The sequence below is a fragment of the Sander vitreus genome, chromosome 8 (genome assembly GCF_031162955.1).
Source record: "Sander vitreus isolate 19-12246 chromosome 8, sanVit1, whole genome shotgun sequence".
In the NCBI taxonomy this organism is placed as follows: domain Eukaryota; kingdom Metazoa; phylum Chordata; class Actinopteri; order Perciformes; family Percidae; genus Sander; species Sander vitreus.
Window position 1 is genome coordinate 19,562,922 of NC_135862.1, and position 142,858 is coordinate 19,705,779.

Below are 142,858 nucleotides of genomic sequence, written 5' to 3' on the forward strand. Positions count from 1 at the left end.
ATCTTTTCTGTTTTATTATGACTTAATAACTGCAGAGCCAATGTACTTCTGTGTTATAAATAAAGCAATGTCCAGAAATAAAAAGAGAGTTTTGTGTAAAACGTGATATAATAAATTATGGATATGGTTCATGATATTCATTATTTTTCTTATTGTCACACATCCCATGAAAAGTACATTTATACATTCATTTAAAAAGAGAATAGATTATTTTATAAAACTGCTGGGCACTGTAGTTTTTAGCAAATGTTTCTCAAACACAAGTAAATTGTGTATTTGTTGGGGACTAATTTCAGCGGTGGATTGATACACATTTTGTGTACTACAGCAACAAGGGTGTGTGTGTGAGTGTGTGTGTGTGTGTGTGTGTGTGTGTGTGTGTGTGTGTGTGTGTGTGTGTGAGCTTGACCTTTGTGGTAAAAAAGAAACATGTCACTTAGTGTGGTAACGGTGGTGATCTATGGCACGGAAAAATACATTATTTCAGACTTTGGATACACGGACAGATATATAGTAGAATAAAGAATATTGCCAGACTTTTGTTTTTGTAAATATTAAGTATGGTAATGGTATGTTATGAGAACTATTGTATCACAACAAAGACACAATGGGCAAAAATGTGAAAAAACGTGAACATGTCTTGACCTCTTCTGTCTGAGACATAACTATTTACCAACCGACCTATTCTTCACGTAAGCATTAAATGACTATTTTAGCAGCTCCACTGATATTTGCATACACTTGAATCTTTCAAGATTGAAATTTAGTGATCTGTAATATACAGTTATCACACTATATGTTTATGATGTTTGAACTAAATATGGTTGTCAAAAATTATCTTATATCTCATTTTTGTATGGAAAAGAAGAACTTATCCGTGTCAAACATAGCCCTTTGTTCCAGCTTCTTACATGTCAGCATTCTTGCACTTATTAAAATTTGCTTGCTTGCAAGAAGTTATTAAAGGGAAAAAAATCAATAGAGGAATGGATTAGCTAAGGCAAATATCTATTATCTCCAATGGGTAAATGGTAATCCACACATGAAAGTGTTTGCTGTCTCGCCTAATGCTGTGTGACAGCCACATAATGGAGTCCCCCTGAGCGTCATCGCCATAAACTTACAAGCCAATGTCATCTTTTGTCAGGCCCTGCTCCACTCCTGCTCTCTTTACATGGCTGAAATTTCAGTCCAGCCGGCAGGGATTTGGCAGTAAAGCTGGTATCTGCTCCTGGAACAATGCCATTTGTCTTTCTTGAGAAACACTGAAACTTGGCTGGCAACATGCCATGTCACTTCCCCTCACCAGCTAAAAATGTGCACCATATACATAGACAGACCTAGGCTTACTGTATTCTCCACACACACACACACACACACACACACACACACACACACACACACACACACATTTGGAGATACAACTTAATGAAACACATCTCATATGCCTTTGCCAGATCTGCCCTGGAAATGGAAGGGAAATACCTCTGAAATGTGTTTAATCATTGCTCTTGGAGTCTAAAGGATATACCCTTTTGATCTTGGAGTGTGTGTGTCCAGGAAAAGGGTCAATTACCCATTGAAAGTATTTATACTCATGTCAGATCATTCTTATTACAGTTCTCTAGTTGTCACGGGCTGCCAAGTCTGGGAAAAGTACAAACCAAATCAGAAAATCAGAGGTCAGCCAAGCCTTTTTCATCAGATTTGACTGAAAATACAGAGCTGATTATGACCTATTAGCATTCTTGAGCCAATTTAGCACTCTTTGACCTCAGTCCTTTTTCTGAAACTTAAAGCAGACGAAGCAGTGAGGTAGTCGAAGACAACCTTGCAATCAGTCCCACGTTTTTTGACAAAGCAATGTGGCCAGTTACTCTTGAAAATCAAACAAACAGACACACAGTATGATGACTTTGAATACCACGTTGTTTAAAGTAATAGCCTTTAAAAGTCATTCAATGTGGAAAATTTGTAGAGCGCTTGGGTTGTGGTCTTGCTGAACACATTAACTTCATCTGTCATCTCAACTTTTTTCACACTGCACATGCAATTTGTGGACTGGCTCTGCCCAGTCGGTGGCTGTCTGCAAATCAATTCCACAAATTTGCTGAGGAATTAGGCAGCAGTGATTTTTAATGGAGGCAGAATACTTTCCAGAACTCAGCGAGATTTATCACCTCACAGACACTTGATGGCTGAGGCCAAAACAATGCTCAGTGCGAAGGGGCTTTCTAACATCTCACAGACTGTAATCTCACTTGTTAATATGTTTTTATCTTTGAAGGGAAATTTGCAACGGTCCTCCAAACCATACAGCAATATAGGTTGTTTATTCCTACCCTTCTAATACGACCCACAGGAGCACTTCATAAATGAGCCCCCCTAGCGGTGGCAGGAAATACGACCCACTGGAGTGTTTTCAGTCCTTAAATCTAAACCAGAGAATGTAAAGTCGTTAATGTTGTGAAACAGTTGCAGTTTGGTTAGGTTTAGGCAAAAAAATGAATTGTTTATGTTTAGGCACCAAAACTACTAGGTTTAGAAAAGGATCGGGGTTTGGGTTAAAATCAGACTTTACTTTATATCAGGTTACGCACGTGACGCAGAATGTGACGCCGCTCCCTTTGTTTTGTTTGTTTCGTTTGATCCTCTTTTTAAAAAATGCTTTCCGTTTACTTTTATTTTCAAACGGTAGTGATGGCCAAATGAAGCTTTGTGAACCATTTTCTCTTTTTTCTGAGCCCACTAGATGGGGCTCTCTCTTCAACAAAGGGTTGAAAACACACTGAATTGCCATTCCTTCAACCTTTTTCTTTGAACAGAGAGTGCCATCTAGTGAGCTCAGAAAATAAAGACAATGGTTCACGAAGCTTCACTTTGACCATTTGACCATCACTATCAAACGGTACACAAACCACGGCCTTCTGGGTGAAAGTGTTTGTTTGATCCATCCATAGTGCAAATTTGTCCCTGTGGCCACTGTAGTATTGCAGTGAAAACAAAATGAAAAAATGATTTTCCCCATGGACCACCATTAAGGAACGTCCATAAAACTGTTGACAGGACACCTCAAACAGCAAACAAGGTAGATTATTGCTCTTTATATTATGATTTTTTTTAATCCATAGAAGGTGTATTTATAAAACCTTCCCAGAGCAGGAAATTATTGTGTGTGATGTCATCCCAATGTAAAGGCTATGGGCCGGGCGGGGTCAGCAGGGGAAACACTAATGTGCGTGTACAGTGTGCTGCACAACACGGAAGCTAGACACTTTTTTTTAAGTTATGTGCCAGTTGAGCAGTTTTCATTCAAGTGAGTGGGTGCCATCTTTGAGTCCTACAATACATCCATTGGTGCAACCCGTTCTAATATAGGAATGTGTGAATCTTACCTAGGCCTACATTATAGATTAGAAGGGATTTATCAGTGTCTTCATCAGCGGGGGAGCCACATGGAATCAATGGAGATTAAACCCAGGACTCTGACTGGAGGATCTTTGGTATGAGTCCTTTAAGAATCTGAAAAGTATTAGGCTACATGTTGCTCACATACACTTGCACAGGCTTAACATCCTCTGGGAAAGTCACCTGACATTCAGATAAAATAAGGTGTAAACGCAAAAGCTCAGATTCAATTCAATTCAATTTCAATTCAATTTTATTTATAGTATCAAATCATAACAAGAGTTATATCAAGACACTTTACAGGTAGAGTAGGTCTAGACCACACTATAATTTACAAATACCCAACAATTCCAGTAATTCCCAAATGACAGCACATCCTGTCCTAGGGAAGTTTGGCCATTGGGTGTGCTTCTTTGTCATGGCTACACAAGGATAGCTTGTTTTTTTACTGGATTTCCCGAGCAAAGCAGTTTTTCAGTTTGCTCCTTGCACCCTTGCCAAGTACTCCATCGTTGTCTACTGTGACATTGTGAAACAGCCTCCTGCAAAGACTGATTTTATGAAAACCTGTGACAAGTGGGCTTCCAACACATCTGCCATCTGATAGTTTTCCCCATGGGTGACTTTAAGTTGCAGAAAGCACATGTTTTTAACAAGGCGTTAGAAGAAAAATAACAGAAATGTTTGCCTTGAAAGGTGTGATAGGTTTTGGGATTCTAACACCTAAAATTTAGTTTATGGGTTTGCTGAGGTCATGCTGGAGAAATCTAAAAATGCATATCTGGCTATGGCTCTGTGTACTGCCAGAAGAGATGAACAGAATCAACGTTCAGACCATATTGACGGTGTCAGTGAGTAGAACAAGTATTCCCATAATTTCATTCTAATGCCTCAGCAGCTGCCCTGAGCCAAAGAGGCTGGCGTGTGAAAAGAGAAAAGGCTGGGAAAACAACAGCCCTTTGTCAGTCACAGACAGGAGCACTGCTGCCATTTGTAGCCAGTGAAGGAATATGACAGCACCAAGGTCTACAAAAATGATACAGAACATCTCCGTTCTCAGCAGATACTTTAAAATAGTTCAGTGGAGCAAAGAACTACTGTAACGTAGTGTATTGTGTATTCATCGATTAAGAATAGAACTTTCAATATATTGATAAAAGATACTGTATGTTATGTCTGTTTGTTATCCCTCATAGGGGGCCAGATGCATAAGACTCATGATTCGCGACTAAAACTCTGTGATCACGCATAGATAAAAATAGGCATAAGCATTATTTGCATCAGATTAAAAATAAAGTTCATATGCCTGGTCCTGTTTTATAAATCTCAATACTTGAGATTTATAAAAGAACCAAATAGAAGAACCAAAGTGCAACATATCCAGTCCCACAGTTAGCCCTAAATGGACATAGATACATCTACATCTGGCCCCAGGTGCATCTGACAGCTTGTCTCCATCTTGGGTGCTGCTACAAATTCCAGGTGAAGCTTACATTCAGGGGATGAGTCTAAACAAACATTCCAGGAGAATCAGCTGTAGACAAAAGAAGGGGTAAACTCCAGTCCACAGATGCTGTAAAGCAGGCCTATCATTTCCACTACAACCAGAGCTCTGTAATAAAAGTGCTTCTATCAGCCAAATTACCCATCCATGGTCTTGCACCTGATATAAATCAGATGGAAGAAAAATTCCAAATACCACTTTAATAAGCATCTTGTGTGCACAGACTCAACATTCATACAAAGATCAAACATTCTGTCACATTCTTGGGGATATAGTGTGTGTGTGCCAACACAAAATTACAACCTGGCAAAAAAAGATTCTTTTTTTTGCACCTCACTAATGTGCATTTTGCACAATACGACTTTTTGCTTTGACATGTGGGGCAAAAGCATTTAAGATGATTCTCCCAGATAGCTGTAATACCTTTTGAAGAACACCCAGAAGAGATAATTTGGATAGTTTGAAGCCTTTGTCTTGGTCTACGGGCCTATCTCCTCTCAGAGAAAAGGATCCCTTAAGCCTTATTGTATGTGTGGATTCATGCAGGGATAACAGCATGTCAGTGACAGGCCATGCAACAATAGTTGAAGATGAGAGAAGTGTAAAGGTGCGACAGAGGGCTAACAACACAAGGCTTTGCTTTGGCTATGCCATGCCTATCTAGCAGAGCATCAATACAACACTCCAATGGGCTCTCTGTGTGGCCTTGGTTTCTCCAAATGTCTTTGAAAGGGTTCTTACCTTCTTGCAGTGGCCTCATACTTGAAAATGGCCTTGAAAAGTACTTTACCACCAAAATAGATAAGATCTTTGGAAAGAAAATGTGTGTTTGCAGTTTATTTATTGCTGCCATGGAGACAAACTAGTTCAGTGAATTACTCAGTATTACTCACAAATTCAAGTTAAGCAAGGCAAACAACAGACTTTACAATATCTCTAATGAGTAGTAAAGGATTAAATTGCCACATGACATTTCAATATTTTGTATTCAGTCCTAAACCGAGCATTAAGTTTGAGCCATTTAAAACAAGCAACCTTTAAAGTTTTTTTTAGCTGTCTGTAGTGATCAGAGAGGACAAATAAATGCAAAGTAATATATCAATACTATATCACATTATAACATATTGTATACTACAATATGATAGTGACTGTTACAAAATAGTTTACATTAAATCTACAAACCAGCATGCAAGGGTTGATACTATACCAAGCATGACCGTTTAATTAGAATACATCTAATCATGTGTCTAACAAGTCTTCTGGGCCAATTAATCTGAGTCAAATAGTGTCCTTATGGCAACTGACAGACAGACAGTCTGGTCAAAGTGGCCACTGACGCTGCACTTTGTGCCAATAAATGTGTCACAAGCAGCTGGGTAGTGTAGGTTGTTGAGCTGCAGTACCATATGGAGTGCTAAAACGGAATCGAAAATCCTGCTGCCACCATGGCATGTGAAAAGCTCATGAATCTTTCTTATAGAATTCATTATGTTCCATTCAACACTGTCTGGGATGTCCATGTGCAAAATAGGAACAAAAGGCCAGGGGTAAAGGCATTAGGCTTGAATTTGAGATTGCTTTGAAAGCAAGCTGCAGCACAGAAGGTGGCTACATGGGTCATTTTAGAGTTTTCTGACATGAAAGTTGAGAATGCATGTTGGTTACTTTGGATGTTTAAAAGCAGCCACCCTTTTTGATTTCCTCCTTGCTTAAATAACACTTTCTCACAGCAGACAGATTCTGACCTCAGAAAACTTGTACACAAACACACACACACACACACACACACACACACACACACACACACACACACACACACACACACACACACACACACACACACACACACACACACACACACATGCACACCTAGCATCACGGTGCATATACAATTTACAAATTTGTATAGTCATTTTCAAATTTCACATAGAAGTAGACATACTTCTTATTTCTTACTCGTGACCACCCGTTTTGTCAGCCGAAATGACTGTTGCTAGAAGATTAGGAACAGCTGTACCCAGCTAACTAATTAGCATTAGCTCTGTGTATTGGTTATAAACATGTTCATGACTTTTTTATGTTTCTTACAATGAGAACCATGTTAAATGCCTATATGCCTAATATGAACTGGACTGCAGATGCTGTATACTATACTAAATTAAATCATGCTAAAAGAATGATGTCCCAGACAAAAAGTCAGCATTGTCACACATTATTCAGAAGATGTGGAAATGAATGATCAGCATTGTGCTTGCAGGATAGGTAGTTAGAAAAGTATAAAAGTATACATAACAAATGGACTATGATGTTTTGTCATAACCTAACCCTGTTCGGATGCTTACTAAAGAAATACATACTTAGACAAGTAACAGAGGTCAGATTTATGCTTTATTGCTTTTATTTGAAAATATTATGATTACATTTTACAATTTTACACTACAAGAGAAGAGGTTTTGAGGATGAGGACTAAGAAAGTTTGGGAAATGTTAGAGCTTTAGTGCGCAACTATTTTATATTAATGAACATCCGTTACATTCAAGCCTTTGCCAAATGAGTAAATACAAAGCTAATTAAACCTATCAGCTCCACAAAACTCGCTCTGTATTTCTCAGTATGGCTATGTTTACAAAATAGTGTAGTCCGGCAACTTTCATGCGCAGAAGCTCGAGTGGTGATAATTACCTCTTCCAAAGAGTCCATTAGGTTTTTTTAAATCCTCCATATCCTCCTTGGCTACTAGCAACTGTGTGGAGGGTGGTGCACAATCACCGAAGGCTTTTTATCATGTGGATGCAACAACAGTGTTGTTGTCATTACTTAGAATTCCTCATGGGGGAGACAGAAAATGCGCACTATAGCTTTTACTCTCTCTCTCGGGTAATGAGTTTGGCTCGAGTTAATGGACTTATCTTCCTCAAATCCTATAAAGAGCAGCACAGAGCGACTAACGTTAGCCTAAACTCTGATATGGTAACATCCAGAACCGCTCCACACATCCACAGCTCTCACACAATGAATATGTCAGTCCTAAACAGGGCTTTTTCTAACATAAATTTAACCCCACAAAATAATGTAATGAGCTATAGTTAGCCGGACATGCTAGATGCAAATAAACAAACAATATAAAGCATTCCTTACACAGCTTCATCATGTAAACACATTAAAAAAACTGCTTGATGGCAGCATTTTACAATTAAGCTGCTTCAAACACAGATATAAAAGGTGTGTACTGTACATCGGTTTCATATGGACAGTTGCTGTATGGAGCCTCTCTGTTCCTCCTACACTCAAGTTCATAAAATACATCTATTCCTCCCCTAAATACTGATCACAAAGCTCAGTATTACAGGCACTGAGTGGATGGCTAAATATCTACTTTAAAATAATATAAGTACATTTGAACAATTGGGGGCTGGAGAGCTTTGTTAGCCACTATAGAATGATGAAAGCTTCTCATTGGCTATTGTACTGTCCTATTGAAGTGGTTTTGTCTGTGTTTGAGTAGCACCACCACAAGACAGACTGGATGGAGTGCTCCTTTTGCTATGCTAATACACACACATGTACATACAAAGAGATACTCAGACATACACTGTCTGTAGCCCGGACAGGAAGACATGCTTAACACAAGATAGCACAAGACTGACTCTTAATTAAAACAGGTAGACAGAGGGGTGGAGATGTTTTGGGGGGAAATACATTGTTGGGGGTTTGAGGGCCTTTTGAAGGATGAATAGCTGGACAACAGTGGGACTTTTTGTGGGATAAATATGATCACACAATCATGCAAAGAAAGAATGATTGATACTTACAACATAAGTTATTTTCATTGAGCCCCAGTGATAGAGTGTGCAACCAAATGTTTAAATGCCTAGGAATTTCCCATTTTTCTCTTGTCCGGAGATCATATCTTCCTTTGACAGAGGAGGGCTAGTCTACATGTCTCTTGGGTACAAGAAACCAGAACCTATTATTTAGTCAAGCGCAGAGAAAAAGTGGCTTCTGAGAGCAGAGGACCTTTAGAGAAGTGATTGATGTAAGTTAACCCTGTCAAATACAGGGTTATGGATCAGTGCAAAATAGGACATGAATCACTTTCAAATGGTCTTACCTACCACTGTTAGATCAGACTTTTTCTCTCTCTCTGCTGTCTCTATGTATGTCTGGAATATAGCTTCATCAATCTACCATTTTTGGTATATGTATGCATATATTTAGCAGTAAAATTGCAGAAATTAGCTTATTTTATACTTGCTGAGGACAACAGTGCCCTCCTCATCTCATATTAAGCAAGGGAACTGTTTTGCATTTTTCTCACTGTGAATATCCTCTAAACACAAATTCCAGGAGCAAAATATATTGCATGTTGACAATAATGTCAACAACAAAACTATCCGTCTCAAATCACTGAATTTGGCAGTTGTGTTTTGTTCATTCTGTGGCTCATTCCTCATCATTTGGGGGCTCACAATACTGCTGTATGTGTCAAAGTAACATTTTCCAATCAAAGGCTTTTGTCTTCTCTTCTTTTAAACCCAATATGTAGAAAAGTATTGAAATGGTAACCCTTCTCTTGCCACAAACTGGACTTGAATATTTGAAGATGACAGAATACAGAAATATCGTTAGTATTATGTAATATATTATTTCTGTTTGCCAAAAAGTCATTCGCAGACAATGTGCAGTACGTTGTACATATGACCCCACATAAGACCCCAAACAGAACATAAGGGTCAAGGCATTATTCTATTTAGTAACATTGTCAATTAACAAATTTGACTTTTTGAGGTGACATCTATCTTTGAGGAAGAGCTCTTTGGCTGTGTGATTTTTATTTTATTTTTTTAAGTTTGATGCATCCCTTCTAGTTTGAAAAAAAAGCATGGTCCTCTGCAGCAGGAAAACAATTGTGCATGAAAAAAAAGACATAATCTATTCTGAGCTACCTTGTCAAGAATTCCTTCATGACCGCTAACGTATTTTTCATAAGCTCTGCAAACTTTTCCACTGAAAAAATACAGCACGTCGCTTCTTTTTCGCACACAGTCTGAAACTCTCAAAATGCTAAAGCCACAAGAAAGAAAATTTTTTTTTTGGGAGGATTTCTGTTGCTTGTATGGTCTATTGTCTGTGTCATCACATGACAGGGTGTGTGTGAGGAACTGGATTGTATACTGCATATACCTCACAGGCCTCTTGTTAGTACGAAATGCAAGTGAACAAAGGCGACATTCTGTTAAGAGGTTTAATGGTGATGTGAGCCACAACAGTGTGTAAAAAACTCCAGAAAGCTGATTTGATTAGAGTGTTAAGCTGTTAAAAAATAATTACACACACACACACATTTTCCAGTGTCTTGACAGCTAGTTTCACACACAAAAGACTGGCAACAACTCACAGCTAGAGCCAAATATGGCATTTGCCTCATTCATTCTAACTATGCTGACATCAGGCAACATTTTCCAGGCTGCTTAACAGCCTCAAGTTTTACAATGGGAAAGTATTTTCCGCAACAAAAACACTGCCACTGGTCATAATGTGTGCATTTCCTAAATGACTGTCAGCAGGCTTTTATGACTATGTTGCTTTGTTCACTGTGAGAACTACAACCTCTACAGTTTGTGAAACAAATGGAGTACTTCAAACTCAATAATAACTACAAAATATAAAATATCTTGCATGGAGTTGTAACAAAGATCCCTGAGCAGATTTGAAAATCCTTCAGTAAGTGTCTTCTGTTCACTAAGAGCCTTAATGTGTGATTCACGCCAGAGTCTCACATTCATGGATCAAACAATGCAAGTCCATTTTTCACCACACCACATGTGCGTATGGGCTATTGGCACATACATGCGTACCCCAGGGGTCTGACACCAACCCCCCACCCCCTTCATACCTCCTCCAGTTGGACCATGTCTGTCTCTGACAGCATACCGCCCGGCCATGTGCAGTGAATAGGTGGTCAGCTTTGGACCAAGGCTGCAGTCAGCCACACATCGCATGCAGCTGTTACAAAATGGACACTCTAGACAAGTAACACAATACCTAAATATGACCTCATTCAGTCTCAGCCAGTTAAAGTCAAAGCTGTCACGATTTTGTTCTAAAAGCGCTAGCAGCCAGGCTGACGGTACACTTTATGATGCCTATGAGGAAAAGTGCCAATGGCTTCTACCCCCAAACTACTGATAGCCCAGTTGGCAGGGGAGATAACTGTGTAATCGTGTGTGGTTTTCATGGATTTTGAAGCAGACATGGTGCATCAAAAGATGAAATTGATACTGTTCAAGGCCAACTGTTCCACTATAGGATGGATGGATGCGTGTTAGTAAGTGAGTGAGGGGTGGGAGGGAGTGGGAGATGTGTGTATGTGAGGTATACAAGGATTTGAGCTTGCCTAAACAACATTCTCCTATTGCAACAACTTTCACTGTGAAATCGTTTTTGAGAAAAGTTGAACTCTGGAAGCTAGATGGTTCTGCTCACTGCTGTTTATACAGGCGTACATCTCGGCAGGGAAAGGCTGGAGTTTGGAAAATATGAAAAACTGGAGCCAGAAGATAATACCCACCATATAATACCAGTACCTAATCATCAAATAACTTCAATCAATCAAACTTAAAAAAAAAACTCAAACATGATCATTGAATGGTGTTTTTTGCCATTATATAGAACACCATAGAGGTAGACAGCCAGTGTGTGATGCTTTGCCACCATCTACTGGTCGGCAACAAAGATACATTACAATGTTGACAGAAAACTTCACCATATTACTACATTAGTTTAGTTCCATTGAAAGTAAATGCTCCTTTGTTGAATTGTAAATGATAATAAGAAGTAAAGCTGAATGGTAAAGACATTCATTTTTAAAAGGCATTTCAACAAGAAGACTGTGATTATGCCTAAATATTTCAAATATATTTACTCAAAGATTATTAGTGTTCTTGCAAATCACTGCTATTGTCGAAGAGGGAAATTCACTATGTCTTTTTACAGAAGCCATTTTGACATGTCATAGTAAGAATTTCATTTACCTGTTTTGGGTGTCATCGTCCTGGTATTGTCCATGCTTTATCACTGCACAGTGTCAGGGCTTACTGGGACACTTGAATAAAATGAAGCTTGTTGTTATGTTATTAGTAACACCTGCGCTTTTCCTACAATCACAAGTCTGTATGTCTGCTGTGAAAAAAGGCCTATACTCCAAGGCAGTGTAAACATATAAGACAACACACCCCTACACCCCTACAGATCACATGGCTGCCATGGATACATACATATTATTTATAATGTTTTAGAAAGGTGTAGATCTCAGCTGGCTGGCTGAGGGAGGCTCACCTGCAGCCCAGCCAGCAGGTTCAGGGAGAGGCAGAGAGAGAGAGACCCACAAGCACACAGAGTGGGTTAAAGCACATAACATACACAAATACAGTGTCTTTATACAACCTTGAGGTTGTAACTTGTCCAAAGGCTCCAGTGTCTTGATCTCTTCCACCTCGTCTCAGCCAGCAAGGATGAATTCAATGGACCTGCACTTCACAGGAAGATCTGTATTGATCTGTACAGCATACACACTTTACAGTCCTCAGTATAACCTGTTATTAGGTTTAACATGTGTATCCATTTACAAAAAAAAATGTCATGTAACACTCTTCCTGTATATTATTTTATGATTTATATGCGAAAGGTTTCTGTGGACATTTCACATTGTCTTAAAGTTTGCCTCAGTCTGCTCTTATGAATCATACATAACAAAACATAACTGTCACGCTGCCACACCATATAAAGGGCAGATGATGTTGCCTGGCACTGAAAACTTTAAGAGGGATGTTGAAGAAACAGGTTGATAGTAAATAAAAAACATGGTATTTCCTAAGACAAGGTTACTGAAACAGAGGCAAAAAATGGACCCTGAAATTAAGAAAACTATGTTGAAGCAAAAAAGAATAAAACAGTGAAAGCTACAGCCTCCAACTCCCTAATCCTCCCTAACTCTAGTGAATGGCATTTTACCTTCTCAGCCTCACCTTGCTGGAACCTACCACCTGTGCATGGTAAGTATAGGGTGAGCTAAACAGAGATTAGGCATCAAAATCAAACAAAATAATTAACAAAACATTGATGTGAGATTTCTCAGTTACTGTTGACATCAGCATGTACCTATAGGCTCACATACATACAAATAAGCACACCACAATGTAATAGAATGTAATTTACATAAGTTCCAACAGTCCCCTCCATGCTAAGAAGACCTAATGATGCAAACATTTTTGCACTATCCCTGCTTGAGCAGCTGATCTTCACCAACATCCCAGGCAGGACAGAATAAAGAAAACTCACACACAGTATGTCATAATCCTATGACACAACAATAAAACAAAGAAATTAAACAAGTTTGTGCTATTTACATAACCTGATTGACAATGTGTCGGATACACTGAAACGTTGGACTAAAATTAATAATATAAACAGACACAAAAACACTGTTAATGTTGCAACCTTTTCACAATAACATAACATAACATGTTATAGATGTGTCCAACAGAGACAGGGGATGTAACATCTTGTTTGACACAATAGGGGTCACTGTTTGCTCAGTTAAACAAAATACATGTTTAATTGGGTAACTAGTTGGATACCTTTTAGAACATAATTCACCAGAAATGTCACTATAATGTAATGTGTTAAATGTTATTCAGTTAGCCTTACACGCCTGTATTAAGTGTCAGATATGGTTGTAATTTTGTTGCAGTAGTTAAATAAGAAATACTAATGTAGATATTACTGTACTCATTTTAATGTTAGATATGATATTTGCATTTAAACCTGTCAACAACTCAAGAAAACGTCTGGGATGCAGTTCAGTTAAAGTTTGAAAAACAACATTAAACTTAAGCATTTCGCAAAATGTAAGTACAAGTGTCAGTGCAAACCAGGTGAATAGTGGTTTGTGGCTACATGCTCTTTAGTGCAGGTTGCAGCTGCAGATTGCACTGGAATGTCTGTACCTCAAAGTAGACTGTGCTTCATGGTGAACATCAATCATTAGTGTCTTTTATGAGGATTCTCTGTGCAGGTTTGTGTTTTTCAGCTCAGTCATTAAAGATGTCTGGTTTACGCTCACAGTAAACAGGCCAGGGATGCTTTTTCTTAACTTGTCCATAGCCTGGAGAGTCTGGAAGGACCTCAGCGCAGCTTGGTTTCACCGGAAAACTGCTCTTTGTTGTCATGCTTCAGGACTCTTTTAAATCCTAAGATTAGATTTTAGGAACCAGGGCAGGCTTCTGGCAAGAAATCAAAGCAGTTCTTGAGAGACCAAAGTATCTGTTTTCATTTAATGTACAAAGCTATCTCTGTGCAATGAGCCCTGGAAAAGTGGCTTGTATATCAACTGTTGCCTTTTGTGGTACCTGCAGCTTTATTACTGAGTCATTTTGGTGACATGATTCCTCGACAATGGTACTTTCCACCTCTTGGTGAAGTTTTCAAAGCTTACTAGGAACTTACCTCACTCATTGATTTAACATAACAATGTGATGAGTCATCGGGCAGTTGACAGCTACAGCTGTTTCAAGAACACGAGAGTATGTGTACTTCAGTGAGAAATGGATTTAAAGATATTTGCTCTGTTTATGTGTCTCTTAAGTGGAACTGAACTCTAGAGTCATGTTGTGGAAATGCAACCTGCACCGCTAAGTGAATCCACATGGAGCCGCAGTCTGGCGAGCACAAGCACCCAGCCAGTGCTAACCTGCTGCCCCTCTTTATTAACCAATTGGTCTCTCAGTGGTGAAGAGAAACTTTGCTATGGCAATAACAAAGATATTAGGGTTTACTCACAAATGTCTATCTGTGTAATATGTCCCCCTCCGTTCAAAAATGTGTTTTTCTTATTGTCCTGTCACTTCGATGTTTGATCTTCACTGCGCAGCATGATGTACGGCACTAGAAGGCTGCTCTGTCGTGAGGGGAAAATGTCTCTATGGTTACCGTAGAGTATGCTTATGGTTTAAAACCTGTACATACAAGCAGGATTTTGCGACATCACAGTTTAAAGCCAGATGTGGTCCAATATGCAACTTACACAAGTGTGATGTGCAGACGTGAAGCCTCCAGTGAGACAGAGGGAATGGGCTTTTCAGTGAGGTGGGATACATGTTGTTTCTAGTAGTTACACTTTTGAAATAAACAGTATTTGTATATTCACACTGTTTTCTTAATGAGGGAGGATTAGATGTAATTTAGATTTTAATGACATAATCAAACTTTTTTTGTGTAAAAACTATATCAGACACAAGTTATTGTTCAAGCAGAGACTTTTATATTTCTTAAAACATTTGTTGAGGGAATCTTTAAAGTTGTTAAGACCGAGAGTCTACAGCTATGCTAGCGGTTCTTTAAGGATGTAATTGGACAAAGCGGTGATTAGAGCTAAATGCTAAACATCAGCATCCTAACATGCTGATGTTTAGCATGCCATATTCACCATCTGCTAATTAGTGCAAAACACAAAGTGCAGTTGAGGTAATGTGGTAATGTAATTGGTTTTGCAGGTAGCTGGACTTAAACAAAAGTATTGGACAAATTAAAATGTCTACCTGATGATGGCGCTGGGTGATAGGTCAGAGGATAATTGAAGTGATAACAAATTATCCTGACGGGGAACATTCATTTCTGCACCAAATTTCATGGCAGCCATCATGGCAGCCTATAGTTGTTGAGATATTTTACACAAAAAGAAAAATATCAACATCATGGTGGTGCTAGAGGAAAAGTCAAGGGATAACCAAAGTCAACTTAATTAACCGTCTGGGGACCATTAATTCACAAAATATCATGGAAATCCATCCAATATTGATATATTTCTCTTTCGACCAAAGTGGACTGACTGACAGACTGACATTGCCATCCCTAGTAGAGATACGCTGCTAGCATGGCTAAACATAAACATAAATCAACTTGTGATTCAGCTCAAAAGCATTTTTTTTATTATTACTTATTTTTAACAGCATTAGTATAGTAGCAAGTCATACAGTATAGATACGATTAGTAAGCATAGCACCAGAATCAATCATTCATTTCTTTTATACAGGCTACATAGATACTGTAGGTATATATGATTCTTAAAAACATCTTTGGATAAAGCATGGCAAACAAGCACACTGTTTTTTTATTCTGTACCAATGCCCATTCAATATTTAGCACACTGTTTACAATTCAAGTATGAATATTAAAAATACACGTCATAAGTTACAAATCTTAACGGTTATTACAAAAAGAAAAAAACAACAACAGGATTACATTTCTACAAAATGTATGGCACATAGTGCATCAAGTATTCTTAAAATTTCTGATACAGACCTCATAGAACAATTGCCCATCATAAAAATGAATGATGGCCAAAGGTTTTCTAGCTGCTCACTGATTTTATTTATCTATCTATCTTTCAGTCATTCTTTTAATCAAAAGAAGCTGCATTGTCTGTGAGAGAAAAAAAATCTGCATCTATCTTCTTACTTTGGTTAAAGCTTAACATCCAAGTACCAGCATGTTAGGTGGCCTGATACCTTTAGTAGTGGTCATGGTAAAAGTAATTTATGATGAGTTAAATACTACTCAAGGACAGATTTCCTCATGCAGCTAGATTTTCAGCTACATTAATGAGAGGACCATTACGTGCATTATAGGCAGATCCTACATCTGCCAAAGAGCCAAAAGCCAGTGTTTTCCTTCTCAAGATCAGAGGTAATTCCAGTAGTTCAAAAGCACCATTTAAAAGATCCTCATTTAAGGTTAGTGGTTACAAACTACAAATAGTAGTAGGCTAATACCTTCTTCTTCTTTTTTTAGCAAATCACACATACAATAGGACAAACACATTAGACAATGGCTTCTCTGTTGGTAGTAGTCATTGTACCTTAAAACATAGAACATATCTACAGTCATTACAGAATAAATATGGTCAAACATAAATATATTACAACACATATCTCAGTAGAGCATGGATGTTTGTGAGAGGTAGGGGTTGCAGGTACCTACAGTAGGCCCAATGGAGGGTGTGAGGTGAGACATCACACCTGATTCTGTGTCACAGTGTAACATATGAGAACTTGTCTGTGTGGCGTGATTAAAGAAAAACACTTGTAAAAATAACAGAATCTTCATGGTTTAAAAAAAAGCCACAGAAAATGTTTATACTGTACTTAAACACTAGGACATATTGAAATATTTTAGCTATTTCCTCACAGCACTAGTATTTATTCTGGCTCCATGTGACAGTCATATGTCTGTGGACTGTATTTGCATGTTAAGTAGTTTTGTGAAATACCCGACAACAGGCGACAGCAGACAGACTTTAGAAATACACAACAATGAAAACTAAAATGATCTGAAGTTGTTTTAAATCTAAAGACTCCTCATGCTTTCTTAAAGTTTGACCTCTGATATAAGGCAGGTCATATCAGTAGTTAGTTGCTAGCTTACTCTTTCTTTAAGTCTTGAGCCCCACAAGACTAGTTCGACATTTTGGGAAATACACTTTCTTGTAATATGTAGTAAGATGCAAGTAAGATGAAAAGATTGATACCACGCTTAGTAAGTGGTATTGATCTTTTAATCTACTGTAACTCTTGACAAAAAAAAGGAAATATGAGTAAATGCCAAAATGTCAACTAGTCCTTTAAACTTGTGTAAGGCCAAGATTATCTGCAGTGTAGCTCATTTAGTAGTCTCAAAAAAATACAGTATTTTTGTATTTCTTATTTTTTATATATCAGCCTATTGGCCGTCACATTGTAAAACAATAATGTAACTATTTCAATGTCTGTCTGTAGCACTTCTTTGTCACCAGAGAAGTGCAATGATTATTACATAAAGTATATTGATCTGTATACTGTCTCATTGATAGCAAGTCAATTAGATACATGGTAACTAAATTCTTACAGTGTAGCTGTAATAATAAATATCTATGTACTGTGGAAGGTCACATATAACAAGATTAGTTCCAGGTACTTCATGACGAAATTCTGGAAATACCAGACTTCACTTCATACTTTTCTACTGCTTGTGTAGTTGCTTTCCCAGTGTCTTGAAGTGTTGTATCCCTTTGCATGATGCTTAAAACAAATGCAAAACATAGTGTCATAAAAAAAGCATTTTCGGTTCCAAAGCACAGAAGTGTTTGAAAGTCCATTGCAACACTGTTGGGATGCAAATATAGCTGGGTCTTCTTTAGATTTCGCAGCCTGGATGAAGGACCTGACAGTGGCCCTGTAGTACTGCACAGTACATAGTGTTTTGTATGCCTTAGCTGCCATTTGGTAACTGGGGATGTTACTGTATGATAATTACTGTTAAATGCTTCTCCACCACACTCACAGACGACAACGGGGTCCAACAAATCACTATTATTGCATGTTCCTGGGTTACTGTCTTCAGGATATATTTAGGGGTTTGGTCTCTGCATGGCTCTCAGTGGACTTGAAGGAGTAGGCCATTGTGAGCCTGGGGAATGCACTTCCCACAGAAACCACCACAGCGGCCGTAGATTCTTGTTCCGTCCTACAGACAAAGACAAATGAGAAAGGAAAGAGTGGGTGAGGGCCAGCCTTTTACGGCGAGTATGGACTCTTTATAAATGCCAGTGGGGATTCCTCTTCAGTGAATCAGACAGAAATACAACATGGAAATTCAAATGACATTTCAGAGCAACAATCTCATTCCAATACTCCAAGACGAAGCACAATTACATCCCAGTAATATATATATATATAAAAAACATCATGCATTTCTTAAGAGCCAAATGGCATAAGTCATACAAAAGACAATTGTTTTATAAATTTACTGTTACCTCAGATCTGTGGACTTTGACGGAAACATAGTTGCCCTGTGATGTCCACTTGGTGGCCTCAGCCACTTTGAGACCAGTGCCAATCAGATTAATGCTGAACTGGCCCTGAAAACACACATCAGATTGAGTTATTTCTGAGCTGTTATTTAACCGGAAAGGTCAAGCTCATTCATTTTGCAAAAAAGATCTGATTTGGCAATAACTGTGGAAGGAGTTGCTTAAATACATATTACTATGGGATGAGCACATGAAATTGAATAATAGAGTAGTTGGAAGTTATTGCCTAGGAAAGGGCATTTTTCCAGCAGGTCCAGGGAATTCTTGCAGCAAATGTTTGGTAAAAATCTTTGACTTTCAGGCCACTAACACACATATGGCACAAAAGGACACATGAAACATTTTTATGAGGCCACAATGTACTGTTTTTCACCAACCTGTGGACACTTGGCTGCACTATAACAATCTCCCGCTGTAGCAAAGGGCACAGGTCGACCAAGAAGAGTCTGGGAAAACTGGAGGTCTGTGACTGGTAAACAGCAAAGATACAAATCTAAAGTTACAATGTGCAGAACAGCAGAAGTAAACATAGACTGAATACAGCTGCTCTAAAGTAAATAACCACACAGAGCATCAGCAACTACAGTTTATGCAATTAAATTTCATTGCAGGGTTGATGTCACTTCACGGTCACATCGGCAGATGTTTTTTTTCTTTCTAAAAGCTCTTTCCACAAACAAAAGATCTTGCAATGAGATTTGTACGGTGGTCCTGAAGTGCAAATCACAACAGCAAATAGAAAAACGGAACAGCAAATCATAAAACACAACGGCAAACAGGAAAACAAAACGGCAAATAGGAAAAAACGACAGCAAATCTGAAAACACTTCAACCAATCATAAAACACAACAGCATTAACTTCTACCGGAAAAAGTAGAGCCTATCTAGCAGAGGACGGACCCTCCTGATTGGACACACAGACTGTCTGTCTTTTAACAGACAGTCCGTCTGTTAAAAGTAGGCGCTTTTCCATGTTTTTCACCTCTCCTTCCTGTTAAAAGGGTCCGTCGTCTGCTAGATAGGCCCTACCTTTTCCGGTAGAAGTTAATGTCGTTGTGTTTTATGATTTGTTAAAGTGTTTTCATATTTGCTGTCGTGTTTTCCTATTTGCCATTTTGTTTTTTTATTTGCCGTTGTGCTTTATGATTTGGTGAAGTGTTTTCATATTTGCAGTTTTGTTTTCCTATTTGCCGTTGTGTTTTATGTAGGGCTGTCAAACGATTACATTTTCTTAATCGCGATTAATCGTTGAATTTCTATAGTTAATCGCGATTAATCACATGTTTTATCACATGATTAAAATTCTATTATTTTGCATTTCAGAACTGTTTTTAAGTACATATTAACAATGGAAAGCAATTCTTACCAGTGTATCTTGATTGTGAATCAAATGAATTCAAAGAAAATGACTTTATGAACTTGATTTTAAGATTTGTATTTGTTTATTATATATTTAATCTAGTCACACATTTGAATCTAGAGTCAATATTAGGGTTGGGTATTGTTTGGTTTGGATACCGGTGCTAAAGCGGTACTTTTAAAACAGTACCGCTGCCTTTTTAAGAAAGTAAAAAAAAAGAAGGGTACTAAACAGTTGGCGACATTAAAGAATGGCTTGTTTATTGCTAAGGCCATATCGTCAAAATGATATGTTTAATAATAATGTAATCACTATAACAATAACTTATTTCACTAGTAAATAGCTGTTGAATGACAAAAACAACCACCAGATGTGAAAAGGGCATTTAACAACAACTTTGAATGCACCACGAAGCTGTAAATTACCAGTTTCATTGAACGCATACAGACAAACTTTACACCGTTTAGCGTTAGCTATCAGCATTGTAATCGTGTTTAATCCAGCTACTAGCTAGTGGTAGGCTAACGTTAGCTGCTGTCGAGTATAGTGTTAACTAGCGTAACGTGCAGCAATGTTTCTGTTGCCTGTAATGTCTGTTTCAGAGCATCAGAGAGAAGTGCACCAGAATGAGGCACCGAACTCCGCGTTGCTATTCCTGCAGATGCAGGATGTGTTACGAGGAAGTACGGCAAAATAGTAGCCTGTTAGGCACGACGCAAAGCAGAGTGAAGTGAAAATAAATTAATAAATGGTGGCATGCGATTAATACGATAAAAAAAAATTCACGCATTATGCTCGGCTCTTAATCGCATCACGATTAACGCGTTAATGCTGACAGCCCTAGTTGAGCCCGATTTGCCATTTTGTTTTCCTATTTGCCGTTGTGTTTTATGATTTGTTGAAATGTTTTCCTATTTGCTGTTGTGCTTTTCTATTTGCTGTTGTGCTTTTCAATTTGCTGTTGTGATTTGCACTTCAGGGCCACCGTCGATTTGGGGTTTGAATGGGATTACGGAAATTAATCTGCATATCCTCTTTGAACCCTTAAGATCCACAAATGCATCTCTTTTAATGGTTTTACATAAAAAAAGTTCTGAATATCTTAAAATCCAAGAGGCTTGCTTGCTATGATGTGTAGCTATTAAATAGTGACTTCCTAACAGTTTTGTGCAAAAGAGAGCAAAGAGATAATGAGATTGATAGGAGATGTATTACCCTTGGAGCTTATGAATGCAGGTATTTTACCAATGTGAAAATGGATATATAATGAAACCGGCTATCGGAAACAGTATTTCCCCACCGTTACAGTAGATTTGTAAGGAAACATTTTGAATCAATGACTCAATCTGAACATTGTTTTCCCCAACTCTACTGTTCATTCCTATTCACCCTGCATTGTCACACATGATAACCATGACCAGTACCTTTTCCTGCCCTCATCTCACATTGCCTGTATAAAATGATGATAAAGTTCACAAGATGCTTCCCTTCATCTTGAACTCATTATCCCCCCCCTCGGCTCTCTTCAAGCCGCCTGAAAGCCAAATGAGTACCATTCAGAGGGGGTGCGGGAACATGTGCTGTCAGGACCCAGACCAGACGAAAAGATGGAAGGATGACTGTGTAGGTTTTAATCCAACTTCCCCTCAGCGCGCACACACACACACACACACACACACACACACACACACACACACACACACACACAGTGCACTAATCCACATACTTTAATCAAAGGCATACTTGGACACAACAGGGAAGGTGGAGCTGACTGTAATTTAATGAGCAGAGGAATATGGCCTGAAGATGTGTGTATTAGTGTGTCTGTGAAATGTGGGATTGCTTGCATGCTAGTATGAGTATGTCTTTGATACAGATGCAACTGAATAAATGGCTGTGTGCTTGTGTCTTCAGGTCTTCTTGTGTGTGCTCGCCAAAAGAAAAGATTTGCGAGGCAGCATCACATATTGTCTGTCTGTGCTCGAGAGCAGGCACGCATGTCTGTATGTTGCAAAGCGCATTCCTTTATTCTCGTGCTCACGTTTGTGCTGAGAGGCCCGGTTTCAAGTCCTGGCCTAGTGATGTGAACATGGCGCACTGAAAGGTCATCATTTTGACATCAGTGCAGAGAGTGTGGGGAAAGCAGCACATACTGTGTTTGGACGAGTCAGTATTAACACTATGGGTCAGAGGGTCAAAACAACACTGATGTGTGGTCTCATTACAATACACTCTAAGGCAATCACACATCAGTTACGCACTCATTATCCTCAGGGAGCTCAGGTCCAGGCGAACTTTGTGGAAGAGTGTGTATCCTGCTGCTGAGTAGTCGTTCCTGCAGTCGCAGTCCTGTCTTCGGGTGCCGTTATACGGACATTCAAAGGGGTTGAGCAACCTTTGTATTAAGGACAATGAGCATCAGGATTAATTCAAAACAAACACAGGAATCTAAACACTCCTATAAACACTATATTTTACACACATGGTGTAATATCCAGCAGAGTAATTCTGAATTACACATTACATAATCACGGAGTCACAGCTCAAGTGGCGATCAGTCATCTCTGCATTATACACACCTGTGCCCATACACCTCGGAGTAGTTGTCTGTCTGACTGCTGCGCAAGGTCACATACTCCTTGGGGAAATCAGTCTGCATCTCAGCACAGTAAATCTAAAGCCAAACACATAGAGACAAAACATGAAAGCCTGTAGGGAAGCTGCAGGTTGAGTCATGATGTGTGTCGGAGCATTACTGACAGAATATGCACACCTGTAGGATCCGGGACTTGACTTTGAGATAGTATTCCCCATCTATCTTCACACCCAGTCTCATCTGGACTTCTCGGCAGGAAGCAAACAACTGGCCTGGGAGAAGAAATATGAAGAGAGGAAGGAGAGGTTTCAGTGCAACGGCAACAGAGACCCTGACACTGATGTCTGCCACCATCTACTTGTGCAAGCCAGTCAGTAAATCTGTTGTCAACAAATGCCAGAAGGATTGCAAAAGATAAGTAATTAAACACCACTATGAGAAAGGATTGTAACCTGGCTCTCGTCTTCTTAAACAAAAGCTATTGAAAATGTCTCATTATTTGTGCCTCCTTTGTTTTCCCAGATTGTTGTAGAGCTCATATGAGGCTGATTAGCTGATTAGCATTAATACTAGTTCTAGATCTGTTGATGGCAGAACTGGCTGTCAACCGAGCATATCATTTTAATATCGGCAGTGCCTGACTTGGCAGAAGCCAAGTCGGGAATGAACAGCTCAATGCGCGATTACTGAAACATCTGAAATGTGGGGGAGTGAACCTACAAACTTTGGCCCGCTGCCGGGTTTTACAGCGTTCGCAAGTTCACAATGAAGGCTGCCTTGGCCCCAGCACACACCCCTGAGGCGTTTTGACCGACTGTCCATTTCACAATTTGTAGAAAACTGCTGACTGTCTATTTATTGTTCCACTAAGTAATCACTCCAAGAGGCTTCAAGTGGCGGTCACTGTTCTGCCTAATGTGTTAAAACAAAGCAAAAAGTTTCTGTCAATGCAATCAGACACGGTGTTGGTTGCCATATACAGCACAGTCAATTTAATTCCATCACTCTATAAATTCCTGGTTGGTAGTAAGCACTATGTGGATGATTTGGTAACATTTTTGAGTTGTGTACCTAACAGCCAAAAAGACCTCTGGTTGTTTGAAATTAAGGAAGAGAAGATAAAAGAATAAGATGAAAATGAGTTTGACTGACATTCTCTGTCTTGACATGCAGCTTGAGACTCCGGTCTTTCTGAAGGACGGCAGTGTTTGGACGGTTGGCCTTTGGAGGTCACACACTCCACTCTGCGCTCCATCACTCCTGCCCCGCAGGTCTGTGAGCACTGGTATACACAAAAAAATACACACAAAAGCATTCATTTCAACAGCTACAAAACAATAAGCAAATAAGCTGCAAATGGATCAAAATCCACAAAGGAGATTTATCATCAGAATACACAAGTCATCAAAATGTTTTGTGAAAATGGCGATTTCTCCCTGCCTAACAAGCGCTTTTTGTTTCACCTTGCTCCATGGGCCAACTTTCCAGTAGGTTGTGTGCGGGCAGTCTCTGAGGAGGCAAGGACGAGAGCCAGGAGGGTGGGGCTCAGGGCAGTGGGTGCTGACAGGGGAGGACTGGGCAGCAGCATACGGGCGCAGAGCCTGAGAGGAGGGCATCACGGAGCAGGAGACTATACGCTGCTGGTAGCCCACATTGCAGCTGGCAGAGCACTGAGCCACACACAGATACACATTGAGAGTTACTAAAGACCAGCATGAGTAAATGTTTGCACTGAGCAATAATATCAAATACCAAGGTGGATTTCTTCTTCTGAGCCTCAGTGGTACAAATGTGCTATTGAGAATCTATCATCTGACTCATTGCCCATGCTTTCTTCCCTTTATTAAGGCAAATTCTGTTAAAATATAGACCAATCCAGTGGGGTTTTAAATGCTTTCATTTCATTTTAAATGAAATACTTTTGCTGTTTTTGACTGTTGGTTGGATATTTGGATTGTTCATTAGTTGTATTTGCAACAGAACAAAGCTCAGTCTTTATTCCTACCTGTGACCATTCCCCTGTAATCCACATAAAGTGGCAGGGAGATTCTTTGCACGGCTGGTGTGATAGTGGCTGGAACGATACCTCACAGTAATCATCCTGGACGGGTGTCATCCCTGGGCCCATGCACCTCACCTTCCTGCTTCTTACACCTTCTCCACAGGTTGCATTACACTACAAGGAAAATATAACACGGGAAGAAATCAGTAAGCGTGAAAAAGAGTTCCAGCAGAGGGGGGGCAGTGTTGTACTTTCACCAACAACATAAATTACTTCTCAGACTCCTGCTTACCTCTTTAGAGCCCCTCCAAATGGACACTCCATATTATGTAAAGGTTTACACAAGCAGACAATTAAGTGTTGTGTGACAATGCCAACATTAGCTCTTAAAAAGCACAATCCCAAACATGTGTTCTAGTTGACAATGTTTCCTTAAAAGATAAAAGTTAAGATGGTTTCTCTCAGGCCCCGTATTGATTTATAGTAGCATTTAAAAGTAATGATATGAAGAAGAATCTTAAAATTAAATTATGTAAAAAGTCAGCTGTGTGTGGATTTTCAACTGTGAAATAAATGAGGCTGTAAGTTCTCAAGGCAACACAGACAGGAATCTGAACACTGCAAACATTCTGCAGCAGGAGGACACAGTGCTATGTCCCTACATGGTGCCCCTCTTTTATGACTCACTTTCGAGGACAAAGCCCGGGACATTAAGGAAAGATGAGCAAAGAAAAAACAGCTAGCGTGACAGATATTCAACAGGACAAAAGGGATGATGGCCATCGGTACTTAGAGGTTTGATATGTTTTGCTGACAGATAGTTATCACCAAAGCCCTCACGATTGATGTGAGAGCAAGGGTACCTGCGGGTTGTCCATTTAATGGTGTAGAGAGAGAGAAAGAGAGAGAGAGAGAGAGAGAGAGAGAGAGAGAGAGAGAGAGAGAGAGAGAGAGAAAGAGAGAGATCAAGATCTCAGCCAATAAAAACCTTAATGAGATGGTTAAACATCTGTTCAGGGGGGACTTGTAGATAGGAAGAGAGAGAACAAATGTGTCTGTACTCACTTCTTCCCATTCACCAGCGACCCAAGTGTAATGTGTGCATTCTGCAGTTTGGCATGGCTGGACAATGGCAGGACGCTGGTGAGCATCACATAGATCCTCTCTGACCCGTCCGCTGCCTTTTAGTCTGCAGTAAACATCTCGGTTCTGAACTCCGACTCCACAGGTGACAGAACACTAGTAAAACAGACACAGAACACATATCTGTACAGCATACTGTACGACCAAGGATGTAATGGAGAGTAATACTTATTTTCTAACCTCTCACAGAGCTGATCCTAAAGGAGCATTCCACTTATATCACACATGAAGTTCAATACTCGTCATAAGGAGTACTACTGATGATGTCATCAGGGTTATCTTGGATTAGACTTCACATTTTTCACAAAAAGTCTGTGTTACAAACTGAAGGGTGAGGTCTAAAATAAGTGGACATTTAGATAGGGGAGTCTAATGAAAGATGGGAAATGTAGAATCTTGGACTATAGACTAAAAGTCAGGATACGTCGGCCTCTGCTGCTTCGATTTGGGTCCCTCTGTATTTGGTGCAAATTTGTCCCAGTGGCTAACCATGGTACTGCAAAATAAAAAATCTCATCTACCACCAGTCTCACGGCAGTTCGTGAAATGGTCACGTTATTTAATCTATTGATTCGTGTTCACGGGGACGTTTTTGTCGTTTTATTCGTGGTGGCCAGCAAGAAAATGTAAAGTAATGTATTTCAATGGGAAGCATATTTCGTGATTACAACAGGGAGTAGTATGAAAAGCTGAAAACAATACAGGACTTTCACCCGGGATACCGGGGATCACGTCCCGCGTGTGATGTTTTGTTTCCCCGTTGTTTTCCTAATCACAACCGTCCCGTTACTGTCGCGCGTCCCCCGCGGCCGTCTCCCGGCGTGTGAGGCGTCCTTTCCCCGTTGTTTTTTTCCTAAACCCAACCTCCGCCATCCCGTTGTTGTTGTCGCGTGTCCCCCAGAGACCGCGGATCGTGTCCCGGGGTGTGACATTTGCTTTCGTCGAAAATTAATATTTTTGTGCTGGCCACCATGAAAAAAATGAGATAAACGTGTTGTTGTACACGAATCAACAGATTAAAAATAACGTGACAATTACACAAACTGCCGTGAGACCGTGTTGTTATAAAAGACATGTCTGTAAAACTGCTGAAGAAGACACCTCGATCTGCTAACAAATTCAAATATTACCTTTTCCTATTTTTATCCTATGAAGGTTCAATTATTGTTAAACTTAACCTAAAGCCTAGCAAAGCTATTTTTAGGTACACAATGTCATCTCGATGTAAAGTCTATGGCAAAAGTCTGGAGGGCTCAGGGAAAGACATGAGTCTGCATTTGCACTGGGCTATCCAATGTGGAAGCAAACCAATAGAGAAAACATGGCATATGTGCTAGGATGTGATCAACTTTTTTTGTTTGGTCTGCAGTGTCTGATCTACTGTTCTACTTAATACTGTAAATCCAAAGCCAGTTTGTCGCTTCTTTGTGAGACGTATATATGGGGTCACACAAAGGTCTATCTCAAGCATCTCTTTGATGTGCTTTGAGAAGCATACCTGCATACTGAGGAAGTACTCTGTAAGGCCTGAGCTGATCAGCCTGATTTCTCTCCAACTCTCCTACAGACCTCAAAGAACCATGCCAGGCCTCAGCGATTTCACACAGGCAGAAAAATCTGTGCATTATACAGAGAGTATCAAATTTCCCGAAAACTTCCAGATGTGTTTGTGTTGTTCGTTTATCGCTGCAATTGTGTGTTATCATTACCGAGTGTGTGGCTGAATGTGAAGGGTCAAGGACTTGAGTTTGGAAAGAGATCAAAAAGCATCACAGGAAATATGTCCTTCAAAATAAAAAAAAATATTTATTTTTAAAAGCATTAGAAATAAAACCTGCTGTTAAAAGTGATTATAGCCACTGTTAATACGGTTTTAGAGGCATTGTTTGGACATGTATACAGCGCATTTGGAATATGCGTCTCAATCGGTAGAGACAATCGTTTTTTATCGCAGGCTTATGGTCAGCTCCGTGCGTTGCTATGGTTTCTGTACACAAACCAACCAGTCAACAGTTTGCAAGGCTGGAGACCCAATAAGAAGGAGAAACACAGCTACTTTTAAACATGATCAAAGACTTGGATATCAACAGGTTTTTGGATATGCGCAAACATCGCTACGCCAACCTTTTCAAGAATCTGGTTGAAGGAATGAAAGAGGGACGCTGTGTTTGCACGATCCAACAAGTTCTGTTTTGCACGGCTACATGTAAACGGGAATATTAGTGGAATACTCACTTTCATTAAACATGTATAGTGCTTAGTCGGAAAATCATCTTTTTTGGAATTAAGGCAAAAACTGGAATATTATATGCATCTAAACATAGTCACTGAGAACTGTTGTCTTTGGAACTTCTTTCTACCAAAGAAATAGACCATATTTCAGTGGATTATCCGGTGAAACATGGAAACAACGCATTTTTATGTTTCCAAATGTATATTTCATGCCTTACAAACAAAATTCCATTCACCTCAATTGTTTTAGAGTGGATGCAGATATTTGGTTAAATAAAACCAAAACTATTTGCACAGTTGGACAGCTCTAGTCAAAAATGAGAAAACACCCCCACTCAGAGGTGACTGAGAGCTGTGGAATAACTCAAACAGTGGGTGCTGAGGTTTCAAAGTTGTCACATGCATGGATATTAAGATATAAAACATGTCTTTATGCTTTAGTTGAAGATTTCATGGTTGCTGGTGGTATGCAGAGGAAGATGATGGCTTCCAGACACCAGCGAGAGAGAGAGAGAGAGAGAGAGAGAGAGAGAGAGAGAGAGAGAGAGAGAGAGGGGAGGACACCCTCAAAGAGAGGGGAGTGGTAGGAGTCTTGTGAAAGAAGGAGGACGTGGTTCTTCATGGACCTTTTGGGATTTAACAGTTACTTGGAATGGAAAAGGGATAGGGTTGATTTTTAAACAGGAGATGGAAATATTTTTGAGAATATCTTTGAATTAAAAAAGCGTGATCAGGAAGCATTGTTTAGCCAAGGGGTGACAGAAAAGATGTGGTACAAGCATATTCACCCCACACACACACACACACACACACACACACACACACACACACACACACACACACACACACACACACACACACACACACACACCTTAAAGCAGCTGTAATCAATATAATTTGAACTTGTATGTAAAAGGGGTCAGTCATAATGATGAACCCACAAATTGTTATCACCTGGCTCTACAGAGCTTTATCATGTCTTTTTTTCCATTGTTTGGGTTTTTCAGCCTGCCAACTTTACTCTCACTTAGCAATATAAACTTAAAAGTTGATAACATGTCAATGCTGTGTTCACAGATGTTTCCCAAGCCCCCAAGTGGCCAAAACACCCCTTGATATTGCAGGTTTAAGAGGCAACCAGTGCAAGCTCTTTGTATTTATTGTGTTTTTTTAAACATACAGTATACTTGTTCTTTAGGGTAATCTGACAGAGCATGACAAAGAGCATGACAGATCATTCCTCCTTTCATTCTGCTCTACGACTTGAGATAAATTTGGTTTTCAATATTTTCTTCCAAGTGAGATCTTCGAAGTGACTTTGAGCCAAAACTGTGTTGCGGCTGCATGCATCTCCTCTTGGTAGTAGATATAGCGGCTGGGTGGTGGGCTTTGCAATGACTGTGACCTCACCACTCCTAGCGACTTCTCTATACGTGGCCTTAGCCCTGCCAGTGTCTGGTTGCACTAGTGTACAATGGTACAGAAACTTGCTGTGCTTCAGGACGTGTGTTATTCTTAACATCATGCTTTCATCTGTATGGGATGTCAAGCTGGGCTGCTCTCAGCTGCAACTCTGGATCTCCATATTTACTGTGTGTTTTGAGCAACAAACAAATTAGATTAGGTGTATAGAATGTGGTTTGAGCGTACAAGCTTTTGTGTGTGTCATGCAACATGCAATGCTCTTGAAACATGCTGGTCAGTGTGTAGTCTGACAAAAAGCTTCAAAAGAAGGACTTGCTCAACATAAAGCCGTAGATTACACTACACAACTACTTTAAAACTTTGACTATTTCAAACCTGACTGATCTTAATGTCAGGTGCACTGCATAAACTGTTTTAAAAATCCAGCCTGTGGTGTTTAGTTCACACTATGACACATTATCTTGACCAAGAATAAACTGAGTGGTTATTGGTGTGTACATGTCCTGCATCTGCAACCTCTTGGAAACCTTCTGCTGTGTTTGTGCTTGTGTCTCAGCTGCTAGTAGCAGTTACTGTTAGTATGGTCCCTGAGAGAGCCGGGGCTATTTTGTGAGCCAGAGGAGATGACGAGAAGAGCAAACATACCTCCCTCCACTTGTTGGCCTTCCAACTGGGGCATCCCCGCACCCGACAGGCCTTCTGCATCCGCGGCCGAGGCAGATGACCGCAGTGTTCCTCCTCTATTTTGGTTTGGTTCTGATAAACACAGGCTATCTCCCGCTGCTTGGTCCCCCGACCACAACTCACTGAACACTGGAGAGGGAAGGGGAGAGAGGGGGGATGGGTGGAGAATGAGAGAAAAGAAAGGCATATTAGCAAAGTCCTGTAGAAGATCATAGCTCTCAATCTCTAATGATAGTGGTCATGATCGTGGTTCAAGAAAGGTATTACATAAAATTATATATTTGCCTCCAGAGAACGTAGAAACAAGGAATCAACAGAACCATAGGTGTAAAAATTAATGTATAACAAAATGTTTCTCTCAATACATATAGACTATTTAAACCTCGACACAAGTGCACTCAGTGCACCTAACAGCTTCCTTGTTGCATTTCATGGCCAAGTGAACACACTGCAAACAAATTTAACTGAGCAACTTAAATGGATTTCACCAAAGGGTTTTGTCAAACACTCGCACACTGATGGAATGCAGCCAACTATTTAACCTGTAAACAGAGGAATTACTTTTAGAGCTGCTGTGAATAGCAGAGGCCTAGGCAAGAGGAAGAAAAGATGCAGAGCGCAAACATGGATGCATGCACACGGCGAGACAATCATCTGGTACGAATAAGGAACCCAGAAATACTTCAGGAAAGCTAGAGAGACGACACCGAAGTAAGGGAAAAAACACGATGAATAAAAACCAGACACCCTGACAGCTCTGAAAAGGCATTTGCCGGAGACTGTAGTTGAAAATATTCTAGTCTTCGGTCCCCATGAGGCCAGACAGCAATTAGGGTGCCCGCTATTTCTGCTTGACGAGTGAGCGCACCCATACAAAGCCACTCCAAAAATGGGGTGGTGGAATCGAATGCACAAGACGAGGAGAGTTGCATTTTGTCTTAGCATATTTTCCAGTCCAGATAATCAACATAATATTGCATTGTCCTCTAATTATGATCTCAGAATGTTGCATAACACCAAACACCCATTTTTTTTCTGTGTGCTCATAGTTCTGATCATACTACAGATGATAGACCATGGAAACCTAAATTTGCAAATGTCTTGAGGATTTTGTCTTTTCTTTCTCCATCTAAAAGGCCGTTTTCCCAGTTTAAAAAATCTCTACCGATCAACGTTTGGGCATCCATTTGAACCCTTCAAACAAAGCCATCTCCAGCATTTTCTTCTTAAGTGTGGTAAGGGCAGTGGTTGACAACGCACACACATGCATCATACACATTGTAATTACCGAGGCATTTTAAACACAGGGCCGGCTCAGCTGACGGAGAACATCAAAGCCAGAGGCCAGAGCTGAGTGACTAGTCCTGAGCATGGCGGATTCACATACACCGCTGCACACTCACTCAAAAATGATAACAGAACTCCCTCTACCTCAGACAAGACCAGAGACAGGCAAACATGTTAGGGGGGGGGGTGTGAGGCAGAGGGTTAGCCCCTCCTTACCGCTGTAAAAGCAAGAGGAAAAAAAAAAAAGAAAAAAAAGGGAGGAAGAAAGGAAATCGCATCCATACGGGCTGTGCTCCCCCAGCTGAACTGTCTCTGCATTTTAGCGGTGGGAGAAAAGACGCTATATGGCGATGTGCTCCTCCCTCCACCCTGCCAACCTCATCTGTCAGCCATTAGTTAATCAGGGCTGGTAACACAGAGCACAGAGAGCTGGCACAGCTCGTGGGACCAGAGGACAGCTTCACCTCTGAGAGCAATAAGAGGGCAAGGACTCAGGGACCTCTGCTTCACCGATCTACAGCTGGGCTGCTTCACTCAACAGCACCCACTCAGGTAAGACTATTCCACTTGTCACTTACTTTCAGCCGCTACAAGTGTGACAAGTTACCGTCTAGCTGCTTTATTTTCTTTGCGTAAAAAATAGTTGCGTCCGTGTTTGGTGATGTCAAATTTAAAATGAATGATTGCATGTCCTTTGAGGGTTGGTACCTGATTATATTATAAAATTATAGTATTTAGTATTTGGTGCATGTATTTTATCTGAACTATAAATGTCATATTCCATTTGCACAGGTTATGTTGGTGCTCTGGTGTTACAATAATATGTTGCTGAAGTGTGAGAGTGTTTTGAATATATGGAAAGATTTTTCAAAGAGAACTCTTTGAAAAAAACAACAACACATAGATCAATGGGTCACACGGGAAATTAAACACTCTTGCCCGCCCACGTTGTCCCAGCAATTAATTTCACATGATTAGGCAGGTTAATTCTACTATAATCCAGTGAGGATCATCTAGGCATAATATAGATTACTACAAAATGGGATGACTCAACTGCCTTTGGGAAACAAGTTTCTTCCAAGCAAAACAGAACGTCTGCAGAGAGAGAGAGACATTATTGATATTTAAAGCCATACGTAATGAACAGGCAGCTCTTAATTATTTTTTCACATTTATGGAACATAATTGAGTGCTAAACCAGACCCAGCTAATTAATGCCTTAAACCATTTAAACCACAAAACAGCCTGGGGAGTTTTAAACATAAATGTCTGATTTTCATTAAATTAACAAAAGATGTCTTACAGATAACTTCTAACAGGATAACCAGACTGATATCAGATACTTTTTTTGAGCAATAATGTCTTTGTCTAGGACTGGCAGGCGTCAACCTCAAGATGACCCCACCCACTGCTTTACTGTGAACAGGTAAGCCAATAGGACACATGGAAACTGTTAGGCAACTAAGACAAACTTGAATAGAGTTTACATTTCTGTCACTCAGCCAATATGGCTATCAAGCAGCTACAGTAATACTGTACAGTACCTCACACAGAGGAGGTAGATGCCACAAAAAAACAATCAAAACTGCTTTGTGTGTGAATATACATTTGTTTGATCACTGATCACTATGGCCTCAAGCAGTGCATTCAAACATTTACTGTAAGAGCTATAATTATGCTACAAAAGCAGAATTGAGGGTTTTGAAAACAACAGTTTATGTTGCAGCTTAGAAATCAAAAAGACCCTTAAAAACATCTGATGTGAGTTTTGCCAAATGTCAGATTTTGCCAGATCAGTGATAACGTTATCTGTATTTAACATTATTGTTTGACATACTAGTTTATTCTTACATTTAATTTTAATAATGAAACTAATTGTATTATGAAACACAATCTGCTAACAGGACTAGTTAGTAATGTACCATGAAAGTTTTGATAGAAATGATGCATTATTAAGTATAAAAGTAAAGGTTGACATTAATAAAGGCAATTTAGACCACAAATGAGTTTGTGGTTATATCTTTCCTATATTTAATGGTTCTAAGTGAGACCATATCTTAAAATGTGACAGCCAAGGTCGAATTCCAATCACATTGCAGCACGCTTGCAATGCAAGAGGATGGTAATACCAAGCATATGGTAACTGTAGTTACATGGACTCTTCAAAGGAGCTCAGTGTTGACCCAGAGCAAGAACAAACTTGCAAGTGTGAAGGGAGTGTAGAATTATACTCTGTGCTACATGTTGTCAAGGTTGATACTAAAAAGGTAACTGCTCTATATGGTCAACAATGCTCATGCAAAACTGTAATTTATCTGTAAAACAAATCATGCAATGAGCAAGTAATAACAGTTGGGAACTGAATGCTTAAGATAGTGTCATGTCTTTTGTTATAACTTAATCAGTATCATCATTTCCTCTGGTGAAATAGCTTAAACTGCAAATCAGAGAAAGAAGGAGACACGAGGGAGGAAGATCAGGGTCACAGAACATGCAGGCTGCTTCATGGTATTGTTTTGCTGGGGAGTTTCAAAGACAGAAGTCAAAACAACACATGTTGTCAACATGGGAACAGCTGGTAAGAGCGGCGTCATGGGGCAGAGGAATGTCAAGAGTCATAGATCTTTTATCCATCAGGCCAAAATAGCTATCCAGACTTGTTTGAAACCACGCACAGGAGCAGTGTGAAATCTATAAATCCAACTCACCTCACGCTAACCTTTACTAACTTTATCCATGCCCAATTTCACAACATGCTTTGAACTATAGAGACCATAAGATGTATTCAAACAAAAGTACAAGCAAATATATCCATGTGCAAAATATAGATATCTTCTGCTGGCAGGATGCAACTGATTATATGATGTGGAAATAATTTCCTGTTTCTGTCAATGCAGTTCCTGACAGCCTGTCAGCGGCAGGAGCTGCAGCGTACTAAAATAAACATATTCTGCACTCCATGTCAAAGTATGACTTTGCCATGTTTAAAAAGTTAAATGGTTGAGTAGGCATATACTGTTTCTTCAACACAGTTTCCTTTTTAAGTCAACACCACTCAGAATAGATACACCAAGAAACAATAAGTCAAAATGAAATGACAAAACAGTTGAGTTTTTCTGTCTGTCCAAACATTCCCCTTAGAGCTTTTTCCATTACTGTTATACTGAAACATCCAGCACTGCTCAATTCAGTACTCTGCTGCAGATGGGAATGAGGAATAACTATAGAAAAGATAGAAAAAAGCTAATTCTTGATGACAAAACTTGAAAAATACAGCAGACCAGCCATAAAGTAAAACAATAGTGTCCTTTGACACCGAACGTTCAAGTCAAAGTCCCTCTTCCTGCTAAATGTTACACAGCTGCTTTTGTAATCTGTCATAGCAACCAGCTTGCCACAGCTTGCATACAGCGAAGTATGAGAAAAGCTCCAGAAAGTGGACGATCCTGACCTTGTATCTACGTTTACAAGAAGAAGAAAAAAAGATATAAAGAGAGAGGAGAATAATATCGTTTTCCATGGTCTTACATGGAGGAAAATAAATACCTGGTATGCGTGTGTCTTGTTACCACAAATCCAAAAGCAGAACACTAATTACAATATTCCTTTATTATAGAGGCGACAGGGAGCACTATTGGTATTTAAGTGCAAATTGCAGTGTTTACCACCCAAACCCCTTTTTCCACTGTATTTCTTTTTGAAGCTTTGCTAATCTTGTGCCGTGACCATGGGCCTTGACATCGGACAAATGCCTCCATCAGAGGAAAAACCCACTCAAAAACATGTATCAGTGAGAAAAATGAATAAATTAAAAGTGAAAAATATTGTTGAAAATTGTTCTTGATGTACCCTGCCTGGTTGATACATTTCCAGCACAGCGACAAATGATTTTCATCTGTCTACAATGTCAAAAAATAAACATTAGGGTTTGGTTTGAGCCCCTCAGATTCAACAAGTAGGATCCTTTCGTAGACTCTCCAGTTTTTGTCAATGGTAAACACTCAAACGAGAGAAAAAGCCACAGTAGACGACAAGAGATAGAGGCATTGGTAATGCAAAATACAGGCCCTCCTTGACAGCTTTTGTCATTTTAACAAATAAAGAAGGAAAAGTAGTTGCACATTCTAACTGCTCCCATGCTGAAATGTTGCATCTCGTAAAAACGCACATAGAGCTGCAACAAAAAGGTGGTTAATCAATTAGTTGATCAAGAGAAAATGTATGAGCAACTATTTTGACAATCGATTAATTAAGTCAAATTTTCAAGCAAAAATGGCAAATATTTGATTTGGTTTCAGTTTCTCAATTGTGAGGATCTACTGCAGTACTATAGACCAAACAATTAATTGGCAGATTAATTAATAATGACAAGAATCGTTACAGCCCTAGAAATATACAGTGCGGGAATACTCAACAGTGAATGTTTGTGTCTTTTAGTAGCAAGTGGAAACAACTTTGATGAATAGTGTAACAGGTACTGACTGACATACTGGAATTTCCTCACATCTGTCGACCAGTGGCCCTGCTAACATAGAACCATTAGAAACAGACCTGACAGGTATAAGTCACATGGAAAGTACAGCACATGCAGTCAGATAGTACGAAACAAGTACAGCTAAATCTCTAGCTAAAGTATCACGCAGTGTTGTAAGTTGAAATGGACTATTAGCTCTCTGTTACTTAAAGTGGGTTTGAACACACACCAATCTATCCCTGCCTCTTCCCTAAGTGGGGAAAAAGCTCTTTGACAGAGATGTTGAGTCCCATAAACTCCATTTCACTCCATCAACTCGATAGCATCGACAGGCCCGAACAGGACCAGGCCCCAACAAGTCTGATGCGGTAGCCTCATGTGAGAAGAATATACATTTAAGTGGAATCTAAGAAGTGACTCCCAGAGGCTTAAAAGAACTTTATAATACTTGTCCGATGAGTTGAGGAAAAGCAGGCGCTCTCAACCTGTGTCAAAGTAAGGCCATGTTCCCTATCATTCGACGAGCCTTGGGTAGACCAACATAAATGCTTCCAGACTTTCACGCCCTGTCTCCTCTCATTTCATCTCACTGCATCTGCTCCCAACGCGGATCACCCACAAAATAACATCTACCCTTACTAGATTGGCTTCTCTCTTAATTTCTAAACGCCCTGCACAAACTCATTGTGGTTCCGAGTCAACTCTTATTCCTTTCCAAATTGGGCTTAGCCTCTACAGGGACAGCATTAATATGATCTTTTAACGGCTCTCTAAGCTACAAATAAATGTGTTTATGCAAATGCTAGCGAACAAAATCAATATTACAGTGGGTAATATGTTAAGCCTATCTTCAGGTTATTTGACTGCTTGACCCAAAAGAGACTTCCATTCCTAATGTGAAAGCCATGCTGTGATCCAAATATTTAGAACAGATAACATCAAACAGCATCTAGTTTTCTGTCTCCCAAGTCTTAATGGTGTGCCAAAATCTGTAGGCCATAGTGCTTGACTTTTAACCAGCGAATCATCAACTGAACTATTTTGCTTTCTCTCAAAGGCCAAATTGAAACATTATCTCCCCACTCAGATTTAGATTAAAGCCATGACAAGAACCGTGCTTGTGAGGACCATGGGGGACCTTCCAGCCACCGCTTCTATTGCTCACACTCGGCTGGCAGATGTGCAGGATCAGGAAACACAAGCCCAATGATGTCACAAACAGCCGACCCCAGGGTGACAGGTTCGGAGAGTGTTCTCGCCCACTGCCCTCAGGCCAAAGTCAAGTATGTCAATGGTGTGCATGTGGATTTCATTTGAAGCAGCCTGATTAGTTCACAGATGCTAAACTGCCATCCCCCCTCCATGGGAACCCCACTCTTGACAGGAAACGGTATGTTTTTGTTAGCAACAAACAGGCATAAATTACTAAAATGGTGCCTTGGTTGCCAATTTATCACACACAGCCTTACTGTTGCTGCCTGCACACACTGACTTCGACATTACTTTTAAGGTAATTACTATTAGTTAATGATATTTACATTTCCTGATAGTTTATGTTGAACTGTGTCTGCAATCATAAATGTGTGCAATAAATGTGATGATTGTGTTGTGTCTTTTCTTCTTTATATGACAAATATGTTTTGATGACCTGTATTTGGAAAATAAATATAGCATTTGGCAATCATTCATTCATTTTGAAGCTGTCACTGCTAGACTAGAAATGATTAAAGGTCCAGGGAGAAAAATGGAGGCAGATTATTTTGGAGAGACAAACTAAAGCAATAAATGAAATGACATTTGAAAAATAGTTTTGGACATAATTGTCCTTCTGTTATTGAATGCCAGCATAAAAGATTACTCGTTGATCAAATGTTTATCAGAAAGCAGTGCAGATTTGTGAACATTGTCAAGAGGGTAGTATACCATCATTAATAAATGATGGTATACTACATGATAATTTCTCTGCAAGCAAGTTATAGATAGTAATGGCTTGGCTAAAATGTCTTAAACATAATGGTATCTGTGGAATAATAAATGTGTTAACTACTTCCCCAAGAGGGGATTAAACAGTATACAATAATATTGAATCTTTTTCATGTGTGATATATATTTAAGAATATATTTGATATATTGAAAAAACTACCAGGATTTTTTGGTTGAGCTACTGCTACAAACTGATGTGACCGATATTGCTGTTGCAAAAAAAGTATTTTTATTTAGCACAGAAGAATACTTTGGGGATACTACCAACAGAAGAGGCCATTACATAAGGTAAGACGCACTCTGAAGCCATGAGAAATGTTGACAATGTTATGTAATACAAGAACCCCTTGACCATTTTATTACCCTCTGTCCTCTAAAAGACCATCAGCTTCTAAAGTTTTGCCATTTCACTCAGACAATGTTTAATGTTTGGTTCTATAAAATGATTAGAATGTTTAAAAAAAATGGTGTGACAGCTTCCTGTAATATATGATAGAAGGTAATTGTATAAAGGTCATTTGTTAACCAATGTTACCCTTTGATTTAAGTCTAATAATTTTTGTTGAATCACATGCTTCACTGGTGCTTTATATATAGCCATATTAAATATATGCTTCACTGCAGTTGGTTAATTAGAGGTTTCCTATAATAGAATGTACTGATATGGTCTATTATGAGTTGCATGAAGTCTATGGTAAACATTGTACTTGAATAACTACATTTTTTTAATATACTGTCAGATAATACTTCTCACACAGGTGCTTTAAAAAGCTATTTCAATGTGTTTTGAAGTTTTAAATATTGGCTTTCCATGGCTTTCTTTTGGATCTCCTCAACTAAACAACCCTTGCCAGCATGCATTAATACCAATTATTGTTGTAGCACAAGTAATACTCTGTAGGTCTCCTGCCAAATGCATTACAGAGAGCTCCATTAATGCAATGGTAAACAGATGTGCCACCCAGCACCAAAGTTTGATTTGGACTGTGTATATTTTCTCCAGGGACATTACAAAATAAAGTGTTAAAAAACATGAAAGGAAAAAGGCTGCAGTGTTTTTTAAACTACATTATGCAGAGGCCTGTATTAAATATGGATTACTGAAAAAGGCCGATAAACAGAATGAAGATAAATGAAGGTCAAATACCAAAATACCTACAAGTCAAGTCTTTTCTATGAACCCTTTATAGTACCTCAGCTTCACACTATATACTGCTGGTTGTATTGCATGTCCATGGTGTGGCACAGCATATAAGTGTCTAAAAAGTGTTAAAACTACAATATATATGATAGAATAACTACTGTGTCAACAACTGTTAAAGCAATAAACTATATTCCAAGTGTTACTATTTTGCAGTGAACTGTGTCTTATTTTGTTTTCCCATCTTGTAAGTCTGTTCCCTAGAGAGATGTCAGGAGGATTTATGTGTTCATAACCTAGCACAAATTGAGCTCTTCCGTTAGAGTAGAAATCACTACAGTTGTTAAAAGGTACAGCCCTGTATTTTGTTTTCCAGCAGAATATTGCATTGAGAAACAACACAAATTTCACAGTTATGTTTCTTTAATAATCTTTACAATGGGAAAAAGCCAATTCAACATGTTTATAATTTTGCATGTGAATGAAATAAATAGCAAAAAGAACAACAACCAACCAAAATATGCAAAATAAAGTACAGTTGTTGCGTTGAGTTCAGCAACTTTGCACCACAGGGTTAAAACTAAATGAAGGAGTGGGAGTGAAACTGCCATGGCTGAGGAGTCTTGGTTGGAGTAGAAGTCTTGGTTGAGAATGAAACACACACACACACACACACACACACACACACACACACACACACACACACACAGAGCGGGAGAAGCAAAGGAACAAAGAAGGAGACTGCACAAATCCTCGCTGAGAGGACGCCGACATAAATAAAGCGCCAACTGCAACACTTCACCTAAAATATGTGTCAAGATAATTTCATGTTGCCTTAAACAAAATATAATTCAGGGTGCTTACATGTCACATTTTAAAACTGGTCACAAATTGTTTGCAGGAGCCTGAATCTGCAAAGCTGCACAACCACTGCAAAGTGTTCAACACATACTGTGGCTCCTGCATTGAGCGAAAGCTGTAAATTTGTTGGGATACGTCATAAGTTGTCATATGGCTGTCAAACTCTAAATGACCTTAAAGTGTAACTAGATACTTGCTAGCAGTATTTCGCTGCCTAATTGCACCTGTAACCACGCCTATCAGTGATGTCATGCTGTACTGGCACACCCTGGATTGCACCTTTACATTCCTGCAGCAAGTTGAAGGGTTTAACCACTGAAGGTCAGTAAAAACAAGATTTCAGCTCGTGTTTAGTTGCTCTTTAAGGCAACTCAAAGCGATAAAAGCAGCTTCTTTTGACCATATTATTAAGATCAAATCTGCACGTCCCAACAAGCATTTATAGTTTCCACATGCTAGCCTATCCCAGTAGCATATTTTAACTACAGATTGGAAACAAAGCTGGCCTTAGAATCTGAAAATGTATGTGACGCAACACAACAGGACCAAAGCCACTCATGCAGGATTGTTACCCATAAGCATATATAGTTGCCCTTGGAATAGCATGTTGATATCACTGATCAGGTCATATTACTGCAGACACTGGCAAAAGTGGCAAGCAGGTATTCTCCTTGTATACTGTAAAAGGCCCCAACCAGTAGTGGTGCTGTTTACAATGACAAATAATTCAAGTAAAGTGTTACATCAATCTAAACTGGAACAAAACATTAAAGCTGCAACAATTAATAATCTATTGTAAACAAATAAATAAGTTTCATTTAAAAAAAGAAAATCCTTCAGAAATACAAAAACTGGCCAAAGGAATAAAGAGACACAGCAACAAATGACACAAACTTTATAAGGAGGTATCTGTGTGCTTTAGTTAGTTTTATGGACAAACGATGAAAGCTGAAAAAGAACGGTCCAATGATAACCCGAATTACTGACAGTTTTATGTTCAATAAACTGCACTGATGATGCCTACCATTAACAGAATAAATAAATTCATTCTAAGCTTGGAAATATGATAAAACTCTATCTTCCTGATACCGACAATGCACCATTATATAATGTTAAATTGAATAGCACCTTATCATAATGAATATCAATATGACCATAAATTGCATTTTAAAGTTGCCATTTTTGTTCATGTGGCTGTTTGCAGAACAACTGGATTAAACCTCAGACTCACTTCCTTTCACAGATATGGTGTTAGGATTAAATCCAAAGTGCCAACCATTTTCAACAATATGATTCATTTTGACAAACCATTGTTTTTGTGACATCTGACAAAAACAATTGAGTGTGCCCAATGGCTTGACTGTACATAAAGTAAGAACCAGGTGAAGAAAGACGTATAAATGGTAATTACAGTGTAGTTTATGCCTGTTTTCATATGTGATATAGACTACATCATATATTGTACAATATACTTTATTAAAACTTAAAATAACAATTAATATCTTAAGAATAATATCTTAAGAATAATGCTTCCCACAGTATAAGGCTTATTTTTCAATCATTCTGCATTTTAAGGCACTTACAGCACTTTTAAGTTTTGGGATATTGTTTTTAAGATGTATTTGTATCTTTTGTTTATAATTTTGTTTGCTTTTGTGACAATGTAGATGATTTAAAATAGTTTATTCTGACAGAGATGAAGCCGTTTTGCATTTCAACTTTAGTAAAAAAACACATTATCAAAAATAAAAATGAAACATGGTTTGAAAATATTTTCCTCTGTACAAACTGTATTTACTCATAGAGAGATACGAGAGGTTTGACCAAAAGCACCAGCAAAAATATTAAATAGAATATTCATTAACGAAAACCAGCTACTTGAAAAATAAAATCATACTGTACAAAGATACACATACAAAATACACCGTCAGTCATGTGTTGCTGTTCAATAAAAGGTCATAATATTAACTCTTATACACAAATATACACTTGTGTACTTCGGATACAGGGTGAAGACAGCAATAACAACAAAGAACATTTACTTCACGCCTCATATATGAAATAAATATTTTCTAGAGTTATGCTTCTACATATATGGCATTGTTGGACAACACTGTCCTGATTTTTAGGTCTTAATCTTGAGTCTTGGCTCAAAATGGGATCCATGTGTTTTTACTGAATCCCTAGGTGGAGCAGCATTGTGTTTTTGTGGGTTTTTTTCTTGATTCTAATCAGCACCATGCCACTGCAGGGCCCATCTGGGTGGGCTGGAGATGGCTAGCCAACAGTGGCACTAGATACCCAGCGCTCACTTTAGGATCTCCTACAGTTTTAGGCTAAAAACACACTCAGTACACACGTCTGAAGTCATTTTAGCACACCATGTCTACTCACAGTGACGCGCCCTCAGTGAGGAAGATAAGTGTTGGAGGAAAATGAGTAAGTACTATCGTACCGGCTTCCATGGTCGGCGGTGCCAGGTGGCAGAGCCTGGGCAGGGCTGCAGGTTGCATTGCTCCATGTCGGGCGGCTTGTCCAGGATGTCGCAGTTGTAGTCGTTTAGCCTCTGGCCGCTAGGCCTTTGACAAACCACCAGGCGAGTCCTCCTTCCTCCACCGCAGGTCTGGGTGCACTGAGGTTAGCAAACAAAAAATGATGTATTCAATTATAATTTAGTGGGAAATTTCTAAACTGTTTCAGCACTGACTTTATAACACCAGTAACCTAACTAACAGCTGTTTCAGACTGAGATTGGACAAATGCCTGGTTTTTGTATAACAAGTGATAAGAGAGAGACAGACATACAGACAGAGAAGACATAACAGACGATAGGGATAAAACAAAAAAGGTGTGTGGGAAAAAAGAAGTGGAAGAGAATGCCGTTTCAGACTCTAAGTATAACCTCACCTCTCCCCAGACACCGTAGTTCCACAGAGGACAGGGCCCAGAGTCACAGCTCTTGGACTCGGCAGGTTTTACCCTCTCATCGCAGTAGCTGTTGCTGTGTCCATCAGCATCCTGACAGACCACCACTCGCCTCTGGAAGCCTCCGGCACAGGTACTGGAACACTGCAGAGCACACAGCGTGGCAATGAGGACTACAACACATGCACACACAAAGGTGCAACAGATACTTTATGCATGAAAGGCCTAGTATGAGTAACTGAACACAATTTCTTAGTTAGATGATTGGTATAGGTGGAATGGACATATATTTTAGTTTTGCCATGTGTATATTATTTTTTCTTAGCTATGTTAAATATTCTAAACTCAACCTTCTCTTTCCCATTTTTTCTGGAGCTTTTGACTGTATCCACAGTTCTCCATGCTCAGGTTTTTGGCCAACATGGATGTGATGTCCTTAAAGTTTTCAGGAAAAGTTTTGAAAAAATCACTGATATAGGATTATGACATGATGTCACAAGTTCTATTTGCTGAAGAAGGCCACGTGATATGGTTGGAAGCTTCAGAAAGCACTAGTAGATACATTTGTGAAAACTGATCTATCATCTAACATAATATAGTGTGGTCAAGGATTTCACAGATTTCACTGAATAAAATATTGTGATTTCAGTGTTTACAAACCAGAAATATGCAGGCACACATATACAAAACACACACAAACACAATACACAACCTGTTATGCTGAATTTATCTGAATCTGGCCAAGACCAAGTCCAGCTGCACTGTTCAAAATTGTCTTCCAAAGATGGGAAACATCAGTCCATGTAGGACAATCTCAAACACTGAACAACACAGCCTTGAACAGAGCAGTAGGTATGCTCTGCATCCAATTAAAATGACACATCCCTACTGTCAATGGGAGTGAGCACATTCAATGCTCTTTATATATGAGGGAGGACAGAGTGAGCCTGAACAGCAGCACGCTTCCAGTCAAGTTCATTATGTGAGACTGAACAGTGTACTCAGATGAATGCCTCTGCTGGGGAGGACGAATTCACAAAATACAACAATGTTTGCCTCAGGGCTTTCAGAAAAACAAGATAAAACCCCACAAAACATTTTATCCTTCTAACAAACAACATTGATCAATAAAATGGAGTTTCACAGTATAATAACAAGGTATTTTGATGGAGTAACAGACATATATTAACTGAATTGTGCTTATTAGGGAAATTAAATAAAAAACGGAAACATTAGGTGCCAAATGTTGTCAATTATCATCTAGCAAAGAGCAGATTTTCTCTTTAAAACTACACACTGGGCTCTGTTTTCATGAAACTGTGAATAAGCGCAAGTGAAAGCACAAACTCAGGGCGAAAGAGCACATACCATATACTTATATGGCTACGAAGATTTAATCAACTAAAAAGGCCCTCCTACATCCTACAAGTGGTTTTGGGTGACATGAATACTAAAAAAAAGAAGCATCCATGACTTAAACTCATGCTACCTATGAATTGCTTCTAAGGTCTATTTTGCACCTCCACCGTGTAAAACCAAAAATAGCTCTTTGCTCTTGTGTTTGCGATAAGATTGAGCTGGGTACACAAGGGAATTTCAGGGCAAAATACATGGCCAAAATAGCACCATGAAAACAAAACTACACACAGGAGACACAACCCCAACTGCACCAACACATCTATTTTGGCACAAGCAGATTCCTTGCAGATCTGAAAATACCAGACACAGTTAAGTGCAAATAATGAATGAACTTCAGCTTGACAAAAAAATATTGTGCCTGCTTTTTACAACCAAGGCCAAGGACATTAAGATAATTAGGAACCTGAACTACCAAGAACCATATGAGTTTGTTCGTGGCCAATCAATTTCACCCTACATATATATATATATATACACCTATGTATATATATATAAAAAATATACAGTATATATATATATATATATACTCTGCAGTCCCTAGTATGCATTTCAATCTGTCCCTTGGTGCTGTTTGTAAAGTCCTTTACCATGTATGGCCCTCTGCCCTGGGAAAAGGAAACATCTGCTACCTCCAAGTGAATGTGTTTACAAGAATGTGTTTACAGACAGACACATACAGGCCTTCGTGACAAACTATGTATAATGTTGGCTTTACATAAAAAAAACTTATGAAAGTAAAATGTTGTGTGCCAATAAAAAATATTTATAAAGCTCCATGAGAAGGTCTTCATTGGTTTCCTGAACACGACAAGTAAATGATGCAACTTCTGACTAGAATTTCTAAAATGATTCTACCACAAGACAAAATACTTCTGCATAGCCCTATTTCCCCAGAGATCACATGCTTAACATACTGCGCCCCAGGGTCCGGTCCTCCACTGGTTGTCAGCTGAGGGCACATTCCAGCTGCTGTGCCCAGGATGGCGTCCTGGGTCCTGGGGATGTCCGTAGGGCTGATCATTGATACGCTGACGGTGGTAGATAGAAGAGCAGGGTGCAGCGGTACACTCCTGTTCTGTCGCAGGCTTCTCATCCGGGTCGCAGAAAGACTGGTCCACTGGCTGGTGGTAGTTAGAGCAGACCACCTGCCTGGTAGTTCTTCCAACGCCACAAGTTACTGAACACTGGGACAGGGAAGAGAGCACCAAGGTGTTAAAAACTGAGGTGAGGGAAGAGGACTGTCAATTTCATAAACAAACAATAATTTCAACAATCTTGGAAAATAATAATTATTTTCCTCTAATTTTGACAATTCACTTTGAGTGCTTGATATCCTTCAAAGGTAGAAGTCTTGTTTAAAGTATGGACTCAACTTTATGGTCTGCATTGCTATGAGAACTGTGTACTAAACTGATGTGATGCTACGTGATGTTACTGGATATTGCCTGCCCATGAATTGCTTCATGATGTGAAGCTCCATGAGTCTGTATCTGTGAATACAACGTGAGTAGAGATATACTAAATATGACATGATTTAATAAACTTAAGACTTTGTCCTCTGAGAAATTTAATTTGGGCTTATATCTTTAAAACAACTTCATTTCACATGAACTCTCGATTAAAAGCTCATGACAGTATCTGTAGATCCTCCCTGGCTCCTTAACTGCCAGCTAAACAATCCCACCACTGGTCTTTTAGTGACATCATCCAGCGTTTTGGCTCTTCCCATGCTGACATTCACAAGTCAATACTTAACTGTCCAAGATCATAGCCGTACCAAATGCCCATTTTGTTTCACAGTGATTTTAACATTGGGGGAAGAATAAACTGAGAAATTACTGAAAGTCTCTGAAGTGGAAAACAGCTGTACTGATTGGACACAGTGTTGGATGTTTTACTCACAGCAGACCACTCCCCGGCACGCCATTGGCCACAGGGGCTGAAGCAGGCTGAGGACTCGGGGGGCCGGGGCAGGAGGGCGCAGTTTGACTCGTCAGCGACCCCTCCCTGGGCATCTCTGCAGCTGACATAACGCGCCCGCTTCCCCTTGCCACAGGACACCGAGCACTGAAGTACATGCAGATACAAGCAGAAATAAAAAAATAAAAAAAATAATAAAAAAAATAAAATAAATAAATAAATATTTGTCTCATGTGGAATTTTTTTGGATTGTGTGTTTTTTAAAGTGATGCCATTAGCTGCATTTTACTTATCCTGACACAACATAATTAGGTAGAGTGCCACTGTTCAGACAATGCACAACACAAATGACATTTGTGTGTTATGTAAGCTGTGCCATACAATGTTTGCAAATTGGCAGCACACAATGGTAATGAGAGCATACTATATACTGTATACAATATATATCATGTATCTGTGGGTCTATAGTACCTGTAATAGACATATAATTACCTAGATATTGTATAGTATAAAATGACATTGGTAAGCTGCAATTATGTAAAATGTCAAGTTACCAAATGACCCCTTTGTTTCTTATAAAAGGATACAAAATGGGTGTAAAAACAAATTCAGCTTTTCTTTGATTCATGTTTCTTTGCAGTAAGAAGATTTTTTTTTTTTTTTCTATGATTAAATCTTTCTTTTTTGAAATTTAGAAAAAATCTTGTCAAGCACAATTTGCATTGAATTATTAAACGTGTTTCAAGGCAAATGGTCTTGATCTGACAAATAGACTTGGGTTTAGGGTTTGTTTGATGCTAGCAAGTTCCTCTAGATTATGCAATTTTTTTTGTAGAGGAGGATTTCTTGCAGCTCAGTAAGACTTACATTTCTCAGACTGATGTTTTTCTTTACCATTGCTGGTGTCCTGAAATGACTCCCTGATCAACTTTCACCTGCTTACATTATATAGCTGTACCTGCCATCTCAAGGGAAATTTAGTGTCAGTAGTAAACATTTCTGAGGGGATGAATACCTAATGCAATCAAATGGTCCCAGCTCAAACAGGCATGTTAATATCCCTCTCATATCAATGACTCTCTAAAGAGGATGGCAGTTCCGCTGCTTAGGGGGAATGTATGCGCATGTGTACGTGTGGTGTGTGTATTACAGTATGTGTTTGTGTCTGTAAGACCACACTGATGCTGGCCTCTTTGACATGTGAGCTCACACTGACTTTCAGATTGACAGACGGGGTTCAATCTTAGAAACCGTAGACTTGTGTTTAGATGAAATCTGGTTTTCATTTGTGACGAGTAACAATGCAAAGTATCAGCGAGACAGAGGGGCCTCTCAGCCCAGACAGTGGAGCCTGTGTGTGTGTCCGTATATGTGTGTGCATGTAAGTATGTGTGTGTAGATGCATCAGGGGGTAAAAGAGACAATGCCAAAGAGGATCATGGTCCTGTACAATGAAGGAATGTTGGGATATACAATAAAGTTTAATATGTCAACCTAATATTTGCAAACACACATGCAGAAGACCAATCATTACTGGAGTGTGGTTTTGGTCAATCAAACACACACAGAAACACAAACACACACACACACACACACACACACACACACACACACACACACACACACACACACACACACACACGGAAGATAAATGAAACTACAAGAATTTGTTTAAAATTCAACAAAAACCACATCACTTGTGTATATTCTTTGGACTGTATAAGGTAAACCCACAGACGGTAATATGCTCCGATGGACCCAATAAACCCAATTTGTTTCCTTACAGCAGTCCAGGAGCCATATCTCCACTGAGTCAGGAGCTGAGCGGAGTTGTCAGGACGAGGTGTGCTTTGTACTGGAGAAGCCCAGGGACACGCCGGCATCTCACAGTCCTACAAAAAACAACAACGTGCAAATACAGTAAAATTATTAATTATTGTGAGTCATACATCACTGCATTGAAACAAAAATATTTCTAAACACACTCCCTTGGATGCAAAGATCAAGGTTGAGGATGTCTCCAGCTGTAAAAAAGAAGAAAAAAAGAAAACCTTTACTTTTATTGTTTAGTTCCATTACCCAAAGCTTGTAGACCCGGCTTATACAAGGCCTGTCCATATTGTGGATTCCAACAACTGAGACAGATCTGGAGACTGAAATGTCATCAGTTCAACACTCTCTGCCCCCATCCTTGTGTCCGTCAGGGTCTAAGAGCTCTTATGTACAAACCACTCAGGTAATGTGTGCTGCAGCCTTATGGTCCATGTCCACCTTGACACTAATTTGGACTTTGGGTCAAAGCAAAGCAGAACAGGCAAACGTTTAAAGACGCTGCAGCTGTTAACCAGGTTACGACTTTCGCTTCATTAATGTTTGTAGTGAAGGTCAAATGCTTAATTTAGGAGCATCATCAAAGATAGAGCCCTCCTTACATAAAACATCAAAATAACTGAATGAATGTGGTCACTCACACACAACCTTATCCACTGGAATCAGATTCTAAGTGACCCTGTAACAAAAAAATGTGGTTTCTAAATCATGCTTGATTTTAGATCTGACTGTCAACAATACATATTGCTTTTAGAAATAAACCTGCCTCCTGCATGAACTGTCTGAGCTGAATAGGGTAGTCCTATGCTACTCTCTAACACGGGCCATAATGGTAAAATATTATTGCCCATTTTCTGAAGTGGTACGTGGTGTAACAAGTTTGAGAAACAATGCTTTAAGCCACCTAAATTGCTGAATGGTCTAGCAGTTCTTGTGCTCAATCATCCCTTAGTGATGTTTTAAGGCTCAAAACTCTCTTCAAAAATCAAGCCGGAGATTTAAAGCTGAACTAATCAACATTTTTATATCAAAATGGGACCCACTGAAATTCACTGATGTCGAATTGTTAATGTTAAGATGCCGGCCATATTATCTGCCCAGAACATTCACCAGTGTTTATGTTGCTACTGTTTTTGTTTTTACATTTCTCCTGATGCAAATTCAAAAAATGCACTCCAAAGAATGCACTACTGTTTTTCTTTTGTTCTTCTTGTGTAGCGGGACTACAACTGCATTTCTTTGTGCAACCCTGTTTTGTACAATGACAATAAATTAACCTTGAACCTATATTAGGGGAGGCATATTCTTATAACTGTCCAAGAGGGCCCTGCTCATTGTAAACTGCAAACTTCAATCTTACTGGACACACAAAAAAAAACCTTTAACCAAGCAAACTTTCCTTAAAACCGATTATAATGAGCCTTGTATCTTGTTTACGTCCTGACCTCAGATGACGCATATAACATCTGCATTCAATCCTGTATAACCCCTTTAATGGTGTTGTTCTTTTATAACTTGCATTTTATTTCGTTACCCCAAGAGCAAATCATAGGCTCCGGTACAAATAAGGGTGAACCTTGAATACTGAACGTTTGGTTATTTGAGCAGTTTGGACAGTGTATGAGCAGTTATTAACACTTTTTTACCTGACTGTCTCTAGGCCTCGCTGCAGCATTGCACTCTCTATCGTCTACTGTGTCACCGTAGTTTCCCAACACACACCTAACAGCTCTCATCTGGTAACCATGGCCACAGGTCACTGCACACTGAAAGACAAAAATCACACACATACATACATACACACACATGAACACAAAAAGAGAGAAGCCCAGTCAACCGCAAGTTATCTCAAACTCTATCTAAGTATGTCAAGGCTGATATCTTAGACGGGGCCTCATTCGAGATTTAGCTCAGCTGAGCCTGGGTAAGACTCTGACATGCATGCATGCATGCATATACACACACACACACACACATACACACACACACACACACACACACACACACACATTCACATCAACAGTCTTAACTCAACCCTTGAGAACCCAATTCTTAACTCACACACGAGGCAATCCGACCACATTCGTGTAAAACACGAGAGCAGAGGAAGTGCCACAGGATAGGTTTATTTGAGCAGCAAATTATAATTACACAGGCATTAACGAACCAATATATACCAGCTCTGTAAATACCACTATCTGACTTCATACAAACGCATGTGGGAGGCCATTAGATCTATGTATATATGTATATATAAACTATACGTATGTATAAACTAGACTATGAATGACCAAAGACACCCATTCATACATGTTTCATTCAATTTGTGCTTAACCCTATACAGAGATTTGAATGCATAGGAAGGTGTGTGTGTGTGTGTGTGTGTGTGTGTGTGTGTGTGTGTGTGTGTGTGTGTGTGTATGTGTGTACGTGTGCACTGTGGGTCAGGTTTAGTCTGACAGGATATGAGGGCAAAGTGAAAGCACCATGGAGGAAATGGCAGCTGGAGTCAGAGCACACTCCTCCGTAACTTGCAGGTATATCAGGTTGCACACACACACACACACACACAAACACACGCACACACACACACACGCACACACACACACACACACACTGACATATACACCATCCCTGCTACACACCACATTCTCTCTCTGTGACGACACACACACACACACACACACACACACACACACACACACACACACACACAGAAGTAATAGATATAAGTCAAACTCCTAGACAGCCAGCCACACATGAAACCCATTTCCTCAGTCAAACACTGCATCAAGTCACCCCGCCCTGGTGTGTCTATGTCTCATCTGTGTGAGTGAGTGTGTGAGTGTGTGTGTGTGTGTGTGTGTGGGCGTGTGTGTGTGTGTGTCTGCACGACTCACCGCTCCCCATACGCCGACCTGCCAGGATGCACACTCGGGCAGCTCACAGCTTCCCACAGCAGGCGGTTTGCTGGATGGGTCGCAGAAGTGCTCGCTCAGCTTTTCCTCCCCAGCTCCCACGTTGCAGGACACTTGTCTGTGCCTCATCCCCTTCCCACAAGTTACCAGGCACTGGATGGGGAAGGAGTGTGTGGTAGGGTGTGGTAGGTTGTGTGATGATGGTGGAAAAGGTCGAGAAAAAGTATTTAATACATTCAAACACATTCAAAATCAGACATTCCCCTGTAACCACCATTTCTACCCTAATTGTCTATGCCAGTGAGGGAAAACCACATATCAGAAACACTGTAATACAATGCAACAGCAATTTAAACTACACCTAAAACCTAAACTAAACCTCTAAAATTATTATGGAGATACATTAATAGTATAGTATAGTCTGACAGTGTTAATAAATCCCAAAAAAATAAGCTTCATAAAGAAGGATTTATTGCAGGGCTGTTATGTTGGGCTGCACTGGATGTGGCTAGTAACCTAATAACTGCATTATATTTTATGGTGCTCTGGTCCACCCCCTGTATCATATTACACACCCCTGACTTAAACTTTATAAATATTTATAAATTAGTGCTAAGCAGTTTTTTTTTAGGCTAGTTTTTCTTACTCTAACATTTGTAGATTACTGTTTTACAGTCTCTTTCTAGGGATTGTAAAGATATATCCAAATCTTCTTACTGCTTCTGTAAGTGTGGTTGTGTGTATAAATGTGCTTGAGAGGTTCCCACCTCACTCCACTCGCTAACAGTCCACTTCGGACACGGCTGGTCGCTGCAGGTTTCAGTGACCACCCTCTGGTATTCGTTGCACTCCCGGTCCACCAGCCGTCTACCAAGGTTGTTCATACAGTAAGACTCTCTGCTCCGGCTCCCACGTCCACATGTCTTAGAGCACTGTTTTACAAGAATACATTAAACATGTTCAGCCCAGTTCATCTATGTTGTACTTTCTCCAATAATGAAATGACTATGAAAATGAAATTAGAGTGCAAATCAGAAATATTCTTCAAAATAATTTAGATTTGTATGGTACATAATACATCATAGATGCATGGAAACTATGGAAAAAGAAATGCACATAATATACAGTATATTGTGTTCATTATTAGACATTAGAAATATAGACATAATAAATAATATATAAACAATTGGTAAATATGCCCCTATTTGGTCCAGGGTCTCACTTTATTTGTTTCCTTTCAATTTGGATTCTGTCAGTTTGCCCAGCATATATAATTCAATTTTTCCACTGGCTGTACCTGTGACCATGCGCTGTACTGCCAGCTCTTAAGCAGACAATCCCCATGGCAGGGCTCTCTAGTCTGAGGTTTTGCGGCATCTCCACAGGCGTTGGCCTCCATCCTCCCACTCTGTCTCTTCATCAGGCTGTACTTCATACATTGAATATCCAGGCTACGGTAGCCTGGGCCACATTTAGCAGAACATTCGCTCTTTCCAGCAACATGCCACCTGTGTGAGAGGATGCATAGAAAGTTTGGCCTTGTGTGCTCTGTAGGAATTTGTTTTGTGGGTGCATGTGTGTGTCTTTGTGCATTAATGCGCACCTGACTTCACAGTCAGTGTTGCAGGGCTCAGCAACAGAAACAGGACGAGGTAAATGTTCACAGCGTTGGTCCGATACCTCGAGGTGATCACTCTTACGCACACACACCACCTTGCGCCTTCGCTCACCTGCACACATGCACATAGACAGATGGGGAAAAGCAGGGTTCAAATCAGATAACATCTGGCAGACACTTTGCTTGCCAAAATATCACATTTCTTCACCTTTAACAAGTCTGACCAGCTTTCCAATATCCAGTCCTTCATCATACAGCCTTAGGGGTCCATGTCGGTCTTAGACCCTACAAATACATCCATTTACTGGATACCACTGTGCCCTCTGACCCACTGGGAGCCTGACTAGCTTGCTTCTAAGGGACATTTGAGGGGCTTAGTTGTGTTAAGGGCCAGGCGAAGGGGAAGGTGTGATTAGCCAGGGTCACACTGGGGTTGCCAGGAGGGGGGTTTATGGAAGGAAGGGATGAGAAAGTACATTTCTAAATCAAGAGGTGAGTGTAAGTGATGCAAGAGAAATCCTAATCATAATGTGCCCTGACACTTAGATCCTTGTCCAAGAAATTCAACTTTCATGTAATAAGAGATGTAAGACACATTATAGGTCATATACATTTTTCCGTGGTAAATTTGTATTGTTTATGTCAAGAGTAGCTGTGAAATGTGCGTGTCCGTTAGACCACAAGGCTCTACAGAAATAAACCTTTCTTCACATGGAAAAATATTGCAGCTTGTAAAATAACTATGGGCCTAAAAGTACATACAATATGTTGATATTGACAAGATTCACTGAGGCCAAAGAGAAGTTATCATATTCTTATTTCTATGTGTGGAGATTTGGAAGCCAAGCTGAGGTCTTACCCTGACATATGCGGTTGCACTCGAGCCAGGAGCCTGAGGGATCCCACACAAACTGCTCCCTGTGTTGCTCGATGGGTATGTTGAAGGAGTAACGGACATCTGGGTTGTAGAGGTTTCCCACACACAAGACCTGTGGAAACAACAGTGGGAAAGGCAAGGTCAAAAGACTTAACAGTGCGTTTTTTATTTTGTCTAAGTCCACACAGAGATATCACCCTTTTAAACAGAGATCTAGCCCAGTATGGCGGTAAGTGAGAAGGAAGCAAACTTAAACAGTGAGAGATATAGAGGTCACAACTAAAGGTTGCAAGATAGAGGAATATACAGTTTAACTAAAGTAGGAATTTAACTGATAAAGGAAACAGTAATTTAAAACAAAGAGGAGAAAGCCTCCTCCTAATACCTGCAGAATGAGCTCCTCCTCAATGCGGTCAGTGCAGTTGATGCGCTCCACTTTTGTGTCTGAGCCGCTGTAGTCAATAACAGTTCCCTTGAAGGTGATTTCCCTTTTGAACATGGCCACCACAAAGTTCCCATTCAGAAGGGAGTTGGACTGGCTGTCAGATAATGCTGGAATAAGAAACGGACACAAACCATAAACAACACAGAACTCCAAATTGTAAAAGAATTCAGCGTAAGTGAAGGAATGTTTGGTTTCCTAAAATGAGTTTGACTCTTGCACAATTGAGGTTTTGGGAATGTTTATGAGATGTGGCATTTCTTATTTCAACCTAAATGTTAAGTAAACAGTCTTTGAGTTGCCAACCTAATTGTTCTGCAAAGCCATTGTTGTAGGGGAGGTATGTTGAAACACTGGTGGCACTAAATTGCAGTTATTTGGAGTTAGACTGCGTGACTCCTCTTAATGACTGACATTGTAATGCAAACAAAGGACCTCCACTGACTGAAAATATAAACAAGTACATAAACATACACACACAAATAACACACAGGAACACATAGATAAGCACTTACACTTGGCAAACTAGTACATAAACCCAAAATAAACCCCGACCACCCCCTCAACACTTTGGTTCCAGAAAACATGCAGTTTATTACAATCTGAGAGTGCATGCCGAAATAATGTAAGTGATTAAGTCTCTCGACGCAAATTTGTTTACATTTAGGACTACACATTGGTGGATGCCAGCTCATTATAGATGAGTGTGGGGTTTCAACAATGATCTACAGATTCTGGATGTCATCATTGACATTTTGGAGAAATGTAAATACATTTTAAAAAAGCCTTAGAAAATGTGCAGACCCAGCCACACACAAAGTGAACTTAAACATATAGGTTACACTTTACTTGAAGGTATCTACATAAGAGTGACATGCCACTGTCATGAATGTGTCATAAACATTATAAACAAGTTATAAACGTTTATGACATAACGCTTCTTTTAGTAAGTGTCATTCAGTTTTTGTCATGACAGGTTATGGTTAGGGTTAGAGTTAGGGTTAGGGTAAAGTGACCAGATTTCTGAGACAAAATCCGGGGACCTTTTCATCTCAGAAGCATAAATACCTCCAAAACAGGTAATGTTTTTATCTTTATAAACTTAAAACGGGGACACTGGCCCAGGGGCGTCACTAGACCTAGAGCTGCAATGGGGCACAAGCCCCCCTAGTCCATGGACATGCTCCCCTGTAAGAAAATGTTGTCTATTTTAATGTTTAAATGCATTAATCTGGTGCACATTGAAAAGAAATTCACAGGTTAGACTTGATTATTCTTATCTATGGATGGAAATATTTGTGCTGTAGCCTGAACTACTTTCTTCATATTTTTGCATTAATGTCACTAGGAAGCATACCAGTAGAAATACATATTCATATTTGTAAGTGGGATATATATAAGTAAGTGGGATTGTCTGGAATCTGACAATATAATAACTATTATGGTAGGATACACTGGCTAAGCAATTTACAAAAAATATCTGTGCTGACATAAATAGTTTACATGAGAATACATTATAAAGTTGGAGACCATGTAGAAATGTTGTTGCAATTTCAAAACCGGATTACTCAGGAGCCGCAAGTTGTACCGATGCATGTGTTGAGTGAAGAGTTTGTGAGATATTTCACAGAGAGTAATGGTGTGCAGAGATGTATGCAGAATGCAAATATGATAACATTTCATGTAGGTTCAATGTTAATTTTCTTGCAAACCATTTGTCACAGCAAGGGGGTTAACACTTTAGCATGCACTGTATCCGTGTCACGGTCTCATTAGGGGCTGAGCCCCCCTAAAGGTCTGATCCTAGAATCGCCCCTGCTGCTACTTCATACTTGTACTCCACTACACCTCAGAGGGAAATGTTGTCATGTTTACTGCACTACATTTATCTGACAGCTTTTGCTTTATTGCTTCAGGCTGGGCTTGTTTCTGAAACAGCTCATTGAGTATCGGATAAAATTAAAACTATTGAGGAAATATTTTCCTTTGACGTTGGTCTAGTATTAAACGAGATCGCTGCAGTCGGCAACGGTGAAACAAGCTACAATGTAAGTTAATAGGACAATTGCCCAGCTTGTATTTACGTTCATAAAAGTGCTCGTTTTGCCGCTGACAGGCTCAGACTAATATTCTAAGTGTCTGACAACATTATGGAAAGGATTTCTAAGGAGGTCGACCTTTCTGTTAAAGAGTAAGATCCTTTTTTAAACATAAAAAGTCAGCGAAATTGTGTTCACTCGACCCACCAGACTCCATGTAAATAAACAGCAATTTTAGCATCGTAAAATATGGGCATTCTAAAACATTTCTGAGCTCTGAGAAATGCTTGCTCTGGCTGTCTTGAGCCTGCCTGTGTAGGGTGCAGGACTATACGTTTGGTCAATGTTTTCTTTCTTTCATTCCAATTTCGGGTCTGTCAGTCACAGTGAAAACCAGGGATATTTCTGGGGACAGCTCCAGCCGGGGACAGGTCACCGAAACCGGGGACTGTCCCCGGAAATTGGGGACGTCTGGTCACCCTAGGTTAGGGTTCATGTGTCATGACAGTGTCATGTGTTCATGACAGTGTCATGTCACTTTTATGTAGAAGAGTCCTCATAAAGAGAAATGTTCATGCCATGGGACCTTTAAGTTTGTTGTCTGGTACACAAGCTGTTCTAAATACCTGTACATTTTAATACAGATGGGTTGAAAATAAAAGTAGAAAACCAACATGAAGTGTCTTAAAAGCCACCATGAGCTTCCAGAACAGCTTCAAATCTCAGATAAATCTTCATTATAAGCAGGTACGTAAAATGTACGGGAGAGAGCTTTTAAGTTAAGGAGCCATGACTTCAAAGGCACAGTCTCCGTTTTTTGTCACTAGTGCATTGATCTTCTCAAAAAGATTTCTACATACTGTACCAGCTGGAGTGACAAAATTGACAGGGCGTTGCAAATACAAGACATGTCTAATATAGACACCACTCACTCAATGTGTGGTTGTGGCACTCAGCAACAGCGGGAGTCAAGCTTCTCACAGCAGCATGGCAGTGAGCCGCTGCCAGATGTGTTTTCTGACAATCTGACTTAAAACATCTTGAACCTGACTTGAACCATCTGAAAATGGGCGCCTGGCCTCACAACCTAGGCACAACTCCTTTTCTGTTTCTCTCTCTCTGTCTGCCTCTCTCCTCACGTGCAAGCACACACACAGACAGACAGAAACACACACACACACACACACACACACACACACACACACACACACACACACACACACACACACACTCACACTCACACTCACACTCACACTCTAAGCCTGGTGGGTCCATCTAACCCTATACCCCTATATCCACTTTCATGCTGCCTGGGTTCCACATGCCTCTAATTAGCACCTATTGCTGCCTCATTTATCTTTCTCAGGGGCTGACACTCCATTTGCTTTCCCAACAAACCCTCTTTGCGATGACCAGATGGACCAACGCCACTCCATGTTTCCTCCATATACACTCAAATGTACAAATGACAGTTTCCTTTCCACAGGACAGTTTGACAACAGTTTGGCCCATGTCTCCTACCCTCCTTCATTAAAAGCCAGCCTCTACAGCTCTGGGTCCACAAGTCTGGGTGGTTTATGGTCATGTTAGGGGATAATGGCACTGACCTATGAGATGAGAACTGAAAGGTGTGTAATGTTTACATCTTATTAAGTTGGACTGCTTCCATTTTGGATTGATTGTCCCAAGAAAACCTGAAATTTGATACAGTGTTGACTTAAACCACACTGTTGCACTGACACACACACACACACACACACACACACACACACACACAGAGCACACTCACCGAGGTAGTTGTCGTCCTCTGGCTTTCCAGAGTAGCTGACCTGTTTGATATCAATGTTGGTGGCTCCAGCTGGAATCCTCACCACTGTGTTGTAACCTGAGGAAGAAGAAAAGATTGAGGGACAGACAGAGCAACACAAAAAGTTACACAACTTTTAAGAATTCTCAAAAGGTAACAAAGTGCCTACAATAACAGCAGTGAGTGGTCCCACCTTGATTTTCATAATAGCTTCACTATGCTACACCAAACCCCAGTCAGGGAAGTTCGGTTCCAACCACTGGGGAATTAAATGTCACACTTGGAAAAATACAAAAAAAAAGGTCTGGTCCTCTCAAATAACCTGCAGGAGGCCTTGTTTTAGTCTCAAAGGCCCGACCATGAAATGATATGTAATTATTCCCTGGACCTACCTTTGGCCTGTAATTACTACACCGGGCCTGTTGTCCCATGATAAACTTACATACAAAACAAGTGAGCGTGAGGGAGAGAGAGAATGTGAAAGCCAAGAGGCGACAACAAAAATGCAAACAAAAAGTATTCATAGCAGCAAGTATCGGAAACTGTTAGCTGACATTGAATGCTTGATTAGATTTGTACTCTTCTTTAATTTGATCATCCAGTTTTGGATTTAAATCATCATTTTGCCAATTCTAGTTTTATGTTAGTTATGTTCAGACAGCATTCAATATTTGACAAGTATAGGTTATTTTATAAATAAAAAATAAAGATTTTGCAGGAAAATATGTGTCTGTTCCAAATACAAGTAAGGTACTGAAAAAAGCAAAATAACGTTTTAGTTTGTAGTTAAAAAAAAGGAAATAGCAGATGAGACCCAACTCAAAGACACAGTTGCTTTTAACAGCTATTTCATCAGTTGAGTAAGAACATATTGAATTATATTGTGAAAATTGCAACATTGTGAGGATTATTATTGAAGAGGAGAAAGTGTCATCCATAAAACATCTTATGATGAGCAACTGTTTGGTGCAACCAAAACTTTGTACTTCTTGGTAAGTCCAGTAAATCACTGGAGGTTCAACTAGATTACCACGGGTGTAGTAATGGCTGTTACGTACAGTTAGAGACTGTTAATATTCACTCAGTTCTTAAGTTATGAGAGTTCAGCTTGAGAATTTGAACAAACACTCGTGTCAGACGCCATCTGGCCTTCCAACTACTTACTGCTGCCTTCAAAATAAAATAGAAACTAAATGGAATAAGAGGAAAGGTGTGGGTTGGTGTGATGGTTAGCCTGACACCTTGAGCCACTCGGGGGCAGCACTTGGTTTACATATTTTTCTCTCATCAGCCATGATGATCTTTCACACACACACACACACACACACACACACACACACACACACACACACACACACACACACACACACACACACACACACACACGCACAGTTACATCATCACAAGCCATGTCAACCATGACTGATCTTTTTTTTTCTCCATTTGAGGCCACACTGTACAGGAAGCTACTGTATATTCCTTCACAATAAACCCTTTTCACTACAACACAAAACAACCTATATACAATGTACTGTTACTGTTTTGTGTGTCATGTCAAATTCCCTCCCTAAACACTGGGGACATGATAAGCTCATAAAAAAGGGGGCATATGAACTACAGAAACCGCCAACATGGCCCCCCTCTGATGAAACACATGCTATCCACAAGCCATCAGAGGCCTCTGAGCTCCGCCAGCTTAGCAACTGACCACACACTAAATCCTCTGCCACCACAGAGTGACCCAGAGATGAACAGTAAACACACCGACCCGGAGGAAAAAAAAAACACAACCATACTGAACTTCGGGAACGCTGGGGTGTACCTCAAACATGCTTTCCTCTGCCACTAGCAAGAAAGAAGATGATGTATTAATAGCCTGCAGAGGAAAATTAGAAGGAGTGACAAGCTCACCCTGATGCAAGTTGTCAGACGAAACTGACTGAGTTGATGACAAACATCTGCTTGTTTTGTAGCTACTGTGATTGGATTATTTTTCCATTCTGAAACAGGAGACATTAACCTCAAAGTTTGTTTTCCATTTCTGCACACATTGCTTCAACTTCAAGTGAAGAAACCCGGGACCCGACAGTACCCGACGGGCCGGGCCGGGTTCGGACAGATATTTAGAAATGATGTTCGGGTTCGGGTCGGGCTCGGTCACATCAGCGCGATAAGGGACTGAACATTTTAAATTTAAAACAGCTTATGTAGTGTGTTAACGTGCGCTTGTTGCCCTGTGTGCGCTGATGCGCTCATCTGTTGACATTTCCAAATGCCTTCCTACAGTTGCTTAATAAAAGCGGGCTTTCCACACAAACAAACGTACATGTGTCATTAGTATGAGACATTTTTTTTTTATTTTAACTGTGTCGGGCTCAGACATAAATATCTTAATGCCTGTAGGGCTCGGGTCGGGTTCGGACAGAAAAATGCGGCCCGATCCGCACTCTAATACATATAGGAAAATGTTAAAAAGTAATTTCAAAATGTCAAAAAATGTCTATGTCATTTCAATGGTCAGAATCTTGAACTGTAATGTGTTTATGAAGATGTGACTTGACTTGGACTTTTCCCAAAAGACAAAAAAAAAACATCTCTGGATTTACCTGCAAATTTAGTTTGTCTAGCCTGGTGAAGACGGGAAAGAATGAACGAGATAAAGACAGAGATTGACAAAGAGAAAGTGAACAAAAAAGACAAAAGCAGAGACTAAGAAATAGTCAAGCAGAAAAGGACAAAAGGGTGAAAGACAGAAAGACGGGCCTAGACCCAGGAGCAGAGGGATATCCTGCCTGGGCTGCACTCCCACTTGTGTTCTCTTTCTAAAGGTCAAGCCAAATTTCCAGGGCTGAGCTCAGTGCCTGGTTTGGTTCAAAACAATCCTCAAACCCTGTGCCCCAAACAGCCAACAGAGTGCAGAAAGAAAGCAGATGGATAGAGATGCTGAAGCTCAGCGCCAAACTAATGCCGAGGGCACACCCAGGGCTTTTATGCTGATGTTTCTGCTGTTTTGCTGCCCAGACCTTAAAAGGGTTGGATGCAATCAGCAGTTGGCCCACATTGAAGCACTGCATTAAGCAAGACAGTTCAAAAGGGGTGATGTCAGGTTTATGCTTGCTATCGAAAGACCTGACAGAGTGAGAATGCTGTGTTAATCAGTTTCTAAAGCTTTAGAGAAGATTGGTGTTGTGCAGTTTTTCCAAATTTGGCTGAAGCACGTACCGTTGCTGATAATCAAGCTTAATATGTTTAAACATAACCAGACATGACATCAGCACCTAATATGTGCATACAGCATGTCAACATTGCAGACACATGGAGCTGAAGTCTTTCTTAGCTTTTCTATGTTTACTGCGTATCAGATATATCACAGTTTCTCTGCAGAAGCTGCTGACATACAGTATGTTTAATAGCAACACCTTTTTTGTGAGCAGTCAGCTATTTGTGTACCGTACATGTAACCCGAGCAGCGTGACTTACCATACTGAGCATCGTTGAAGGTCCCTGCTAGGGTTCTACACGACGAGTTGTCCCCGCCACACACTCCACACTTGTCATTCCTGGCCTTTGAGTTGAGAACGTGGTCGCAGCCTGCTTGCTAAAGAGGCACATATGAAAAGAAGATAAACATTTATGATTTGATGTAATATGACATACTGTACTTAAAATGATTAGTTTGAATGTCTGTTGAATTATGCACTTAATAGTATGCAGTGTTTTATCTGGACACCATGAACTTGGAAAATGCAGGTGTTTTGGATTGTGACCTATAAACACTTCACTGAAAAGTCAAGCTTCATCCTTTCCAGTAATTACAAAATGTGAATCATGTAAAAGTATGAGTGGGCTGACAATGTTAAGTTAGTTTTTGTGCACAGATATATGACACTGCATATCATGATAGTATGAGAATAAGTTAAGGCTAAGATTACAATGTTAAAGCTTGTGTGTTTGTGTGTGTGTGTGTGTGTGTGTGTGTGTGTGTGTGTGTGTGTGTGTGTGTGTGTGTGTGCGCGCACATATGTTGGTACGTGTATGCATAAGTTCATCATACCCTGCAGAGGCCTTGAACACAGATGTCGTAAGTATCTGGCCCACACGGCGTGCCGTCAATGACGCGGTCCTTGAGCTGATAGTATGCTGTAGTCCCAGCAACCCGGCAGAAGAGCTTACAGCGATCTTTCATTAGTACTGTATGGAAAAAGAAAACAAACTCTGGAAAAAAATTGGACTATAGCTCATTAAGTTAATGAGATTAATAAAATAAAATCCTGAACAATAACAAGATGAAAGTCCAAGAGATGACTTGCATGTGCTGATGAAATAAAACCATATTTTGAATCTTATACCTAGTTTGATTTTTTTGCAATGTTCAGAGAACTCTTGCTAGAGTTGCCAATTTTGTATCCGTTGTTTGGAAGAATCATTTGGTATCTGACAGTGCACTGGCTCCAGGGCTTGGCTTGTTTGCTTGTATAGCATCAATTAAATGAATGAATCACTTGCAGTAACTTAGACATGGTGGTCTTTGCCAGATGGTAATCTCATGTAGCTGGGCAAGCCATCTCGGGAAAGAACGAGATCGGCTGTAAGAGGAAAAGTTGCCAGGAGGTTCACATGGAAGGGCTGCGTGTTGCTTTAATGTTGCTGTGGTTTAGTGTCAACTATACCCCAGGCAGCGAACTTTTCAAAGTATGACAAAGGAAGGACACAAACACAGATGTGTACTCTACCTTACACATCCACCCATATCTATCTTCTCCCCTCATATATTAAAAGTACATTAGATTCAAATGCAGTAGCTACACAGACATGTCAACTTCACATGTCTTGGCATCCACATCCCTCCTACACAGAGTGTGGTGTGCAGCATTTATGTTAAATGCACCAAACTTACTTCATCACTGGCTTCAAAGTACATTGTATAGTTAGTTTGGTGTAAATATAGTATACATCTTTGATGTTGCAGCCCATGTTACCACAAGACATTCAAATTACATACTTTAGGATTACATTGGTGTACTCACTGCCACTGTACTTGGGGACCCAGCGGACGGTGGGAGGTAGACCGTTGATGTTGAAGTGCTTGCCGTCAAACTGAGAGCACTGCTCTTCGCGGAAATCTTTCCGTCCTCGTGGACATGGCTCAGTGTTGCAAGAGCGGAACTTCATCCTGCGACCCACACAGAACTTCCCGCCATTTCTGGGCCTAGAGTAAGAGAAGACGGGTCACAGGAGCACAGGACTTCATTTCAATTAATGGATCATCTTTGCTCTTGTGTGACTGGTGCTCTATGACTTCAAACCCACATTGTTTACATTTAAATTCACACTAAGGAAACAATCTCTCTGTGACTGTTGCTTAACATCAGGCTGAGGCTAACCGAATCCGACATGCAGGTTTGTTTCTCACTTTAGCTTGTTTACAACTCTTATTCAGGCATGACTGCTCTTTTTTTACTGCTTCTCCTACTGGTTCACAGTCTGACCCATATTGTAATGGCTTTGATTGTCATAACTGTCTGATTCTTTCTTACTCAGGCTTGTTGCAATCTCTGGCAGTGCTCCGAGTTCCTCCACCACAGGACCTGGAGCAAACACTGTAGGGCCCCCAGGGACCCCACTCCCCATGGACTGACTGCAGGTCCAACTCCTTGTTTACACACATCCCGTGTCTGCAGTACTGCATGTGAAAAGACACACAAAAACCATGACTGCAACTCCTGCAGACAAACACAGACTGCAGAATTAGTGCAGGCACAGCTTTGCCTTCTTAACCCTCTGTTTAGATCTCAAGCTATATTTTAAAAGAAATCCTAATTCAGCTTTTGTTTACCCTCAAGGAAGGCTTCCAACTCCTCCAGCTGTCCAAAGAGAAAAGGGAGAGGGAGGGAGCGGCATTGATACAGACACAAATAGAAATAGTACACAGGAAGTGTCAATGAGAGAAACCAGAAACTGAAATGTACAGTATGTGCCACAATACTTCCTTGATGTCAACCAAATCTATAATGTATTTGTTCTTTTAGAAGGGAGTTAAGCCAGCAGTCTGGTTGCTGCTCTGTTCTTATCACCATATAATGATGGTTCTCATTAAACAAGTGATGATGAGAAAACTTTATTTCATCAACACAATATGTATATAGTAAGTATATAGTAAGTTTATGACACACAGGTGGTTAATGTATGTAACACATTACTGTTTCACAGCCTCTTGTATTTGGATAAAGTCACACTGTTTTCCACGTGCTCTCTGTTTCCCATAAAGGGTATACTATAAGCCGGATGCAACTCATTGATAGAAATGGTCAACATTCAACACAAGTATTTTATAAGAAACATATAAAAATGAAAACCATTGGCTATGCCACAGACAATTGAGAAAATCCTGACTATTTTTTTCTAAATCATATACTACATATATAATACAAAATCACAAATACTGTCTTATATATATTAGACCAACTTTGACATAGAAAATAATGTGTCTGGTATCAAACAGTGTGTACCCACTAACCAAGCTTTGCCAAGAAGTGCTAACACTGCTTTCATAAGAAAAGCACAGCAGGCCCATTTCCCTTTGTGTGTAACCAAATCCCCTTCTCGAAGACTAAGATATCGGAGGGTCCGGTTCACTGAAAGAATGCAGGACAAGACGGCGTCTGTCTGGGTACGTCGCCCGCCGTCCAGGCACACAGGCACGGGGAGCAGTGGCACCGTGATAAGGAAACTCTAGAGTTGTGATAACAGAATGAACAAAGTTCATTACTGGCTTGACATCAGGAAATCCCTTCTTCTGTTCAGCTGTCTATCTCTTCAGATACACAGTTTTAAACCTATATCCATCAAAGTCATCTCCTGGACAATGGATAATCCAACCAGTTTCTGCTTTAACACTCACAATTTGCAGCCATTACTTTAGGTGAACACCTGCAAAAGTCATACACATCTCTGTATGTAAACATACAGAGAATTTGGCACCACTGCCTCTACCATACTGGCTTAGTTTGCATGTGTGTTTAACACACTTGCAGGTCTAATGATGGAGTGTAAAGGCTGTGCACAATGACAGACAGGTGTTAACAGCTGCAGGGTAAGGACTAAACAAGCCACAAACATTTCCATAATGCAGACCGGGTTTGAGTTTCTTCCCGTCTGGCTCCACTGTAAATGCAAACTGAGGGCACAAACAATGGATTTGGAGAACAATTCAAATAAATGTCACTAAAATGAATGTGATAAAACATCCACATGAGTGGAAATGGCTTCCACACCACGAAAAGGCAAACAGGTGTTAGTCCTTATTGGTTGAGCAACTTCCTCAAGACAAAAGGGCTAAACAATCAGAGTTAATGGAATTGTCAAAGAAACACATTTTAAGACTTTTTTTTAAGTTTTCCTTTGACACAACAAAGAGTTTCCGTCCCCTTATAACTCTTACAACCCCTTCCCCCCACCTCAGCTTAGGGACCGTCAACCAGGGCCTGGGCATCCCTAATATACCTCCTCTCCACAGCCATTCATCCACCTTATCCTCTTTTGGGAAATTGCAAGGGCCACACAGAGACCACCACAGTGCAACCAGGCAGCAGGACCCGCAGAACTGTCAAACACAAGGTGGACTGTCGGTCAGAGAGGACCAAAGCTTGTGTAAGCCTCTGAGGCATTCCACTCCCCCCGCTGGCACCCTGTGTTTACAACCGTTTTGTTTGGCTTGAAAAGGTGATGTGGATGAAAAGAAGAAAGAAGGAAAGGGGGGAGTGGAAGGAAAAAAACATCTGTGTGCTATGATGTATGTATGTGTGTGTGTGTGTGTGTGTGTGTGTGTGTGTGTGTGTGTGTGTGTGTGTGTGTGTGTGTGTGTGTGTGTGTGTGTGTGTGTGTGTGTGTGTGTGTGCGCGCATGTGTGTTAAGTTTAAGAGTGATTGCTCAGAGTCTGGAGGCATCTGGAGGCCACGCTCAATTCCAATTAGCCTCTCTTTCCAAAGTGCACAAACACACTGTTGGAAAACGTTGAGGTGAAAGGCAAAGCTCAAACGAGCATTAAGGAAAGATTGTCAAAATGTGCCCTCAATTGGGAATGTGGTGATACATTTGAAGGTCTTGTGAGAGAAACCTGTGCAGCTGTGACTAGCATGTGTTTCAAATTAGGAATTCCACAAAGACACATGCTGACTCACCAACTCATGCCAAGACCTTTTCCACATACTGTATACCGATACACATATAAGGAAAACAGGAAAACACACGCAATATCTTTGCCACTTTTATCACATATCACACACTGACAAACTAAATAAAGTTGAACCAACTCAGCCGTACAGTCACCAGCAAGCTCACCCCAACAGTGGGAATAGTATCTAAGGACAGCAGCATCTGCTCTGAGCTCCTCAGCTGGCTGGTTTGGAAGTTAGTGCCCTGTAATTGCCAAGGAACTGTTGCAGAGAGCACCTCATTTCTGAACCCAAGCCATACATCACTGTAGGAATGAGAAGGCAGAGGACTGATTTAAAAAGCCCTCCGCTCTCTCATTTTAACACGCCTATTTCCAAAAGGCTTCACCTTTCATGTTGCAGTGTCTTTCTCATGGCTCCGGATTTGGAGTACACTATGGCTTTGGTCACTATGGTCACCTCTGGCGCAACATGAACCACTGGCCTTTACCACTATTACATGTCTAATAACTTGGCCTGGAGGTGAGAGGCAATAGAGAGCCATGAAGCTGTAAGGGATTCTCTGCAGAGCTCTCACTGAACAGGCAGGGGACTGGAAATAAGTCAAATGACAGCTGTTATTATGGACTGGATTTTCACAGACTAATTTTTCAGCCAAGGCATGCATGTTTTTCCCTGTTAGTTCCATAATTCCTCTTTCCTTTGCGTTGAAAGGGTGTGAAGACAGGAGGAAGAGAGATGACAAGTGGGAGGGGAAGGTGAGCATGAGAGACAACATGATGCAACAGTGACCCCAACCAATCTCTCTTCTAACTATATCTCATTACTTTGTTTCCTATCCTCTTTTTCACTCACACCCCCTCCCTCCCCCACATTTTTCCAAGAAGTGTAAGGGTTGTCATTAGAGTGAATGAGTAGTTTGGTCCTGTCAGCTGTTCCATTCATGTACACTTCAGAGACACTTTTACTGATGGTGTTTCTCACTTATCTTCATCTCTGTGAGTATTACTAAGACACACATACCTCTTGTCATCTTCTTAATCAAATAGATCAATATTGTTTTGTATTTACAATAGATGAAATTATATGTATACATATAATGTGAAACGTGTCCCTTGTATTGATAAACCCTCAGAAAATTCAACTCTGCTGCTCTACAGATTGTTTAGCCTCTTTTAGACACATCACTGCACCCTTTATTCAGTCAACTGGCTCACACTTTCATTTACAAGACCCTTTTTGGCCGATCACCTTTTTACATTATGTCACTTGCTGCAGCCAAAGTCTGTCACATACATCACCCAGTCCTCACTTCATATTCAATTAAGTATTCCCAAAAACAGCTCTGCCTCTGGTCTCGCATCTTTTCAATCTGCCGCCGCTCGCGACTGCAATGCTCTGCAACTGGACAAACTAATTTCCAGTTCATCATTCAAAACTGCCATATTATCCTTGTTCACCGACATCTGTAGTTGCTTCTCCACGTCATAATTTTCCAACTCAATATTTGTATGGTTTTTCCCTCTCTTACTCACCCATGTACCTGTGTGTTCCTCTCAGTATACATGTTTTACTGCTGTCTGTGTTGTATTTCAAATTGTATTGTATGTCATTTAAACCAGTGTTCCCCAACCACCGGTCCGCAGACCGGTACCGGACATTATTTACACCTTCTGCCATGTGTTTCAATTAAATGTATCACACTCGACACAATAATTAGATTTTAATAACTGTGTACATTTTTGCTACATTTTGACCCCGTACTTATCATCCAAATACACCTTCCTCCTTCAACACAGTCAACATTGAAAGCTCCACTCACTGGCTACTGGACACATTAATTCCTGTGTCAATAAAACTACATGAATGCTAAAACAACAAACCTTTTGTTAGCCCAAATCCACAGATATGTCTGTGATGATGGCAAATCAAAGTGGCAACATCCTGCAAATATCCAGAGATTAGCAGAGAGTGACACTGATACCAGTCTCACAATCCTAAACTCTAGTACAGGCACACACACACACACAAACACAAACACACAGCCCGTCTCCACATCGTACGACAAGTCTGTCAGGCTGCCAGGGAGCTCCAGCCAACACTCACTGCCTCCGCCAACAGACTTTATTCTGCCCGGGCTTCACTTTTCAAGCCCTCACTATCTCTAATTGGCTGAAACCAGAGCAGGTCGTCATTCTTTTCTGAGGAATGCTCAGGAAATCAAAAACAACTTCCCGTTTATGCACTCAATTATGCCTCTATTAAGAGAATCTGGGAAGTTCTTTTGGGTTTTACATGTAAAAAAAAATTAATGACACCAAAAAACACTTGAATATTTTGTCATTTTGCAACAAATTCCCAAAAAATGGCAAGGGACCTTTCAGTCAACACCACATAAAAAAAGTGAGAACAATAAGAACTTTGACATAAAAACACCCCATTTTATTCAAGCTCCATCCCCACTTGTTTCGCTTCGCCACCCACTGAGCAACAACGTGGTGAGAAGCAGCGCAGAGATCTTCAATTGGTGGGGATGTGGATACAGGGCTAAGCTGTATCCAGCTTTGGCTTGACAGACGCTTATTGACCATGCTGGCTGGCCCCTAATCTACACACACACACACACACACACACACACACAAACACACACACACACGCACACACACCTGCATGCGTGTATGTGCTTACACTTACATTAAACGTAGATAATTCTGCAAGAATTTAAATGCAACACACACAAGTAATACATGCATGTATGCACACACAATCAAAACACACACACACACACACACACACACACACACACACACACAAACACACACACACAGATGCACAGGCAGGATCCTTTTGAAGATTGAGAGGGACCGAAAAAGGGGGGGGGGAGTAAAGGAGAAAGAGCAGGAGAAGAGAGGATGGAGGGGAGGGTGGGTGGTGGCGCTATTTATAGACAACAAGTGATGGGATGCCCTCGTTAGTGCACAGCCCACTGAGCCAGATGACAGACGCGCCGTCAAGAGGTCATGTGACCGCATTACTCACTCCGGCGCCCTGTGAGAGGGCCCATTGAGCAACAGAGAGGGAGCGAGGGGAGAGAGGAAGGGAGAGAGTCAGAGAGAGAGTCTTGAACCATGAACCTGCAGTGCCCGTTGCCCTATTTCAGCTAAGATGTATACAAACAAACTTTTTTTTTTTTTTCATTTAGACGTGCCTCTCTCCCACTTTTTGGGGCACTGACCTCAATTACCTGATGAGGTCACAACTTTGTTTTGTAACTCAATAGAACAAAAACTCTCCCTATACAACGCAGTGACAAGAGGTGACAGTTCAGAAGATTTACTTTTTACGAGAGATGACGTTTCCTGTGTAACTGCTTAAAATGACATGGCGGGCTTTGGTCTAATAATAGGCTTCGAAAGAGATCTTTAAAGGGGAGCTGTGGTTGCTAAGACAATACCTGCTGCTAGTTTCCCCCATAGAGGCCATTGCTGTAATACACACACACACACACACACACACACACACACACACACACACACACACACTTGCCCTCATGACGTCTTTAAAGAAAGAATTGAAAGGAGTCAGCAGAAGAGGTGAGAAGGTGTGATAGTTGCAGTGCATTAAGGATGTGTAGGTAAAGAGATAGACATGGTGGACAAATGCAAGACAGGCACCAAGAGATACAAGGAAAGAACAATGTATTACTGACGTAAAACAGATCAGGAAAAATCATCCGGGTTGACAGATTATCAGACTTTTGAGACACACACATACTCACACACACACACACACACACACACACACACACACACACACACACACACACACACACACACACACACACACACACACACACACACACACACACACACACACACACACACACACAAACACACACAAACACACCATACCAAACTACCACATTAAAGAGCTTTTGTATGGGCAGGTGAGTGGGTCCCAATCTCTTTCAACTCACACTACTTCAAACAGCCCCCTGCATGTGGATGAAACAGGGCCGTCAGCACTACTGACAAAGGTGGTGCCTCCACTCAGACACACAAAGAAATGAAGGAAAACTGTGTATGTGTTCATATAGAAAATAACTACCACTAAAAGATCTCATATGATTTTTGTGTTTTTTTTAGAGCTCTAGGCATAGTCATGATGGTCTCTCGGTTGGTCCACCTCTTTGGTTCAGACTAAAATTATAACTAACTATTAGATATACTGACAGGAAAATGTGTACAGCCATTTGTAGTCCCCAAAGGATGAATCCTAATGGCTTTGGTGATCCCCTGATATTTCCTCTAATGCCAATATGAGGTTAACATTTTGGGATTTTTTGTGAAATGTTTTAACAATTATTGGATGGATTACTATAACATTTGATACAATCGTGTTCCCCAGAGGATGAAAAAAATCACTTTGGCGATCCCTTAACTTTTCAATGTAATTTAGCGATCAACATACTTTAGATGGCTGGGATAAAATGCAGCTAAATGTGATTAGCACATAACAGTGTTGTTACAGCCTGTACATGACTACATTTTAGTGTAAAGTAGGTCCCCATTACAAATGGCTATATGTAACCTACACTTCTCAAACAAATTAACCTGGTTTTAACTTGCACCTCTTTGGACCTGCATATTACCAAGTCAATGTTTACAGGGTTTCAATAAAGACCCATACATCTACTAGAATGTAGCTTAGGCAGCTCAAATTGGTTTAATGGTTTGTAGCTTATTAAAGCAAACCACTTGGTGTGATTAAACCAACACCATGTCTCCTCAACCGTTTCTCCCACATACGGGCTGAGAGCAGTATGGGGGCTGCGATCCCAGGACCATTACGGTTTAGTCTGGTTGTTGTAGTTGGATTAAGATGTTAGCCATCCCTTTTTAACCTCTCTTTACTAGACAGGGCTGATCCAGGACCTAACATGGTGAGAAGGGAGATGGAGCTAGATGAAAGGATATAAGGAATATAAGACTTACATGGGCCAACACTGCAAAAGACTCCTGGAGGGGAGAAGGTTAAGGAGAGAAGAGAAGAGAACTATCTCTCTCTCTCTCTCTCTCTCTCTCTCTCTCTCTCTCTCTCTCTCTCTCTCTCTCTCATCATCATGCATGTTCCGAATGCTAAACCAGCCCACCACATCCTTATCCTCCTGTGCCTCCTCCTCTCTCCTCCCGCCTCCTGCCTCCTGCACTGCAGAATCACTGATGTGAGGTATTTTGTGAGAGTGCTGGCTGGCCTCAGCCTTGGCTCTGTTACGACCTGACCACTGACCCACTCACCCGCCTTTTAAAGAGGTTTTAGGGTCATGGGTTCATAACATGGTGACTCAACTGTGAACGGCGGGTGGCATCCTCTTTCAAAAGGCCCACGTCTTTACCTTTCCCTCCTCTTTCTCTCTTTCTCTTTCTGCCCCCTCCCCCTGAAGCCCTTCGTTCCATGTATCCTCAGTGACTGACCCGCCGTCTCAGCCCTAATTAGCATAGCATCCCAGAGCGAGGAGAACATGAAGGCTAATGGGGGTTGGGGCCCCGTAACAACACTGAGGGTAAAGCTTCAAGTTTCTAACTAGGGCCATCACCTGACCACATTTACATGGGTTTCTGCAACCACAATGAAGGCAGGAGACTAATGCATGATAAATAATTCCTTTTTCTTGGCAGAGGAAGTGAACTAAAAGGGAAAAGCATCAAGGATTCAGAGCAGCACTGCATGGGAGGTTTGGCTTGTGTCAGTTGTCTAAAATACAGTGAGGCCAGCTTCAACAACAATGCTGATTAGGGAACAGAGGAAATGCATTCAGTGTTGCAATACGGTGACCCGAAACAAATATTTAAATCCAATCCATATTTGGGCTGTCAATCTGGTTTCATGGTAGCTACAAACAATTCATTAAGTTGTGTATACTCTACTTTAAAAACTAGATAGGTGGCCTTTACTTCATTAGGATAATTTAGTGTGTCCATTCAATAGAAAATTACCCCATAAAAGAGTATTTCAAGTTTCTAGTGAGATACAGATGCATTTCATTTCACTTAAAGAAGCGGAGACGTTTTTGTTGTCGACGCACGTCGCTCGGCCGTGGCTTGGTAGCGTTGCATTTCCCCTGACTCATTTTCTGGTTCTCATTCTCCATAAACAACATGAAATCAAGGAGAGGGTTAACTTTTCCTGCTACAGATGTCCCACCTTGGTCAGAAAACACAGGGGAGACACTTTGTTTCTCCTACAATGACTCTAGGTACTCGCTCCGGAGCTAATCGCCGTCACTCTCTCACTGATCCCTCGCTCTATCACCCACTCCCCACACACACACACATGCCGGCTCGACGCACACACCAGCGCACAAGTATAAACATCAGGCCATTTACGTATGCTACGGCGAAAGCTCTGCGCGTGTCATGGTTGTATGTTTCTGTTTCCTGTTTTATTTTGGTCGTCTGGTTTTTCTGTCTTGTCTGGTCTTGTTTTAGTTCCTGCCTTGTGTTTTCCCGCCTTTTTTGATTGTTCTGCCCAGCCCTGATGTGTTTCACCTGTTCCTTTACCTTGTGTCACCTGTCCCTGGTTAACTCATTACCCTGTGTATTTAGTCTCTGTGTTTCCCTTGTCTGTTGTCAGGTCATTGTATTCTGTTACATGGTCATTTGTGGAGTCTACCCCGTTGTCTTTGTGTTTCCAGTTTTGGTATTCTTGTCTTTTGTTTTCTCCACATTCTGGAGGGATTTTTGCCTGCTACCTTGTGGACTCCTTTTGTTTGTATGGACTTTTGTATATCTTTGATTTTTTTAAATTAAATCCTCAAGCAACACTACTCTTGCCTGCTCTCTGCATTTGGGTCCTACACATTCTCTGAAATCATGACAGCGTGGAGCCTCCGCAGAACTGGCTTTACACCTACATCCCCAAACTGACAGGCCTTGAACATGTACTGTAGCACAACAAGTGTCATTCTATTTAATAAAACATCTGTGAGTCAATTAAAAAGTTTTAGTACAGGGAATCAAACTCAAATGATCTGCAACACAGATCCACATGTGGACCGACTTACCATTCCATGTCCACAGTCAGTTCCATCAGCCAGTGGCATGTGCTGTGTGCGACATCCTTTATGGTCCCCCTCTGCACTGGTACACCACAACCTCTTGCACTGTTTCTGTGGAAGAAAATTGAGCACTACCAATTAATCATTTTGGCTGAAGAGGACAAGTGCATGTCTATAACACATGCTCAAATAATAAATTACTAGAAATGTTTTTGACAACTTTTGACTTTATTGAGCTGACGGCAGAATTTAACTGCTATTTCCTTCCATACTGCCTTCTTTCTTTTGGGAGGAAGAGTGTGTCATTGCAGATCGAAATATGGTTGTTGGTTTTTTCATACAATATGTCAGTTCTTTGTGCTTTATTGCTTACCAGGCATTTCAAATGGCCCAGCATCGGGTTTTAATAAGTGGCTGTGCATTCAACAATACCTCTTTGCATGTTGGTAAAATGCATGATATACAGTACATTCCGCAATTGGGAATTTACTGAAAAAATGTATTCCACTGTATATTACAATAAAAAGTTACAAAACTAAATGCAATTAACTGTTTCATATATGTTGCTTGTACGTCTAAGTAGACGACAACCATCTCAGATCTACTTCCACCTGCAGTTTTGTGGTTCTGCTTACCTCGATTGCAAGCCAACTTACCATGTAAGGGCAAATTTGGGAACCCGGTCCAAACATCAGTTCACACTGCCTGTTGGCATTGTAGATTTGACCAGGAAGGAGGGTGGGCAACTCGTACGTCCTGCCTACAGGCTCATCAAGGAGGCATTCCCCATAACCGGTGCTAAAAACAAGTAAGAATGTGTGTACCATAGATGAAAAGAAAAGCACACATGTACACACACTTGCACAAGGCAAACTTTCAGATTTTCAGGATAATCATGTATTTTCTGACCCCAAAAAGTATCAACACGTGTCATCTCTTTCAAAAGAGCAAAGTAAACATTTCTATGTCATTGTCTGTGATCATCCTCAGATGTGTGTTCCCCGTGGGTGGTCTGTAAAGTAACGGATAGACTGATACCACTTCCCCCCAATGGCCTGTTAGTAAATGCTGTCACTATGAAACTGGAGTCAGGCGCCACAGACTGAATAAAACAGGATTTTGATACACACTGAAAAGGATCTGAACGGTGACCACATATTCATCTGAGGTATATTTATCTGTGCTGAAGGAAAACAAGAGAATTTGGAATCATAAAGCTCCCTGATTAAGTTACATAAATCTGTGCCAGGCTACGCCAGCAATGTAGTATAATGACAGATTGTGCTGTATATCAGCCACACCCTGAGCCACGACACAGTAACAGAGACAACAAAAGCACAGCTGGACGGAATGTATGTACCAACAGCCTGCATATAAAATCATCAGCCTTTACCGCTGTGAAAAGGCACAAGTCAAACATATTAGCAGAGCCAGCCAAGCCTCAAAAGGCTTTTTTTTTGTTTACTTTTGAGAAAGGAAACTGGCAGATGAGACGTATATAGATGTGTAATTACACAACCTGTCTGCACCGCTCTGACAAATTTTATCCAGGATTGAGTTGCTAAAACACCTGCTCCATACAGCACCAGCTGATGTGACAGGCCAATAATTACACAGGATTATCCTGAGTTACCGTCACTTTGTTTCTTTCCCCTTTCATTTCCAGCCGATTGCACGAGAAGAATTAACCAGCAGTGGAGGATACTGTGAATGAAAACTATGGAGTAGCCTGTCAAGGAATCATACAGATAGTCCCATATTACAGCATCTTTCAGCAGTTGGTCATCTGTCTAATCAGTGTCCTGGAACCTAATGGAATGATTATTAAGAACAAGACAGACGGACAGCGGGAGAAGGGGGCCCGTGTGGTCATTTTTAAATGAAACTATTACTATGAAACCACTTTTTTTTTTTTTTTTTTTTTTTTTTTATATGGGCTGTGTAGATTCGAGACAGCAAAGCAATTCCTCTCTGGCACCAGAGGAGATTCCACACCTGGCAGCCATTGGGGAACTTGAAAGTGAATTTATTTATAAGATGACTTACAGTTGGCTGTTTTGTCCTTGTCATAAGAGACTAAACAATAATAGTTTCCATGTACACCATACTGGGTTTCCCTCCACAAACAGTGCAAGGAGTCTACTCATATGTCATAGTGATGTTTTTTGTAGAGGAAATGACACAGAGCATCACTGTACAGTGTTTGATCAAACAGCACCAAGTAAACTGCTGTAATGCTGTCATATCAGAGTTTTGTCTCTGACAGCATGTACCAATTATTGTACAGGGAGATATAGAACAAGATAATGACACAGGTTTAGTTGAATTTGGAGAAACGTACCGAAAATAAAGATACATCTTGATTTTATTAAGACATTTACAGATTGAAAAAGTGTTTTCAAAATGATTTCACATGGGAGTTTTTGCTGCTAGGGTGGTTAGGCTAATTTTTGTGTGTGTAATGGAAAATGATAGGGCTTGCCCACTACTAATGATTATGTGGTTTCAACACCCAGCGAACACAACAATTAGTGGGTGGCAACAGTCAAAGATTTACATTTTACTTTTATATTTGGATTTTGAGGCTTAAATCAAACGGCACAGTGCCATAGAGGGAATGAATGGTTGCTTTATGAAGCGGCTGACACATAATAATACTGCACAACAGCAAGGCGCTTTTCATCAGCTTTCAGGTGCGGGAGTTCAATGCACATTATTACAGCAACAGTGAGATAAGGGGGAGAAGGAGGGGTAGCCTTTTGAAAAGGGATGTTTGAGAGGTGGCGCGGCCTTTCGTTTTTTAAACTGGTAGAAGAGTGGTGCAGATTGAATTTGCTCTTTAGGGAGAACGGGCAGTCAAAACACTGACGTACTTGACCAGGTCAGCCCACTGAGCAGGAGCGGTACTGTAGAAGTGGTAGTTTGAATCAATGCTCCTCATTGTTGGCTGGCGACGGATTTCAAAAGCACTTGGACGACAGTCTTGAGGGGCCTTTCCCACCGCTGCAGCTCCCACACTAAAATACTCTCCTCATACCTGCTTTGTTTGTTATGTATCCCATAAAAATGTTTCAAGTTTATCACAAATGCATTTCACATTTACATCATACTCCTGGTTTTTGTGCAGTAATAAATCACACACAAAAACCCAACCCAGCTGACATGGACCAGACCAAATAATAAAGATATTCATGGAGATTCTCCCCATCTTCAGCTAAATGTTCCGACCATTTGATGTTGAGGTCATCACTGGCTGGAAACTATGTGAAGCACAACCTTAAAACTCCATACGAGGCATCGCCTAACAATGCGCTCTCGAGATGCATCTGGTCAACAAGGCCATCCTTTGTGAAGGCCTCGACAATTAACAGAGGGAAGGAGGCAAAGATTAAAGGGTCATGTCCAGGGAAGATATAATTATAACTGACATTTCCCATCTTAAAGGGAAGCCTTTCACCAGGATCAGTGACCACGGTGCGGGTTAGGAATTGCTGAATGAGCCGTTGCCCCGTGTTACAGGTTTTGGTGTGGAAAGCAGGTCAGTGACTAGATTACTGTTTGCCCAGAATCTTGAGAGCAGGGCTCAGTCTGAGTGGGGAGACAGCTGAGGGGCTGCAGAAGATCCATCGCTCAGGTCAGCTGTGGAAGACCCCCGGATTCAAACAGGAAATACTCTTTCAACACCAGGCAATAACAAGTCCACACAGTTTACATTGCGCTGACCTGTCTACAGAGCACTGCGAGAGACGTTTGTTTGTTTAGCCAGAACAAGTACAAGTTAATGGAGGACTAAAGATGTGGATGTGATATTATGAGTTTGGAAAATCAATGGAGAAGCATCACTTTCTTCCATGAGAAGAGCCCGTAATCAGTCATTTATTTAAAAAAAAAAAATCTGTTTCAAACTGGAGAGGAGAGCTGGCACCTACTCTAGAAACTCTGTGATGTACTTGCGGCTGCACTTGGACCACGACCAGGGATTGGTGTCATAGTTGAGGGTGGGAGCCATGACATGATACTGGTGCTTCATGCCTGCCTCCCGACACTTTGGGTTGTCATCGTGAGGCATGTTGAACCTGGTGCAGAGAGGAAGAAGAAAAGCGGGGTTAGAGATAGAGAGAGGGATATAAGGAACACACACAAAGTAATTACCAGCTGCTTAATGGCTCAGTCATAGCAAGGCGAATAAATGTCACAGGATTTACATTCAGCCAATTTTAACAGGGGATCACCCCACACCATCCCTGTGGGCCGCCACACACAGATGCAGCCACAGACACATCAATGAGTAATACCACACACACTGCGTCCTACTCTCCACTCATTTGTTTTTTCAATGTTGTTAGTGTGGTGTTTTACATACACCTCCTTCTGCTTCAATAAAATGTCAACTGGCCAGTAGGTGGGGCGGCATTTTCATGCAAAACTTTATTATTTATCTATCAGCATCTATCCCCTCCAACATCATGGCCAACATGCTAGTGAGAACCACCTCCAGCTCACCCCTGGGAGGTCAAAGGTCAGCAAATCACATTCTCAAAGGACTTAATGCAGAGGGAAAGGTACAGGCAGTAACACTGTGCACATTAACACACATATGCTGCTTCAGTGTAAACATGTAAGAGTATAAATGTATTTTTACCAGAGCCATGATTAGGGCTGCAACTAATGATTATTTGTATTATCTATTCATCTACCCATCATGTTTTGGATGTCTTATGTGTCTTATGTGAAGAAAATTGTGAAAAATGCCCCAGAGCACAAGGTGACATCTTTCAATTCCTTGCATTGTCTGACCAACAGTCTAGCACTATTGTAAAACAGAGCACAGCATCAAATCCTCACATTTGAGAATGGTTGGTATGTTTCTTAACAAATTACTTAAAAGCTTAAATGATTATCAAAACAGTTGGTAATTAATTTTCTGTTGATCCAGTAATTTTATTTTTATTTCACCTTTATTTTTTCAGGCAAGTCATTAACAACAAGTTCTTATTTGCAATGGCGGCTTGACAAGTGGCAAAGCCACATAGGGGAAGGGCAGGAGAGCTAGTTAATCAGTTAATCAGCTAATCAGCTAATTGATTCAGCGTCAGTCATAAAAAAACAATAAAACAAGACTCTTACAAAAGAACAGCTGTATAAAGTGAAGTACACAGCATGGCATCTGCAGATTAATGAATTCATCAGGCTGTCTGCCGTTGGCAGTCTCATGAAGCAAGTTGTATATATACAGTATGTGCTGTGTCCGCATGATGTCTGAGATGTTTAGAACAGGATGTGGGCCAGTGCTGTGGCTGAGGGTCAATCCTTACCATCACACAAACAAGATCTAGCATGGCTGGCATGAGGCCCGCCCTACAGGGGCTGAGGGTCTGCAGGCAAACACCCAGGGAATAATTAAGCCCCTGGCACAGTAATGAGCTCCACACACAAACCAAGCTGTTGGCTGAGGCTGACATCATCAGATCTGGCTCAAATGGTAATTGCAAACTATTCGTTGTCACTTACAATGGTGCACAGGTGTATTGGGGTGATACAGACAGTAACAGGCATGTTTAAAATGAAAATACACAGCTCAATACTTTGCCATGTAGACTTTCTTATTATCGTGACAGGGATTCGTGACAAGCTCCAAACAATTTGTACTCTTACCACGTTATGATGATTTAGTTGACCCAGATCTGAAGGGCACAAATGAGGATACTGGCTTGAAATTCTGAGATGAGAGCCTTTTAGTGTAATTAGGTAATAAATCACGAAGTTGTGTGGCTCTCTGTTTGGCAACATCAAGAGACAGATCAATAGAGGAGTCAATTCCAGTGGGAGGGTACCAAACCCAGCACTTAATTATTAGCATCCAGACTAAAATGTGATTAGTTAGAGTCCACTCACTTTTAGTCAGAGCTCTCAACAAAACAAGCTTCTTTGTTCTCTGCACATCACATCCTTCATGTCTTGCTGTCATCCAGCAAGACAAAAACCGATTTCTGTGCTGAAATGCCTATTAAGAAATTAAAAGTAAGACATACTGCTGGAGCGATGATGACCTGAATTCCTGCAGATTGGGTGTGCATAAATAAGAGTCAGAACAAACAGCGCAGTCTGCAGGAACAGCCTTTATCAACACTTAAACAGAGACAGAGCTCAGTGACACCAGAGGGAAAAATGGATTGCTACCTTGTCAATGGATTACACATTTTAGCTCCTCCAAATTTAGTGCTCCGCGAAACACACCATCTTTGATAATTTCAGTAATTGTATCTACTTAGCCAGCTCGCTGAGATTATGTGTGATCAGTATACATTTTGTGGTTTTGCCTTTCATATTTCTTAAGATGTTAAAGAAGAAAGCTAAATACTCTAATGTCATATCAAAATGTCAGGAAGATGTATTAGTCGTATAAGACATTTAGAGCATTGGCATCATCTAATGACAAACTTGATTATATGTGCCACCTTTAAACAGCTATGAAGTGACACCGCCTTGCCTGAAAATCCCCATAATGGCTATTAGCAATCACACATCCTTGCAGACATCTGAGAAAGGCCTCCTATCCATTAGTCTAAATCTTTTTTTAATCTGCAATGCTCTCGAGTGGCTCCCACTACCTGACACTGGCTTTCCCAGAGCGCTAAACACTCTGGAGAGCTCACGCCTGTGAACGCAGCGATTAACCACACCAAAAGGCAGAGACAACTGGGCCTCTAGCTGCTTGAACTTTTGCAACAGATCCACACGGGATGCAAGGGGAAGAAGGGGGGCCGTAGACTCGTCCATCTGGCTGCTCTGGTCCGATCTCTCCACTAGAAGAATGTGTGAGTGGGGACAGAGGAGGTAAAGGAATATCTTTCATTCTTCACCAATGACTCACACGACACTAGTCCTTTTTACTAGCCTACATAACCCACTCACTTTAACTTGTATACTCTGTGAGGCAGGTCAGGGTATCCCCGGGATTCTCCAGGAGTTAAATTTAAGACTTTTTAATACCACCTAGGATGGAATTTTTTATTTTTATTTATTAGGGACCATGTACAATTTTAAACATAAATGTTACCATTTGATGCATTGTACCAAAGTTAGCCACAGGGTAATTTACATCTGCAGACCCCTGGCAGGGCACAATAAGCTGTATAGTAAGGTATTATAAGGTGGCATGTTATTAAAAGTCAGGTTTTTTACTTTATTATGTTTTGCACCTGTGTCTGCTGTGCCCTACGTCTCTTAATAAGAGGGCTTTTGTTGGTCAAAGCCGGCTGTGAGGGGTGAGATAGGCTGTGTGTGTACAGTACGTATGTGTGTGAATGTTGGGGTAGGGGTGGGGGGTTGCTGCAACTTACACATGGCCCAGCTCATGAGCGATGGTGAAGGAGGCACTAATTCCATTTTCCTCACTGATGGAGCAGCTTCGGTACGGGTCGCACATGGTCCCCAGCTCCGCAAGCCCTACAGGGTCACGTACACACACAGAGAAACACACAGATGTACATGAACACATAGAGACATACAGCTATTTGAAAGAAAAACCTGCTGCCTGAGTGTTAAAGGCGATTAAACCATCAAAACTTCTGTTCCGTAAGAGAGATTAGCACTGCCACCGACTCCCTCCATCCTCCCTACCTCCTCCCTTTTCTACCACTCTGTTCTGTCACTATAATATTATTAGCTGCCAGCATGCCATAAACTCAATACTGTGCAGTTTATGAGGGGTGGTTACCAGACAGGAAAGTGAATTGAAAGGGACTTCAGGTGGACATATTTTTGCAAAAGAGAAAGGCAAAAGTTTACCTAACGTGTCACATTTATCTTTTGCACGGCAGATGTCTTCCCTGAAACAAATAAACATACAATGCTGTTAGCCATTATTCACTTTTCTTGAGCAACTTGGCTTTGCTTTCAAAATGAGGATGGGAGATGAGTGTGTACCTGGTAATGAGGAGTGCTGTGTCATGGTGAGTGGGATGGCTGTCATCCTGGACGTTTTGGCTCTGCTGCCAGACGCAGAAGTTGTGGAGAGTCGTGGCAGCATTGAAGCTCACAGTGGGCCCTTCCTGTTTTGGGTGAAACACCATTGTGGATGTGACTAAAAAAACGAGTATACATATTGTAATGTAGTAATAGCTGAAGTAAGTATGTCTTAAAATCTCATGAAATAGGGATAGTCTTATTCTCTTATTTTTGTCCATAGTGACTACTGGTCATGATAGCATTTTACTCACTTTGTTGTCTTTGGCAAAAATGACATAGATTAGATCATCATCCATTCTTCCAATAAAAGTTAGTTCCCTTTAATTTACCTGTTTAAGAATCAGTTACAGTGACCAAATAAACTACAGTAAGCCTCTTCAGCCACCTCACATTTGCAGGTGGCTAGCTGCCTCACTATAGTATCGTTTGTTTTCCAAGGAGACCTCTTTTGAGACATGAAACTGACAAGGCAGGCAGTGTCCTTTCAAACAGGCCCCACAGAGAAAATGCCAGGCCAGGGACACCTGCACTGACGTCAGCCATATTTGAGACCTGGATACAGGTAGCATTAAAGACCCCGCACTTACCTGTTCATTGTGGACGACGACTAGCTTGACAATCATGATGTTGATGAGGTTTCCTACGCTGGGGTCCCTGTACACTGCTGCTACCTGTAACAAAGACAAAACACACAGACAAAAATGCAAACCTCCACTAAGCTGAATCAGAGCACAAATACGGAAACGTATGAAAGCTAGTGTACTTCGCAACACTTGGAATAAGAAAAATATGAATAAGAAAATGCAGCCATTACTATTCTGGTTAAGCTCCATGGGGTTGAATCAAAATAGCAACAGTTCATTCAAGTCAAAAGAAACAAAAAATGTCTCCTTCAGGGTAAGTTTAATCAACAGGGTATTAAAACCAATTACAATCCCCCCAAATACCTTGGCAAAGAAAAAATAAACTAAAACCTAGACCCAGCAACAAATGTGAAACTTCAGCAAAGCTGGAGCTTAGAGCCCCTCTGTGAGGACAGCAAAACATTCCCTCTGTAGTTTTTCCCCTCCGCTTCTCTTGCTTTTCTCGTGTAGCCTTGTCACGGTCGGCCAGCAGTCTCCTGAGGCCGTGTGCAGTCTCCTGACAGGATCTCATTAGTCCACTATAAACATTTAGCTTGTCTTAGCCTAGGGGGAGGCATACATGGCCGAGGCCTGTCCAGAGTGGGCAAAGGGAGCCTGTCTTTGCATGCTCTAAGTCCAACTGTGACACAGGACGTTGTTCTGTATGCTCTCGCCCCAATGTTACATTACATTACATTACATTACATTACATGTCATTTAGCTGACACTTTTATCCAAAGTGACTTTCAATGTATGTTATTGTATGATCAGTGCAAGAACCAGAAGTGAGAAGGACTACAGCCTTCACTGGACCATCACTACAGTATCTCACAGCCAAGAACAAGCTGTGAAGGTACAAAGAAATGTCAGCAGGGCCATAGCTACCACCAAGGACCCTCTGTGGTCATATTCTTGGTAATAGTTCTGGGAATCTTTGGGGTTAAATGACACAAAGAGGAGTTTACATTGTTTGATTACACGCATTTTACACATGGTGTTTTTGTAAGGCTGTTTCAGACATTTTCTACACAAAATATCTTAAAAAGTTGACTGTTTTGACTAAATTAAAATAAAAAGGTGTTTCACACAGTTTTTGTTGGTGGCTCATCAAACAATTCTTAGGTGATTGTTTTGGGGGGAATTTGGAAAAATGTAATTTTATATTTTATTACATTTACTAATCAGAGACCATTTACAAAAAACATACATTTTAAATGTGCAGAAAAGAGATGTGACTTAGGCACTTAACAAGCATGACCAATACCTAAAAACCCAATGGATCAGACTTGATGGATTATTCTATTCTGCTTACAATTGCTCTGTCAGATTTTGGCTGGTTTGGTTAAACTGTGGCTAACATGACTGAGAGACTGTGAAAGAGGAATGGAAGAAAACGTGTGTGTGTGTGTGTGTGTGTGTGTGTGTGTGTGTGTGTGTGTGTGTGTGTGTGTGTGTGTGTGTGTGTGTGTGTGTGTGTGTTTGGGTGTGTGTCTGCACCACTGGTCTGCAGACATAAGCAAGGCAGAACTAATGTTTTGACTTCAAACCTGGCAATAAAAACTGGCCTGGCACATTTAACACGGACTGTACCCTCACAGTCTTACTTAAGGATAACACGCCACTGACAATCATTACTCTGTTACATGTTAATGAGTGTTTTGTACTGTCTGTCATACTAGTGAGAGAAAGCACAGAAAGTACACATCGTTCAGTACAATTGATTACCTATGCTGCTTTGACACACAGACTCCCCCAACACGTTTACTCTAATATATACAGAGAGCAATCCCAGTGTTGTTGGCTTGATTATCAGCCAGTTCTCCCCATCAGATATGGGACTCATAAAGAGGTCAAGTTGCTGAGTCAGGATTTTACCAATTAACTGGGCCACTCTCGTTGAAGCAGCAGAATGCTAGGGTCACATCAGGGTTTACAACCAAATTGTCAAACAGTAACATCTGAGGCTAGAAAACACAAACCTGGACTGGGGGATTTTGTTTCACATTTTAAAGCCGTTGTTCACCAAATTACAAAAGAAAACATGTCTATCTCTGGTATGCCATGACAGTTTGTGTTTTATTTGCCCCAGGTTTTGAGGTGTCAAGTTTTGCGATTTCTGCCACCACTCCAATACCATGAAGGTAAATTTAATTAGGGCCCGAGCATCCGATCAACTCCAAATTTGGTCCGTGCCATCTTAAGATGATAAGTTGTCAAAAGCTTGAGTTTTTGTTGAAGGGCCTGGCCGTGGCGTTGCGGCCATTTTGTGCGTTTTGCCATCAAAACAGGAAGTTGTTGTAACTCGAGTGTACATTTTCTAATCTGCCCCAAATTGTTTATGACTGATCAGAGTCCAACCCTGAGGACATCTACATGTCAAAATTGACTCATAGTCATAGTGCCTCCTGCTGGCAACAGAAAGTAGGTCTAAACTTCAAGATGCTATACTTTAACAAACTAATCCTACATACTTTACCCTATCGACTTTAAAATTTGTCTGTGCAATCTCAGGACCTTATCGATAAAAAGTTAAGCTTAAGTTTTTGTCGAATAGTGTGGGCGTGACGTGGTCGCCATTTTTAACGTTTAGCGATGAACGAGGAAGTTGTTGTAACTTGAGTGGACATTGTCCAATCTGCCTGAAATTTCACATGATTGACAAGGGTCCAGGCCTGAGGACATCGACATGTCAATATTGACTCATAGTCATAGCGCCCCCTGCTGGCAACGGGAAATCAGCCTTTTATGACAAACATCATCTGATTTGTGGTCTACACTTGATATTGTGCTGCCCCCTGTATTTTGACCACGCCCCTGCACTTCTGCCCATCCAACACTGCTTGCAGCTTTAATTCTTTATGTGTTGCTCACAGCATTGAAAAAAACTCTACAGCAACATCTCTTTATAAAAACAGACAAAGGTACTCTGAAAAATCCAGACCTCACTGTTTTTATAGGGACTATTTTCTGAAAATGTAGGTCTAATGAAAACTATTATGAGGTCTGATTATCGAGAGTAAAAGATCCTTTTTTAATATAACATTTTTCCAACTTTGTGTGAACCAAAAAAAAAGTTTTAACCATTGTATTTATGCCCTGTTGCGTTTATAATTTTATGGGAAAGTCCAGCAAATCCTCTCACGTTGAGATCAACTTTGGTGAACCTTGAAACCTGAGTTCATGGTGACATGCTAGCATTAGCATGTTGCCAGTTGGCTGTTGTGTTAGCAGTTAGCTTGCTAGCTAACCAACTAGCCTACAAGTAGTCATTATGTCACCAAGCTTCTATTTCAGAAAGATGCACACAAATAATTTTGCTGTGTCACTTTGTATTGTGATTAGAGCTTTAAGAAAAAAAATCTCAGAAAACCTGGACAGATACTGTAACCAATACAGGTAAAGTAGTTAGAAATACATGTTTGGATTATTTTGTAATTTGGGTGAATCAACCATTTCAAAAGATGAACTGTATACACATCCATATGTGTAAGAATGACACAATAGTGTGCATGTATACAAATGTATATATTCACGTAGAATGATAACATATCCCCAAACTCAAACCAAATCATCTGATAATACTAAACAAAACAAAAAAATAATCTTCAACATTAAGACAAAATAATAATTTTTAGAAACATTGTTTTACTTACTACTGACATGATTGTTAGGATGTAGTGCTCTAGGTTGCGTCCATGGTGACGCACCATTTTGGCATCCGCTGTCACCATCAGCTCAACGTAGCGAGGGTAGGAGAGGAAGCGCTTGCGTCTGTGTGGGGATGTGTGGTGCGTGCTGGTGGAGTTGTTGTCATAAATGTGTTGATCATCTATGGTGGCTCTGAGAGAGTCCAGCTCCTCTCCCATACCTCTACTGCTCTCAAAAGCAACTGGCCTCTTGGAATTCTCTGTTTTAAGAAAGACAAATAATGATGAGTGATGATGTAGAGAGGAAAAGCTGTAAGGATTCATTAGATTTAAAATCTTGATTATATGAGAGAATTGGACTATCAAATACTCAAATCCTTTCACACTGGACACCTACTGCTTTATGTTATAAAAGCATTTAATGAGAGAGAATGGTACATATACAGTTAAGAGCCAAGGGTTTGAGCTTAGCTGAATTCCAATGACATAACAGAAGCATGCTGGACTTGGCAAAAACCCGCCATATATTATTGTGTCATTCCAGTGCTCAGAAAAGGTTGTACCACGGGGTCAGTTGTGGGCTTTGAGAATAAAAGTTTTGTTTGAGTGTAAGCCATACAAACTAAAAACAATCCCATGGCGACATTTTTCCAACTTAAAAAGACTAGCCTCAGTATGCAATCTGCAAGGAAATACAAAAATCCTCAAATTATCCCATCTCTCTCAACCTGGCCAGTTTATAATCTGAAATAAATAACATCAAATATATATGCCAGATTGAAACAGTTTCATTTATAATTTGCAGTGAACACTTTCAACACCAGCCTCATATGAGAAAAAAAGAACCAGGACGTCCGCCATGTACGTCTTTACGTCGTAAAGAGCACGTTTCATTGGAGGAAAGGAAAAGACAAATCTGCAAAGGTTACGGTTGAAGCAGATTTAATTACACATACACATATGACTGTCCATGTCCACAGGGGTGTTTCCTAAGATTGTAGCCTTTTGAAAGAGTTTGGACGAGGCACAGGTAGAGCAGGGGAAAAAAAGGGGGGGCAGCATTTTTAGTCTCCACACAGGCAAGCTCCAAATTGTTAAAAAAACAAAAAGTGTAATTTAGTTTGGTACACACAGCTGCAGCATATTCCTGTAATGACTAGCACATCACCCCATACTAAAAACTAATTGATGGATCTTTTCATCAATCAAGTTAATGATGAACACATCCAAAATCATCTTTATATTCTGAACATCAAAATGTTTCGACCGCAATCCATAATTTATTAGCATTGAATGGATTTCAATAGCCATTTTGTGTTGTAATAGGCCATCTGAGGACAAAGTATTTGCACACAGGCTATTATGCTGTCCAGATTTGCAGTGATGCATTGCCACATATGATCTGGTGTAAGAAAGACAGCAGTTTCTGCCATCTCTCAGCAAGAAGAGATTTAAGATTTAGAAGCTACTCGACATAGTGATAGGTAAATGTAGCGTGAATAGTAAATCGTGCAGACACGGCAGCTGCAAAGGGTCCAAGCTGAGAATTCTTTGACAAATTCCTATTCCATCACAACTAAAATTGCTAAATTTATTTCAAATATGGGGGCATATTTTTGACATCCACAACTCATATTACAACTTATATTGATGTGTTCCCAATGCACTTAATACTTTTATGTCAACAGTCATAGCCTTCTGCAGTGTTTTGTGATGCCTTTAAGAAAACATACTGTGGGAATGAACAATTTTGAAAAATAAATTAAACATAAAATGACATTTAGTAAATAAATGACTTTCAATAATTTTGTGAATGTCCGCATTTACGAGCCAAGCATAGTTTGGAGTCCGTCATCCTAAACAACCTCCTCAACTTTAGATAACCCGATTATATTGAAGAGTTCCATTGTCTTCTGAAAACTCAGTCTTTCCAGACAGTCACACACAGAGAGAGATTGTGTGAAACTGTTAGGTCAGAGAAAAGCAACAACAAAAAAAAGAAAGATTCTGAGCGTTCCGAGATCATTCAAGTGATGCCCCCAGCGGGCACACGAGGCTGAGCGTGACTCCCTGGCACAAAGGCACACAGCTCTTGCTGCCGTGAGACCCAGCCCCATGCCAGTGCCAGCATCCAAGTCAGAGCCAAGCCTGTCTGTGCACACAGCCCAGACAGCTGGGCCAGAACAGAGCTTTGTATTTTCCAGGAAAAATCTCTCCAAGGCCAAACCCACTACACTAAACCCCTTAAACAGACTCATCACTGCAGACAGCCTGACATCAAAGGGATTATCAAAGCACAGAAGAGTATCTACATCTACAGAAATTGGTGTTAAGTCTCAGAGCAAGTGAGTGTGAGATGAAAAAAGAGAAGAAGAAGAGGAGGAGGAGAAAATATGGTCCCTGTTATAATAGCCTTTGAATCAGTGCAGATTAGCCACACACAACCTTTCCCAAATCGCCTTAGGTTGAAATCCCCCTCTCACTAGGTAGTGAGCTGCTACTTACACCATTAGAAGACAGGGGTGACTGCCCTGACGCACCGGACATACAGAGATGTGTCATCTCCCTTCGAGCATTTGGCATCATATCAGCATCACCTACACATCTACATCTCTGTCTTTTTCATGTTAAAATTGATTACCAAATAGCAAAATATGATACATTCAATTTCTTTTTACACAGGCAAAACTTTCACGACCTTGAGCCTATAAAAACCGAGCTCCAGCAGTTCTTCATAACAGAGAACAATAAAAGGAGCCCCGCACGGCATGAGTGTTAGCATTTATAAATGCTGTAATTTTGTTGGCTCCAGTACACAGCTGAAATAGACCTACACCACACTCACTTTTCTGCTCTAACACCTACTTGACTTGTAAATTTAAAAACAAATCTTTTTATCACTGTGCCAAAAGATAATCAAACCCAATGAATATTATAAAACAATGTTTTTCTATTCACTCAATAACATGTTTAATTGCACGCCAAGTACTAGTTTCAACAGTTTCATACATGTTTCAATATTCTAGTATATGTTTACACTTATTTACAATCACTTATTAACAAGTATGGAAGCATGTTTGATGCTGCTTGATGATGCTTGTATATGCACTGTTTGAGCCCATTCATGTACATACAGCCTGTTCTAAAGGATCTCATTGAGATTTCAATCTAGATCAAAGAGTTGCTCTTTGACTCTCCTTCAGCTCTCTGTCAAAAGTATCAATGCCAAGAGCCCGACAATAGGGAACACACATTTCATTGTTGAACTAATTAACATTCTTTTACAATGGCCCGCTGAGAGTTAAAGCGCCCTTTTCCCCGGGTGCCAATTAAATAGACTGTATACCTTACATTAAGTATAGGTACTGACTTGGTTCTATACGAGGTCAGACACTCTGGTTACTGACAGTACACCTCAAGAGGGGAAAAAATGTTGAAACTCCTGCAGACAGAGGCACAATTAAGTGCAATTCTGTGGCTAGACAGAGAGGAGCAAAGGCAGCTAATTGTTGCTGCTGAAAAAAGCTTTTAAAAAGTGAAGTGGCATGGCTTTTGACCTCATTGGAAGAGCTTTGTACACTAACAGTGCTCTCAGGGTTCAGTTGTTATTTTCAGTTCAGAGACATGCTAAAGACAACATGGTGGTCAGCTGAAGAATGTGTTTGGAGAAGCAGACCTCATTTGAGGAGAGAAAACACTACTTATGGATAGGACTCCTAATGATGGCCAATGGTTTAGACTGTTTTCTTTTGCCAGACTCAAACTAAGAGTTTATGACTGATCAGATTGAAAGAAATTCATCATAAAATACTGTAGATTACATGATTGATGGATGACTAAGACCATCCTCCTCGAAGACAGCACACATTCTTTTCGTCTGCATTATACATACAATGCCATGGCATCAAACATACAAATAGACGAGAGAGATCCCTCGCTGAAGGAGGTAACTAATGGAATTGCGTTTAAAAGGACACTTCATATGAGTACTTATGATAATTCCAGTTTATTACAACTTGGATCTTATTTGTTTAGTTTTCGCCATCATCCCTGTCGGTAATAATGACATTGTACTCACAGCATTGCGGAGTCAGACAAATTGACTTTCCATTAGCAATGTCGCCATGCTACCAGAGCTCAGAAATGATCAAAGGTTGGACAAAACTACGAAAATAAGACCCAAGTTGAGATATCAGTAAACCAGAATATGTAGAACTTACGAAAGCCACAATTGTTAATATAGTTTGTAAACAAAGAAAAAAGAAAACCAATTATGACTATAGTTCAATACATACAACTGTAGAGGTTGATAGTTAATAGGAGTAATGCTCCTCCAACACGGTGTGGATAATGTCCTTACATCGCCCATATTTTCAAACATTCCAAAAACCTATTAAAGCAGGCACCCTGAAACAAATCTGCCTTGACACACACAAAGCAGGTCTGCAGTTTTGAGTGATTTGTGGCCTTTCAGATGATAAACAGCCAGAGCCGCAGGCGATGACACTGATGTTTCACTGGCCAGCTCTCAGCACTGCCTCTCCCCACTCCATCTCAGTGAGAAACTGTCGCTCACCTGTCACCCCCTCTCACCTCTGACTGTCACCAATGCCACCATGCAGTCAGTCACTGTCACTCAAGTTGCTCTAACCGTTCCAATCAGCCCCCATCTGTTAAGAATGCCCAGACAGTAGACAGTGGCAGAAAATAACCCCAGATGGAATCTGTCACGAGAACTCCCGAAACAACACAACACATTGGGTTCAATAGGGCTGAGGCCTCCGGGCAGGCATTCACATGGCAGCTATTAAAGTTATAGACTGTCTATGTAGTTGCCCAGCCCTGTTCTGCCCCGACCAGAGTATCTGTTAGCTTAAACTCGATGGCAATGACTGCAATGAGCCATATTATTAGCTGATTGCATTATCTATCATGCAGTGTTACATATATATATATATATATATATATATATATATATATATATATATATATATATATATATATATATATATATATATATATATTTCGAAAGGCAATGATGGGACAAAGCAGCATGCCTGAAGGAAAAACTAACACACATGTTGGCTCAAGACTTGCAGTCAGTGCATGGCAAAACACATTTTTCCACTCATTTCACAATCAGAAAGAGATTTAATGCCAGGTAAGTAGCACTTACTAGGAATTTGTCTTGGTTGAAGGTGCACTGCATACATAAAAACAATAAAATAAACAAATAAATAATAAAACATAAAATAAACAAACAATAAATACAGAAACAAAATAACACATACATACATACATAAACAGTTTAGGATATATAGAATATGTAGGGGACAGGATGTTGGATTAAGGTTCAATGTCAGTTTCAATGTCAGTGCTCATGACTCAGACTACTAAGACATTATCATCTTGGTGTTTCAAAGAATACGCTATGTCCATTCAAAAGGACAATCAAAATACAAAAGAAATTCATATTTTTTTCTATGTAGGCCAATAGCAAGGCGCTTGAGAAAGATACTTTAGAGAAGCAGGTGTAAAAGAAGAATGGCGGGCAGTAGGAGTTGGGGAAAAGGCTGGGGCCTCTGCCAAGCTCTGGAGCAAAACCAACAGGCACATGCAGCGCAGGCAGGGACTGCTCAAACACATCTCCATTCCTCTGCACTGCTTTGCTCAGCAATTCCCAATATTCAGCAGGTCTCTTCGTCAACTGACAGTTCAGGGAGATGTCATGCACTCCTGACAAACACTCGCAAGCAAACCACATCTATGGATGCACACAAAAGGCCAAAAACAAAAAAAAATCCCGAGCAACAATAGGTATTTCCTGGAATGGGGGAGGTAAAGTCTGTCCAGGGGGCATGAGGGCACAGAACAAGCCTAAGCCTTTTGGAGCCATCTGACATTAAGAAGCTCGACACCATCTAAAGCCAGACCCTAAAGGTGAGAGAGGTTGTCTGAATGATCAGCGCCCGTCAACAACACCCTGGCAGGCCACCTTTCCTGAACCCTGTCAAGAGTCAGAGTTAAGAGGAAAACAAAGAGCTTAACACACACATAGTTGCAACTGAAGCCCAGCAAACAAAGCCAGCAAGCCCAGTAACCACGCACCTCTAGGAGGGGAACAACTCAAGGTCACATCCACCCGTCCAGTGAGTGATTCCAAACAAAGAGGGAAGTGAGGTCACAATCAACAAGTGCTTCCATTCACATACATGAAAGCGCAAAGGGAGAGCGGGCAGCGATTCAAGTCGGCTAGTTCAAACCCCAGGCGGGGGAGGGCATTTTTCCATGTAAATGAACCCATTGACCAAAAACCTGATGCTAGCATTTGAACTACCATGTATACACAGTGGGCACCAAGGGGGGAATCCTATACAATGATTGTGTTGAAGGTCAGGGGGCAAAGATGCCATGTGTGCCAAGTATTGCAGCATCAAAGCCAGTCACTTTGCTGTCACAGCTGCCCTCAGTTAGCCATCAAGAAATTGGGTGAAGCTGTTGGGAGCCAACACTGGAACATTGGTGTTTGGGTTTACGGCTGGTAATGTTTGCTGTCAAGCTGTCTGTATTTCTAATTCACTGTTTCTAATTCAGACAAAATATGACACCCCACAGCTTTAGACACGCACTGTGAGAAAGAGATACTGCACAGCTCCCCTTCCCTCCATCTCTTGCTTGTCTTCACATGGATTTTAGAGAGCAAAGGGAAGAGACCGAGAGAGAAGAATCTGCCCCTATCTGTAGCCACCCTCATCCCTCTGGCTATCTCTTTCGAAGGACGACGCAGGGATTCACATGCAAGCTCGGAGACAGATACCCCGTAGAATGTGTCATTAAAGGTCGGAGCTGTGCTGTGACTTGAGCCCACTAAGCTTCTTCCCCAGAGGCTTTTAAAAGCCAGAACCAGGCACAACAAGGCACTCTGTGACTTTAAAACATTAATCACCCACTCAACAGCTATCTACACTAGAGGTATTCCAAACAGCAGGGAAGCCACCCAGGTTGGCTGACACAGACAGAAGACTGATACAGTTGCTTGAAATGTCAGTCAGTGAGACCAAATTTCAGCATTACAAGCATGTTGTCTAGATTTTACTGAGCAACACAACTTTTTCTGAAGTCTGTTTGCTTTCTAATGTAGTCACTCTTTGAAAACTTTGCATTTTAAACACATTTTAAACTCACATCCATTCAACAGCACATAGAATGAACACACACTGAATAAAAGCATCTGAAGACAGGTATATAGTCATGTCATGACTGCTGAAATAACAAAACATAATTTTCCATCAAGGTAACACTTTAAAAGCCCTTATCAGTGCACTTCTATTTCTGACACTTCACAGGTAGTGACAGCACATGTATGAAAAAGTCAATGTGTACGTGTCAGAGACGACAAGCACAAATTTAAAAACAAAAGTTCACCTTTGTTAAACTCATGAGGAAACGTTGCCTTCCTCTCCCTTCAACACGTTTTTGCAGAGGTGTGCAGGGACTGTACAAACATTGGAAACTCTTGCTGCCTCAATAGATACAGAAGTTGCAGTTGTTGTTCTGGCACTGTCTGTAGCGCATTGTATGACACATCATATCTGAGGGAAATGCTTATCTCTCCAGAGGAGGTATCTTTCTGGTGATATACATTTTGTTTTCTGGCGGTCTGCTTGATGAAACGCAGCTTGTTTCTTCTTTGTCGTATTCAAAAAGATGTTAACAACGTAACAAAATACAATGTATTTTCATGGGAGAAGGCTGTCTGGCTAGCAGATTGGATGCATTGCTGGCCATGCTGCATTCCCATGAGTTTGGACAAACTGAGATAGTCGGCATGTTTCAGACCTACAGGGTCCATAAAGCTTCAGACCTCTTCAAATTCCCAAACCTGCCAAACCCCTCAGCACTCAAACTCCAGCTCCCAATTTTGAAAGAAAGAGAGAGAGAGAGGACCATAAGATGACTGACCCCAACAAAGAGTGTTTCTATAGCCCCTAAAAAAGAGGAGATTCTGGATCCCATTCATGGATCGTACATTTGCTGGGTTACACTCTCATAATCTACTATTTGCATAAATTGCATATGCATCATCGAACACTGATCAGCAGTTAGAGTTTCACTGCAATCCAATACTAACACATTAGACGCTCGATCACCTTTGCTGTAACATACAGAAAGGTACACATTTACGTTTTAAGGGCACAGTCCAAAAAGGTTTTGCTGCTTAGAGATCCTTATCCTAGCTAACAAGGATTTTATTTTATGGTAGAGTGTTTCTCAACACTTGTTTTCCCTCTCAGCAATTAGGCTGTGGTTAGAAGCCCCATCTTAGACACAGATTTAGTCTGATGAAGAACATAGGAAAAGAAAGACAGACAGACTGTACATACATGGTGTAGAGTGGAGGCAAGAGAAGCTAGAGAGACAATACCATACTACACAGAGCTGGTGTGTGCTGCATGCTAGCTCAAAGATTTGAAAACATTTAAAAGTCCAAAGACAAGAGGCAAATGTCCAAAATCCAAGACCATGAGCAGCCACTACAAGTGTTTCAAGTGCCAAGCCAGTGTTTATATCTAACCAGCTAGTAGCTGCGTGTACTGCACTCCTTCCCATAAAAAGACAGGACAGGCCTGTTAGTCTTGGCTTAGTATGGCCTTCAAAGAGCACATTTATCACCGCATCTGGATAGCAGCCTATCTGATAAAGTGAGGAGCCGCAGCCTGGGACACCTCACAGTCCTACCCCAGCTCCACTGGTTCTTTTAATCCTGCTGCTTATTGTTAACCTGCAGCCCTTTGATGACGCCTGACAGGTGTCTCATCCATCTATGCATCTTCCTCCCTATCTCCTTAAGGTACACTGACTATCATTTCTACAAGGGCTTCATAGTTGTAGAAAAGTCAGAGTGTATCTAATTTAGGATTACAGTAAGTGGATTTAAAAGGATAACTGGCTATGACATAATATAACTGAATAAAGACAATGGATGTTCCTGGGACAGCAGAAGTGAGGATCACTGTTCAGGGAGAGTATATTTAAAAGTACCTAAGAGTGGGGGCTGAGAGACCCTCCTGTTTACCACACACAGACTGAGAGAGAAAAGGCAAAACACATTAAGGAGGTATTGACCTGGCCCATCAGGTCAATCCAAGTTCTTTAAATCACAGCCACACACAATGGCCACCACCAGGCGACAATGGCCGGGTTCAGACAGCAAGCAAATCAAGCAGTCTGCACATAAAAGATTTATTGCATCACACAACAAAGGCCGCACACGGAGCTCCCTGTGAGGACAACTCTATGGCTTTCCATCGTGGTGAAGAAGTGGTCACCCCGCTTTCTCTTGAGGGCCTCTCCGCCACCCAAAGGCCTCAACCATAAAATTTCAAATGAAATTGGGGGAACTTTCAAGCAGCCTCCCATCTAGAAAACCTCTCCAGTTCTTTTCATCACAACTGCAACCTGAAAAGTAATTATTCCTTCCCTCTGAGCTCCTGCCACAGACCTGGGATTGAATGTTCCAGCAGAACATAAGTGAAAACACCAGGCAGTATTGGAGTGCTTTTTCCTTAATTAAGTTGAGGAGTTTTCAATAACACCCCTAAATCAAGGCTGAAATCTTTTGGGTATCCTGAAAGCCAAAGATCGTGACAGGGTTTAATTTCCATTTGAGGACAGTGTTTATTGCTGTGGCTCAGAAAGTGAATGCAGGTCATTAGAAGGTAAGTGTTTGTGGGTGAAAATCAGACAGACAGTGGTTAAAGGCAGTATAGTTAGGCAGTCTGTAATCTGTTACCTGAGGCAGCACAGGGCTCTGTGTTTTTGTCAGTATGCGAGATGTTCTTCTTCCTCTCATGTCGATAGACGAGATGAGGTTTGATGTGCTCTTCGTCATATTCCTCCCCCGAGGCATTTAAAAGAGGCTCCAAGAAGTATTCACCATGTTGTGTCGTAAATGTTCCAATCTAGAGCAGAAAAAAAGAGACGGTTTAAGTATGAAGCTTGCACTTGCATGTGTGCATATTGTACTGTATGTGTGTATGTTTAATATATAGATTAGGGCATAGTTTCATTCATAAAGAGGTTGCGGTTCAGTTGCAGTCATTCTGTGTTGCACTTGGGCACCACTCTGCATATTATTTCCATGCTTTTCTTGACAGGTGCACATGGAAAGAACATGCTGACTCACAAAGGTCTAAGATACCTGGTCTATATCCTTCGAGTTCCACTTTCGGGATTGCTCCGGTGCTGCAGGAAATTCTGCCAGATGCATGTATTTTTAGTTTCCTTCCGCTTTCTTTGTGTTGGAACTTTTCGGGTTGGGCTATTTTTGACTGCTCCTCAGATCTCTGTAGGATAAATTCAGACAGCTAGCTAGACTATCTGTCCAAGAGTTTTCTCTCGCACGACTATTTTTGCAGCGGCTCTGTGTGGAGTTTGGCACCGCCCATGACGATTCTGATTGGTTTAAAGAAATGCGATTAAACCAGAGCAGGTTTTCCTCCCATCCCCGAATGCTATATGGAGTAGCCAGCCTCTCCTTCAGCGCGCTTTGGAGGAGGGTCTGGCAAAGCGAGACTAGAGAATATCTGACAGCTTACTATCAGTCATTGCTGACATTGTAACCATGAGACTCAGGGACAATTTTAAACCTTTTATACATTTATCAATGCACGTGTCATCATGATTCAGTAAATTGTTTTACACCTTTGTGTACAAGCTGTTACCAGTGCTTGTTCTAACTGTGAAAATGCATTTCCCCTCACAACCTGACACTGGGGCGAGTGACATCATCATACATGGACAGAGCTGCTGACAGAGGAATGCTAATATTGATTTGGCAGCTCAGTCGCTCAAAGCTTCTTAGCTCACTCAGCCATGAGGCACAATGGTGTTTGTATGGTAATTTCAGCGCACACTTAAACAGGATATTGGACACTGGAATGTTATCTTTAAGGCTGCATTATTCCATAACCATCCCCTCAAGTGATGGACGTTTGACAATGGAAAACATACAAATCGGATGTGGAAAATGTGTACAAACTGTATGTGTACTTTTCCTCTGAAGGATTAGCTGGCTTGCACGTATGCACCATACTTCCTCGAAAGTGCTACAGGCCTTGAGTGCTACATGTGTTCAGTGCCGCAGTGTAATGAGCTTGTGAAAACAAGACACAGAATAGAAACAACCACACCACTAAAAAAAACACCTCAGAACCTCAATGTTTCTCATTGTTCTACCTCGAAAGCTTTCCTGCGATATTACCATTTCTGTGTGGATGAATGAAACTGCTTCTGCATTGCAGGAATAAATCAAAGTATTGACAGAATCCAGTTAGCCTGTGAAAATGTGAGGCAAGGCACCATGGGCTGATCGTTTTTGCAAAAGGTAGGTTGCAAAAGGTACTTTTTAATTAAATATGAGAATGTTGCAGCCTTACTACAACTACCAGTTGTAGTGATCTTAATGTAATGCATGATTTTACAGTGTAACAACAGGTAGATGTTTACCTGTGTCTTGTAAATCCCTATCTATGGTGTATTAACTTAAATTAGATGATTATGGTTGAGCCTTTCTAAAGTTCTCATGTGGTATTAACGGAAGGCTGAACAGACAAATGCTCTGTTTAGTCAATGGAGGGGGCAGAGTTTCAGGGTTTCCCAGCATTAGCTCAGCAGCAAATCTGGCAAAAGTTTGGACACACACAATGGTTGCTGTTCAGTAGCGGGTGCTGAACTGGACCTTGCAACTGAGGGACTCCTATTTGAAGCGAGGTCACCATCATGACATGGATGGAATGACTGTTGGCACACATCTGCTTTTATTAAATCCCTCAAAGACACTTTTAAACCCTGTGAAAGCTGAGTCATCCAAAAGTGACGTACAGTTGCAGTCAATTTCTAAAGTTAAATAGGACATAAAGGTGTCATGAGCCAGATCTTTACACAGAGGTACAGCGCTTGGTGCTAGAATTAAATAAATGATAGCCTCATTTCTCAGGACAGGCTGACTCACCACACACTTATATTACGTGATTGAACTGGGAGAGTGGGCGCCTTCAGGGACATTTCCCACGGTGTGGGACCCTCACAACCTTCATTGGCAGTTGTCTCCTCTTCACAGCATTTCTCCCTTTTTCTGCCCATCACAGCTCACTTTGAAAAGGCCAAAAGCTCCTCAACCCCGGCCCCCGATTCCCCCCTGGGGATGGCTTTGAGCAACTCTGGACGAAAGGGGAACCTGCTTTTAGAATGCTTTAGAATGACCCCTTTTGTTTTAGGGCTTAATTATTCCTTAATGACCTCATCCCAACAAAATGTGCCTGGCCATGAAGCCCCAGTGATCAGATATGTAAGTAACTCACCACGGACACATTTATGACCCAATAGCCTCTGGTGCTGTCTCCATTGTCCTGTCATTCTCAATGAGTGATGATGCGGATAAGCAACAAAGATTGCTTGAAAAAGGATGCAACATGTTTGGATGAGCGAGTCATACATCAAAGTTGGGCAAAGGGGCAATTAAGGGCTTATTACCCTGCTCATTCCAGCATACATCACGTCTTAAATTGCTATACAAACATGAAAAAAAACACTTCATGTGGTGGTCTCTTTTCTCCAAAGTTACACTGAATGGGAGTAAACCCCAACTACTGTAAGATGTAATACAACGATATTATATTTCAAGAGGAGTACAGTCACTGTATGCATTGTGAATGTACTGGATTAACATGCTATCCTGGTACTGTACACTGTGCAACTATCTAAAATAAGGATGATGTCACTGATAGGGGAGGGAGACTCCAAGGCTATGGTCCTCCTGTCTATGTTGCTGTGGCCGGCCAAACACCCCCACCATGCAGAATCCACGCCAGAATCTGGCTGGCGCGACTGAGGTCAACCCCCTGCCCCTGGACCAGTAACCTTATGTGACCCATGAAGTCGTCCCCTTCAACACAATCAAATTCTCTCACACAGGAGTCTGCAAACTAAATGACTTGGGCATCTTTATCCACAAATGGTATAATGGGGCTGTTAATTCATTATTATCCCAATAACTCTATTACAGCCCCATAAGATCTAAAAGATATGATAACGGGCAATCAACAAGCAAACTGCAAATTTATATGTTAGGCCTATATGAATAAAAACTTCAACTCACAATGATTTTAAGCAGCAAGTCGGTACATTTGAGAAGCTGGAACCAGCAAATGTTTGGCATTTGCGATTGATTAATTACTTAGAAATGTCTGTTTGTTTAACTAATTGATTAACTAACCACTTGTTTTAGCATGTCTGCTGTTATTACTGTTATTTTTTGTAAATATTTAGATGTTTCTTGTAGCAGCAAAGAAGTGGTTGATAAAAAAAAAGGACAGGCATGCACATAGGCTACTGCAGATTAAATTCTACTGATACTTTTTTGGTCTTTGTAGGGGGAAATCAACCTTTTTGCTTGCTATCCTCAGTGGCAACACAGCAGGGTCAGCCAAAGAGCAGCAACCTCAGCTGGAGCTGATCAGGGATTTTTAGTGTGTCATGCTCAAGAGCACTTCAGCAGAGTGGAGGCTTGTTGTCACATCAACCACAGTCTTTAACCACTACACCACCCGGCACTGTGCACTAGCAGCATCTCCCCACAGACACTACGATGCAGAGCTGCGCGCTCTCCTCCTCTGACATTAGTTCAGTTGCTCTTGTTACACTCCTACACACTTCACTTAAGCTGCGGGTTGTGGGGGACATGCATGGATGAATCGCTTGATTAAAGCGTCTAAAAAAACTTTAAAATGTAGCGAAATGTGAATACTCACAAGGCCAGTGCAAAGACTGAAGACTGCCGGGTACTCGCTCTTGGCGTTGACTTGTCCGCGGAAAAAGCAGTGGCGCACATCGCTCGGGTCATCGAAGTGTCTGTCCGTGGCGTTGCTTTCTTCCGCTCCCAAGTGTGTCACTCTGTAAAATGGGGCGATGAAGCCGGAGTCTGCGGTCAGATTGAGATGAAAGCGTTCCCCGAATGCATCAATCCTGTAGCAAACCCGTAATCCCGATAGGTCATCATTTAAACTTCTCCGTCTCCTTCTGTAGTGCAATTTGTGGGGGAATGATTCTCCAAAGTCATTCACACGGAGCGGGGTGATGATTTCATACGATGACAGCTGCTTGATGAAGCTTTCTGCAAAAAGTAAAGAGAGAAAGTATAGTGGCATTAGCAGTGCGTCAATGTATCCTGATAAGGGCAGCTGCAGCCTGACAGGCATCATTCTTAAACACCACAGATTACTGTTTAAACACCTTCAGCAGTTGCCTATCACTTCAACCGTACTCCTAAATCAAAACAAAACACTACCTTGTTTCGGATGCAATCGGTGTTGCAAAGTGTCCCGGACAAGCGCTGACAGATGACACATTAGTCCAAGCAGCCAGATTGCAAACTGCATGATTCCCTCAGCGAAGAACCCAAGGCTGTAGTCTCCAAGGCAGTACCCTCTGTCTCTCCCGAGCGGCTCCCCCTCTCCCTCTCCTTTTCCCCGGCTTGTCAGCAACAGGTCGTGGGATCCGCGGAGGCTCTCTGCAGCGCAAGTCTTGCAAAGTGCGTCGGCCTCATCGCATTGCTAAACATGCATCCACTACCCTTTATAAAACCGAACTATTTATGACTCATTCATCCCCCTGACAAAACAAAAATGTTGCTGCCTAATGTAAACTGCAGTCTATACTGAAAGGAGGGATCATTGCCCAGTACCCTTTCCCTTAGCCATCCCTAGAACACCCCGTGCACCCTAAGCACTCACCAACCGAGAAGCAACGCCCCTATCGGCTCCTGAGCCAATGGTGAGTGCGCCTCGACCACCACACATGGGGCAGGCTTGAGTGGTGCAGTGTTAAAACGCCAGGAAATAAAACATACCAGTGTGTCCTCTTTAATAGTAATTATTTCTAATACAAAATGTGAATGACCTTTCAAGGAAACTATCAAAGGCACTGACATTGAAGCTGTGCAATACTACATTATTTAATTTTAAAATCTCCTATGATTAAAAAATGAATAACATTGCTATATCAGGCTAATATTACAGAGACTTGTAATGTATCTGAGGTGGTACATTAAATAGTGAGTTCATGTTTGTTTTACACAATAGACTGTAGAGTTAGACCAATACGGCACAACCTGTATATTTACCAATAATATCTGTAAGGGATAAATGGCAGTAAGTATAAAGAAACTGCAGCACATACATGCCAAAGATATGTTTAAGGTCATCTCCATCTCCATTAAATAGTGTGTCCACAAGAGAGCACTGACATTGTAGTGTTTAGTAGAACATTATTCAATAATGCGTGACAATAATGAAATTATAATTTTTTCAGTAACAAGTAGTGTAGTGTAAGGGACTACAATTTGAAATTCAGTAATACACTACATTAAGTAATCTCAATAACTCGGTTGTGTGTTCTTAGCTACTGTAGCTTGCAAACATCTGGTAAGATACATTCAGGAATCAGCTGGAGAGTGTGAACCCTGTGGCTTCACTGTGAGGATGGGACTTCACTTCACCAGGGCTAACATTAAGCTAGCTGTTGATGGTCAGTAAATATCAAGGAGGTAGGTAGGCTGGCTGTATGTCAAACCATAAATGTCTTCTTTTCTATTTTGTGTTAAATACAGTTTTAACATGTGAGTGTGAAGGATTTTGGAGGTTTTTAAAAGGCATTCTTGACTGAGCCGGGCTGAGTAAAAAAAAGGAATGAGTAATGTAACAAATTACTTTTTATAATGAGTATTTTGTAATGTAATGTAAATACATTTTCAATTAGCAATATGTAATGAGTAATTGATTGCATTTTTCAAGAAACTTGCCCAACACGGTTGCTGACAAGTTTATTTTTTAACAATTAAATAACCCACTCTTTAGCTTGGTCTTTAATAAATTTAAGGGACATTTAAGGAATCCTTTATCAGAAATGTTTGTTAATGTTAAATGTATATGTAAAACAAAATTAATATAAGCTGAGTATCAAATTTCTTTATCAACATCCCACACATTAATATCAACATCAGCCTCAAACATTTAGTATCAGTCGGGCTATAATAGACTATATTTTATTTTAATTTTTATCATAATCAGCTGTTGTTGAAACTGCCAGAGAAGTATTTATTCAAGGGGATAGTCATTTTGTTCATGGACAGGACAAAATATTAGAAACAGACATGTGTACACCCAATGGGTGGATAAATATAAATATACAGATTAGAGTATGAGTCACTGTGTTATTGTCGGTACTGTTTGTGTAAGTAGTGAAAGAAATCAAGAAGGGTCATTGCCAGACCTTATATAATCACTTAATGTAAATAGCTTCATAAGGGAAAGATTAACTTGAGGGTTGATGTACTGAATTGCACAACATGCAGCTACAGGTGAACCTAATAAACTGGAAACTGTGCGTTGGAGCCTCTTACATCCTTATCTCCAGTGGTATAACAGTCTTAATATTGGCTGCACCAATAATACTATGATATGAGTGTAATTTAACCATATGCACATTTCGATGCAGCAACATTACCAGTGTAAGTCAATGATAGTGTTAATAGTGTTTATATAATGCACAATGGCCTAGTCAATTTAATCCTCAGAAGAACATTAGAGTTTTAAATCCATCTTAATCTTTAGGCCAATATTATATGTATTGTACATTTAATGTGCAGTATTGTTTGGATGTAGTCACAGTAGTATGTAATTATAACTCATGGGAAAATATTAGGCAATCAAAGCACAAAGTAATTAGCACAGAGGGCATTATGAGCCATTCCTCACTGTCATCTCTTGGAGGAAGTTAGACTTCCTTGGCCATGATATGGTCAGCTTCTCGTTAATCATTTGGGCACGTAAAGTCTTACACAAAGTTGATGGACATGTGAAAGGAGTCTTGTTTTTCGTGTCCTTTGAAAACTAATGTCACAGCATTGTGAGTAATTAGACTCGGTGGGCTCACCGGAAACACTTTTGGATCCTGTAAGCTCTTTCTTTGACACAAAACATCTAGTCTCCAAGTCATGGCTATTACTTTTAAAAGTCTCTCTCTCTCTCTCTCTCTCTCTCTCTCATGGACACATTTCAGCTAAAATCACAGTGTGGTCAGTGGTTTGCCACATCATGTTTTTGCTGAATATCAGATATGGTCCTGTCATCATTGCAAATATGCTGATGTTCACAGCTAAAATATATGAGAGAAACTCTAAAACCCATTTATGTTTTGTTTCTTTGAATATTTTATGCACCATTTTATCATGTGTTAATAGAGATCAATGCACCATGATTTCCTCATCATGGTTGATCAATGTTTCTCTCTTTTTCTATCTGAATGTTTAAACATCTGCTATAATAAACCCTTACAAAGAGAACTCACAATGAAATACATCTCGAAAAAATTCAAACTTGCTAATAAAACAAGATTCACACATTCCATTTTCCTAGTTGAAAACTTTCATAAAAGAGTGGATAGATTCAATTCAAATGTTCAGTGTTGAAGATGCATCTGCTTTTCAGAGATCCTGAGATGAAGTTATTGTTATTTTGAGCAAAATCTCTCCACTCTAACTCCTCTGATGCCTCCCTGATGTGTTATTCATTTAATCTCTGAGCGTCCTGTGAGGCTATTCATTCCACTAAACCACTGTCACTGTTCTTTCATCATCAAGAGCCAAGTGAGAATGTGCAAAAAGAATTGAATTTGAAAAACAGAAACCATATGACAAAAAGGCATATTTATATTTAGCTTATAAGAAAATATATGTGTTTAAGTGATAAAGTTGTGTGTATAAACATAAGAAACAAATGCTGTTTTAAACATGTTTCTGGTATGACAAAAGTAATAATATATAAAATATCCATATACAAAAACTTATTCATTCTAAGGACAGAAAAAAATCACATCTTTAAAAATGAAATGATGATCTCAAATGTATGTTTTTTCCTTTTTATGAAAAAGGGTGTTAGGGCAAAGGGAGTCTGACTAGATAGTAAACGTTTTTGGGTGAAAATAATGATAAGCCCCAGATGTGCAGCTTTCTCAAACTGTAACAACCACTGCAGGGATGTTACCAATTGGGTCCTGTACACAGGTGCCAAGGCCTCTAGCCATCACTTTAACTTAATTTCACCCAGCCAGCCACTAACTAGCTTTTATCACCTACGGCTAAAGTTATAAAGTTAGCCATATGACTGCACTGAATAGCTTATTTAGGGTTACTGTAGCTACCCACATACTCATTAATTCTCCACAGATGCCAAAGTTAATGGATGAAACATCCCCAATTTCTACCAGATGTACAGAGTCCGCTTTCTGCACATGAGTGAGTCAGTATGTGCTTCAGACCTTTTTATATCGTGGAATCCTCAAATTTGAAGTGTGCTTTGTGCTAAGTCCAATCATTTGAGTTCAATAGATGGTCTTTACCAACATAGTTTGGTTTGCTCACGGAAATGCTCTGGAAAACGGTGTCTGGGGCTGCTGGGTTGTTCTTGAAGGGTGTGGCTGTTTTGTGTTTTATTTATTTATTTATTTATTTATTTTTTGTGTCCATGTGTTGTGTCAAAAATTTGTGAATTACAGAATCTTTACAACCCTGTATTGCATCAGTGTATCCAATCACTTTCATATTTATGTTTGATAAGTGGCAGTAGGCCTACCACTGGTTATTTTTGCACCTTCAATGGATGGTGTTAAAGGATTAAAAATAATTAATTTAAACATTAGGAGTCTTGTGCCAACAATGTACTTACTTCGTGCATGAGTTGTTCTACATAAACCTAACATTATTACACTGTCTGAATCATGGCTTAACAGTAACATCTCAAGTAACGAAATAAACCTCACAAATGATGTCTTATATAGATCTGATAGGTGCTCCAGAGGTGACGATATACGTTTCCTCTGATCTCATTTCTGAGTTAATCATACCCACAATTGAGCCTCTACATTTTGAATGTGTCTTTCTTAAGGTAATCTTTCATGCAAATAAATGTTTAACTATTGGTAGTATTTATAGGCCACCCTCTTCACCTGTGGAGTCTTTTAGCTGCCTTACCGCTACTATTAATTCCATTTCCTGTAGAAATTAATTTATTTTACTAGGTGATTTTAATATAAATTGGTTAGATAAGTCATGTAACAAAGAAAACAATATACTTAATAGTTTAAATTGTACTCAATTAATTAATGAGCCTACTCAAATCACCCCTAGAACCCAGTCTTTGTTTGACTAGATAGTTGTTACACACCCGAACAAAATCATAAGGTCTGGCGTTATGCCTGACTGCTTTAGTGATCACTCAATTGTCTACTGCGTATGTAAAATCAAACCTGTTAAATTGCCACCAAGACTTATCAAAATCAGACAATTTAGGAAATTAAATTTAGATTTATTTATTAATGATTTGATTGCTATTAATTGGGACAGATACCAATTAATACCAGATGTACAAGATGCTTGGGACTTTCTGCATTCTGTGTTTACTGATGTTGTGGACAAACATGCTCCTTGGAGAATTACAAAGGTCAAGGGTAAACATCTTCCTTGGATCAGCTCCAAACTTATTAGTCTGTTTAGGCAGAGGGACAAAGCATGGTCAACATTCCGTCAGACAAGGGATGGTGCTGATTGAAAAATATACAGGCAGTTGAGAAATTTTAGCAAGACAAAAACTCCTAATGCAAAATCAAACTACTATAGAGAATGTCTCACTTGTGATTTTAAAAATCCTAAGCAATTCTGGAAAAAAATTTAAACCATTATTAATACATCAGATAAACACTCTATTAATTGAATAAGAGTGGACAATACAATACTTCATGACTCTTTATCTATTGCCCAAGCATGCAATCAGCATTTCTCCTCCGTCTGTTCTGCCGTATTACCTAACTCTCATTTGATTAAGTTTCTTTGGTAATATATCACCTTGCTGCAGTTCTTTTTCTTTTAGGAAAATTTTACCAACTGAAGTCTAGAATGCCATTAATGATCTAAATGTAAACAGTGGTGCTGGAATTGATGGAATAGAAAACAGGTTTATTAAACTAGCTTCCCATATTCTTATGTTTCCACTTGCTGATTTATTCAATCTTTCTTTGTCTACATGTGAGTTACCAGCTATCTGGAAATGTGCACGCATCACTCCACTCCATAAAACTGGAGATGTACTTGATCCAAACAATTATAGACCTATATCCATTATATGTTCTATCAACTTTCACACTATCTCAGTACCAATAATATCCTTTCACAATTTCAATCCTGCTTCAGGTCTAATCACTCCACAACTACTGCCCTACTTAAATTCACCAATGATGTGTTTTGTGCTGCAGATAATGGTGAACTCACAGGTGCCATCTTTATTGATTTAACTAAAGCCCTTGATTTTGTTGATCGTTATCTCCTTAGATAAGCTCCATGATATCGGCCTCTCTGAAAATGCAGTTTTGTGGTTCAATTCATACTTGCATAATAGAAAACAATGTGTAGTCCTACAGGAAAGTAAATCAAAGTTTTTGATTGAAGACAGAGGAGTGCCCTAGGGCTCAACATTGGGACCACTTCTTTTTTTCTATATAAACTCAGCAAACAAAAAAACGTCCTTTTTTCAGGACACTGTATTTTAAAGATACTTTTGTAAAAAATCTAAATAGCTTTTAGAGAATCTTTACTGTAAGGGGTTTAAACAATGTTTTCCATGCTTGTTCAATGAACCATAAACAATTAATGTACATGCACCTGTTGAACAGTCAAAAAGACACTAACAGCTTAGGGCGGTAAAAAAGGCAATTAAGGTCACAGTTATAGAAAATTAGGAAAGTAAAGAGACCTTTCTACTGACTCTGAAAAACACCAAGAGAAAAGACGCCCAGGGTCCCTGCTAATCTGCGTGAACGTGCCTTAGGGCATGGTGCAAGGAGGCATGAGGACAGCAGATGTGGCCAGGACAATACATTGCAATGTCCCTACTGTGAGACGCCTAAGACAGCGCTACAGGGAGACAGGAAGCACAGCTGATCATCCTCGCAGTGGCAGACCACGTGTAACAACACCGGCATAGGATCGGTACATCCGAATATCACACCTACGGGACAGGTACAGGATGGCAACATTAACCAAAAGAACTGGCCAGTCTGGTGCAGTACATGAGGAGGAGATGTACTGCAGTACTTAATGCAGCTGGTGGCCACACCAGATACTGAGGGCTACTTTTGATTTTGACCCACCCTTTGTTCAGGGACACATTATTCAATTTCTGTTAGTCACATGTCTGTGAAAATTGTTCAGTTTATGTCTAAGTTATCTTTTAATGTTCATACAAATATTTGCATATGTTAAGTTTGCTTAAAATATAAAAGCAGTTGAAAGTGACAGGACGTTTCTTTTTTTGCTGAGTATATATAAATAATTGACCATACATTTTTAATAACTGTTGTGTTCAACTTTATGCCGATGACACTGTCATATATACATCCAAACCTAATCTACCACAATTTCAAGCTTCTCTTCAGTCTGACTTCATTATCCTACAAGGCTTTTACATGATAAATTACTGCTTAACAAAACAAAGTCCTGGTACCAGACAAAAACTCAAATCCAAACCTGGTTCCTGTGTAGTAACCTGTAATGATTGCACTTCTCTGCATAAAGTTGATATGATTAAATAGCTTGGTGTATGGCTTGATACTGAACTCTCATTCAAATTACACATCGAGCAAGTGTTATGTAAAGTGAACTTTGGAATCAACGCTTTATATCGATCTCGGAATTGCTTTACGCGCAGTGTTCTTATAAAACTTGCCTCTCAACTTATACTTCCAATACTTGACTTTTGTGATGTTATATATCAAAATGCATTTGAATCAGACCTTGTTCCACTTAACACAGTATATAATAGACTTTGCAGATTTGTCCTTGGATGTCCTTTTCTCACTCATCACTGTATAATGTATGATGCACTTAAATGGCCATCTCTAAATAGTAGAAGACACACTCACTGGCTTCAACTTATATTTAAATGCATTTATTTTATTTATCCTCGTTATTTAAAACAGTATCTCGTACCTTTTACCTCAAACTACGAAGTTCGGCACTCAACTCTATTTCTCTGTCCTGCGAGTTAAAAAAACAATTGGCAAAATAGCTTTTATGTTTAAGGCTCCAGCAGATTGGAATTATTTATCTGTTGAAATAAGATCAATTTCACTACTTGGTTTGTTTAAACATGCCCTGTCTGCTCACTTTAAGATGAACTGCCATTGTTATTAATGATGCAGTCAATCCTTATGCCTAATGTTTATATCTAATGTTTATATTTGACTGTAGTTAGTAATCCACTCACACTCTACTGTTTACTTATTTACTTATTATTGGCCATCTTAGCCATTTAGTGGTTTTAATGTATTGATGAACATTTGCATGTGTTGTTTTTTTTGCTTTGTATATGTACGTTGTCGTATTGCTAATTGTATTTTTATTTTTTATTTTCTTTCACTCCTTTGTTGTTATGTAATGATTGTGTTATATGTTGGGACCCCCTCGAAAACGAGATGATACATCTCAAGGGGTTTATCCTAGTAAACAAATTTTGAATATGGATTAATGGTTGTGAAGAGCGCTAATATTCATCAGTCGGCACCCTATGGGGTCAAGGAAAAGGTGGAGGTTGAGGTTTGGTGAAAGGAGGACTAATTATTGAGGACATAGCTCCTTCCCAGTATTAAGCAGTAATCAATTAACATATAAGGACAATACGATTTCAAGAGGCATTGTGGCGTTGACACCAGCACTTCTTATTCTTTTTAAGTTAGCATCCTAACTTTGTATTTTGCAGGTAAGATTAATTTTGCACCTCATTGACAATCATTCTATATTAAATGATCAGCTGTAGTACGTCTACTACAGTACATATGTCTTGTACACACTAAAGGAAAGAGTTGTACTTAAAGAACACAGCTGTGTGTGCATGTGAAAGATGTGGCCAAGGGTTTGTCTCCTTATGGGAGCAATCAATTGTGGTAAACCACCACACATCAATAGAAATCATGTATCGAGTATGTTACATTTCATTTTATGGACTTTGATGGTTTGTGATGCTGACCACAACACATTTAATTACATTTTCAAGCCTTATCCTCCATTAATACTTAATGCACCATGTGGCTCATGTCTTTGGCCTTTTCTTGCTTTTTCTGTTTGTATGCAGTTTGTACAAAAAAGTTTATTTTTTGCTTTATATCCCTTTTGGCATTTGTTTATTAGATCCTTCTGTAATTGGTCAGTCATTTACTTTTGACACTGATGTATGCCATAATAGCAATACAGTGCTGAAATTAAGATAACATTTAAAAAAGGTGGCTGGCCTATATGGATAGAGCTGAAACAAAACATAATGCGATTACACTAACTAATATCATATTACACTGAATCAACATTAGAGAAATCAATACCAGAGATTCCTGCCAGATATGTTTGGAGTGTTCCAAGAATAACTGTACAAAGCACCGCTCAGTTATTCCTACTGTACACACAGGCAGCAGGGGAAGCTTTTCCACTGACATGTCAGGTGATTTATCATCCAGGGTTCGACTCCCCACCCCTCCCCTTCTTTACCCCAAACTTCAGCAAAGTGCAGGCCTGAGAGCTCAAACAGCTCCAGAGCCACTCTCCCTCTTATGGTTCAATGGGTCGGAACTCCCCAGTCATAACAGTGATCTATACCTCCTGATACACACCAGGGCCTTGCCTTTACCAGCCACTCCTCGCTGTGTTGCAACCTCAGCTTTCTTTGACGCATATCTGCATTTTAACATGACCAGATTCCTCACAGGATTGTAACCAAAAACTGCAATACATCACAGCATATTGTTGTAGTCGTTTCTGACAACAAGTTCATCATGACAATTCACAGAGCTTAGGGAAATACTCTACAGCATTACATAGCAGGTATTGTGTTGCAACAAGATAAATACGTGTATTGAATTCTTCCTGTTGTAATTTAATTTGCATGGTGCAATGACTTGTAATCATCTGTGGATAAATGAAAAAGTCAGTGTGGTGCAGATAGCAGGTTACTGTGTCACTAAAGGAGTTACCATAACATGCTGGCTACATCTCCCCTTTCTATCCTATCTCTGGTCCCACCCTCCCCCATCTCTGACCGTTCAGGTGGTTCTCATGGTGCAGTGATCAAGGAGCTCGGCCACCTGAGACGTGTGTTGGCTTGCACTACAGATTAACACCCCCCCCACACACACACACACACACACACACACACACACACGCCTAAAGAGGCTTCCGCCCCCCATTGCCACAATGAAGCTTCATAAGCCGCTGAATTCCTAGTGCCCTTTAAACATAGTGGTCTGTCAACCTCTTTCCTGCTCCCATTGAGTGAGGCATTGTCTGTTTTAGCCCTGCAGACAGCTGTAAAACAATGTCAAAGCAGCCCTCTCTCACCACTCTCCTAGAGTACTGTCTCATTGATGAATCATCATATTATAGCAAAATAACAAACAGGTTGACAGCAAACAAAAAGATTCCTGCTTGCCGAAAGAAACAAAAAGATGAAGCTTTTAATTTCACATTGTGATGACTGTAGTAAAGACAGTTGTGTAAATAAATGAGGAGGTCCTGCTGCTGTCGCAAATTTGTCTCAGGTCACTGTTTATTATGGTACTGCTGAGGTCATTGCATCATAAGCAAAAACCTGCTGATTGACCTAAGTAGGAAGGCTTCTACGAGGCAATTATCAGTTACACTTTACATTATAGGACACATCATTTTGAGTACTTACCAAGGAACAAGTGAGGAACAAACTGGGAACTAAATGATAACGAAAGCAACGCTAAGTTCCTAAATAACTGAGCACTGTATAGTAAATAATATTAAGTTACATGAGGACAGACTTTGAAATACTATGTTAATGAAACTGTTTGTTATAGTTTGATCCTAGATATCTGTGAATCTACATATTTGCCACTTTCTTAATGTGTTGTTCCTGGCTGATTCTAAACCAGACACTGAGAGTAAAAAACAAATTAATTTAATGACTTACATATTAATCTTTTGGTTTTGTCTTTTAAGGGCAGAACTCCATGAGCTGAACATCACACACAGGTTCAACATAAGGCCTTTTAAAGTTGTTATGGCTAACGTGCCAGTAACATCCAGCAGACATGTAGCAACATTAGCATTCATTTTGGGTCCTGTTTTTGGCCACCTGACCAACATAAGTCCAGTATTCACACTCCTTTAGCCTTTTTAGACACCAACTAAATAATACGAAAATAAATCTGGATCTTTCGCTTGCCAAATGCTTTGCTATGTTCACCAGCTACTTATAACTTTCTCTCTGCTGAATGACCACGAACAAAAACAAGTGCTCTAAATTGAATGACAAAATATGTTGCATGTTACCTGCCTTGCAGGAAGACACATCAAATCGTCCCTGTCGGCAGGACCTTATCATCACTCCCCAACTGTCATAATTATTATGGCCGCTAGTGGTATTGGTTACTTTGGTATTTTGGGCATTTGCTGAAACAACTGATGCTAGGACAGTCTGACATGTAAGTCTAATATTCACTCTCCTTTTAGCTCTGTTTTGGTCTCCACCAACTCCTGAGGGAAATATCTGTCCCTTTAGCTGCTTAACGCTCCACTAATTTTCCCAGCTAGTCCCTAACTTTGCCTAACTCTGCTATTTGGTAATGAGCAGTAGTGTACAGTGGATTTATCACAGTTTATGCGCTGAAAAGAGCTGCCTGTTACAGGCAAAAACAACACAGTTAGAGCAGTGATAGTAAATGGAAACAGTTGAGTTGCGCCAGGAAAACAAAAGAAATGAAAGAAAAAAGAGCTGAAAGATGCTACAAAGCTTCGAGGGCTGACGAAAGCTGCAGTCAGGTGATCATATCATCATCCATCATCTGTACATAGCCACAAAAATGGTAGTGCTCAATATGACTATAATGCATGACATTACCACACTTGTGTCATTCAGCAGCTGTTTCAGAGTTAATCAAAAATTGCTTAGTATGTAGATTCAGATATCTAGGCACAAACTGCATACAGTGTTTTACATGGTATCTTGAAGAAGTTTGTTCTTAAGTAATCATCATCTACTATGAAGTCCCTGATTTTTGACCGAACAGTTACTCAGGAACTTACGAGTGATTCATTAATTATCAGTTTGTTCCTTTTGGTAGCTGCTCATCAATTTGTACCATATAGTTAAGTCTTACGCAGTCATTTTTGCTTATATCAGTTGTGTGTTTTATACTATTTGAAAATAGTACCCTGCAGAGGTGTTAAATGGCCTCCCTTTTGCTCTCTGTTTTGTCTTTTTTCAGCCCTATTTGCACCATATGTGAGCTCTATCTATCAGCAGCAACAGCCTGATTCCAAATACGCACCTTTTCAAACTCCTTTATCTGGTATTTGTGACTTCTCAGCTGATCCCCTCAATGGCCAAACACTTACTTGGCTCTGTTTTCCATACCAGGAACTGTAAACATTTCTACTGCTAAAAGGGACTGTAGGGATACAGAGCTGACAGGGAAAAGTGGGGCTTGGTCTGCATGTGTGTGTGTTTTTGGGTTAGGCGAAGGGTGCGAAGGGGTAAGGTCTGGTGTCATAAAGACCAAATTTAATGCATGACATGATTGTATCAAATATTCTAAAATAGGGAGACAGATAATACATCCAAGCGAAGTGAGATCTTGTTTAATGCTGAAATTGGCTGTAAAAAGATCACCAGAAAGGGAGGTCATAAACTGTAATGAGACATCAAACTCATAAATGTTACGCAGAGTGGACGATAATCTAACCCAAGTTATGCGGGGGTTTCATGCTCAGGATCTACCCACCGTTACTCCACTTGCAACACGACGCCTGCTACACATGACACGTGATTGTCTCTGAGTGATTAGATTTCACTGGGAAATGTATTTCCTTTCTGCAGTTGTCTCAAGGCAATTGTGCATCCATCCTCACGATAAAAATAGTGCGGATTTCTTCCGACGTTTTTCTCATATTCCTCACCAGCAAGATTTTTTCCCCCCTAAAAAATGCCTTTGTTTTTTTCCAGCACATTGGTTAAAAAAAAATTTCAGCATGGAATTCCTCACTTTATACAGTCGACAGAGGCAGACATACAGTACATACAGTATATCAGATATATCAGCTTTTCAGTTTGCTTACTTTTGATATCAAATGCCAGAACTTCTTTTCTTTCCTATGCCACCTGATATGTTTTTATACCGTGATTAAATTCCACACAAAACTTACCAGCATTCATCATGTTTGACTCAAAGTATGATCGGGATGCAAAATGCTGACCATTTCACTTTGCAGGGCTTTGCATTTTCTTGTGTCACATAGTGAACTAATCTGGTCGTGATAAGTGGCACAGGCCATGCCAGAGACAGCTGCTTAGTATTTGGGATATTAACAGTTGTGAACTATTTGCAGGCAGTGACTCATGAGATTTAATTACAGTCCACTAGGGGGTCCTTGGATCTTTCTGCATGTCCACTTATAGTATAGTATACACATAACATCCTAGAGATGGAGGTCATCTGGTATCTGAGGTCATACATAAAGATGGCCCTGGTCTCAGCTGAGGGTTTCTGTTTGCTTTATTTCAACACATGTTGAATATAGAAGATGTGTTTGACGTGTGGCTGACATCATTGACAGAGCTGTGTAGAGTTTAAACTTAATGAAATGAGTAATGAAGCTAATTCATTTTGTAGTTCAGTAACAGTAAAGCAACCATGGTATTATATTTAGTATATATTTTTAGCATGGTCTCCATTCATTCCTATACAGTATGAAAAGGTATTAGTAGACACTTACAAAACATAACTTTGACAATAATGAATGTAGATTTGCTATTAACAGTGATGGATTACACCACCTAGCAGTCAATTTGCCCAGCTGTAGTTTGCTAAGAAATAGTTAACAGCACTTAACTCTGCCTTAAACCACAAATTGATGTTTGTACAGTACTGTTTGTGTATGGATTAAACAAATGAGAAAGAACATGTTAATTAGTGAGCTTTAGGGGTGCTGGTAAGTGGATCTTTTTTTTTAACTTTGTAGAGAGTAATGCTGGCTGTTTCCCACTGTACTTAACACACCAATATGAGAGTGGTATTGATCATCTAATCTATCTCTTGGAAAATGTTTCCCAAAATGTAGCTCTCCCTTGCCTTGCCCCTTTGTCTCTCTCGTTTTGTCTTTCACGTACATACAGACACAGACATGACACTGCTCTTACCCCACCAACCTCTCATTTCAATCGGTTTGCATGCACCAGGGTTAACAGGTGAAGAGGGGGGAATTACTTCACTCCACTAGCTTCAAACTTGATGGCTTCATGCCTTGAGATGACTTTCTATACATGAAACACGCACACACACACATACAAACACACCACACACACACACACACACACACACACACACACACACACACAATTAATTGTGTGTGTGTGTGTGTGTGTGTGTGTGTGTGGGGTGTGTTTGTATGTGTGTGCGTGCGTATGTCATGTATAGAATGGATGTCACATGACATCTTCTTCTTCTCACATTCTCACATGAGGTTTGGCATTAACTATGGCAAGGGTCAGTTTTCACACCAGCACTTTACAATCATATGATGTTTTTATGCACACACTTTTTGCATATAACCGAGGTTTGCATTTATCCACTAGTGCTCGGAAACAAATTAATACCCTGTGATATCCATGTGTTTGGAAAAAAGAGGAGAAATTACAAGATAAAGTAATAAATCCCCAAAGGCCAGATAGGAAAACTGCGGCACTATTTGTGACCAGCAACTAAATATTACAGTGAGGTCACATGGGGTAGAAATAGATAACACTACTCTGTGAGTTTGGTGTGAGGGTTCTCTACTTCCATGCAGAAGACAAGCTTGACTGGAGAAAATCTGCGATTGCTTTTTGGGTAACTTGATTGTATTGCTCCATTCCCACACATGGAACATTGGGGTTAGTACAGATTACGTTTTACTCCTTCATTACATTAAAATATGTCTTTTAGCTCTGTAAATATCTAACGTTACCAAAAGAACATATTAATAAATTATTCAAATATAACTTTTCATCTATCCACACAAAGTTCACTACATGATCAAATGAGGCCACGTTCCTTTAGGAGACAGGAAGTGTGTACCGTTTCATACCATCTTTAGTATAAAGGATCTTTGACTCTGCTAAGAATTTTTATAATAGTTATTATGTATAAAATTTACAAATGAAATTTACAAAAGTAAATTTAAAAAAGTATTTGTTCCCCAGTTCCTCCAGAACACAAGGATGACTTTGATCTACTCAGTGATTCTCTGCCTCTTTTTTAAGACCAGGAGCTGCCAGATTCAGTGTTTTGAATGTATGATGTATTTCAAACTACAGTAACTAATATGAATACATCCCACATTGAATAGAATGCAATGGAAATTGTTTTAATTGTTGTAATTTTGTAACAAGATTTGGTTCAAAGGAGTTCCACAAAATACAGTAACTAAAACAGTTGTCAACAAAGTAAAATCGGAGACAAAAGACACTTTCAGGAGAAATGAGCTACCACGTGGAGAGTATGAGTATGGCTTCAAACTACAATGGGGATGTAATCAGACGCATATTCTTCCAAAGAGGGTTTTTATCACAGTTTCTGGTAAGTAATACATATTCTGGTTATTAAATGTTGACACATTTTAATGAATGTAGTAAAATATATATTACTGTATTATAAATTTTAAAATATGGCAACATTTTAGGTTTGGTGCACTACTGTGAAAACTACACATGCCTTAAAGGAAGAGTTCAACACTTTAGTGAATACGCAGTTACAGCATCGTTACAACTCCCCCTAAAACCACACATTTTTTACATTTCAGTTTGTGTATGGATTAAACAAATACGTTACAGTGTATTAATGAGACAGCTGTAGTCATATTTCTTTTTTTAAGATTATCTTTTGGGCTTTTCCGCCTTTAATGGACAGGACAGGTGAGAAAGTGGAGAGAGATGGGGAAGACATGCAGGAAATCGTCACAGGTTGGAGTCGAACCCTGGACCTCGGCGTCGAGGCATAAACCTCTAAATATATGTGCGCCTGCTCTACCCACTGATCCAACCCGGCCACCTGTAGTTATATTTCTAAACTTTGGGCGGAGTCACGCTAGCTGTTTCCCTTGCTTGATTCCAGCTCTGCATGTTCTTGACACACAACATGAGAGTGGTATCAATCTTCTCATCTCACTCTTGGAAGAAAAGCGTGTAAGTGAATTTGAACAAAATGTTGAACTATTTCTTTAAACCTCCACTGCATTCTCAAATGTTGAGTAACTTGACTGGACTGAAAACAACTGGACTAGACTGAAAACAAAACTAATTAACAGGAAAGTAGTTTACAGCAGGTAATAATCTTGATTTTATTTGTTTCCAGCATTAACCAAAATCTATCTATCTTTCTTTCAGTTCCTCCTAAAATCCTAAATGGTTCCCAGTGCATGATTGAAGAAAAGCTTGTGGTCTGTGTGTGCATCAGTCGGGGGAATCCTCTGCCACCGATTACCTGGCCTTTGACCTCTCTCACAGACTTCTCAGTCACCAGCTCTAGCAGCATCCAGACAGTGGAGAGCACCATTACCATGCATGCTGCTGACTACCACAACACCAGTGTCAAATGCATCAGCAGCAATGAACTGGGCCGGGCTGAGATTGAAATTCCACTGCAAAACTACACTGAAAACTGTAAGTAGTCCTTCATATCTGCTCAAAATACTGCTTTGCCTGAGCCCGCTAGCATCAAACTGTGTCACGTTAATATGCTTAGCTCCGTAGGTGGTAGCTCAAGCTTGACGTGCTTCGGTGGTATTTTAATTTGGCTTTACACAATGTGCATATGGCTTTCGACTTGTCTACTGAGCCGTCCGGGAGTTTTTTTAAAAGAAAAGCGCCATTCAGAAGTGTGTTGCTGCTGTCTTTCTCCATGCCGGCAGCCTGCCTGCATTCTGCAGCAGAAGATGTGTTATGAAGAAGTACGGCAGCGCCAAAGGGTCAAAATAGTAGCCGTTAGGCACGACGCAAAGCCGAGTGAAGTGTAAAAAAAATGAATCGCATTGCGTCGGCCCTTAATCGCATCGCGATTAACGCGTTAACGCTGACAGCCCTAGTTTACACATTAATTTCTTCTCAATGTGCAGGGGGAAAAGTCAACAGAGGGGACCTTGTGAAGAAATGAACACATATGCTTCCCTATATGGTGCAGCTGTTGGGCAAGACTACAGTGTTATTTCACCACAGACCAGGGGCGTGACCAGGCAGCGGCCTAGGGTGGCACGGGCCACCCGTGAAATCTGATTGGCCACCCCATTATCTATTTCTTTAAAAATATGTTAAACACAGGAAATAATAATTTAATTCAGAGCATCACTCCCAAGTCGGAAAAGTGTGGACACGCCACTGCCACAGACCAAATAAATTACTTGTGTTCTCTTTTTGCTTTGACCCATTTTTTTTGTCTTTGAGTTATGTGTTGTTTTCCGTATCATTTTTGTGTAAATCTGTAAACTACATAGGAATATGCTTGTACATTAATTTGACATTGACGAGATAGGTCTACTGGGCAGTCAAGTGTGACAAAGTGTGAAAGTAAGGTGTGAAACATGTTTTAGACGTGTGGCATTGTTTAATAGTGAATAACCTCCTGTCAGATCAAATGACAGCATAGATCTGCACAAAATGTTTGCGAGACAGTGGTTCAGCTTAAAAAAAACAAGCTCAAATACCTCCCCCAAACTGAAGTCAACTGAATCAAATGTTTTTGTTGTTAATTTGTAAATTAAACACCATTTAAAGCAGCTTTTATTTTCTATAAAACTGAATAATGTATGGATGAATTACAAGAAGTCGCATGTGCTCCAATGGCAAAAGATTACCAGCATGAGAAATGGAAAGATATGGCACTACTGTATATGTATCATGATCATGATTATTTGAGGCCACCAGTTGTACAGTACATGGGGCATGGCAGATCATTTGTAGGCTTTACCAGTGTCAGTCTGTCTAAAGCAGGGTTCATCCTTTTACACACCCACTGAGCTCACTGCTATTCTCACAACATTTTTTGACTCATTTCATTCCCTTACAGCAGGATTAGGGCCTTGTAGCACAAATATCCTGTTTTTAACCTTAAGCCTTTAAAGTCCACTGTGCAATTGTTTGACTTTTTGGGAAATACGCTTCTCCGCTTTGTTAGTGTTAGATGACAAGACGGATACCACTATCATGTCTTTATGATAAATATGAATATAAAGCTACAGCCAGCAGCCGATTATCTTAGTTTAGCATAAACAACGGGAAACAGCTAGCCTGGCTCTGTCCAAAGGTAACAATATCTGCCTACCAGCACCTGTAAAGATCCAAAATGAACACATTATATCTTGTTTAAGCCGTACAAAAACTGAAAACTAATCAAACTATTTATCATCAGCATCAAACTATTTCTTTAATAACATCCCTAATGTTACCTCTATTCCCTTACGCCTAATCCCAATTCTGGACCATTACCATAATCTCAGTTGAAAACCTAGCCCTAAAGACTATCTCTGGCTTTAAAATAATACAGCATTGATACATCATAGAGTAACAAACATCTCCCGACTTGGTCCACTAACCCTAACCCTTTGTTGAGTTTTGTTGAGAGTATATTTGGACATTACAAAGATACACACCCAGAAAACCACACTGTGTTCAATCTCTGCTTGAGGGTTTCAGTGTGCCAACGTGTCCCTTGATGAAGACCTGGTTCTTTCAGAGTGAAAGATCGCAGCTCTCAAAAGGCCCGGGAAACTTTCAGCCACAGATAACCTGGCCTCAGAGATACTAGGACATCTAAAATTAGTGTTGTCAGAATGCTCCATGATAAGGACATTTAAGATTTCACACTGCACATTGGTAGTCACTTTGTTCAAGTCCCACTGCTGTTGCACAAAGTGTGTGTGTGTGTGTGTGTGTGTGTGTGTGTGTGTGTGTGTGTGTGAGAAAGAGAGAGAAACAACATAATACGGTGACTCTATGAGGGACCATGAAGTACATAATTCAAACATTAAATCACACACACAAGTGAAACCATGCTCAAGATAGCACACACAGACCCCAAAACCATCACTCGCGATAATCATGAACAAAACACAATCACATCAATCACACACCAATGAAACCTTGTACAGACACTAGTTAACACAATTAAACATTAGGCTAAAAGACTTAGAAGCCTAATATATATCCATCCATCCATCCATTTATTTACATGTAAAATACATTGGACATTGGTAAATGGACCGCATTTATACAGTGCCGTTCTACCTTACCGGGAAAAGTGCTTTACAATTTGCCTCTCATTTACCCATTCACACACACACATACACCAATGATGGCAGAGTTGCCATTCAAGGTGATGGCCCTACCAAGGAGTGGGTTTTGCTCAGGGACACTTCGACATGCGGACAGGAGGAGCTGGGGATCAAACTGTAAACTGACGACCTGCTCTCTTCCTGAGCCACAGGATTAGTGTGTTTAATAGATGGCACCATTGCTAGATACTGTTACACTATTAGACAACCTCAAGGCTTTTATTTTGCCACAACAACAATGGTAATCACTGCTCTACAACAATTAACGGCACAAAAGCTGTTGAGGTCTTTTCTGCTTTTGTTTACTCTACAATACTGAGACTATCTGTAGCCAACAGGAAATAAGTGCAACACCTGGGTATCGGCTGTCTACTTTGACCTTATCTTGAGATATATGTAGACAACCAGTCTCCAAAGCTTATTTAATCATGTTATCTGCATGTGTGTTTGTTTGTCTGTGTATGTGCATGTGTGTCGGTGTGTGTGCTGTCACTGTGCAGTACAGATGTATGTAATTTATGTTTGGTGCGCAAAGTCAAATCTGATGCCAGATTATTGTATGAGGCTACTATCTTTTACACAACTTCAAAAAGGTCCTGTATCCACAAATCTAATCTTGATTAAATATAACTACAATGAAGACCTCAATTCTCTACGCATTCATTTGGAGTTACAATTGTATTAGTCCTGTGATTTGATAACAGATATGATTTGACAAAAACCAAACAGATATGAACGTGAAACTTGTGCAAATGTGCAAGAGAGAGTAGATGCACAGTTTGGTCATGAGAACCATGTGTCCATTTCCAGATCACAAACACTTAATCGAAAACAGGCACTGGGAATTGAAAGTTTGAAAATGAATACATTTTATGATGACAAATCCATCACTCATAACAACCTCCAATAGGAGCTATGACCTTCAGCAGGTTCATGGCATCAGAGACTCACGAAAAAAAGTTAAGTCTTTCCTCCCCACCACCTTCATCCACTCTCCAACCAAAAGAAGAAAAAAAAACTCATAGGCCTGTTTCAAATCCAAAACTGTGTAAATCCTGTGGCATGAGTCCATGAAGCGGTCCTGAGGAGGATAGTGTTTGGGGGATTAGTCCCAGTCCAGGTGGTCTTCATTTAGCCCCCTACCCCCATGAGGGGGCTGTGAGCTGCTGTATGAGCTCAGCACGCGGTCAACACAGCTTCCACATGGTTCTGATCTCTCATCCATTTACCTAGGCTCTGTTTTTATATACATTTCAGCGGCATCCACCTGAACGCTGCAGCTGGTGAAGCACTGTTGAAGCTTTATTAAGTGTGATAGAGTCCATGATGGACTGCATGTCTCATCATGTTGCCACTGTTTTGCAGCTGTGATATCAGATTATTACTGTAAGATCAGAATGATTGATGTAGAAAAGCAAAGCAGACATGGAGGCATACACTGTATAGTAGTTACTTGGCATTTAAGCCGACACGCTTGTATCTTTCGTTAATGCAATCAGGTGTTCTGAGATGAACAAGAATGTTATGTAGAAATAAAGAGCATGTTGAAAAAGAACTATAAGAGTAAAGAAAAAAAGGAAAAGGAGATGTAAAGGAAGGGAAAGAAGACCATGAAAACAATCATGATGACAGCGATGACAATGATGAACTGAAAACTGAACAACAGGACAAACTCAGGTCAAACTTATCCAAATATGTCCTCCACTATATATCTTCCCCAGCTCCTTAAATGGGTGTTCCAGGTATTGTCCCGCTGCTAGTTAGAGTTTGAAGTTGTGTAAACAGGACTAAATGGCAGGGAAGCTGCTTAAGATCTGAGAGAAACTCTGATCAAAGGCGCCTTTACATGCAGCCGGTGTCAGTGTTGTGTTTTTGTGTGTGCGTGTCCCACAATGAGATGACAGACATAGATCTGTCTGGTGTGGTTCCTTCAGAGGCCCTGTTGCATTTCGACAGCCTCTGTTTGCACAACACAAGCCATGGAAAGCGTGCTCACCTGCACCGAAGCTCACACAACAACTCACATGGATTCCTTTTGCTGGACACCATATGTGCTCAAATAGGTGTAAAAAAGCAGATTGAATGCTGACACTTAAAAGAAACAAATCAATAGGGACAGTGAATGGACAAATTATTTTGCTTCAGCTAACTGGACAAGTGGCATGTGAGTGATGGACACATTCCCAGGTAAATGCTTTGTGAGTTAAAGACACCTTTATCCTTGACACCTCTTGAGCAAACAAAGAAAGGGAGAGAAAAGAAAGAGGAAGGGTGAAAGAGAGAAAAGCTGAGGGGGTTGAATTCAAGACAGCTTTCCTGCTCAGCAAGAGCTGCCTCTGAAAATCCTTTTAACAAAAAGAAACGGGGCAAAGTAAATGTCTTTCCAGGAAGTCCAAACACTGGAGCGTTTTTTGCCGATTATTGTTCGAGGTGACATTGCATGAGAGCTCTTTTGGCTGGGCTGCTTCCATGCAGTCCAATCCCGAGGTAAAGGGACCACCCATTAGCCTTGCTTGTAGAAATGCCCATTCAGTCTATTCACAGACCTGCCTGTCTCTCAGGGCTTGCTTCTGGCCAGGGATTGTGGCTGGGGAGTGGGGGGAGTGGCAGGGTTCCTAAAAGCAGAGATCTGGGGAATGAAGTCCGGTTGCCGTGGGCTGCCGAACGGGCTAGACCAAGCCAGAGTCAAGGGGGTCTCTTGCTGCGGGAGAGCAGGGCTTTGATTCGCCACTCATCTCCACAGTCGTGTTCCAGAACAATCAACAGCTAAAACCCCAGGGGCCAGGCTTGGTGAGAGGAAAGGTTAGCAGTAGGGTGGGCGCATGTTGTGCATGGTGGTGACAGTGACATTGACAATGATGGGGGGACAATGTGGCGGCAAGCAGCTGTGTGGGAGGTGACAGTGGGGTGAGCAGAGAGGTTGAGTCTCAAGGGGCTCTGCTAACAGACTTCTTGGACTGAGGTGTTGAAGTGAAAGAGGCAGGCTTCATTTGTGGGCCTGCCTTTACTTTAGTTAAGAACTGGGTAACCATAGCAAGTGTGCGTTACAATTCTGGGGCAATTGTACGGTTTAAGTTCTGTTTGTAGGCTTTGGTTTAATGTGTGTGTGACTGCATGAATCACAAAGACAAGCTGTTTTTTGATGCAAGACGAGTCTCAGTAAATCATTGTCTGCGATAGAAATGCTGTAGGGTTGAAGGGCAGCCTTGACAGAGCCCTCATGGCTCCAGCAGATGGGATTGAGCCCACCTGAGTTCGGCCTCACGTGTCTGGTTCATATTACTGTTCCCAGGATCTAACAATGTGGCTCACATTATGGGAAGCTGCACTGCACTGCGGTCAGATCGGAAATTGATTTAGATAGTGTTCATTGAAGGGAATGACCTAATTACTTGACAATTCATCAGTTGCCGCAATCTTCCCGAAAGTAACTCAAAAATAGAGCCCCCGACTGTACATTTTATTGGGTGTCCCCAAAAATGTAATTTCCTTTGACAGATAGGAGAGCTTTGTAAGGTTCCTTTCCCTTCAATAGCTGGCATGAAGCCGAATTACCCTGTAGGTTTGTGTTACAACCCATGTATTCTTGCATTGCCAGACCCTCCTCCACAGCGCTGCGGAGGAGGGTCTGCCGAGTCCACACAGCATTCCGGGATGGGAGAAAAACGTGGTCTGGTTTATTGGCATTTCTTTAAACCAATCACAATCGTCTTGGGCGGCACTAAGCGCCGTATGGCGCTACGGCGCCTCTGTAAAATAGCCTCGGGAAGGAACTTGTTTTGGTGGCATTACACATAGCTTTGAACCACTTCAACGTGGGTTTTACTGACAGAGACAGAATTCAATGGAGAACCCCTTTTTTATTGTTTTCTATAGATTTCACTCTGCAGGTAGAGATACTTCATTGTATCCAAGCTTTGTCTATCCCACCATATGGTGCACTATAAACATGCAGTTAGAGTTAATGTTTCCTGTACTGTTATTGTAGCTAATATTGATCAGCTGTTTCACAGGATGTGGAGAGAATGTGGACAAAAAGGTTGACTGGGATTTTATCAGGACTACCCAAAAAGGAACAAACCCCCTGCAGACGGCACTAACATTCACCATGAGATTAAACACATGCAGTCAGAGACCTACAGTAGGTACACAGAAATAGTTACACACCGTCTGGACAATACACACACAGAATACAGGCATGTTAAGATTCTTGTATGGTAGAAATTCAATACATGCAAGTTGTAGGAGAAAAAATGCTGCACAGCAACTCAGAGAACTGTGAACTGCAGGGTCAGCAAGTGCATGTGAAATAAGGTTCTGTGTGGCGCCTTTAATGCTCTATGCCAACACAGCAGAAATACCTTGTTTTAAAATAGCCAGTATCATCCCAGAAGAGACTTCCAACACAGAACTCCTCCCATCTCCTTGAGCTTGATGGGGCCCAGGGAAGGAGCCCCCCGAATGCTGATAACCCCCCCACTCCCCCTCCTCCCCACGGACCATTCACCGACACTCTGGGTCATATTTTTGTGGAGGTCCATTGACTTTCTCCTTTTCAGTCTCCCTTTAATCCCTGGGTCTGTGTCGTCAGTGGCTCTCTACAGAGGGTCTATTATTCAGAGCCTTATTACTGCGCCCCTCGCGGCTTATCTCCTTCCTGGTGACAGTCTTTTCAAGCCTCTCCCTAATGACCTGGGGAAACTCACATGCTCAACTTCCCAGGGCTGCGGGCCCCCGGTGATGTCAGAGGGGGTGGCCCCCACGCAGGGGCTCCTGGTCCTGCCAAAGAAAAAGAGAGAGGCACGGAAAGGTTGTCCCACAGCTACCAACGCATCACACGTTCGCAGTTTCCATGCTTCTACTGCCTCCTTCTCCTTGTGCAGGTGACAAAGCCAAGCCCAGGGTGCAGGAGTACTCCTCCAAGGGACCGGCGCTAAAAGGAACTTGGCCCATTCTGATTAAAAGGAGCTCAGAAGCGTAGCTCCTCAAAGGTGGTGTCAGAGTATTTGAACTAGGGTAGCTTACTGCTGTGTTGCTTTATGACTTCATGATTTTGTTTGCTGTGATGATAGAATGAAACCAGAGCTTGATGTGCTGCATCAGGGTGATTGATACAAGTTTTTTTTAAGTGTAAAGCAAAACATTTCAAGTCAGGTCATGCAATTTCATTCGTTAAATGATCCTAACATGTTGATATTCCAAAGTGGTCTGCTGGCACACGCTGCTGTATTCTAAAGCCTTGATTAAAAGTCTGCTATAGCCAACCATTTATGTTCATTCAAGACAAGTGGAGGATGGAATTGCATGTGAGTGAAAGCTTTTCATTCTACTTGCATGGAATTTCTTGTCCCAGTAATTCAAAAGAATGGATCCCCAGATGGGACCTCTGTTTCTATTCAATCACAGATCGCCTCCGACTCCCTTTAACATGTCCCAAACATTGCATTACAACATACAGCAAATATCATGCATAGAGGCTATTGAAGCACAGAAATCTCCAGCTGTTTACAGCTTAGCTTGCTCATTCACATGCAATTTTAAATCACATGAATGCTATAGGAATCAGTGAGGAGGAATGAACTCTCTTGTAGGTGATTGTCAGTGAACAAGGTGTTCCACTGGTGCACCTTCTAATTATCATCCCCATCTCCCTGCTAAACCCTGTGGTGTCTTTGGATAAGTTCGGAAAGGACATGGCTGTCCATTACACTTTCATCTTAGATAGAACCCCAAAGATACAATAGGCTGACTACAATTCGGTCATCAGAGCAGGAACACTGCTGTCTGCTGTATACAGTGATCACGGGAAATGTGACACAAGTGTCTTCCTGCTTCCTCACATGGCATGCAGGCCTGCTGCCCAGAGGCCAGGGGGAAATGACAGTCCTTAGTGTTTGTGTCTGTGAATTGTAAACTACTTAAGACTTTGAGAAAACATGTTGAGTTGGTCCAATTAAAAAAGTAATGACTTAATAGAGGCTATTTACAGCACAAAACCTGGAGACATGCAGGGCAAGCCCTGGAGGAAGTAATGGAGTTTTCTGTTTTGCCTGCACTCGCCTCCTTTTTCTCTTCCTTCCCACATCCCTATCTAGTCCATCTTTAGAGCTGAGTGTTTGGTTTAGAGACCTTCGAATGAGAAGGAATAAAGGGAAACACTGCTTTCGTGATCATAACCTACAGAAATGATAGCCCAAACTATGTAAATCACCCCAAAACCCTCATGCCCTCTGCCTCCATCAACAAGGTCACTGCGGGGACAGAAGAATGTGCAGGTAACAAATGCACCGAAATCTGTTCAGTGAAAGAATAGCCAGAAGTTGAAACCTAATTAACAGCAGCTCAAACCAACCACACACCCAACACTTCAACAAAGCAACTCTGCAAGAGAAGGATTATGCTAAGAGTGCTAAACAGGCCATGAAATTAGGTAGAAATCCATAAACCGGTGGAGTCATTGTAGTCTTTACCTTCCTTTTAGTGTCTAAGTGTCCCATTTGTAAATGCTATTACTTCAGCTCTGTGAATCAGGGATTACATTTATGAAATTCACAACAAGTACAAAGTCAGTGAGTCATTTTCCAATCCCATTTTTCAGCATTTACAATGACAGTTATATGGTGACATAAATACTCCACAATAACAACAATCTATTTTATTTAAACCTGTCTGTATAAAGTGGCTTTTTTGGTTTATTTTGTAATGCTGTATGGTTCTTCAGCTTTCTATTTACTCTTAGTCTTTAGTAAGAAAACATCCTCAGCATCTTGTTCTTTCTGTAAACAGGCTCCACAGTTGATTGACTGATCATAAATGCAAGTTAGATACAATATTGTTTGGTCTTAATCAGTAGTCAGCACAACATCCTGAGATCAGACAGTCGTTCTGTCCCCTGGGACGGACTTAACTCCTGTGGTTTTGGATCCTGACAACTCCGTTGAGCTAAAAAAGATCCAGGGACTGTGTTCCTGCACGGTAACAACTGGCATCAAAAGAAAAAGGGGTAAGGGGGCTCTGATAATAATGGAAAGTGTTTTGACATCCAGGTTTAAGTAATTATTGGATTTAGATAAGAGGGGAATTCCATCCGATGTGAGGTAAAACAAACAAAACAGGAGATTGCACATTATTCCGCCAACAGCAGAAGTCCCACTGTAGCCCCGGGGCAGGAGTAGCACACTCACATTACATCATGGATCACACGTGGAACAATGGAAAAATGCATGTTGGTACAGTGCTGTAGGGCCTTGTAGCCTCCCTGCAGGGTCAGCATCAGGGCAGAAGGAATTTACTGCACAGGAGAAAAGTAAATGTATGTAGTTTGTTACATTTTTTAAGTCTTAAGTGAAAATTTTTTTTAAAAAGTGAGAAAACTAATGTATTATGGGTGAATACATATGTAGCCATGAAATGCTCTGTTCCTGACACCAAACCAACTGTGACTCAACTTGTTCCACATCCTCTGTGTCTGTGTGTTCTCTAATTAAAAATGTTACAACAAAATGTAACATGTAATCACGGCTTGGAAAGCACGGGTCTTTTTTTCCAGATGCAGGTGGAGACAAATTCTATTAAAGTAAACTCTGTGTTTCAACAAGCGGATGCAAATACTGCATACACAATAAGTAAGCAAAATCCTATCATGCAAAATTGCGTGATTACTCTCCAAGCTGTGCATTTACCGATCATTTTGCCAGGACTACTGTATGATTCACAATGAACATCCAGGTAGAGCTCACCTCTAAGACTAGAGTTCCTTCATTATTTCAGTTAAAGGTGCAGTAGGTAAGCCTTATAAAACTAACTTTCTGTTATATTTTCTGAAACTGACCCTATGTTCGAGTAGAACTACACGAAGCAGGTAATTAAAAAAAAAAAATCCAGCTCCTCTGGCACCACCTACAGCCTGTAGTAAGATTTGCAAAAATCCACCGCTCCCTGTTCAGATGCACCAATCAGAGCCGGGGGGGGTCTAACTGCGTGTCAATCACTGCTCATGCACAGCATTCATTCTCCCCTGAGGGGGGAGGGGCTTAGGAGACAGATTTGGGCTTAAGAAGAAAGGGGGGAGGGACTGACAAGTTGTCGATGTTCAAATTTTTTGGCTAAGTCCTGGATCTTCACAATCCTACCTACAGCACCTTTAACCAGCATATAGTAGCCTAAAGCAAAGTACACAGTGTATAACTTGTTAACACCTTCTGCTAGTTTTTGTTAGCTAGCTGTTACCACGTGGGATGTAGCTTGATTAACCATACTAATTGAGAAGTTTAATTATTCTATTTCCATGGACTTTTTTATAAACAACTTATTCACTTTAAACCCTGTTTGCACACAGCCAACAACGTTGGCTCACATTTTCAAAGTACCTTTCCTAATTAGTTTACTTGAAAAATAGCTAAGGTCACCATGTATTCACATTTCACACTGTATGTATTTGACAAATTATTGGATTTATTTGGCAAATGAATGCATTAGGTCTTCTTATGATGTGGTAAAAGGTTAGTTTCTATCTGCATATGACATGGTCAACACAGAATGAGCAGATGTCTCTATGTATATTTCCATTTTTCCCCCGTTATTTCCCATTAATTCCAATAAGTCTCTGTTAATTCCCATGGAAAGTTTGCACCCTGAATAGTCCCATAATTTTGCAACCCTAATCAGGTTTGCTGCAGGGGGAGACAAAGTGCACTCCCTGCCCTTTGACCTTGTGCTTAAAGGACATTAGAGGTAATGATACCTCTTGAGACATCACAAGAAATGACTGCTCTCAGAGCCGCAGCTTGTCAACAGGAAAGCCAGGCAACTGCTTGGGGCCCCACGCCGTTAGGGCCCCCCCCCGAGGGCTGACAAACTTTACTCTACAGCAATGTCTCAAACGCAACCCCCCTCCCCTTTAAACAAACAAATGACTTTTTGCAATGACATCTGAAGGGGCCCAATGTCATTCTAGTCGAAACATGATAGAATTTTTTTCAATTTATAGGCAAAGTAAAATGAAGAGGAGTTATCCTTCTGGGAGTGAAAAAAAGAAAGAGAAAAAATAAGGATGAGAAGAAAAGAAAGCAAGACAGTGGCAAGTAGAGCAGAAAATGAAGATTAAGTTGTGTAACAGTAACTGTCTGAAGGCTGTTTATTTAACCTTAACAATGGGGGAGACATCTAAATAACTTAGCTAGCTAGTACTAATGTTAGACTAATGGCGTTTATTCTTTCACGTTTTTTGTGAGTTAACCTAGCTAGTAGAACAGGAGACTCCAGCCTGGAGTGCGGGTCCATCTTGCTCCTGTCCCAGGAGAGACTTTCAGGACTGCATCTCATTTCAATAGAGCGAAATGTGCAAAGGTCTTGAGATCTGGAGGACATAGTGGTGACTGCCAAGGTCCATGAGCAGCATTTGTAGTTTAGAACATAATGGTGACAAACTCTGAGGGGCCCGCTAGGAATTCTTGCCTAGGGCCACAACAGACCCTAGAATCGCAACTGACTGCCCTGTTACCCACAGACATTATTCCGCTCATACCAAGCAGCCCTCAAACTAATCTCCCTCCATCCTAATTACAGAAACACAGTGTAAGCAAACGTGCAAAGACCCTCCTTCCATCACACTTAAAAGTATATGACCCGTAAAAGCCCCGGTGAGTATCTCTTTCTGTCTGAAACACCTCAATTTGCCTTCCTTTTCCCTGAGGACCTGTGTGGTGGTTATGTGTTTATTGAGAGAATATAGCTTTACAACTGCCAGTGAGCATTTTTGGGTTTAGTGATGCACATCAATCACTTTTTTTGTGGTGTGAACCTGTTGCTGTATCTGGACATAGCTGAAGATTCTGATGAGATATACTCTCCACAACAGCATTTCATGTTTTGTCTTATTTGACTGCTGTCATGCTTTGGATTTCAACACATATTGAAGTGATGTGGATGGGGCTGTAGTAAGAGCGATACTTTCTGCATCTAAAGAGTCTGGAAGGTGGTTTCTTCTTTGTAGCCTGACATGACAAATTAATACAGAGTCTGGCATTCCCTTTACTGAGTAGGAACAGGCCCTGGATGCTACTATAAGTTTGCCAGAATATTAGTTAGTCTTTGTCCTCAAAGCCCAAAGCATAAATCTAACGTTAGGCTTCCAAACTGGGGTTAGAATAAATTCTGATCTTACATTTTTCTTATCATACTGGATTACACACTACACTAACCCTACAAGGGCTAACTTGCTTAACACTGCAATACAAGCAGGCTACTCAGTTATTTAGATGTCTTCTAAATGGATCAACTGGTGAGGATACTGCCTTTTTCCCCTGGGATACGTACAATAGCTATCACATGCACATTTAAGTCCTTTTGTCATTGCTCTTGTTTTAATAAAGACCTATTCTAGACCCGTTTCTATATATATTGTTGTCATATCTTTAATGTCACAATGTTGAATGTTCATGTTAAATGTGGCCAAATCTATAAATAATTAGGTAAACATATTTAAAAGAAATCCCTGTGAGCCAAAACCTCAGATTTCCCATACTGTTCTGAACACTCCGGTCTCCGGTTTTTCTACTCTTGGCTCTGTATGATGTCATACCGAGCCTGTTTTCTATATATTGTCATCTGCTCCATGCAGGCACACTACAGCAGTGTTTACGTTACATACCCTGCCACATGTAGCTACATACTAAGCCAGGGAAAGCTGTAATATTTGGTGTAGAAGCCTTTTTTGATGATTTTTCACGGTATAAAGTCCTGCTATATGCAACAGACTGTACAGAGGCAGCGACAGCAGAGCACAGACGCGGACTCTCCGGAGATCTGGAAACACTGACCGATCAGAGCAGACTGGGCTTTTTCTTAAGGGGGGCTTAAAGAGACAGGCGCTCCATGGAGGGTGAATACAGGTGCAGCAGCCATGGGCAGTATGAGAAAGATAAAGCGTTTTTGAACATTAGACATGTAAAAATATTCTAGTAGAAAGACAAAACACAAGTATGAAACTGAAAACGGTATATAATAGGTCTCCTTTAAAACGGAATTAAAAAGATTGACAGGCATAGCGACAGTAATTGAGGGGGCGGGGCTTAACAAATGGTGAATTGTCCTGGTGGTCCAGGAGGTCTATTTGAAACATAGAGTTACAGTGTTTCCCACACTATTAGGGACCCAAAGCCCGCTGCTGCGAAGCCTGGCATCACCACACACCATAAGTTCACCTGGAAGTTAAGTCTGTTTTTCTCTGCCGTTGTTTTTTCACATAGAACCGGGCTGGTTAAAGTTAACTTAACTGACGTTATGTCGGGGTCTGCTGTAACAAGCGCTAATGTTTACTAATGTGATCTATCGTAGGTAACGTTAGGTTCAATGTGAAAAAACAATTGCAGAACGAAACAGTCTTACTTGCGGTTTGGGAGTTCCAGGTGAACTTGTGAAAGCTGTTGCCGTAGAAACAGTATATGGTAATTGCAGATGCTCACTGCGGTCAAGCAGTCTTACACAGAGAGGAGGCGGCCGCAGGGCTATTCCCAGACGGGTTTGAATGTAAACAGAGAGAGAGAGAGAGCGAAGGACAAAGGGGCTAAGCGAATCAATGCACTGGCGGCAGCTCTACAATGAAATCCATTTGCATCCATTTTAAATAGTAGACGATATTGTGGCGGGCCGTCACAAATAAATCAGTGTATGGGAAACACTGCTTATTGTTGTTTTCTGTTTCTTGTTATCTAGAGCCCAATATGACTGTCCTTCCCCCTCATGCTCCTCTTCTATCTGTAATAGCCGCAGAGAAAAGTTGGTGACCAGTGCACTACAGAGAGCAAACAGTGTTATCCAGCCTCCTCCAGACCTGGCGGCATGCGTCCCTGATAGCATCTGTACTCTATCAATGACAGACAGGGTGTGGTGTGGCAGATTCAAGGGTTTAGGAGTTTGTACGTGTAAATCGTGATGGATGTGGGGCAGTTGGTGGTGGGATGTAGGGGGGCCTGCCGGCTGAACAAACACTCAAGGTGATCTGTAACAAATGGAATGGAAATGGCCGGCAATAACCTTAGTTCACCTATACTTTGGAGTGTTTGTGAATGGGACCAGTGTCACTGTGTTATGTCTGCAAATAACTGCAAAACCTCACACAATAGCATTGCTTAAAACGCTTTTCAGAGTATTACAAGCATTTGAGGACACATGTACAGTTGTGTTCAAAATAATAGAAGTCCAACATCACTAACCTCATAAATCAAATTTGTTGGTAGAAGTGATATTTCTACACAGCAAATAATTTACTAGTAAGTGTTGTAGAGTCAGAAAACCAACAGACCCAACAGTCATGACATGCATGCTGCTCATTCTGTGTAATTGAATCTGTAATTGAAAGGGGCATGTTCAAAATAATAGTAGTGTTGTGTTCAATTAGTGAGGTGATTGATTCTGTGAAGAAACAGGTGTCAATTATGGCCCATATTTAAGGAAGGAAGGAAGCAAATGTTGTGCATGCTGGTTATAGTGCATTTCACACAGCAAAATGGGTCGTTCCAGACATTGCTCTGAGGAACAGTGGACTTTGATTAAAAAGTTGATTGGAGAGGGAAAAAACATATAAAGAAGTGCAGAAAAGTATAGTATAGTATAGTATAGGCTGCAAATGGCGCAACATTCTGTGGACTGATGAGAGCAAAATTGTTCTTTTTGGGTCTAGGGGCCGCAGACAGTTTGTCCGACGACCCCCATGCACTGAATTCAAGCCACAGTACACTGTGAAGACAGTAAAGCATGGTGGTGCAAAAATCCTGTTATGGGGATGTTTCTCATACTGTGGTGTTGGGCCTATTTATCGCATACCAGGGATCATGGATCAGTTTCAATACATCAAAATACTTGAAGAGGTCATGTTGCCTTATGCTGAAGAGGAAATGCCTTTGAAATGGGTCTTTCAACAAGACAATGACCCAAAACACACCAATAAGCGAGCAAAGTCTTGGTTCCAGATGAGCAAGATTGATGTTATGGAGTGGCCAGCCCAATCCCCAGACCTCAGTCCCATAGAAAACTTGTGGGGTGACATCAAAAATGCTGTTTCTGAGGCAAAACCCAGTAATGCAGAGGAATTGTGGAATGTAGTTCAATCGTCCTGGGCTGGAATACCTGTTCACAGGTGCCAGAAGTTGGTCGACTCCATGCAACACAGATGTGAAGCAGTTCTCAGAAATAATGGTTATGCAACTAAATATTAGTGCAGTGATTCAAAGTAAAGCAAACCCTTGAGACATTTTTCAGTTTATACATCAAATGTTTGAGTTTGTAAAGAAAAATGCAAATACTGCTGAACAGCCTAATATTCCGTTTTCTTCACTTTCTGTAAAGGTATAACACAAACTTGATCAAGTTTGGTCATGTTTTGATTTGGAATTGAATGTGCAGTATTCCCAATGCATTGATATTATGGAATTAAAAGCTATTCTAAGGATTTAGAGCATTATTCACTTTTTTAAACACACTGCTATTATTCTGAACACAACTGTATATACGTTTATGCCTTTTTTGTGATATACATATAATAGAACCTATTGTACATATTGTAATTATTCTATTGTACATTATATTGGGTGCATATAGTAGCTTCTCCAGAATTCCAAATCAGGTTTAAGGAGTTAAATCGGATCTTATCTGGAGTATATTTTTTTAAATGTATTTATTGAACAATAAAACAGATAATTAGGGGCATTTAGCTTCAATTCAAATTTTAGATGGGTAGGAAACAGCAAATTAGGAAAATAATTGTAAAAAACAGACTAATTAAAAAGGAAATATTAAAATAATAAGATCTTACTCAGACTTCTGACAATAATTCTTAAACAAAAAAATATAACTCTAATCTCAGTTGTCATAAAAATATAATCGCAACAGTATTACCAATGCTCCCCACCAAACCAAATGATGTAGGTCAACCTGTGTGTTGTTAAGATCATTTGCAGATCAGTCTACTCTGGGCAGGCTTTGCTTCTCACCCAGCGACTGTCATAATGATAATCCCAGGCCTGTAATCTGTAGGACTCAGATTCCCAACAGTGCCACAGTCTGTACTTGCAGCTCCCTGAGCGGACTCTGACACTTGTCTTCAGCGAGCACTTCTGCCTCGGCTTTTGATCTACTCTTCAATTACACCATGTAGCAATCATCTTTGCATCCCAAAGATGGTGACTGAAGTTAAAAGGATTCACACTGATAATTTACCAACACACTCAGCTATGTTAGGCAGCCCATTTCAGAAAGATGATTTTTAAGGGATTTTATAACTTTGTTATTTTTGATCCTTAAATCTATCATTTATTTTTCCGGTTAATTTCCATGCCCTACAGTAGTACCTGTACTGGGCTACATACTGTAACACGCAGAGCTATAGACAACACTGTGTGTTTTTGTTTATGATGACACCCTCAGATTTACATGACAGCTAAATGCTTGGAAATGGGGCCCCTGTTCTGAACATCCACAAGCCTTCCTTTATGTGACAGGTTTTTCCAAAGGTGCAAAGGTGAAGAATGACTGACTTGAAATCTATTGAAAAGTCAGACCTCTTCTTGAGGGAAACACTAGAGAGTTTAACATACAGACATATATACAACACATGACAGGATTAGCACCTTTGTAGGTATTGCAAAAGGATTATGAAATGGGTGATCCTGCCATTGGTTCCCATCTTCAACTTTAAAGGAAAACATCTATTTCTTTTACAACATAAGTATTATTTTTAGTTCATAACAGTTTATGTAAAGCTTACTTGCTGAGATAGGGGACAGTGATTGCTCAAAACAGTCTATGAAACCCACTGGACAGGCTTAATACAAGTCAAGTTAAACTAAATTATCTGAAGCACTTTTCTGAAACTGAAAACACAGTTGATTTTAGGAATATTATACCTCCGCGGTCAGTTGGTCATATTTTAACACCGAATATAATAGGGCCCATTCTAAAGGCTTTGAGAACAATGGCCTTCTTTTGACACAACATGTCCTTTGCATCTTTCAGTATCACATAATCCATTGTGGGCTGTTCAGTTATTTAAAGCTCCATTGTGTAATGTTTTGAGTTGATTCTTAGCAAAAAAAAACCTTTGTTCTTTCACAAATATGTGCTCATTCATGTATAATTCTGGATGCAGGATGGAATCCAGTCCAATCCAGTATACAGCCACTTATGGGTTCAAGCGACTGAAGTTCTTTATTTAGGTAATGTGATGACATTTACTGAAGAAGGCCATGAGATACAGTCAAAAGCTCTGAAAACAGACAGCATAGGACCTTAAGATTAGAACATTCTAAGTTATACTGCTTGTGCAGTTTTGATGCAAAAAAAAGCATCAACAAAAGAGACATTTATTTCCATACCTCTAACACATAACCATATGGTCCACCATTGTTGTGTTTAATCAAAAGACTAAATCTTTGTTGGATGTGCTCAATCCTCCATATCATCCACAGCCACCATTATTCTGAGCTGTTCCTATTTATAGTCCATTAAACATTGCCACCAACAGTTTTCACTATGGATAAAGAATAAATCCATGGGATTAGGATGATTCAGCACTTTAAGTGGGCTTTATAAGTGCTTGTTGAGCGGTAACCCCAAGTAATCAATGCACAAGGCAAAACGGCTTTAGTTTCAGAGATTGGGAGGGATGAATCGCATGATGAACACTCAAAATTTTTGCTATAATGAATGGAAACTCAATGTTTGTGCTTCTGGGGGGCGATTATGAGATTTATCATTTGACCACAAAGAGAACGCAATCCTGGGCTGCTGACTTGGATACCAATATTTTCTTTTGTATATCTGTTATTTATTACAACAGATTAAGCAAGTTTTAACAGAAAATGTAATTAAAAGGGAGCATACAGGGTATTTCCATGACCACCAACTGATTAAACTATTAACAATAAACCTAAAAACATTGAGATTTCAAGGATATTTTTTTTATTTTATGTGTTTGTGCTGATACCAAGAGGACAGGACTCCACATTAAACTGATATTTCTGGATCATTTCCTTGTTAATCATTAAAGTATTCTATGCCATATTTGTGTTCAGGGGTGTCGGACTGGGGGTGGAAAGGGGACTCTTGAATAAAGTACTAGTACAAGTATCTTACCAGAATGACTTTGGCAGAAGTTAAAGTCTCCTTTTAGAATATTACTTGAGTAAAAGTCTTAAAGTATCTGGTATTTACTGTACTTAAGTATTAGAAGTAAAAGTAAAAGTAAAAAAAACTTTGATTATGAACTTTATGGCCAAAGTAACGTTATCTTCATCACCACTGTCGTCGGGGTGGTCATCGTCTGTTACCATGGTGGCAGAGCCTGCACCAGGTGCTTCCATGACACTACCAATCATTATGCTTCCTCCTCTCCTTCTTTAGTTTTGGCGTATGTTTTTTTTTTTTGCCGCTTGGCAGCAAACAGGCATTAGGTCACCAACTGGAATGGAGTGTGCATTATCTAGGCAATTTAGGAGCAATGATTCGCCAGACCTGCTTTTTTCCAGTGTAACAAATTTCTTCTGATATTTTGTAGTAACGAGTAACTAAGATGCTTAGAGGAAATGTAGTGGAGTAAAAGTATACATTATATTTAGGAAACGTAGTGGAGTAAAAGTAAAAGTTTCCGGAAATATGAATAACGAAGTAAAGTACAGATACGTGAAAATTCTACTTAAGTACAGTAGCAAAGTATTTGTACTTCGTTACATTACAACACTGCTGAGTACCCAGGGCCCTAATGTGAGGAGGGCCCAAAAATATGCTAGAATGAATAGCTGTGGATGTGGGGAGGGGCCCATAGAGAATGCCTTTCTACAGGGCCCAGAATGTTGTGCTAAGCCCCTGTTTGTGTTATGTATTATTTCAACCACTAAAGAGCAAATAGGCAAAGCTTAGCAAAAAAGTTACAGTGTATATGTCAATGTGTCAACCCCCTTATTTGTCTACTCTTTCCTTCCATCCATCAACGTGTCGTAACAGGTTTTCAAGAAGAAGTGAGGAACAAATAAGGTGGAGCATTGTTTTATAGTTTAAAGAATAAACCACCTGTGGCGGTCTTTTGTCATTTGTGAGTTCAGAATATTCTCAAGGCCTCAAAGCTGAGGTCTAGACCTGCTTTGAAGTCTCAGAGGAGCTCATTGTGAGAGATGGGAACAACCACTCCAATCCGCCTTGGGTTATTTATCCAACTAAAGACTGGTATTTTTAAGAGCATTACAGGATGACAATACAAGGGAAAAACCAAGAAAAGAGAGATCAGAAAACCTTCAACAAATTAGGAATTTGTAAACCATTAAAACATCTGCTTTTGTATGCAGAGACTCCAGCAGATTAGTGTCCCAGCCCACCTGGGGTTGAAACCCTCTTCACATCTTTAAACATCTCAAAGAAAGTTCCTCTCGATTCTTTTGGCGTTTCTCATGGAAACTTGCATGGCACAAGTAAGATTGAAAAGGGGGAGAGACCAACTCAGATGTCAGTGATTTGACCCTTGACTTCTCGCTGGCTGTGGGCAGTCAATCAGAGTCTGCCATTGTGAAAGAGGAAACCCATAATTTTCCCTCCCAGAATCAAAAGATAAATGAACCAACAAGCCTGTTGGTTTTCTTCCACTCATCTGTGTATTGAGGTTCCTACTTTGTTGTTTATGTCAAGGTTTTTTTTAGCAACACATGTGTTGCTGGTCTCTTTGTGGCTGTGAAGCTATGGATTAGCACTGACAAGCGTTGGATTACAGAGTCCCTGCTGGGATGTCAAAGGGCCACGCTGGCTCCTTTCACCTCGGCCCTTAGTGGAGCAGAGCATCAGTGGCAGGGGTTACCTACCATCAATGATGTGCTTCAAAGAGTTTAGAGGGACTTTCCCGCATTCAGGGTCACTATTGACCTGCAGCAGCACCCCCATTCTCATGAATTACGCCCAAGTGATATCTTGGCGAGCCCACACAAAAGGATCCCCAATAGAAATCTGGATCCAAACAATGGAGGCTATAGGCACAACGAGAACCACCATGCAGTTTAGAGCTTTGACCACAGGGAAGTGAGGCATTGTCTACATATAATACAAAGTGGCAGCTCTAATTATAAAACAGATACAGGTTTGTAGCAGAAAGAATCAAATGTATGAATGATGCAAACTACAAAAATAAAAAATTTAAGAATTGTTGATTAAAGTTAACAAAAGATACTTGGTTTGACATTGCTATAGTTTGATTAAAACATACAGTATGAGTTTTCTGAAAGTAAAACTACCATTGAATTAAAATAAAACAATCTTGATCTACAGCAGTATTGGAAGAAGTATTCAGATAACACTGTTAAAAAATACCCCACTACAAGTAAAAGTCCTGCATTCAAAACCTTTCTTAAGTTATGTATGTAAAGTATTATCAGCTAAATGTACTTAACGTATCAAAAGTGAAAGTACTCATTCTGCAGTAAAATCTCCCTGTTAGCGTGTGTGTGTGTGTGTGTGTGTGTGTGTGTGTGTGTGTGTGTGTGTGTATATATATAGACATACATATACATATATATAAAGCTCTGTTGATATCCAGACCAAAACAAGCTAATGTTAGAAAGTGGGACCCTGACCAACATGGACACTAATGGGCTGATGGAAGACAAGATCATTTCCAAAATTTCAGACTAGACCTCCGCCAACTGTGCCATGATAGAGCAACATGACTAGAGAATTCAACAAATGGAAATGTAGCCTAACAATATGCAAACCAGACAAACTAAACTATAATCCACATCCACGATAACCAACCAAGTTTACCTTAAAAAGGATGGAGATCAGCACCCCCGTCACATCATCCTTCATCACATCCATTCATCTCAGTGTACCGCCAAGTTTTTTTTAAATCATGAAACTTGTCCACAGACGAAAGTGTCCTCATACACAATGACCTACAAGTCATCACAACTTTCTTATTTCATACACTTCCAAATTTGCATGCATTTTTAATGCCAATATAAAAGTGTCTGGGTCTGTATCAGCATGGCGTTAAGGAACTTGCAGTCAGCACAACTGAAATTGGAAACAGATAGCTAAAAGGCTTCAGTTATGAATTTTGATTGACACTCTGGAACATAGCTTATCGAAGTGCATTCGCTGGCTGTGGAATAGCTGTTTTCATCAGATCAAGTATTTTTCATGTCTTTATCAAGACAAGTTAGTATTTCAAAGCAATCAATTCTATTTTCATCAACTCTGTTATAATATTTAATGAGTGTATGAAGACACGGTCATATTACAATACAATAAATATAGCTAAATGTTGTTAGCTAATGTGTCTTGCCGTGTTAAATTCAGGTGCTTGCGTGCATGGCTTTGCATAGCATGACTCGTGGCTTTTTGCCAGATGTCCCAGAATGCACCTGACTAACAAGTAGCCTTTAAGCAGTGGAGATGCCAAGGGAGGGTTTTTTTCTCATGCTGGTGCGCTCGGCTAGACCGATAATTTTGGGACTGTGGCCAAAGATTTTTGAGGGAATATGAGAGGGCAACCTCCTGCAATCAGGCAGTGTCGGTGACCACTCGAGTGCAACGCAAAGGCGAGCTGCCACTCAAGATGCCGCCTAATCATTCCTTAGAAGTAGAGTCCTGATGAGCTGTTGATATGCGTGTGTGGGTTTGCATGTGTGTGAGTGTGTGTTTCATAGGCCCAGGGAAAAGGCTGGACAAGCAAACAGCTGCTACACATATTTTCCTGGATGTGAAACAACCCACTGAAGAGAAATGAGGAGGCAATTACAACTTCCTGTTCATAACTTTGAACCAAAATGGCTTTAATTTCTGGTTGGCATATTGAACCCCAGTCATTTTTAAGCTCTTCACAAAATGTGTTTGCTAGAAATGTCACCATTTAATTTTTTTAATGCAATTTCATATTTGATGCATATCCAGTTTACTGCATGTCTAAGCATGTGTTAATGTTGACCACATTGGTCAATTATAAGTAGTTGTAAGCCACTACTGCCCTCTATGTGTTACATAGGTAACTACAGTCTCCACATTTGAACAAATTCAGCATACTAAACATGCTACAGTGGGGTAGGGCTTTTACTGTATATGCTGCTACATTGTAGCATTATACCCATTCCAAAACAAAAGCTGATCAAACGCTGTACACTCCCTCGGGGTTTTTTTTTAAAAAATACATTAAGGCTCAACAGTGTTCCAGTTTGAGAGGAGACTCCCCACAGTGGACTTTCAATGTCCATTACTAGCACACTGCTAAAAGCCTTTCCAAACGTATCCAAAATATGTTTGGATTACTGCAACAGTCTTTTTACCTGTTTGAGTAAGAAGGAGCTTTACCGTCTCCAGGCTGTTCAGAACTCTGCTGCAAGGCTTTTAACTCACATTTTAGCACACATCACACCTGTGTTAGCAGCACTTCACTGGTTACCAGTCCAGTATAGAATTCAATTTAAAATCCTGGTCCTTACTTTTAGAGCCCTGCACGGTCAAGTTCCTCCCTACATCTCTGACTTGATACAGCTTCATACTCCCACCCGTAGTCTGAGGTCATTAGGTCAGAGGCTATTAGTGGTTCCCAGCACTCAGTTTAAAACTAGAGGGGATCGATCATTCCAAGCAGTGGCTCCTAGGCTGTGGAATGTCTTGCCTCCCTCTCTACGTTGTGTGAATTCTGTCGAATCTTTTAAAAAGCAATTAAAGACACTGCTGTTCAAGCAGGCTTTTAGGTAGTTGAGGGTTTTTTATGGTTGTTTGTTATGTTTTCTATTTTTGTATTTTAATTTTTTGTATTGTATTACATTTTATTGTGAAGCACTTTGTGATTTTTATCTGTGAAAGGTGCTATACAAATAAACTTTACTTACTTACTTGTATGGACAGTGGGCATACAGACATACATTGAAGCTCCTCTATTCGACCCTGATGCTGTGCCCATACCCCCTGTTGCTCCTCTCTGTCTCCCCAAGCGGGTCCTCCCATTCATTTGGCTCATTTGAATTCCAACATGGGAGACCTCTGATGAGCCGGGTGAACTGTCACACTACACGACGAGACTGCTAATTAATCACAGCAACTGTACACATTGCCTCTGTGGTGTTGACTTGTGAACATAAATCTGCCAGTTTTAATCTAATGAGTTGGATGCACCTGTCTGAAGCTAGTAATTACACAAAGCGACGCTCGCAGACATATATCAGAGGGAGTTTTGCTTTGCCGTCTTATTTTATGTTTTTAACCGTTAATTACTTAGTAGCTTTAGTGTTCAGCCTGAGAAGCGGTATGCACAGAGTAGAGACAATAATAAACACACATTTGGTTTATGCAAGGACAGTTGTGCTCGTGTATTATGATTACAGTGGAAACAGAGCTACAGTTTCTGTATTATTTTTCTATGTACTTGGGCCTTCCTTGAAAATAATATATCAATGGGACTTACTTGATTAAGTAAAGGTCCATCCATTCATCTGTTGGCAATTTTTCAAAATCCAGAAAATTGTTCTACAATGCTAACTACACATTTAGGGTATTTATTAAATACCAAAAATATGTGCCAACATGAAAATGGTTTAATATTAGGAATATGTATTTATATTGATGTTATTTTTCATCTCCATACATGATTAAACATTTATATTTTTCTTTTGTTATTTTGGGATCATAATAAACAAAAGAGTCTTTGAGAAATCAGGTAATATCTTCAAAACCTGGATTTTTGAAAGATTGCCAGGAAAACAGACATGTAATGCTAATAGATGAGAGGCCCAAACTGGGACGTACACCCTACCTATCTCACCTACTGTGTCTAGTACCAGCTCTCATCTCATCTGTCCTTGTTTACCCTGGAGGTTTCCTGGACATCATATGACTTCCTCTGATCACTTCCTCCACCTGCAGAGTTTCTCCCTGGTAATTTAAGCCACTCTGGCATTTCTCCCGCTTCTGCCCTTGTTCCCAAACTGCGGGGGCCCTCCCTTTCTGCTCTCCCCTCGCAACCTTCCTCCCTCCTTCACTTCTTTCCTCACTTTTAGATTCTCTCGCCCTTTTTCTTTCCTCCTCGATCATAGTTACACTCTGGCTTGCTTGCTCTTGTTCTTTACTCACACGCTCTCTCCTCCCTCCCTCCCTCCTCCACATCAGCTCACTCTATCTCCTAGCTCCCTATAAGAGAGCCCAGAGTTTGGCCTCGCTCCCCGTCTCTGCGTGTGAACTGTGTGCGCGGTGTTGGGATCCTGCCACTAAGGTTAGAGGAGGCATGCAGAAGACAAGAAGCCACTTCAAAGAATCTCTTGTGCACAGGTGTGAGGGCTATCCCACACCAGTAGATGTGATCACACACACGCACACACACACACACACACACACACACACACACACACACACACACACACACACACACACACACACACACACACACACACACACACACACCTTAGAGCTCAGCGGCTTGTGGTCGCAGGTCCCCGTCAAACATGAGGCTCCTTTGAAGGTCCCTCATGCTCCAGGCAATAGCTTTACATTACAAATATTACACCCAACAGCTCACCCCTTCTGGCTTGGGTTTACACCCCAATGTAACACACACACACACACACACACAAAAATATGTTTTTTGACAAACAACCATGGATGAGCTCCCATTAAGCTCATAAATTCAGCATTATATGTTTGTGAAAGCCTGTATCAAACATCAAGAATAAAGAGGATACACACTCTTGTCCACCACAATTGCAGTAATGGCTCTCATTATGCTGTTCCATACAAAATAATTGCAGTTTGTGGTGAAGTCTCCTTTTTATGTAATTGAAACCATGTGCATGCATTGTCACAAAATTTAAGAAGTCTATTAGGTAGAAAAATATAGTCTCCTTAGTTTATGACTAAATAATTACAAGAGAGCTTTTATTATGAAGAGCATCATGCTTGGTGTCATGCACTTTGCCTAAAACATAATAAACAGGCCTGCGTAATGCGTATGACAGTGGACTCTCTCGGCTTATATCATCAAATTGTTTGCATAAGCATAAACTGAAATGATGCTCAGCTGTTAAAACCATATAAAAAAAGTAACTTGTCGTCATTAAGATTTTTCTCAAAAATCAAATGTGACATTAAAGGATTGTTATTGCGTGTGTTGTGGGTGTTGTCTGTTGCTGCTGCATTAGATGGCCATATGCTTTGAGTCAGTGTTTCCACTAACTTCATACTGCTTTCCAAAAAAACAATCGCACATACCAATATTATTAAAACATGTAATCGTTTTTAATTACATTTTGAAATTCTGTTTTGAAATTCAGTTTCCCTCTGTGTAGCAGATGACTTAGGGTAGTTTTAGCTGAGTTTTTAGCATAGCGCTATAGATGGTAATTACGGTCAGTCTGCCACTTTGGTCCAGACTGAAATATGTCAACAATTATTGGATGGATTGTCATGACATATGCTACAGACATTCAAGTCCCCTTCAGGATGAATTGTAATAACTCTGACAATGTCATGTGTACCTTTAGCAGAACAACATTTCAGTTTAGTTCAAAAACTAATGACATCCCCATCCGTCTCAGCTGGACTTTGTGTTTAGTGCTGATTAGCAAATGGGAGCATGCGAACAGGCAAAACTAAGATGAAGAAACTTCCTCCCCCACCCATCCAGCTAGGCCATCCAATCCACATGGAACTGATCACAATTCAACAAACATTCAACTGTCTAGTACACTATAAACTGATATTGCTGCTACACATAGAAGAAAGGTACTTTAACCACTTTTGAGCAGATGCTTTCATTTGTCTGCCAATTTGCCAATGGTGTTTGACATAAGTTGGGTTTGATGAGGTTGTTTGTTTCATGCAGCTCAGAGGTTTGAAAGAGGAGAATAAGTTTGAGAGTTTTTTCTCCTGCCATGTGTTTGGTGTAGGCTATATACTTTGCTGCTCAGCATGGCCAGTAGTTTGAGTTGAACCAACTGACCTGCTCAGTGAGTAAACGTAGTGTTGTCCAGTTCTTACCCGATTCTATTCAGCCAGTCATACCACTCATACATCCACATCCATGGGGGTAAAACAGATCAGGTACTGCTGACAGAAAGAGAAAGACAGAATGATGAAGGAGC

At 40.4% G+C, this 142,858-nt stretch overlaps 2 protein-coding genes and 1 long non-coding RNA gene across 3 annotated transcripts in view; 2 read left to right on the top strand and 1 right to left on the bottom strand.

The window, feature by feature from the left end:
• Nucleotides 1–134, top strand: part of LOC144522364 (uncharacterized) — a 1,722-nt gene extending 1,588 nt beyond the window's left edge. Inside the window, exon 1 of the mRNA XM_078257382.1 lies at nt 1–134. This exon is cut by the window's left edge and continues 1,588 nt beyond it. The gene's annotated coding sequence lies outside the window, so the exon portion shown is untranslated.
• A 15,751-nt stretch (nt 135–15,885) lies between these two features.
• LOC144522365 (A disintegrin and metalloproteinase with thrombospondin motifs 20) lies at nt 15,886–100,452 on the bottom strand. Its single transcript, XM_078257384.1, has 39 exons — nt 99,621–100,452; nt 99,085–99,446; nt 95,067–95,235; nt 85,280–85,533; nt 81,591–81,674; nt 80,962–81,086; nt 80,824–80,864; nt 80,376–80,481; nt 76,962–77,108; nt 73,689–73,830; nt 73,039–73,143; nt 63,339–63,484; nt 62,829–63,010; nt 61,856–61,992; nt 61,282–61,399; nt 57,784–57,879; nt 53,899–54,065; nt 53,496–53,625; nt 52,622–52,748; nt 52,316–52,526; nt 51,786–51,950; nt 51,001–51,171; nt 49,747–49,866; nt 48,055–48,162; nt 46,253–46,417; nt 45,265–45,534; nt 42,914–43,075; nt 42,462–42,638; nt 30,222–30,389; nt 25,842–26,015; nt 24,780–24,950; nt 24,238–24,444; nt 23,927–24,056; nt 22,952–23,046; nt 22,758–22,852; nt 22,440–22,573; nt 19,196–19,287; nt 18,762–18,866; nt 15,886–18,472 (listed from the first exon to the last, which is right to left on the bottom strand). Exons 1-39 carry the CDS (start codon nt 99,709–99,711, stop codon nt 18,383–18,385), a joined length of 5,739 nt encoding a protein of 1,912 aa, XP_078113510.1. The 5' UTR covers nt 99,712–100,452; the 3' UTR covers nt 15,886–18,382.
• Nucleotides 31,801–37,709, top strand: LOC144522366 (uncharacterized). The gene is made up of 3 exons (XR_013502399.1): nt 31,801–32,099; nt 32,920–32,973; nt 37,109–37,709. It is a non-coding gene; the product is annotated as an uncharacterized LOC144522366 (long non-coding RNA).
• Nucleotides 100,453–142,858: the final 42,406 nt, after the last annotated feature.

What these genes read in the sequence shown, in the direction of transcription:
- LOC144522365 (XM_078257384.1), bottom strand. Translation starts at nt 99,711, where the DNA reads ATGCAGTTTGCAATCTGGCTGCTTGGACTAATGTGTCATCTGTCAGCG. An exon ending in GTGTTCAAGGCCTCTGCAGG is followed by an intron (nt 61,400 to 61,855) that starts GTATGATGAACT and finishes GTGCCTCTTTAG; the next exon opens with CAAGCAGGCTGCGACCACGT. An exon ending in TCAAGTCCCGGATCCTACAG is followed by an intron (nt 22,853 to 22,951) that starts GTGTGCATATTC and finishes GTTTGGCTTTAG; the next exon opens with ATTTACTGTGCTGAGATGCA.